Raw genomic sequence first — 111,986 nt, 5'->3', positions numbered from 1 at the left:
TTTATTTTTGTTTGTTTTTTTAAATTCTTAAAAACAGCAAATAAGCAAGTTTATTTTTTACTCTGTGTTTAAAGCTTCAAGTAAAAGTTCTATTAAGATCCAGTAAAAATGTAAAGACCACTCAACTGTCACCTTGTCTTCTGGGAAAACCACACTGGCTCTAAAGAAGTAATTTACATGGTAATTCTGGGAGAAGAGGAACATATTTAGATAGACCAACTTGGTAACATTCGTGTGGTTCTGTGGTATTTCTTATCTGTGCTGTTACAGTTTCCGTTTAAATGTCAAATTCCGGACGGTAAACTGATAAAACAAAATATGTTATGCACTAGGGGAAAAGGTTGGATGATAGGAGAAGAACGCACAGTCAGGTCAGGTTCCCTGCAGGAGAAGACAATAGGTGTTGGACTTGGAGAAGAAGTAGTACATGATGGATGCAATCAACGTCTGAAAAGAATAAGAGGAAAGAAGATTTAAAGGTGACAGTTTTCATATAAAAGTGGCAAAGTTTGGTAAATGAAGAGGAGAGCAAGGTTGAAGTTTAGAAGTATAGGGAAGAACGGGGAGAGAGGTACAGGAGGGATTTTAGTGAAGGCATGATGCAAGGTTGGGTGTGTTTTGAGAGCTTTTGGAATGAAAAGAGAAATTAACAATTGCTTTTTGAGGCTATTTGCTGATTGACACTATGTATTAAAGATCTGTAAGCTTGTGGGCCGACAGAATAATTTAGATTTTTGATACGTGGCAGTGGGCTATGTGACATATGAAGCAAAGGTTTGTGGGCTGAGAGGTGACAATCAAAGACATGCACATGGAGTGTGTAGCTGGTTGTGTCTGGTGTGCCCATACAGACACTTGTATAATATTTGTCAATCTGATTTTTATTGAAGGCATGAGTTAGGGTACAGAAAATGAAAACAGGGACAATGTGCATATGGGTTACAGCTTCGAGTTAATACAACAATAATGTGTCACATGTCCAGAGTAGTAGTGCCTTTCTTTTTTATAGGGGAAAAAGCATGAGTAGGAACATATGCTAAACCGTAGCAAGTAAAAGTAGCAATAGTGACAGAGCCTACGTCTATGTGAATTAGATATACAAAGAGCTAGGGGGGCCTGATTAGTTAAATCGGCGTGGCTGCAATATGTAAGTCTGATGCGCTGTTGTCCTAGACATCCAGAACAGGAAACCAGTCGTTAATACAGTATGAGGGTAAACTAAGGTTATTCAAACTTAACTACGTGCATACAGTAGTGAGGGTGCTGACATGTTAGCATATTTTACATATAAATGAAGAGTGTCAAATTGGTTTTCATACAGCACTAAACAACGTTAGGTGTCGATTATCTCAGGTGGTATTTGCCTATTAGTGCAGTAGTGTGTATACTTGGGTCACCTAGGGAGCCCAGGTTAGTGCCAACAGGCTACAGAGACATTGAGTATATGATTGACATGCATGTTAACGTAACAATGTGCGCTGGACAAATTAAATGCTTAACTGTGCGTTGGAGACAGTTTGCCATGGTCGGTGACATGTTTTAGAGTTCATAGTTCGTATGGGCAGACAGTTAGTTACTGCTTTGCGGGCTGGAGTGTAGTCTGCGGGTCGCGGCTTGCTGGGGTCCGAGTTACTTCACCCAACGCCCGTTCTGGCGGCTCGGCATGTGGGACAGGATTGGCGTACGTCGCACAGGTCCCCTTTGGGTGGGATTACCGGCAGCATGTGCAGGTGGGTCTGCGAGGAGTGAAAGTGGCCGTTGCAGGGGGCTTCTCCCTTTCTCCAGGCATCTTGTAGGGTTGGCACCGTGTATCCACAGACTCGGTTGCCTCTCGGGGCCGGGTCTTTCCCGTGATGGGCGCTGTGGAGGGTCCTGGTGGTCATCCGCCGCCAGCGGCGGGCGGCTCTCCTGCGATGTGGTCGGTGGATAGGAGGGAGTCTCCTATTGTTCCCCTGTCTGGGTGGGTGGTCCGCCCGTCGGAGCGCGGCGGCTGATCCCGGGGTCTGCCCGCTCTGCCTTACTGCTTGGGGCTGCCTCACCTCAGCGTTGCTTTCAGAGGTTTGATGAGCCATCCGCCTGTCCAGCATTTCCCAGAACCGGGTGAACAGTGCATCCAGACGCTCGTGTAGTGGCAGGATGCAGGTATGCTCTGTAGTGTGGTCTGATGTCGCCATTTTAGGAGCGTCCGCTTGAGTGATTGTTTCACGCTGTCGGCTGTCAGCAGACATTGCAGTCAGTGTAGGCTTAAGTTTCACGTTTATGTGGACCAGGATAACCCCCTCTGGACCCGGGGGGGGGGTAGGTGGGCCCGATGCTTCGGGTGTCGCTCGTTTTTGCGGGTCGGGAGAGCGGCCGTCTCTCCCATCCACCATGTGCTGTAGGCCCCAAGTTCTCGGCCCGGATTCCCAGCGTTTTTTCAGGCGTGCGAGGTGTCTATCTGTACCCCTGCTTGTACAGTGTCAGATGCGGTAGTTTGGAGGGTCGATTCGGGTGAGTATTTCTCGTTTTGTTGCTGAAAATCCGGCCCAGGCCCAGGAGCTCACAGAAAGCGTGTCTGCTCGGCTCCCCGGTCAGGCCCCGCCCCCCGACACTTGTATAATATTACATTGCAGTCCCTGACCCTCAATTAGGTTGTATCTGTGTTAGTTGGTTTGTGTTTAAAGTTAAAGTTAATTGAAATCGATCATCTTTGAATATAGCTGGATCTCACTTTCTTAATGATGGTTAAAGAAAAATGTATTAGTATGTTTTATGATGAAAACTAAATATTCACATTGTAAAGAAACCCCCCCCCCCCCCCCCAAATTTGCATACCCTAATAAAAACGTTGCATGCGCTTATGGGACAATTGGAATGGACTTATGAAGCTGGTAATTGGAGTAAGAGGTGGAAACTGGTTGATGGGGTGATTTAGAAGATGGAATATTTGATAAAGATGAAATATTTTATAATGATTAAATAGCAACTAGAATTTTGGTAACTGGGTTGAACATGCGTGAGGTGACATTGCATGGATAACAGGAGAATGTCCTTTTCAGATAGAACACTCTGGTCATTGTATAGCTAACAGGAGAACCTATAGGTGTGAGGAGATCATTATCGTCATGGGGATAGAATGATAATAGACATTAATACATTATGGAAGGAACTATTTGTGGGCAAAGGTTGAGTCATATTGGCTTTAATGTCCTTTACAGGTAGAACACTCTGGATTAGAATATCATGGAGATAGGTATATTTGTCCTCCTCCTGCTGCTTGTCCTAACGACTCAGGCTCTGAATTTAGATGAATGGAAACCCCGGATCTTCCGAGGGCCCAGTGGCAGTTACTTTGGGTTTTCCTTGGATTTCTTTCAAACAGCAGAAAAAGAGTGAGTATCAAAACATGTCTTATCTATGTCAAATTATAGAGTTGATAACAAATATCAAAAATTAAAAAATAAACAAAAAAAACTTAAAGGATAATTGACACTTTAAACTATTTTTTTTACTATATCATGTTTTGAAATGAAATAGATAAAAAAAAAAAAGTATTATATGCAACAAAATGAGAATAACCCATCCCTAAATCTAGTATACGACGGGATCCTTCAGCCATATGCATGCACCTTGGGTCAGATAATGTTTGAAAATGGACAGTTAGTCTCTATGGTCTATCCTCGCTTTACTCCCTGCAAGAAGCAGGGAAGACAATAGAGACTATAAAGCCAATCCTGCTTCTGTGCAGGGAGGGGAGCAAGAAAGACAATTTCTGCTATGATTCTAATGTCTGCTCAGTAATTTCCTTTGAGTGATTGACTTCCTGAAGGAGTTCCCCCAAGTCCCTGTTGTCCTTGGATAGCTTTCTAGCGGAAGTATGGGGCATTCCAGTCACTGGTGGTGGATTGCCACGATTTCGTTAGCTGTGTTAGGTGAGAGATATTGTGGGTTATATTAAAAATGCGTCTGGGTGGCTGGAAAATGAATCAGCATTGGAATGTTGCTAAGAACTTGAGAAACCAGAAGAAATGTTCCCAAGTAACAAACTAATTTAAAACACAAGAAAAATAGGTTAAGCAACACACAATCAAACTGGGCTGATTGTACTTGTATCAGCATTTCTCTTACATCCAGCATTTCAGAAAAAAACAAACCACAAAATAATTAACCCCTTAACGACCGCGGACATACTAGGTATGTCCGACAAAAAACGGTTGTTAGGGGATTTAATTGGCAAACCCTATATTTAACTGCGTAACTTTCTAAAACACCATAAAACCTTTACATGGGGGGTATTGTTATTCTCTGGAGACATCGCTGAACACAAATATGAGTGTTTCAAAACAGTAAAACGTATCACAACAATGATATCCTCAGTTTAAAAAAAACCTAATAAAAACGCTAACTTTGGCCAGCGATCGTGACTAAGTGGCTACTACAATAGATTGGACATAACCCATTTTGAAAACCCTGGGTTGTCTACATTTGCAAATGGTATACCATGATGGGGTTATTTCACATTCCTGGGCTACCATATGGTCTCAAAAGGCAACATAGACCCAGCAAATCAATCTGGCAAACTGAAACGGGCAAGTCCTATATTGACCCTGTAACTTTCCAAAACACCCTAAAACCTGTACATGGGGGTATTGTTGTACTCGGGAGACTACGCTGAACACAAATATGAGTTTTTCAAAACAGTAAAACATATCACAGCGATGATATTGTCAGTGAAAGTGAAGTTTTTGGAATTTTTCACAGACAAAGGGCACTTTCACTGATGATATCATTGTTGTGATACGTTTAACTGTTTTGAAACACTAACCATAATGGGAGCTCTAGTCCTCAACATCTAGAGTGGCAACGGTTGCCTACCCCTGATCTAAGGGTTTATTCTTGAAAGATTAAATTGGTGGTTTGCAGAATTATCCATAAAACCCCCAGGTTGTTTCTTTAGCTAAGGGTTTTCCAGATCTGCTATTTTTTTATTTAAATTCTGCAATTCAGTTATCAATTTACTAGAATTCTTAGTGAACACACCCCCTTGTTTTGTTTTTCCTTGGTAGTCATTAATAGCACGTCTAAAAGCAAATGGAGGGGGAAATATTTTTAATGGTTTTCCATCTGCATCATACTATAGTTATGTCACCTATATTTGGATAAACCCTCAATTTAACAAACTGTATTTTCTCGAAGATATGCTTGAAAACTAGAGGACTCTTGATGCGATGTTTCTTAAAACTATCTATAAATACCAACAAACTCTTCAACTCCTTACATAAAAAAAGTATGTGCATTACATAAATAAAGTATGTGCACATTTAAAGAAAAATGGCGTCCTGTTCTCTAGAGCCTGCGATTTAGAAACCAGGATTAACCGGGAAGAATTGTGTATGGAATACAGTGATAAGATAGATACAGTAAGAGGACACAAGGTGCAACTCTCCATTTTGCAGTGCTGTTAAAATCTCCCCAATCCTCTTGTTTCAGAATGAACTTAGCGGTTGGTGCCCCCAAAATGCAGACATTGCAGCCACATATCATTCGTGGTGGTGGGGTATTTATGTGTCCTTGGGATTCGAAGACCAGAAATTGTACGATGATAGAGTTTGATCAAACAGGTAATTTGTATTTTCTAATCTTTGACATGACTTTGAGAAGGAAGCTTTATTTTGCCCGTACAAACTAAATGGGCATTAATCAGAATTATAGATACATTCATGATTTATTCAAAGATACTGTATACATGTCACTAAGTAAAACATTTACATCTAGACCAAAATATATATATAACCCAATTTAGTAGAGTTGTGAATAGGCCAAAAATTTGATTTGGAAATTTGGGTAATTTATTTGTCTGTTTTGGCAATTCGGACCAAAGGCATTTGGTTCGGTTCAGCACTTCGGAACTTCAGCAATTCGGAACTAAGGTAATTCGGACCCTAACTCTAATCCCTAACCCCTAACCACTAACCCTAACCTCTAACCCTAACCACTAACCCTAGCCCATAACCCCTAACTCAAACCACTTGTTTTGCCACTTTTCAGAAATCCAAAGCACTTCGGAACTTTGGCAATTCAAAACTTCGGAAATTCCGCACTTTGGCAATTCAGAAATTCGTCAATTCGAACTCCGGACATTCGGAAGCAAACGAATGTCCGAATTTCACGAAATTCGTCCAAATATACATTCGGAACAAAACAAATTGCACATGTCTACAATTTAGAACTGTTAGAAAAACTCACACATAGTGTGCAAAAGATGACTACATTGAAGTTAAAGTCAAAAAATTTAACTTAGAGTCAGTCGGGTTTTCTGTGATGTGACATATCCGGGAAAAGTATGACTTTAGACAATTTATTCCATGTATTTTTTTTTACTACTTAACACACAAAATACAAAGATTCATCACAAAAACATCAGATGCTTTCCACTAACTTGGTACTCGGTAGAAAATAGCATTGAAAAATAGAGTAAAATGAAAAGCCATATCTTACAGCTCAGGGCTGAGGGGTAAGTTGAGAACTATGTGCCAGAGAACCTATTTCTTATACCATTGTGCTAGCTATTGTGCCAAAGCGTACCAAGAAGTCAAATTGACATGTTCATTTTTATGCAGGCCAGTTCTTGACTGCTTTGCTTGTCCGAGAACCTACTGTGTGATTCTGTGGTAATTCAGAGTCAATTTAGAGTCTTATTTTAGGACCCATTAGCTCTACACTCTGTATAGAATGACTACATAATTCTGATTGGCTTCTTCACACAATATGCTAAAGTGTCATAGGTTTTTGGTTTGTTCCATTTATAATATAAAGGAGACAACTGGACAGAAATGCTGTCAGATTGCTGTGCTCAATCTGATTGACAGTTTCCCTAAAACTGCAATGTTTTACATTGCAGGACTAAGAGGGAAAGGGAAACTATACCTAGACCACTTCAATGAAATTAAGTGGTCTGGGTGCCTATTGTGCCTCTTTAATTTCATTGGGATATAATTTTCCACAACATGTAAATTGAAATCTTTTCCTAAAAATGACTGCTCTCTTATTAAAATATAGTTTTGAAATACAGATTGAGTTTTTAATATTCCATTGCAATTATGGATTAGTCACCCTGTGTTTAATTATACATATATCAATGTTATTGGACACTCTTCTTTTAGAGGAGCACTCTATGAAGCATCGCTGGCACATCCTGCTGTAGTGGTTAGGGTGCCAATTCCGCTGGCACTGCCCTTCACTAAGTAGTCACACTGTTTTGAAGGGTTTGATACTCACCTAGGTCCCACCAGGTCCCAATGTTGCTTCCATCACCTTGATAAACCTAAAGAAGAAGCTCTCATTCTGTTTTAGCGATAATCAATTTTGTTTCAAAGCATTCATTGGCTTTGAGCGCAGCCAATCCTTGCAGACAATGAGTAATCTGGAAATTGGAAAATTATATATTGATTAAACAAAATTAGAACTTCTGCTTAAGCTTCCTCGAGAAGCCTGGAGGTAGCAATAGTTTGACTCCTTACAAGAAGGACATTGGGTGGTGCCGCCATGGAACTCTCACCACCATTACCACTATAGTAGGTAGTATTCTTCCTCTTTGTTACTAATGCCCCTGTCTGTGTTTTTGCACGCACATTGTTTCCACAGGAGATTCAATCAATAAATATGGCGATATCACCGTGGGGGTTTTCAAGTCTGATCAATTTTTTGGTGCCACTGTCAGAACCTGGAAAGACAGCATTGTGGTATGATTAAAACGTGTCACTTGTTGTGAAACCCGTTTGAGCTGGGCCTTTTTCACCTCTCACCTCTGTAATATTCTGTACGTCAGTAACGTGTCAAATAAAAAACCTCTATTCTTGTACAGTACTGCAGAATATTTCGGCGCATGTTTTGCAAACTCCAGCGCCAAACCAAAGTTTTAACAAGATCTTATTGATGCTATGCGGGCAGCCTCCCTTATTCTGAAACCAAGACTCTAACCAAGACCAGAAAGCAAGATGTTAAATGTGATTTAATTCCTAAATGACGGATGATCAAGCAGTGTGACTGCAGCGGTGTGATCTATGCACCAAAACTACTTCATTAAGCGAAAGTTCTTTTGGGGCTTAGAGTGTCCCTTATATTCTGTAGGAATTATAAAGAAGTGACAAGGACATTTTGAATGTTAGGTCAAAACACTGGTATCAAAAATAGCTGAGTGAGAATGTTTCCAATCTGTCTGTTTTAATCTAAAAAGTAAAATTCTCAAGTTAGTTCTCCAAAACTCCTGTCAGACAAATAACCTAATTATGCTTGAATCCTGGGAGTACTGTTTGTAAGCACATTCCAGCGGCTGTTTATCCGAGAGCACTCTCTCAGGTTTATTTACTAAATTCCATGTGAATGTTACTTTTAAGGCCAGAGTAGCCGAGCTGAAACCATAGCTGACTTAGAGATGTTTTCCAGTTTGGTTATTTTGGTCAATGTATTTGTTGTGATGTTGCTTTGCTGAACATGTAACAGACTAAGATGCAACATGAATTGTGACATTCAATCCCTCTCTCTCATTCACCATTTCATGTAGGCTTGTGCTCCGCTACAGCACTGGAATGTCTCAAGGCACAGTGACCAATCTGGATTAACACCCACCGGGGCCTGCTACCTGTCTAGTAACCTCCAAAACTTCCTTGAATTTGCACCTTGTCGGGAAATGACCACGGGTAACAAATGCTATTATGATGAAATGAAATGTCTCAAAGTAGAAAGAATTGAAATAAATATCTCTCTCCAAATATATTTCCTACAATCAGATTTCTGCTTTTCAGCGTTATTCCTTAAAATGAGAATTGTCAGGAATTTTAAGTAAATTCAAAGTCAATTTAATATTTAAAGGCAAAATAGTCAAACTGTAACTCTGGCCATTTTGTCCTTAAAATTTCATTTGACATTCCCCCCTTTTCAGATTCTTTGGCTTTCATAGTCACTAACAATGACCCCAGGAAAAAAGAGACAAACATTTATTTTGCCAAATAGCTGGCATTACCATCACTTTTCTTCAGTGCCAGGATAAGGTAGAGGATGCTGGAGCTGTAGCTCCAGGCCCGCACATTGCAATAGGCCAAATATTTGTTCTCATTTGCTATATTTATATTTGTAATCTGCCGTTGCTCTCAAGTACCATGCGAACAATGTATGATCAAGGAAACACAGTTATCTCTCCAGCCTGGCTGTGCAACATGGAAAACTACCCATAACACGTAAAGTACCGTATGTAGCTTTAGCACTGTTTATATAAATCTCCACTTTATAAATGCACATGGGGACAAATTTTATATTGATGGGTCTAGTTGTGGGCACGGGTCTGTCTCATGATCTTTGTAGCCCAGGATGATGGAATAGAAAAGTCAGATTTTGTATGTAAGCCCACAGTCATTTTTAACATCAGGTCCATGAGGTGCCCTGATCCAGCATTGCTTTTCCTAATTGGCCAAAGTTGTTCCCAACCTAGGTAAGACCTTCATAATTAAATGAAGGGATAAGCTGGTTTCTTTTGGGGGAGAGAGGTTTAGACTGTAAAAAGGCCTAAGATAAAATACGAGATTGTTATGGTACTTTTTAGCAGTAAACCAAAATGTTTAAATGTCTATCTGTTCCTGTCCAAATCAATAAAATTAAATTGCGTACATACGCTGAAGTAATTAAGTCTGACACACAAGGTTCAGGTTAAAATAACTTCGAGAAAATTTATTGGCAAGTGATTAAAAAGCGGACGCGCAGGTCCTTTTAAGAGACATTTTACGTCATCATTGATTATTAGAATATCAGCAAATAAACATCATTAATTGGATTAATTGTTAAGTGTCGGGATTAGTGTCCTCCTATCAATATTATTAATTGGCTCAAAAACTTAAGTGGTTAGTCCCGTGCCCACCCACCAAGAGGTGGGATTGTTCTGGACACGGGTGGGGGACAAGGGGTCTTGAGCGTCATTTTACACGGTCGGTGATCTCAGGCCTCGTGGCCAGGTGCAAGGTCTCTTATGAATAGAACATTTCATTACTACTGTGTTCTCATGGCCTTCAAATTATACTATGTTGCAAATCTAAGGAAAAGTCAGCAATTCCTGTGTTAATCATGTCTTTATAGAAAATACAGTCTTTGTCTATTGTATTAGATGTGCTGGGAAATTCTGTCATGTAAGGTGGTTTTAAAATGAACAAGTCAGGTTATGAGGACAAAATGGAGGATTGAAGAAGTCAGGTTAGGAGGACAGAATGGAGGATTGTCACAGTATAAAGTTAAAATGGAGTTAGTGCAATAATTGAATATATACAATAAAGATTTTTAAATAATCCCACATCAGTCCCCCCTATGAAATGTTAGATTCTAAGAGATAAAACTTTATTAAGTTAGTACCAGGAAGACGTGTTAACCCAAAGGCACAGAAACCCCGTGGCCGCTAGCTAGGTGTTAATGCAAAGTGCAAAACTGTCCCTAGATCTGACCCTGATAGGCTGACTCATCCGTCAGTATGGCTCTCGAACACTTCACACCCATGGGTGTCCCATGGCGGCTAACCCACCACTTCTCCACACGGGGCCTTTACCATTCACTGACAGATGCTGTCCCTAAGCTAGTCCCTTCCTAGAATTCCTGCACTTTATCAACAAAAGGGATTGTTTGCAGCGGCAGACAGGGTGAGTTGATGTCTTGGAAATCTTGGTCATCAACTTCGAGATGGGTGAAAGTGGGTGCCGCTTGGTCAACAGTCTTCATGAGGGATTTTCTCAGACATGGGAGGATACAACAAAAGAGAAGAGCAAAGATAAAAAGAAAAATTAGTATAGCCATACCAATATGCATTAAAGCCTTTTGCCATCCTGTCATCCAACCAAACCATCTTTCCCAGGGATCTTGTATCCCAGAATTCCTTTTCAACTCTATAGACAGGTCATTTAATTTATCTATGGCTAATGTAACTTTACCATTAGGGCCTGTGTTTTCTGGGATATAGGTACAACATGTCAAGGTGTCGGGCAAAATTTTACAAACCCCTCCTTTTTCGGCTAAGATCATATCTAGGGCCATTCTATTCTGAAAAGCCATTTGGGATGTGGCCTGCAATTGTTCGGCCAATCCCTGGAGGGCGTCTCTGGTATAATTAACAAAACGCTGTTGATTATAATAAATGTAATTTATCCAATTTAAATTCTTGTTTGTGGTAACTATGGCAAAAAGTGATTCAAATCCTGCAGCAACTTCATCTCTTGCTTTAAACTCATTGGGCACCCCCCTAGGCACCCCAATGGCATCAATATAAACATGAGGATCAAAACTTCCTTTTACTGGGGCTTCACGCTTAACCTTAGTGTGCCTGGACTCATGGGTGACGAGGTGTGTATCAGAGATGATATGTATAGGCATAATGGCTTTAGCCAAAGTACACTCCCCCCACCACTCCTTGTCCATTCTGGATCTTAGCTGTAAATCCCCACACAACCAGTAGATGTCCCCTAATGACCTGGTGTGAAATTGCAACAAGTTCATAGAGACACTCCTGTAGGTAGCACAATACCCCTTAGAGAAGTTACCCAAGAATCTACCAATTCCATCATAGTTAGCATAACAGGTGTAATTACCTTTATACACGGTAATACCATCTGGGGGTTTGGCATCCTTGGTTAGGAGAGGATACTCCTTTGTCCATGCAATACATATGGACCTGTTAAAATCATAGTGATAGGCAAAAAGGCTTAAAACACATTCCTCTATATCTACTGGCAGGATTAGAGGTACAGTACCCAGGTGAGGCCGGGCACCACCACACACATAGCATGCAGTCTTATTATGCTTATTAGCATTATATTTCATCCATTCTAACCATAAATTTACATCATTAAAACCTGTTTCAGCGGCCATGGTATCTTCAAAGGTGGGGTTAGCAATGGCCATCATGTCTTGAAAGGTCTGGATATGAGGTTTTAATGGGTTAGGGACCATATGGGTGGCCCCTTGCCACTCAGAAGAGTTACACATATCTTTTAGGAAGAAATGCCCTAATTTACGGTAGGAACCCTTTTTCCAATACATTCCCATCACATACTGGTCTGCATCCGTTGGGCTTGGATGCTCAATGTTAAGGATTAATTTCATTGGCGTACCTCCCCCAGGCTTTCTCAAAGTCATTCTCTGGAGAAGGGATCTACCTTGATCATCTACTTTAGATAAGGCACTTTTTGGTTTGTAACCCCAGGCAGGCCCGGCATTCCATCCCGCCGCCCCCCAATGGTTACAATTGTGCCCCCATTGCTTGTCAACTACACAAACATATGGGTCTTTTGAATGAGGGATATCTCTGTAAATACTCTGGATTTGTGATGTGGGGAACGGGCATTCTACAATATCACAATAGTCAAAGGTGTAAGTAGCCACATGGGTGCATGATGAATTGTACCAGAAGGTATACCCACTAATATCTTTGGTGATGGCTACTTGTTGGGCCTTTATGAGGCTAATTAAGGAGAAGGTGTACCAGAGGTACATGCTTGTGCGGTATCTGCTTCCTCGGGGGCTGGAGATTTCTTGCAGTGGGAAGCGTGGATCCAATTTGGCCTACCGGCCAGTTTGACGGAGGTTGCGGTAATCAGGAGAACTTGGAATGGACCGTCAAATCTTGGTTCCAAGGTATTTTTCCGCACAAACTTCTTGACCAGAACCCAATCTCCGGGAAGCAGGTTATGGGTACCTGTATGCAATTCGGGATCTGGAATTGAAGAGAAAACTTGGGCATGTATTTTGTTTAAGGCACTTGCAAGTTCGGTTACATAATCTACCAAAACATCTGATTGGAGCTGTAACTGCTGCGGATAATAACAACCTAGTCTGGGTGCTGTCCCAAATAGAATCTCATATGGGGACAGTGAATGCTTCCCTCTAGGTGTGTGTCTAACGCTAAATAAAGCTATTGACAGGCTTTCTGGCTAGGGCATTTTCGTTTCTTGTGACATTTTTAACATTCTGGCTTTTAGAGTGCCATTCATGCGCTCTACTTTACCACTACTTTGTGGGTGGTAAGGGGTGTGGAAGGCTAGGGTCACCCCTAGAGCAGTCCAAATTTCTTTAGTCACTGTTGCTGTAAAGGCTGGGCCTTGATCACTTTCAATGACTTCTGGGAGTCCGAACCTACATACTATCTCTGTAAGTAGGCGTCTTGCGGTTGTTTTTGCAGTGATATTGGCCACTGGGTAGGCCTCTGGCCATCCTGAGAACATGTCCACTATGACTAGTGCATATTCATGGGGCCCACTCTTGGGCATTTGGATGTGGTCAATTTGAATTCGCTGGAAGGGGTACATGGGCTTTGCCAGGTGTTTTGCAGGCACCTTGATTGGTCTTCCTGGATTGCATTTTGCACAAATGACACAGGCCTTACAGAAGCTGCTGATCAATGTTGTGATTCCGGGTGCTTCATAATACTTCTGTATGAGGGCGGCCATTAATTCTTTTGACAGGTGTGCAGGCCCGTGTGCCCATTGGACAACTGCTGGATATAAATTTTTGGGAAGACAAAATTTGAAGTTGTTGTAATATACTCCGTCCTTTTGGATGGCTCCTTTCTTTTTCCATTTTTGGATTTCTTCAGGAGTGACTGCGGCTTGCTGTTCTCGCAAAATTCGCAAATCAGTAGGAAGAGTTTGCAGAGCAAAAATAGGGACTTCTTCTTCTTCTTGTCCGGACACTTCTTCATCCACTTCCTGCAGATCCCTGGCTGCTAGCTTAGCAGCCTGATCAGCCAAATGGTTGCCCTTTGCTTCATCTGTATCCAATTTCCCATGGGCCTTTACCTTCAAAACGGCCACTTCTTCAGGGAGTAGGAGGGCATCCATTAGCTCCTTGATTGCAGTACTATGCTTGACTGGTGTACCGGCGGTGGTAAGAAATCCTCTAGTCTTCCAAATTAGGCCGAAGTCATGTGCCACACCCAGAGCATATCTTGAATCTGTATAGATGTTGGCACGTTTTCCTTCGGAAATTTTGCATGCTGAAGTCAGAGCCTGTAATTCAGCTTCTTGCGCAGACATTGCTGGCGGTAAGGATGATGATTTGATAACTTCGTCTGTTGTGGTTACGGCATATCCTGTATGATATCTTCCTTCTTCATCAGCATATCTTGAGCCGTCCACAAACAGGGTAAAATCTGGATCTTGTAATGGATTCTCATGCACAGTTGGTAGGTGCACTGTCTCCATTTTAATCTGTTCAAAACAGTCATGAGGTGTTTCGGGGTCATAATCATTCACTATGACCAGATCTTGAAATTCTTTTTCTAGGAAGTGGCGTGGCCACGCTTCCAGAATGTCAGTTGTTGGGTATTTGACAATACCATTTTCCTGTAGCTGTTCTTCATCCATGGTGGCCCATAGCTTTGCCATGGGCCCAAGATCATTCCATGACCTTGTCTTCAATTTGGTAACAGGAATATGTGGGATAGCAGTATCCCAATGGCGGTAGAGGTAGTTAAGTTGTTGAGGTAGTTGGACCAAGACCATGCTATTGCCTTCAGAGTCACAATAGAAATCTTGAGCGGTGAGCTTCACATCAGTCCAGTGGTAAAGCTCATCTTCATAGCAAGGTTCGGGAGTAATGTCTGGTTTGTACCACATGGTACAGAAGGCGTAATCTGGGCCTTCACAGAGAGGCTTCTCATCTTCATAAAATGTCAAATGTGGATGCATGACTTTCTTGATACATCCACAAAGCAGGTAAATGTAGGTTTCATCTGTGATAAATCCATAATAGATACCCCCCTCAGGGAGTGGAAGAAGAGTGGATGGGTTAAGAACTTGACATCTTTGGATGGAAATGTTGTCGGGCAGGAGAAGATGGCACTGGAGGCGTAGGTGTCTGGCTGGAGACACGTGCTTGAGCTGGACTTGGTTGATGATGGCAGAAATGTCATGAGGGGCCAAAACAACCAGAGGGTGGCCAAGGACCAGGTCTGAGGTTCTTTCTATGAGCTCTCTTGCAGCAAAAACAGCCCTGAGACAGGAAGGAGTCCCTCTGGCCACAATGTCCAGTTGACATGAGAAATATCCAATAGGCCTCTGGCGGCCTCTTAAGTCATTAGTTTGGGTGAGAACTCCTGTTGCGTGGCCTTGTCTTTCAGAGACAAATAATTTGAAAGGTTTTGAATAGTCAGGTAGGCCCAAGGCAGGAGCAGAAGCAATGGCACGTTTGAGAGCATTGAAATTGTCCAGAGCTTCATTAGGCAAACAGAAAGGGTCAGACTTAAGTGCGTCATAGAGAGGTTGCATGAGCAGGGAGGCTTCTGGGATCCATGCTCTGCAGTAGGAAATGAGGCCTAGGAAGGCATGGAGAGATTTTGAAGTCCTTGGAGTTGGAATATCCAGTACAGCTCTCACCCGGTCCCGGGTAAGATGTCTGGTACCTTGAGATAGGCAATGTCCAAGGAAAATTACTGAGGGTTGGCAGAACCGTAGCTTGATGAGCGAAGCTTTGCATCCTTGTTCTGCCAAATAACAAAGCAGACTAATTGAGCACTTTTCAGTAGTGGGTATATCATCTCCACAGAGCAGCAAATCATCCACATACTGGAGCAGAACAACTTCTGGGTGCTCAGCTTGCCATGGGTCAAGGATAGTGGCCATGGCCTTTGCAAATTGACTTGGTGAATTTTGTGCCCCTTGGGGCATGACAGTCCAGGTATACTGTTGCATCTCATGGGTGAAAGCAAACAGGTATTGGCAGGATGGGTCCAGTGGGACACTAAAAAAAGCATTTGCTAGGTCAATGACTGTGAAAAATTTTGCAGATGGTGGGACTCCAGAGAGCAGAGTATGGGGATTTGGTACAAGAGGGGTGTCCAGGACGGTAGCTTCATTGACAGCACGGAGATCCTGAACCATCCTGTACTTCTCTGGCTCACCTTTTGGAGTTTTCTTTTTCACAGGGAATAATGGGGTGTTGCATTCAGATTTACATTTCACCAGGGCACCCTTCTCCAAGAGTGCCTTGATGTGGGTAGAAATGGCAGCAGCCTGTGCTGGTTTTAATGGATATTGTGGTTTTCTTGGCAATTTAGCTCCTGGAATAAGCTTTACCACCACAGGGGGAACATTTAGGTGACCTATGTCCTCTGGGCCTGAGGACCATAACTTGGCGGGCACCTGTGTTTTTAATGCCTCTGGGAAATTGGACCTTAGTTCTGCTGCTTTCTCACGGGGCTTTTCTAAATGCAGCATTAGAGGCAAGGAGCACAAGGCTGAGGTGTCTGATTCAGATAGAGGTGTGGACATTTCTACCTGCCCATCCGGGGTGAAGGTGATGGATGCTTGCAGGCGTGAGAGAACATCAGCACCTAACAGGTTAATTGGGCATGTGGAGGATACCACAAAGCGAGCAAGCAGGCTAGAGCCAACTCGTAATGGAGTTGTTAAAGGGCTATGTCTTGGCTGGCCATCTACTCCAACGCAAGAGACATCAATATTTGACAGAAAGGATGGGTCTGGCAGGTCTTGTTCTCGCAGAACACTACGGGCTGCACCTGTGTCAACTAGAAATGTGGTAGGGTGGCCTTCAATGGGCAAAGTCACTGTGGCAAGTGGCCCCCCCTTATCCCCTGTAGACACTGCCATTACAGGGGTTACAGACACAGGCTTGCCAATTTCCTAATCATCGGGTTCCTCAATTATCGGAACCTCTTTCTCGGCCTTGGGGGCCGGGGCAGGCCTGGATGGCTTTCTTGGCTCTCTCTTGGGTTCTGGGCAATCACTTTTAAAATGCCCCTTAGCTTTACAATTAAAGCAATGGCCATCCTCCGGTCGGACGCCCTTGGGAACAGGGGTAGAGCGGGAGACCATGAGAGGAGCTGAGGTGGGTCTTCTTGGGGTCTGAGCAGATTCTAACCCTCTGGCAACTAAGAGCAGGGTATCCAGAGGAACAACCTTATATTCTGGGCGGGCAGCAATAATTCCCTTGCGTATAGAGTCTTTAACACCTTGGACAAACGCACCAGACAACATTTGTGAATGAATCTTGTCAGTAAGATCAAACCCCAAATCTGTAAACATTTGATACAGTCTTGCATGAAACCTTTCCACTGATTCTCCTTTATCTTGAATAACATCAGTAAGGCCAGCAGCCTGATCTGCAAGTTTGTCCTTAGCCCATTCTCTTAATTGGGTGCAAAAAGTTACTCCAGAGGGGTAATCAACGTCACTGCTGAGCAGATCTGTACTGAGGTGTCGGGCCATGCTTGGCCAATATGCATCCCCTGCTTTAATAGCACAAATGCTCAGTAGATCACGCCATGCGGCGGAATAAGTCTTTTGAATTTGAACTATCCCTCGGTAGAAGGGCATAGGCTGCTTTTCTGGGTCAGGGAGTGATTTCATTAAAGCACTAGCTTGAGTGGGGTTGAAAGCAACATATTTAGGAGGGGCCCGTTCTCCCCGACCCTTGTGGCCAAAGGGGTCATCGATAGAACGATGAGCTGAGGCTCCCGCAGCAACCTCCGATGAGACATGGGACACCCTGTCCTCCTCCTCATCATCGAATTCTATGATATTGGCTCTTTTACGCGGTGCAGGGCCCGCGTGAGGTGAAAGGATCGGGGGTTGGGAATGAGCCCCCGATGCAGGGGTGGCCAGCGAGTCATAACCTGGGGACAGGTAGTCACCGGGGATTACCGGCATCAGGGCTGAACTGGGGGCCGCCATATTAGAGGCGGGGAAAGGAGTTGCATTAGGATTAAGGGAAGAAGTGGCGGCCATATTTGATATGGGCACTTCCGGAGCAGACTGAGCCGGACTGGGCATGACCGGAACCTGGGGAGTGGCTTGGGGAAAGGGAGGGTAACCAGGGTAGGGCAGGGCCATGGGATATGGGAAGGGGTAGGGCCAGGCAGGGGAGGGCAGGAGAGTAGGGTGGGTGGGTACATTTAAGGAGGTAGGATATTGGACTGGGGCGGAGCTGGTTATGGGAGGAGACTGGACGGGATTTGTAGGGATGGATGCAGAAAGAGGAGGGGTAGTTAGTTGGGCGGGTGCTGACGGGAGGGGATTGGCCATGGAGAGGGATTGCAGGGAGGAAATGGCAGATGAGATGTTAGGATTAGGCATGGAAGGGAGCGTGGGGATGGCTGAGGATGATGGGACTGAGATCCGTCAGAATTCAGGACCGGGCAGACAGGGGAGGTGGTGGGATGGGATTCGGGAGGGTCGGGAGTGGGGAACATAGTCAGCTGGCTATCACCTATTGCTGACTGAACCTTGGGGATAGACATCCCCTGGGCGCCATTTTGGGGCGCCGGCTGAGGGTAAACCCCAGCAACACAATTCTTATGATACACAAACAATTTTACACCTTTGTGATTTATCTCTTCCTCAACCCAACCTTCTAACTGAATAGCCTTCGCTACTCTGTACCATGCTTCAGCAGTCTTTAATAAACCATTGTCTGTAAGCTTGCCTTTCATTTCTGCCAATAACTTACGCCAGCTTTCTGGTTGCAATCTTCCACATGAAGGCACAGCAATTTTACATACTTTTGCAATCTTCTCAACACCTTTAACCATTTCTTCACCCTCTCTGTTCTCTACTAAATCACATGCTAACCAGCCCTTGCTGGGCTTATCTAAATCCTGTCCCATAGTCCCTTTACCTCTATACTAGCGTCCTAGATATAGAGAGAGAGAGAAGGAAAATTGAACAGGAACGTCTACAATGCTCGACTGCCACCCGAGAATCGTGGGACTTTCTCAGGTGCGTCTTCCCAAAACGTAGACTAGTCACTGAATCCGCCTACCCGGGGTGGTAGACACGGATTGGAGCGAGGTGAGAAGTGTGTGACCAATCACTTCTCTTTTAAGAGGAATGGGAGTGGATAGTATAATTATATAGGAAGTGTAGAAAAGATGAAAGGCAAGGAAAAATCCTTAGAGACAGACACAGGAGTTCATGAGACTCCTCATTAAAGGGACACTCCAGGCACCCAGACCACTTCAGCTCATTGGAGTGGTCTGGGTGCCAACTCCCACTACCCTTAACCCTGCAAGTGTAATTATTGCAGTTTTTTTAAAACTGCAATATTTACCTTGCAGGGTTAAGTCCTCCCCTAGTGGCTGTCTATTAGACAGCCACTAGAGGAGACTTCCTGCTTCATAGCACAGGTTTTCTGTGCTAGAGCGTCGCTGGACGTCCTCACGCTGTGTGAGGACCTCCAGCGTCGCTCTATTCCCCATAGGGAAGCATTGAAATTCATTTTCAATGCTTTCCTATGGGGTGCGCTAATGCGCATGCGCGGCATTGCCGCGCATGCGCATTAGGTCTCCTCGGCCGGCGGGCGAGATCAGTCTCGCCCACCGGCCGACGTAACCAGAAGGAGGAGCGGCGGGGGAGGAGGAAGCAGCGACGTGGGACCTGTCGCTGCCTCCGGTAAGTCACTGAAGGGGTTTTCACCCCTTCAGTAACCGGGGATTGGTGGGTGGGAGGGAGAGGGACCCTCCAGTGCCAGAAAAACGGATCGTTTTTCTGGCACTGGAGTTTCCCTTTAAACAAACAAGACAACAATACAGTTGAAATACAGTGCATGCATCACAGTTCAGATAAAATCAACAGTAATTCCTTTCCTTTACTCGTGTGCTTACTCCAAAGTCACCTCCCTCAACCCCGTAGTGTCTCCACTACCTGCAGCCGCGGAAAACAACTGACACCGGTCCGAGTTCCGCCAGCCTCCCTCAACACAGCAGCCCACTGATAGTGTCTGCGCTACCCTCACCCTTGTAGTGCCCCTATAAAAACCCACTTTATAAGTCTCACTACTCCGTGGCGATGAAAACAGCAATGCCTGCCCGAATTCATCCACCACAAATAAAAAAAATTGGAATGGCTCCAGCTCAGCGCTCAAAGCTGGAGGGTACCACCACTCTGCAAGCAGAGTAACGTGCACGGAGAAGCTAGCTAGGCTATCAAAGTGACACAAGAAGGATCCCCAGGAAACTATGAGTCTACACAATCTCCACAGATCCAACACACCTCTTTTTCCCTACAGCCCCAGCCACGAGGCTCCTAAAAGAGTTAAACAGGAAAAGATGACCCCCAGGAACACATCCACAGGTCAACCCCCCTTTTTCCCTACAACCACAGCACCGTGGTTCCTAAAAGGAGTAAAACAGGCAACAGAAGACCCAGGCAAATCCCCTCAGGTCCACCCCCCTTTATCCCAAAAGGGGCAAAATACAAACAGATAGACAGATATACTGAAGACCCAGGCAAGTCCCCTCAGGTCCACCCCCCTTTATCCCAAAAAGGGGAAAACAAGCAAGACAGAACCCCAGGCAAATCCCCTGCAGGTCCACCCCCCTTTATCTCAAAATGGGGAAACAGGCAAACAATTCAAACACACCCAGGCAACAGATAGACTAAAAATGCAGGTAAACAAGTGAGTAACGAGGCACCGGGCAAGATATTACCTGTCTTTGATGTCCTCCCGGGAAGCAGTCACAGACACGTGGACGGGTCAATCAAAGGGGCCGGAACATACCGGTGGCTCTGCAGAAGTCTCTACCGTGTACCTGGAGGTGATCAGTCTCCTTTCCTTCCCCCCGGATTCCTCCGTCCAACAGCGTCTTCCTTAGGACGGCTCACCGGCCAGACATAGCCCGGTGCCCCACGTTGGGCGCCAAGTTGTTATGGTACTTTTTAGCAGTAAACCAAAATGTTTAAATGTCTATCTGTTCCTGTCCAAATCAATAAAATTAAATTGCGTACATACGCTGAAGTAATTAAGTCTGACACACAAGGTTCAGGTTAAAATAACTTCGAGAAAATTTATTGGCAAGTGATTAAAAAGCGGACGCGCAGGTCCTTTTAAGAGACATTTTACGTCATCATTGATTATTAGAATATCAGCAAATAAACATCATTAATTGGATTAATTGTTAAGTGTCGGGATTAGTGTCCTCCTATCAATATTATTAATTGGCTCAAAAACTTAAGTGGTTAGTCCCGTGCCCACCCACCAAGAGGTGGGATTGTTCTGGACACGGGTGGGGGACAAGGGGTCTTGAGCGTCATTTTACACGGTCGGTGATCTCAGGCCTCGTGGCCAGGTGCAAGGTCTCTTATGAATAGAACATTTCATTACTACTGTGTTCTCATGGCCTTCAAATTATACTATGTTGCAAATCTAAGGAAAAGTCAGCAATTCCTGTGTTAATCATGTCTTTATAGAAAATACAGTCTTTGTCTATTGTATTAGATGTGCTGGGAAATTCTGTCATGTAAGGTGGTTTTAAAATGAACAAGTCAGGTTATGAGGACAAAATGGAGGATTGAAGAAGTCAGGTTAGGAGGACAGAATGGAGGATTGTCACAGTATAAAGTTAAAATGGAGTTAGTGCAATAATTGAATATATACAATAAAGATTTTTAAATAATCCCACATCAGTATGAATCCAGGCACCAAAATCAAGATGGCGGAGGCCATGCGAGATGGCGCCGAAACCAGAGCCCCTACAAGCTACACACCTGCACTGGCAGAAACCAGGGCGGACCATTGACAATAACGGCACATATCCTAACTGCAGCCATCCGCCTGCACCCTCGGACTCAACAAACTACCCACGTCCACTACGACTGAACTCACAAAGGCCTCCCGCGGGGTCCCGGCGCTTCCTTCATCCTCCGGGCGGGGACACAGGACAATCCACAGATACATCGGTTGCCCGCAACCCCTAACACACCACGAGGGGAAGCAGAAGAACACTCACATGTGCCCCTACTGTGGAGGAGATTCCCTCAGGCGGCAAGCACGCGGCAGAGACCTCGCCCAACATCCAGCGACTGGCAGCAAACCGGGCACCCTGGCACAACAAGTATGAAGGGGTGGCTGAAGGGGCTACCTTTCACTCATTTCCAGAGGGACATTCTATTACCGAGACAGTTCTGCCTCCAGCTCTCTCACTCTCTAGACCCCTGTGCCAATATCGATTGGGTGAACGGCTCCCTGGTGGTATACTTATCCCTAAACTGGCTTATAAACCGTTCTATAATCCTGAGCACTCAACCTGTCAGTTTAATTAGCCTGTCTTTAGAAAGCTATTAACTACTGTATTCTTAAAAGCAAGATTGTTTTTTCTTTAATTACCATTATAAGCGCAGAATACGAATGAGCATACTAGCATCTGTATACCTTACTACTGAAAAATGCTTAGCGTAACTCGTGTATTTCACCTATGAAGCGTAAAATGTGCAGTATACGTTTTCTTCAGGTAAACGTGCATGCATCTTGCAGACCACTAAATGTGATGTTTACCACTCGCTATAACAACACGCTACTATACTTTGAAAAACATGTGCATGTTCATGCAATACCCCAAATGTAAAGATTGATTTGCAGCCGGAGGATTGCCTTTGGGGTACCTATGACTTGTCTGTAATCACCCTTTGCACTGCAAAAAAATTAAAAAATACGAGATGAATCCCTATATACTGTGTCCAATTGAATTGATTGGCAGATTAATTTCCTGTCAACAGGAAAGAGTGAGGAACAAAACACAATGTCAAAGCTACCACGGAAATAATAATACAATATATATTTTAACTTTTTATTTTAATAAAGCAATTCTCCCCTTTAAACAAATAATAATAATAAAAAAAATACTTATTGTTAATTTACTTAATTTGATGACCTTATCTCTTTGTCTACAGCTTCCAATAAAAGGTTTTGTGAGATAGGATTCAGTGCAGAAATTCACAAGGTAAGTGTATTCTAGGAACAAGAAGACACTTCTGGACAGGATTGTCTGATGTGTGATTTTATAGAGAGTGGTCTAATATTGACCTCGATTTAATAATCTTTCCAAATGCTGTTAGAAAATATTGCTGCCTGATTTATCTGCGTATCTAACCATGAAAGTCTATGGGAATCTATGTAGAAAGATCATTTGGAACGTCTAATAGTATTGCATTGATTGGAAAATGTATTAAATCAGTACCTTTATGACATCAATGGTTTCAGGGTTACAAACAAACACTCGTGTAGATTCACATTTTGGTTTTCTTAATCCCCCGTGCTAATCTCCCAAGATTCATGATAAAACGTGCTGTACTGGCAGACGTGATTAGGGTTATTCGTTAAGCTGGTGATTCTGGGGGGTCCAGGGCTGACCTCCGTTTTTTGGTGCGTTGGTTGGGATAGTGGATTGCAGTACAGTCCCTCTTGACTGATAAACATTTAGTACATTTAGTGCAAACTTGACATGTAATTTAATTGGTGGTAAAAAAAAACATGCAGCTTGTTAACACCAATCACGATAGTTCCACCAAAATAAACACAGAAAACATATAAATGGATAATGCAATTAATGAATCCACTACAACCAAATTGGTGAAATCATGCATATAAGTAACACTCCATTAAAATACATAAATAAGTGGTGTGAAATGAATAGCAATGTATAATATAGCCCAAATGAGCTCTGGAATGGAGTGTTTTTAAATACATTTCCTCTCTAAGACTGGTCGTTTGCAATGGGTTCTGCTAGTTGTTCTAGAACAAGCATAGGCAACATTTGGCGCTCCAGATGTTTTGGACTACACCTCCCATTATGCTTTGCCAGCATTATGGGTGTAAGAGCATTATGGGGGATGTAGTTCACAACATCTGGAGTGCCGTAGGTTGCCTCTTTCTGGTCTAGAGCCTTGTAACCCCACCTGGGCTTAAACAAAAAGATTAGCACACACTTAGGACAAAACAACCATTTCATCTTTACATTGTTGGTCATAAATACCTAAAATTGAAACCACGTTTGTTCATTGTCCATTCTTCACGTATTCATTCATATATTAAAGAAATAATGGTAGAGATAAAACATTTTAGAAGTTATGAGCTACCCCTTGCCTTGTAATTATTGCAGATGTGGGCTTCGATTTAATATTTTTGGATACATTTTTCAAAATGATTTAATATTATGATTTAATAATATATACATATATATATTTTTTATATGATATATTTTTTTGATATTTTAATAATTTGAAAAATACATTTTCAAAGTGTATCTAAAAATATAAAATAAATTAAAAAGCTTATCCGATAATATTAAACCAAATCCAGGGTGCGAAATATTAACGTAGATGCAGAAGTAACAGCTTTGTTTGCATATTGTAGAGTTTCAGAGAATATACATCTGAAAGTCTTTGTCTCTAATATATCCTTCCAGGATGGGACACTTTTAGCCGGAGGCCCTGGAGGATATGGCTTCTCAGGTAAGTAAGTGAACCAATTATAGGTTTCATTCTCAAAAGTGTCTTCAGATCACAAAGTTAAAATGAGAGAGATTGTTGATGTATTGTTTGAGTTCCACTGATGCATGTATTTTTATTATCACTTTTTTTAAATATAAGTATATATTATTCTCCCTAAAATGATACCTCTTTCACTTAATATCTTCCATTAGGCTCATGTATGTATCTTCATTATTAACCCTATCCCTCTTTTTCTCCGATCACCAGGACTATACACCACAATGAATCTCTCCATTATTCCAAATCTCCAACCGTCACAGTATTTGCTCCGTAATGATTTCAACCAGCAGACGTATCCGTATAGTGGGATGGCGAGTAATGCATACAAAGGTATTCACACATCTACAATGAAATTTAATAAAGTTAAGTCTGAGGCTTAACGAGACAATCCATACCCCTTAAGCACCTTAGCTTGCTGAAATGCTTTATGTGTGAAGAGCGTGTCCTCTTTTTTAAAATTTCGCACAAAATGCAGATTTCAATAGATATTGGCACTTTTATAAATGAACCTTGTTACACCCCACTGGCTATCAATCAGACAACTGGTCCGGTTACTTCCTGGTTTGATTAGCACAGTGGAGCTAAATTCATGAGGCAGCAATGACCTGCCTCGCAAAGACTTCTCATTAAGCTGCATTGGGAAATCTGTGATTGGACAGCCACACAAAGTCTGGGCGGGGTTAGAAGGGGAGGGCTTGCAAAGACTGCAGACAAGATATCTGCAGCATTTGCAAGGTTTCTTTTAGATATAGTCGCAATAATAATGCATAATTAAATGCTTGCATGTTTTGATTGGGGTATGTCTACTAAACAGCAATTTATTTTTTGTATTTGAGCAGTGGAGTGTCCCTTTTTGGCTTTAATACACTGTGATTTCCTTAGAATTTGCACTTTAGTTAATAACTCTGCTGTGGTAACTGGTTTTATGATTTCTGCAGGAATCAGAAGGGAGAGGAAAATCGAAGAGAGGAAGGGACTAAGGGAATTGAACACTTAGGAATATCCAGTTTAAGTTTTGCTGAAATAGAATATAAAATATGTTAAAACAACAAACAATCCAATCTTTAGATAATTTCCATTTCTAAAGTTCTATACACCATCTAGATCACAGTTGTACATCATAAACATACGAAGGACCACATTTTTGTTCCTCATATGTTGGTGGTATACAACTATCAAAATTCTATGAATGCAATAAACGGGCAGAGGACTATGGGAATTGTAATCAAACAACGTCTGGCTCTATGTAGTTTAACAACCCCGGTCTGAGTGGCAAATGAGACATTGTTTTTCTTGTCCTCTCACCAGGTTTCTCAGTAGCTTTTGGTGAATTTGATGGCAATAATAAACCAGGTAAGAAAAGAGATATGTGGGGGGCCAAACGGAAAATTTGGTAAGGGAGGTAGAGGGTGCATCGTTACAAGGGGCAATAAACAAAATACAATAACAAAGACAGTGCATGAAAGAAAAAGGAGTGTTGGTGAAACTTTGAGGGGGGGTGGGTGGCAGGAGAAACTGTGCTCGTTATCTTTGTAAAGATATTGAGAAGGTGTACTTACTGTAGTACGTAAGCAATGGGGTCATGATACAAGTTATCTGGTTAGTTTGTATTAGTGTGAGAGTGCTTAAATACATGTATGAATGCTAGTATGTATAGCACACTATGTTCATGCCTGTATGTCTTAGGGTGAGTGTGTACATGTACGTTTTATAGTTTCATGTATTGAAAAAGGCTATGTGTCTGTATGTCTGGGTGTACTGGGCGAGTGTCTGTATTAGTGTCTGTATTAGTGGTACATGTATGAGTGTAAGAGTCGTATGAAAGATCAGTGTATGTTCACACACATGAAGGTGAAAGTATACATATATAACGGTGAGTCTTAGGTCATAACATACAGATATTTACATATATAATGTGGTTTTCCCTTGTGTGTCTCCAGACCTGGTGATTGGGGCGCCAACGTTCAACTATATGGGTACTGTAAGTATTGTCTAGTATTTCCCATGTAGCCTGGTTTGGACTGGGAGCAATGATATAGGCACCTGGTAACAATTGCTGCCAATAATACCAAACAGGGCATGCAAGTAATCAAGCACTTAACGGTTTTAAGGTTAAATATAAATATTGAACATTTAGTTTAATAGCTAGTCATTTTTCGGCAGTAGGACTGACTCCCATAGAAAATATATTCATATATATCTGTGATAAAGTGCGTAACATGAATCTGGAGTCCCACAGTGCTACCTAGACTACATTTCTCTTAATTGACTGCAATACTAAAGGGTTACTCCAATCATTCCATCTAGTACGCCTGCTGTAGTGGCTAGGTTGATCGGAGTATCCTGCCTACCCTTTTCCAATAATGAGGCAAACTGCAGATAATGAGGCAAACTGCCAGGTACCAAGGGTCCTCTTTGGCCACTGACACACAGATGCCGATCCTTTCGTCCATTCATTGGCCAAAAGAGTCAGGCAACCGCTCTCGGACAATGATTGCAACTCTTTGCATAGAAATATATGCAGAATTGACATTAGTTAACCCCAACTTCTAGTTCTGGGCTGTCAGACCACACTCCTATGACACTAACGGATTTGGAGCTACACCCCTAGCAGCAAAGCTGTTAAACGCCACGTGTGCAGAGTTTAATAGAATAACACTGCACGAAAAAACTGAAAACACCATGACCACATCAAGTTACTGATGTGGTTATAGTGCATGGAGTAATCCCTTAATGGCAGACTGGGCTGCACAGATTTGGTCGTGTAAGAATATAGTGTATATGGTATATAGCTACATTGTATACTGTAACTTTTGTGAGCCATGCTTCCTATCACTATGGCTATTGGGACATTAAGATAACAGAGCAGCCTTGTAGATAATGTTAATGGCGAACCTCTAGTACAGATGCCATTATGCGCATGTTTCCCATAAGTCACAGTCAGCCTAATAGATGGTTGAGCATCAAAGGAAACTACGGCTTTAATTTAATACGTTTACCAAATGATTCAATACTGTTAGAAATCTTTCAAGTTATTAATCTATAAAAATGGCATCATTGTTAATGGTGACATGATTGTTAATGGTGGATAAATAATTTGGAAATATTTTCCAACAGGTGTAAATAATTTGCAGAGCTCATTAAATTGATGCCTTAAAGGGACACTATAGGCATCAAAACAACTTTAGCTTAAATGAAGCAGTTTTGGTGTTTAGCTTATGCTCCTGTTTTCTCACTGTTCAACTCTCTGCAATTTAGAAGTTAAATCCCTTTGTTTATACATCCTGGGCCACACTTGTCTGCATGCTACACACACAGCCTTTATAAACACTACCTATAAAGAGAGATCTAATGTTCAAACGTCCTTTATTGCACATTCTGTTTAATTTAGAATTTCTTATCTTCTGCTCTGTTAAGAGTCTTCTGTACCCTGCAGGAGCCTCCCGTGTGTGTGATTAAAGTTTAAAATACAAAGCAGGAGATAAAAATGTATAAAGCAAGTTCAAAATGATTCAAAATGAAACCATTTTTTTAAATGCTGGATGTGTTTGACAGCCACGGGATTTGTGGCTAGGGCTGCATAAACAGAAACAAAAGGGATTTAACTCCTAAATGGCAAAGAATTGAGCAGTGAGACTACAGGGGCATGATCTTTATGCAAAAACAACTTCATTCAGCTAAAGTTGTTTTGATGCCTGTAGTATACCTTTAAGGCCTCAATTTCACATTTTTGGATCACATTTTCAAGTGATGTAAAATAATCTTTCCACATATTAAAATATATAAAATATCTAATATATAAAAACAAATTATCAACTGCTAATTTAATCTATGTTTCTTCCTGTGATAGGTTGAAATTTTTGTTGAGGGTCTACCGATGCCAGCCCACTTGTATAGGGGAGATGGGGTATGTAGATAACTAATTGTCCAAATAAAAATGACCAGTCAGTAAGACACAATAAAGGGTCCATGTAATCCAGCTATAAATATTCCTTCCTTTAACAGGATGAAAATTCAATCCTCAGGAATTCGTGGAGGGTTGTCTACACCTTTAGGGGAGATCAGGTGTGTATATAAATTCCTATATATACACAATCACACAAAAATAAATTCAGCGGGGAAGCAAAGTGATAATAGTCCAAAAGCAGCTGGAACACCCATACTCTCTTTTCCGATCAGAAAATTGGATAAAAACAGGGCGGTAGGTGCAGCGCTTCAGTAATCCTTGACAAGGTATATGTGAAGAGAACCAGAGAAGGAATAATAGTGTAGTATTTAAAACTGTAGTGGTGATAAATAAAATAAAAGATGTGCACTCACACTTCCCTGGAGCTTCAATACAGCTCCAGTGTATGCGCCTGGGCGGAATAATCCCCGCCTATGGATCAAGTGCAGAGGCAATTCTGCAAGTTATAGATGTGGTAGGGGGTATCCTCATTAAAAACAAACAAATAAAAATCGTATATGGTGAAGTATGTAGAGCTATGAAGCAAGGGTAGGTAAAAACTATAAAATGGACACTCACGTATAATGGAGCCATAAAACCTGGCTCCTCTGATAGCGCTTGAAGTGGTATGATCCCCACTCAAGGATACAGGTGTAAAAGCAAATTCTTCCCTCCGTGTATATGTGGAGATAAACAAACAGAACCACAATAGTGTACACCGTAAAAAAGGAGTGTAAGCAGAAATAAAAAATGTAAGCCTACTCACATGCTAATGAGCAAGTTCCGGTTTGCTCAATCCAAAGCGCTTGGGTGGTATGATCCGCACCAGGGATATAGCTCCAAACAATCCGACAGCAGCAAAGTATGGTCCAATTAAAAAAAGTACTTTAATGTTAAAAACATATATAATAAAAGAAATACAATATATAATAAAATAGTGATACAAAAGTTATAAACAATACACTTAACGCGTTTCTCCTTGGATAGGCTTTATCAAAAGTGTTTTACAGAGTAAATGGGACCTGAGCTGCTTAAATAGGGATAGGATTTTGAAAAAAATAAATAAAAAAAAAACTTGCCAACTCTACCCACAGTAACCTTATCCACCTAACACTTTGGCCGTTCTAATATCACAAGCGCATTTAGTATTGCACAAATGATGCGCTGCCCAAGGTTAGTTCCCTGGTGTCCCCCGATGCGGGACAACAGGTAACTAAAACGGGACGGTGGACCATGATCCTGAAATCTGGGCCGTCCCATCGAAAGTCTAGAAAATTTGAGAAATCACAATGAAAAACATATTAAAATATATCATCAATACATATAATTATACATTTGTAACTGGGTTATTAACTAAAGGGAAAATTCAAATGGGATTAGAAATGAGTTTCAGATGGAAGGCCAGAGTAGCCAAATTGAAAACATAGCTAATTTAGAGAATTTTTCCTGTTTGTTTATTTTGACATTAAATTTGAAATCTACTTTGAATTCACTTCAAATTCTCACTTTACTAAATGACCCTATAAATGTCAAATTACTCCATGCGTAATGCGCATAGTTCCAAGATGTAATTGGAAGATTGAGAGGTATCAAATGTCAGGCGATACCCGGAGTTTATCTTATACCCAAGGTCATAAAGAAATGAAGAGTGATTAAATCTCGGCCCTCTTGCGGGTTATGAATGACCCCCGCATGCATCCCGTATCCAGCAGCTTAGAGTGTCACACTTATTAGTATGTGGAATTTTCTAATATATAGTGTGTGCTTTGTCTATTTGTACATTTTACTTTACATTCTACACACTAATCATCTGTATGCGTGTTATGTGTCCTACAGATTGCAGCCTACTACGGACACACTGTGGCTGTTACAGACATTAACAAAGATGGGTGAGTTTAATATAAACAGAATAGAGGACGAATAAATCTATCTAGCTATCATAAGACACGTTAACATATGTTTCTATAACTTTATTAATAAATTATATTTTATATATTATCCAGATATACTCCAGATACTATAACCACTGCAGGCTGCTGTAGTGGTTATTGGACCTGGATGCCCGTGGTTCCGTCCCCCAGCTACTTGTCAAACTATTTATGAGAGCTTTGACACAAACCGAGGGTCCTTGCGGCCCACCCACTTACTGTTCATATTACTAACGATCAATGTCTGCATATGCAAGATCAATGTTGTTTTAATGTTTATGGTATTTATTGTCTGAACACTTTAGCTGATGCGGTCAGCCAATGCATAAAGTCTAAATGCCTACAAAATTGCTAACGTGAAAGTGGGACTTCCACATTAGTAATATGGAGAGCGAGGGAACATAAAAAAAAATTGAGACATATCTTGGAGACATTACCAGCAGGCTACAGTGGGTATAGTGCTTTGAGTGCCCCTCTGGGAAAATTTTAAACCCATTTTTTCTTTCATAAACAATAAAATACCTTTCGAAGAACAAAAGTTGAGCATATGTATACATATCAGTAGGAGAAGCGTGCCTCCATTCCAATACTCCATTGTAAATGAACTGATAAATGTATGTTAGGGGAGTCCAAGTTGGGATGATTTCATATAGAAGAAGTAAAGGGCTGGAATTTATACAGGCAAAGATTCTCATGGAACACAATCAATCAAGGTCTGGAAATTGTTTTAACTAATTAATCCTGCAAAACGCATGCTACATGTGTTTCGGGTGGACATAACCCAAACTTGCTTGATACCCAAGAAAATCTTTCCCCAACGGGTACTTTCTGAGCTCCAAACATACCTGCAGACAGGGGGCGTCGGAGCAAGAAGTACAAAACCGATCGACCTCCGTCAACGGCAGATATTGGCGACCTACTGTGGAGCCCGCAAAACTAACAGAGGCCTGAAATGGCGCCAAGGTCGGACGGACCCTCGTGCACATCTAGTGAAGAGGCACTCCTGGGCGAAGTAACCTCACAGACACGAAAGGCGAACAGAGCCACAAACTCGCTGCCATTGGGAAAATTCCCGTTAACAAAGGACACTCTACGGACCATATTAGATGAGCTCCGCCGGAACATCGCAGCAGACATTGGGCAGTTCCGGAAGAAAATAAATGGTGTCTCGGCGTGTCTCCACAACTCGGAAGTGACAACTGCAGCCCATGAGACCCGCATCACTGCCCTAGAGCAGAAGCTTGCCACGGTGTTAACATCATAGGTGCAAACTCAGTAAAAATGGCAGTACTTGAAGACAAGCGCCGCTTTAAGAATGTTAAAATCCGCGGCCTACCTGCCAATATCGAAACAGCGGAACTCCTTCGCATCTTCCGTCGACTGTTTGTCGTATTGTTCCCAGCTAAACATGCTAAATCAATGCTCCTAGATGGAGGTTAACGAATTGCTGGGCCACCACTTGGCACGACAGGAGCAGGCAGAGATGTAATTCTGCGGTTCTAGATGTGCCAAGAACGAACAACCTTCACGGCAGCACTTCACAACAGATCGCCTCTCAAGTTTGAGAAGCACACCCTTAACTGTTTCGCGGATCTGTTTAAGGCCACCATGGACTGGCGATGGTCATTGAGACCCCTGACCGAGGAACTCACTACACATAAAGTGCCCTATAAATTGAGCACCTCTCGTTGCCTGCTTATACCCAGGGCCACAGGAACACTACAAGTCTGCGATGCATCGGAGAGAGAGCTGACACCCTGCAACAACTGGACTTAGCTACAAGTGTCTCCGGGCAGTCTGCCATAGCACCTACGACGACATTCTGACAGGGTCACACCTTTTCTATCAGCAGCCTGGCGAGGAGATGCCTCAGCAACCCCAGCAACCCCAGTCGCCATGACTTTTGCAGATCGTGCTACACGCTATACCAATAGTTTGCATGTTTCACAAGTTTTTTTATTTACTTAATTTCTTAGATTATAGAATTTTTTTCACCCTTTATGTGCACTATGCAACCGACAGGCTGCTGACCTCAGACCCGTCACCTCCTTACCACCCCCAACCCCTGCAACCTAGAAGTCCTCATAGTGGATTAAACATTAACACGGGTCCTCTGCCTTTGTAGCCCTCATAGAGGTTCCAAACTCCTACCACTTTACGCAATACCCAGAGGCATATGTTGCCCAATGCCCTCATGCAACATTATCTATTACTATCTCTCATTTCCTTAGGGCATGAGATGCACTCTGCTCAACCTACTATACCATGCTCAGTTAACTCCATTAAAATTCACATTCCCACTATTTTAGGTTTATTATCTGTATGTACAATGCTGCAATATTACTACTGGTTATATCTTCATATTCTAACTAAAGTATTTTATACCATTTGTATCTACCTGTGAATGAAAAAAAAAGATTGAAAAAAAAAAACCGAATTAATCCTGCCCCATTAATTTATTGACCGTTAAACTCTTTATAACAGGTGGGACTGAAATACAATAATTAAGCTTTTTTTTTTTGCCTGGAACATCTGAATAGTTTGACATATGACCACTAGATGGCAGGCTCACTTTATTTAACATTGATTATTCAGCACAATTATCCAGAGCTCCTTCCATAGATTAGTAATTATACATACAGTCCTCGATAGGTATGCAATAATTATTAATACATTCATTTATTTCTTTAAAATCATAATGGAACCCCCTCAGGTAGAAGGTACCACGAAGCGAAGCAACAACACCCACATGTAAATATGTAAATATGTTAAGCCCTCCCCCATCCTACCTATATGTTGACCCTACCCCCCCATGCGGAACACAGAAATAAAGGGGAAGGTAATCTACTAAGAGACAGCAAACTCCCAAAAAGTGAGTGAGTACAGGGAGACCCCAAATGAATAGGACACAACCCTCACTAGGGATCTCTAGAAGCCACCTGGAAAAGAGACAACGTCCAAAATCCCAAAACACTAGCGGACCTCCCGCCTGACAAACAAACCCCAGGCTTCACCCCCCAGATGAGGCCCCTAGAGCCGAGACTAGGCATCTACACATACCACCTAGGGGATAGGGGGATGGCCGAGGTGGGGTTGAAAAACGAAACACAAAAAATAACTACATGTGGATACACAGCAGCTTCAGAACAATACACCATCATGGTGCAACAAGGGAATTGAGACCTGAGATACCTCAACAGAAAAAGCATGGTACCCACACCACGCCACGCTCTGTAAAAAACAATGTAAGAACCAATGTTATGGGAATGCACAGTGTTTTTATGTATTGAACTTTTTCCCTCCTCTTCTTTCTGTACCCTTACCCATCAAAGTAAAACGAAATAAAAATTGTCAAATTGAAAAAAAAAATCATAATGGAACACTAGCTGTCATCTTGTAAAAAGCTTTGATTTAGGTGGAGTCATATCTGATTAGACTTGGGGATTCATTCCGTTATCATCTTCAATTCGTCTGCATTTGAACTGATTTGGTGATTGTTCAAATTCCGAAATCCGAGACGAACTGTAGCCAAATCACTAAACAAACTAAACATGCAGTGGCCGAGCATGTCTGCTTTTGGATTCTGAATTCTGATGGGGTGCCAAAAAAAGAGATGATTGATGCCTAGGGGACAGTCACTCAATGTTGATTTTATTCAAGAGCAAGTGAGAAGTGAGCAATAGCACGGAACAAGGACAGGCAGTAAAACAAAAAAATCTATATTTATATATTAGATATTTCATGAATCTATAATATTTAAATCTAGATTATTTTTACTTCTCCTCTTTTCCCCTATATTGGTTACTTTTCACTTGGTCTGTGAACCAAGTGGTGGGATAATGCACCAGTGTACAGCATAACAAAAAATTACCGATATATTTATGTTGTGCATATATTGCAGTACACTAATTGGTCCATTTTTGTGTCTTTTGGTTCATCTGATTCATTTTTCTGAAACTTTTTTCGCTAATGAACTTTGTCCAGGCTGAGCCGCTATATGGACAAAATCTGTCCGTCCGTCCGTCCGTCCTAAATTTTAATTTTTATTTTCGTCAGAGGTAATTCGGCCAAAACAAGTTTTTCTATTATTATATAATGATAAGATATACTGGTCTAAATTGTGCCAGTACGTTCTTTGTCACAACACTGTAATAACCTGCATGTTGCCAAAAGCTTGCCAATGCTGTTGGGGCTTTGCAAGCCTGTTTATACCCTTCTGCACACAAAAATAAAATATTTAAAAAAATAAATATATAATGGTCTAGCCCCGGGATAGGCAACCTTCTGCACTCCAGATGTTGTGGACTACATCCCTCATAATGCTTTCACACCCATAATGCTGGCAAAGCATCATGGGAGGTGTAGTCCAAAATATCTGGAGTGCTGAAGGTTGCCTATGTCTGGTCTAGCCATTACTGAGCACCTATACTTTTTAAGGAAACATCAAACAAGAAAATTGTTCACATTTACGAACAGATTAAACCGTAAATCTGTTAGAGTGGGTGGAGTGCTTATGAGTAAGTGCTTCGGCACCAAAACTGTTCAGATTTTGTTCTGATTATTATTATTTTTTGGCACTTAGGCGCTTTAAACAAATATATATATATATATTTTTTTTTTAAATCTTTATTTTTGCTTTGCATGAATTAACTTTCACATAACAACAATGCCACAACAGCATTCGCATTCAATTTACAAACACTTATTTGTCAACTGTTGTACGGCATCTAGAGGAAGCGCACACATTTTTTTAGTGTAATAATACAAGTTAAGTACAAGCTGGATAACTACGTCTATCTTGTTCAATTACATTGTTGATTAGTAACAGTAGCTTAGGGTTAATATTTATTAGGCATGTGCATGGGGAAAATTTTCGGTTCGGTTCGGCATTCCGAAATTCGGAATTTTCGCAATTCGGGACTTCAACACTTCGGCACTTCGGCAACTTCAGAACTTCGGCACTTCAGCACTTCGGAACTTCGGCACTTCGGCAGTTTGACACTTCAGAAATTCGGCATCTTCGGAACTTCGGCACTTCAACACTTCCGAACTTCGGCATTTCGGAACTTTGGCACTTCGGCACTTCGGAACTTCGGCACTTCGACACTTCGGAACTTCGGCATTTCGGAACTTCGGAATTTCGGGACTTCGGCACTTCTATTGCAGCCGCTTAGTAGATAACTCCCTAATTCCCACGGTATTAGGGAGTTATCTACCAAAAGGCTGAAAGATCTAAATTGGTCTTTCAGACAAATTTACTAATACTAAGTAAAAATGACTTAGTATTAGTAAATTTTGCCCCTACTCGCTATACCGCGAGTAGGGGCATGTCTAGTAAACAGTGAGCAGCCTGTGGCTGCTCACTGTTTAAAAAATAAATAAAAAATAGTCTCCCCCCAGTGGGTGGGGGCCCTAAAGTAAAACAATGGGGGGGGACCTATTGTCCTCCCCCCCGGCCCCCACCCCTGAGCGGTGGGTGGGGGCCCTAAATACTAATAAGGGGGGACCTAATGTCCTGCCCCATGGCCCCCACCCCTGAGCGGCGGGTGGGGGCCCTAAATTGGTTTAAGGGGGACCTAATGTCCTCCCCCTGGCACCCACCCCTGAGCGACGGGTGGAGGCCCTAAATACTAATAAGCGGGGACCTAATGTCACCCCCCCTGGCCCCCACCCCTGAGCGGTGGGTGGGGGCCCTAAATAGTAATAGGGGGGACCTAATGTCCTCCCCCTTGCCCCCACCCCTGAGTGGTGGGTGGGGGCCCTACAGTAAAATAAGGGGGGGACCTAATGTCCTCCCCCTGGCCCCCACCCCTGAGCAGTGGGTGAGGGCCCTATATCCTAAAAAGAGGGGACCTAAGGTCCTCCCCCCTGTCCCCCCCCCTTATTAGTATTTAGGGCCCCCACCCGCCGCTCAGGGGTGGGGGCCAGGGGGGAGGACCTTAGGTCCCCCCCTTTTTAGGATTTAGGGCCCCCACCTGCCGCTCAGGGGTGAAGGGCCAGGGGGAGGACATTAGGTCGCCCCCCCTTATTATAATTTAGGGCCCCCACCCACCGCTCAGGGGTGGGGGCCAGGGGGAGGACATTAGGTCCCCCTTTAGTATTTAGGGCCCCCACCCGCTGCTCAGGGGTGGGGGCCAGGGGGGAGGACCTTAGGTCCCTCCCTTTTTAGGATTTAGGGCCCCCACCTGCCGCTCAGGGGTGGGGGCCAGGGGGAGGACCTTAGGTCCCCCCCTTTTTAGTATTTAGGGCCCCCACCCGTTGTTAAGGGGTGGGGGCCAGGGGGAAGGACATTAGGTCCCCCCCTTATTATAATTTAGGGCCCCCACCCACCGCTCAGGGGTGGCGGCCAGGGGGGAGGACATTAGGTCCCCCCCCTTATTATAATTTAGGGCCCCCACCCACCGCTCAGGGGGACCTTTTTTTTAACAGTTTAATAGACATGCCCCTACTTGCGGTATAGTGAGTAGGGGCATAATTTACTAATACTAAGTAATCTTTACTTAGTATTAGTAAATTTGGCTGAAAGACCAATTTAGGTCTTTCAGCCTTTTAGTAGATAGCTCCCTAATACCGTGGGAATTAGGGAGTTATCTACTTATTCATTCCTGTCATTACATGACTGGCCAAGTAACTTACATTTTATATGAATGTATGTTACTTGATTGTTGTAAGTGTTGCAAATGCTTACAGCTGAATCCTGGCTATGTTTGTATACTTTTTATTTAAAATTATTTACAATGTAACATTTTTCTTCTTTCACTGGGTAAGTTTATTAGTACTTAGGCAATACTGTGCTTCGGAACTTCGGCACTTTGACACTTCGGAACTTCGGCACTTCAGCACTTCGGAACTTCGGCACTTCGTCAGTTCGACACTTCGGAAATTTGGCATCTTCGGAAGTTCGGCACTTCAGCACTTCGGAACTTTGGCAGTTCGGAACTTCAGCAATTCGGACAATCGGAAGTACCCGAATGTCCGAATTGCCCGAAATTCGTCCGAATTCATATTCGGACCGAAACGAATTGCACATGTCTAATATTTATGTCGAGTATCATTGCTTCAATATCTAGGCATTGACAAGGTTATGCTTGACTATGCTTAAGTGGGGGGCATACATTTTGTACAGCTACAGCTGGTCTAAGTAGTCATGATATGCAGTAGATGAGACAGTGAGCTTGCATTTCAGGTTATGATAGGCCATGTAGTTCTGACTAATAGGCATGTGACTGAGCCTGGGTCCCTGCTGGTTGTAACCTCGCTGGTGTGTCTAGTCATAGAAATAGGTGTTAGCGGCTGGTTAACAGGCTGGCTTGCTAACCCTAGTCTTGGCTCTCAGCTCATGGGAAGCGTTATATTTCCAGCCCGACTAGTCTTTGGGTAGGTCAACTCAGTGCGGTATCTGGTAGTAGGAGGCATATGGGCTGTGGGCCCATCAGATAACCCTGATACAGTTAACCTAGAGAAAAACTTGACATAGACATATGAGAAAGCTAGCAAAATTGACAAAATTAAGATACCGCTATTTAGTATGGGCTAAGGAGTATTCATGTATGTCTGGTCGCAGTTACATAGTTACATAGTTAGATAGCTGAAAAGAGACTTGCGTCCATCAAGTTCAGCCTTCCTCACACCTGTTTTTTGCTGTTGATCCAAAAGAAAAAAAAAAACAAAAAAAAAAAAAACAAACAAAAAAAAAAACCCCAGTTTGAAGCACAATTTTGCAACAAGCTAGGACAAAAAATTCCTTCTTGACCCCAGAATGGCAGTCAGATTTATCCTTGAATCAAGCGGTTATTACCCTACATTGAAAGATTATATCCTTGAATATTCTGTCTTTGCAAGTATGCATCTAGTAGCTGTTTGAACATCTGTATGGACTCTGATAAAACCACTTCTTCAGGCAGAGAATTCCACATCCTGATTGTTCTTACAGTAAAAAAACCTTTCCTTTGCCTTAGACGAAATCTTCTTTCTTCCAGTCTAAACGCATGGCCTCGTGTCCTATGTAAAGTCCGGTTTGTGAATAGATTTCCACACAATGGTTTGTATTGGCCCCGAATATATTTGTATAATGTTATCATATCCCCTCTCAGGCGACGTTTTTCTAAACTAAATAGGTTTAAATTTGTTAACCTTTCTTCATAGCTGATATGTTCCATTCCTTTTATTAATTTTGTAGCCCGCCTCTGCACTTTTTCTAGTGCCATGATATCCTTCTTTAGAACAGGTGCCCAAAATTGCACAGCATATTCAATATGTGGTCTTACCAGTGATTTATAGAGAGGCAAAATGATATTCTCGTCCCGAGAATGAATGCCCTTTTTCATGCATGACAATACCTTACTGGCCTTGGCCACTGCTGATTGACATTGCACATTGTTGCATAGTTTGTTGTCTATAACAATTCCCAAGTCCTTTTCGTGTGTTGTTATCCCTAATTCGCTTCCATTAAGGGTATACGTTGCTTGTGTATTCTTTACGCCGAAGTGCATAACTTTGCATTTTTCAACATTAAATTTAATCTGCCATTTGAGTGCCCAGTCCTCCAGTCTATCTAAGTATCTATCACAGTAAGAGGACATAAGTTGAGTCACACAGGCAGAGAACACAGTATACATGGTAACTACATAGACTAATTATACCCCGCTTGTTACTACCTGCTGTCTAGAGAAGTAAGCCCGCTGTGCCCCGGTGTGTACAGGCCATGCCCGCTAAGCCACGAAGTATGTGCGGCTAGTGGACTGGACAGGTTAAAGCATCTTACAAACATGTTTCGGCTGGTAGTTTCATGGTCCCAGTCCTGTAAAAGCGTTTTAGTGGTGTCCGCGTGGTAGTGGCTAGTGTGTCCGTTTTTTCTTCGTTTTTTCTTCGTACTCCACCGGGTATACTGTTGCGCCTCGAGGTGAGTATTAATTTAAGTTTCCCGGTGTTGTGGTGGTGCTGTGTCCGTGGGCCACCAGCCTTCAGCCCGAGGCCTTAGCAGGCGCCCGCGCCCTTTAGCCATTGATCCTGTCAGCGGGATCGTGGGTCCTGGTTTCCGCCGGATCTCGGTCGTCTCCCAGGGAGTATGGCAGGCTACAGAGGGGTTCCTCTTGGTGAGCGCCCAGCCCAGAAGAAGGGCGAGCGGTCTCACGGGCAGCTCCGTCCACGTGAGTAGCGTGTCGTATATGGTCTTTAGTGCCTTGCATCCGATGTGTCTCCGGACTTGGGTGCCGCTTAATGGTGTGGGTCGTTGTATGGTTGCAGCCTTGTGTACCATGCCAGGATGTATCTGCTGTCTGCTTTAGGCTCTGCAGTTCGGTCCCCGCACACGTGGCCTCCTCCATCTTGGCCGCGGGTCTTGGGCCTGCATGGTGGTCTGATAATGCCTCCGAGTGTAGTTTTGGGGCCACGTCCAAAGGGGGGATCAGGACCGGGTCCGCCGATGTGCCATGTGCGTGTTGTGCTCCGTTGGGCAGGATAGTGGAGTGGCGGCCGTCCACTCAACTCACCGCCATGTAGGCACCCGCTGGATGCTGCAGGAGACCCTTCCTCCGAGGGGCTGGAACTCCGGGAGCAAGCCTCTCCCCGGCTCCGGTAGCCCGTATACGTCGCGGGTCGAGGTTGTTGGTCGCTGAGTTCAGCTAAATTTACGATTTATAGTTTAAATTGAGCATATTGTGCAGGAGCTGTTCTTTCCTGCGACCGCTCGGCGGCCCGGCCCCGCCCCCAAAACAAATATTTTTATTGGCAAGAAAATGTAATTCCTGAGCTGATTAAGTGCATCCACATGCCAATGTTGGATAACAGTAAATGAAAAAATAATAAACGAGGTAATGGTTTCATTGGTGGGGAGCAAGGAAAAATGGGAAGGGCAGAGACTCAGATAACATGAACCATGTATGATAAAGTATGAGGACTGTTCTATCAAACGTAAGGGAAGGCTTTTGTGAAGAGATGTGTCTTCAAGAGTTTGTGAATAGTTGACAGCTAAGTGGCTGACGACGCATCTGAACTGTCACGGATAGATACATGACAGAAGGTTTAATATGCTTTGTTGCTCCAGCAAGCAAGTGAAGAAGTCCAAGAGCGATAGGCCTTAGCTACTGTATAGCATTCTAATCAGTCCCAGGTTGAATCAACTCTTCATCGTTTGAGTTCCAATTTCTGTTTACCTACAGGAAGGATGACGTGCTGATAGGAGCTCCTCTCTACCAGGAAAGCCGGTCGGCTGGAAAGCTGCAGGAAGTTGGCCGAGTCTATGTGTATTTGCAGAAAAAGTCCAGCAAACTTGCATTTGAGGTGAAAATCCTTAGTGGTTCCCGAGTATATGAACAGTTTGGGGCCTCGATTGCTCCTCTGGGAGACCTAGACCAAGATGGTTTTCAAGGTAAAAAGAATAATTTTTCCATAATTTTGTATAAAGTTGAATTATTTTACAAGGATAACTTTCTGTACTGCGGGTTCAGAGCATTTGAGAAGGTAAACCGACATTATTGCTCTGTAAATTCGCAGCAACCATTCAAAGATGATTAATCTTGGATCGAAGATCACTTAAAATGGCTGCACATGCTGGGAAAAAGTTTATATTCATTTATTATCTTATCTATAAAATGCATTAAAAACACTGGGTCAAATTTTGACCAAATAATCTCTTTAAATGTCCCAGAAGACCTCCAGGCCACACCTTCAAAAACGAAAGTTGTCCTTTTTTTTTTTTTGGGAGATATTAAGAATTGTGTGTCCATTTTTTATGATGCAGGTTTAATGTTCCAGGTTTTATATCTTTAAGGCTGTAGTCTTTGCTTAAACATTTTGAGAAACTGTCAAACCCCTGGCATTGTCTCTGCCTCTACTTTCCCCCAGATATTGCTGTAGGTGCTCCATTTGGTGGTAAATCTGGAGGTGGCTGTGTGTACATCTACAGAGGTGAAGACTCTGGTCTATCGTCCAAACCTTCACAAGTCTTAGAGAGCCCTCTTACTCCCCCTTCTAGGTTTGGATTCTCGCTTCGGGGAGGAACAGATATTGATGACAATGGGTACCCAGGTACATGATTGTATTGTACCAATGTGACTGTATTTAGAAGGTTTTGTCCTTTATACCTTTTCATACTTAAGCCTACGTTTCTTGTAGACTTGTTGGTTGGTGCATTTGAAGCAGACGCGGTGTACGTATACAGGTAAGGGGTATATTGATGTGTTGCATATACACTTTAAATTCACGAGTTTAGAAATATATAATTTTGACTTACAAATAGGGCTAATTTTTTTAAGTTGGATTTTTCATTACAGCAATTTTTTTTTGTAAATATGTTTTTATTTAGTATTTTTAGTTTTCATTTTGTTCCAGTAAACATAATATTGTACAAACAAGCGATTAATGGTGACTCGCAGGTCGACGTACGGCACATATGGAAACATTGTTTAAGCAAGCAGTCAAAAGTGACTCGCAGGTCACGTCATGGCACTTGTGTAAGAGTTGTATGAGCAAGCAGATAATGGTGACTCGCAGGTCACAGCACAGTACTTATGGAAACATTTTATGGACATGCAATCAATAACGGTTCAGAGATCACTGCATGGTATGCGTATAGTTACTCCACCTACACATTCCAATCTTAGCTCAGGGGTACGGGTTCAGTTCAGTGAGCAGCAGCTATGGTAGGAGCACTCTGGGTTTGTATTGCTCCATATGCATGCCGGCCTCTGTGGCTGAAATGCTTATCGTGTCTGTTTGTGTGGCTGTGGTGTGTCGGTCAGGTATCTCTCCTGTGAGGTGCTCGGGTTTCATGGCAAAGTGCTCTATTGGTCTCAGCGGGGCCAGTTAGTACGCCCATCCCCCGTGCCCGAGGGTCAATTTGTGGAAGTGTAGGTTCGTCGCAGGAACTATACATGTCCGCTCTGTTGTCGCCTCTGCTGTGAACCATGCTTATGGTCAGTGTGTGTGTGACATAGGGTAGGGGGGAGTCGGGAGTGTCTTGTCTGGGAAGGTAAGGGAGGGGTGCGTCTGCGTCCAGGTCCCGTCTGTCTAAGTCAGTCCTGTGATTGTCCGGTCGTATAGTCCCAGCTGTGCTTCGTTACAGGTCGTATCGAAGTCTGGTAGCAAAGTCTACCCTTGCGGTGGTCAGTATCCATTGGGTCCATATTTCCATGTACCTGGTCAGTGAGTTGGATGTAGTCATAATGAGTTCCTCTAGGGCCCTAAGTTCCTCCATTTGGGAGAACCAGGATGTCAGCGGAGGTGTCGTTTGCTGCTTCCAGAATTGGGGTATCACCTGCTTGGCAGTGTTTAAGATTCTGATGGTCAGTGAGTGTTTGTAGCGTGTTCTCGGGGTCTGTGTGTGATGAAGGAGGATGTGTTCTGGAAGGAAGGGCGGTGGTATGTCGGTGAAGGTTTTCAGGATGCTGTGTATGCCCCGCCAGAAGGGCTGCACTAGTTCGCATTCCCACCATAGGTGGAGTGCGGTGCCGGTCTGTGTGTTCCGGGTCTATGGCGTGCAGTACCATTGGGGTGCGGTACCAGTTCGTTAGCAACTTAAACGCTGTCTCTTGTGTTTTGCTGAAGACTGAACAGTGGTGTGTCAAGTAACACATCTGTTCCCATTCCTCCTCTGTGAAAGTCTTCCCTAATGTTTGTTCCCATTTCCCCATGAATTTAGGTGTCTCCGCTGGTGTTTCCCTCTGTAGCATGGAGTATATGTGTGAGATCCCGTGAGGTTGCGGGTCTGGCTCCATACACAGCCTCTCGAATGTGGTAGGGTCGCGCTTTCGTGCCATGCCCTCCGGGAGGGTGTGTATGTAGCTCCGAAGCTGTCTGTGTTTTAGGTGATGTAAAAGGGTGGGGGCGGTCCCTTCCAGTAAGGTCGGGAGTGTTTTGCATTCCGTCCCCGCCAGAAGGTGGTGTAATCTGGGGACTTTGTGTCTGATTAGGTCCGTGAATGCGTTGGGGTCAAGCCCCGGGGGGAAGCTACTGTTGTGTATGAGTGGGAGTAGGGGGGACGGGAAGGGTGCCAGTCTGCATCTCTTCGCTACTCTCTCCCACACCCTCAGTGTTGCGGTTGTGCATTACAGCAATTTTGATGTAGACATGCAATTTTATTTTATTTAGTGTAAACATTATTTTATTATTACACAAAGAATTAAATGCAACGTTCCATCTACATAAAGTTTTCTCATTACTCTGGTGGTATAGCTTGTCCATGTCCTACTAGGCCGTGTCTCTGCTAGGGTAAATTAAATCCATATCCTTTTTTAATGGGTGGAAACGTGGAATAAGACTGCGCTGAATGTAGTCCAAAAGTAGCTTCTGTCGTGTTGATGAAAAACTCCGTCAAAGGTTGTGGTGGAGCTCTGCCCCCCTGACTTGTTGTGCTCTAGCCGATGACCCTCATGAGAAGCCATCTCCTGTTTAAAACCAGATGCATCTTCGGTTATCTCCAGGAGAACAGAAATATAGAATAGAAATATATTTATTACAGAAATGTTTATTTCTAACTATTACATCCCAATTGTAGTATCAGTAACGTCCATACAGGACAATAATAAATCAAACAATCCTTTTTCTGGAGTCTGTTAATTGTTCCAGGCGAAGTTTCACAGCAATCTACCTTTTACATTGGCAAAATGTAAATGATACAACTAACATAGAGAGTTTTTACAGAACTGGCTGTGCATAAGATAAGATAAGATAATTCATGCTCAATGTATCTTCTCCCTCTCTTAAATAAATATTGTCTTTTTCTTTGCTGGTTTTATATTGCCCTCTTTTTATTTTATTTTATTGTTTTTGTGTATTTTTCTAATTTTCCCTTACCCCTGCCATTTAGATATTCTTCCTCTTTTGTTTCACTATTATCTTGTTTCTCTCTCAATTACTCTATTTTGTTGAAGTTTATGGATGAACAAAACCTGAATTTCTGCATACATGATGTCAGGGCTCCCCTACCTGTCGGCGAGCGGCGTCCTCTCTGCTTGACGCGCCGCTCGCGTCCTCCTCCTTTCCTCCCAGCGGCAGCATGTATAACGCTGCACGCTGGGAGCCGGCACATTTATCTCACGTGACCCGGCGTTAAAGCTACAGCACAATAATCACAGTGGGAGGTATAGATATCCCCCACGTGTGATTGTTAATTCTGGTTGGAAGTTATCCAATCAGAATTAAGCACAGGATTTAAATACTTACCTTTCCTGTCTCTCAGTGACCTGTATTGCAATTTGCTCGTGTTTCTCTCTGGTTACCGTCTTACCGAATATTTGGCCTGTTATTCCAATTCTCCTGCTTTCTCCATTCCTTTGACCTCGGCTTGTTTCTCGTTCTCCTGTTTTCTGGCTCCCTTTTCTTGGCTTGTCTCCTGACTATTCTTAGTGTGCTTAACCCGGCCATTCTAAGGACCGGTATTGCACCCTCTACTATCTGTGACCTGTTAGCGTGTTTGGTTCCCGAATCGTGACACATGAACTTTGTTTGCCCAACAGTGCTTTTTCCTGATCATTGTGTTCTCAAGTAAAATTTGGACAGAATTTCCAGTGCTGGGTAAATGTATCTGGTTAGGCGGTCCAAGATATTAACTTGGACTGCAAGTAGTTAACAAAAGATGGACAAAATAATCCTCTTTAATATGGCACTATTAAGTCAATGATAATATTACCTTCTTAATATAATATTATCTTCCATCTATCTTCTGGACTGTCTCTCTTAGGTCTCGGCCTGTGGTGGTTGTCCAAACAACTCTACACTTCAGTCCAGATGCTCTGAACCCAGAGGATAAGTTTTGCAATACAAAAACTGGTTCCGTAAGCTGGTAAGTGGGAGAGCGGAGCTGGTACAAGAGAGATCCCGACATTCACACAGCATTGAGCATCATTTAACATTTATAGTTATGTATCCCCTTTTTTATAGATCTTTGATAAATATTTTTGCAGTATTAGCAGACCTCTTGAGGAGGCATGTTGGGGCAGAGAGGCTGAGATATCCTATTTAGTGTAGCATACACTACCTTCCACTTCTCATGGAACCCACAATACTGAGGCTATGAATACCCACACATAGACTGCACAAGTCAGACAAAACATACAGAAAGAACTAAGAACTCCCCACACAATCTAGCAATCAATGGGTAAAGAGGACAGACCAGTTATATTTGTGATGATGGGAAGCCTGTGGTGGTTATAGTCAGGTTATATCAGTGGAAATGGAGCAAGTTCTGTTCACTTGTGGAGAGATGAGTCTCGATTGAGTTAATAAATAAATATTCGTATTCCTAACACTACAGCTCTGATGCCCCTTAAGGTTCTCCCCATATGTAACTATCAATAAAAAATAAAAAATTTGAAACTAATAAAGGAGCATTGGGTAATTAGGTGCATGCGTGGCACTTGCCTCAATGTGTCTAAGATTCTGTCATAGAGAATCATTAAATACAATGATTCTCTATGGCCGACCATGACGGCACCACTCATGCACTCGTGACATTACTGTATGTTATGGTATGAGAACCGGGTAGTAAGATTCTCGCCTCTCATACCCAGAGGGCTTGAAAGCATGGCTTAAAGCCGCGCCTCTCAGCCCTCTAATTAGCTTACTACAGGTTTTAGGGGGGGGGGGGGGGTAGGTGAGGAGTGCAGGACTGCAGGCACTATGACAACTTCATTAGAATTAAGTTGTAAAAGTGCCTACAGTGTCCTTGTGGCAGCTTAGCTGAGTATTACAGCATTACTGTGGAGTGATGGTAGAGACTTATCGCTTGGGCTCCAGTACTTATTGACTCCCGGATAGGGCCTCACTCAGCATCAGTAGCAAATTATCATTATTATAAAAAAAAAACATCTATGCTCTAGTATCCTCAGTCAATACTTGCTTGTCAGTAATGATCACTTTGTGATATGCCTCTGAATAATGGGCTCCTCTCTTCCGTAGTTTTATCCTGCACGTCTGTGTCAAGGTCTCCGGACATAACCTGCCGAAAACACTGAGTGAGAGCAAAACCTCATTTTATTTCACTCACACTCAGCTAGCCCGGTTGTTACTTGGAGCCCTACTTATTCCTCTCTTTTCTAAATATTCTTCTATTCCTTTTTGTAGACACTTTTCTTGTTATCAATAATATTCTTATCTGTCATCCTTTTTGTCTTCTTACTTTGTTTTATTTTTCCTTTATAATCTTTCAGCCTTCCTTGTTCTCTGTTCTCTGTTCTCTGTTCTCTTGGAGAGATGTTCTAAGGTGTAATAATTTGGAAAGCATTCCAAGGGAATGCGAGCATAGTAGTCTTCTTCAGTATATTGTGTAGAGCAGTGGCACTGGTACCTAATATCGAGGTTGGGACTTATAACAGGGTCACTGTTAGTTTGAACATCATATTTGTTAAAACAACTGTTCTACAAATGAAAAATGTGTCACTAAACAATATATAAAAATGAAACCTAAGACATAAATTTGATTTGTGTCCCTTCCAAAAAAGGTTAAGAACCTGTGCCACAGAGCTTGTGTACAATGTTATTTGAAATCTTTCATTTTATCATTTTTGATGACATAGGGACTGAATGGTTCTTTCCAATTTATTACTTTTTGAGAGCATCTTCTTGTCCGTCTCTTCCCTGCCTGTTAATCTCATGTGTTTTTGTTTTTTTTTTAAATAGATTTCTTAGCTGATCTTCAACTCGATCGTCAAAAGAATCTATTTTCACGCAGAACCCTCTTCCTGGATACTTCTAATCCGACCAAAAACGTTACCATCCAACTTCAGAGCAACCTTGGGACAGTCTGCAAGAACTTTACTGTCTACCTACGGGTATAATGCATTCATACTTGGAACGAGAGCAATCTGAATGTACCTTTCCTGGTTAAATACTTTGTTAAAATTATTATTATTACATACATAGTAGAACTGCCTAAGAATGGGCTTGTTTACAATCTTGTTGGTACTTTTTAGTGGCCAGCCACATCTTGTTACCATGTCTGTTGCTACTTTGAGAACGTTGCAACTGTTTACCAACAGCACATTTTTACAACTAGCAACAGAGAGTTATTGGCTGTCACTACTGAAAATGTGTCACTAAGTAGTGTCTACTTGCTTCCATTATTGTCTATGGGAGCTGCTACCCTCTACTTAGCAACATGTTTACAACTTATTACTGGTTGCCATTAACTCAAAGAATTTACTCACATCATCTGGCCTGGTGGAAAGAGTTTAATTACAGTTAAATCCCTAATTCTATTCTATTAAAACAAATATATATTTATTTTTCCAATTCTGTTGCTACTTTTTTTTTACTGTCCAATTGCAACTTTGTTGTTGTTGCTGACCACACAGGGTGACGTGCGCATGCTCAGGTTGTAAGTTGAGGAGGAGAAAAAGGACCTAAGTCCCTATTGGGAGAGTAATGAAATGAGGGGGTCCCTACCTTTAATAAACCTAAGATAATAAGTAAAAAAGACAGGAGGGGACCAAACAGGGATAATGGGAACCAGTCTAAACCATTATTATATGGTGAGAAAAATAGGTAGGTGGTAATAAGAAGGGGGGAGGGTGGAAGCCAGAGGAATAGGGGAAACAAATCTCCTTGGAATAACCAATACCCCAATGGCTCACCTTGAGTCCCAAATCCCCACACCTAAAGGGGGCACAATACTTGCCCTGTATACCTCAGCACTGTAGAATGGGACCTTCATATGGGACCAGGTCACGAGATCCTGATCTTCTGCTGTGTAGCCAGATAGGATATTGAGTTATAGGTAGGCACTTATGGTTTTTCTACAGTGCTGAGGTATACAGGGCAAGTATTGTGCCCCCTTTAGGTGTGGGGATTTGGGACTCAAGGTGAGCCATTGGGGTATTGGTTATTCCAAGGAGATTTGTTTCCCCTATTCCTCTGGCTTCCACCCTCCCTCCTCCCCCCCCTTCTTATTACCACCTACCTATTTTTCTCACCATATAATAATGGTTTAGACTGGTTCCCATTATCCCTGTTTGGTCCCCTCCTGTCTTTTTTACTTATTATCTTAGGTTTATTAAAGGTAGGGACCCCCTCATTTCATTACTCTCCCAATAGGGACTTAGGTCCTTTTTCTCCTCCTCAACGTTTATTATTTGTGGGTTATTCCCCGCCTTGGAGAGTTTTTTAGGGCATATCCACACCAACCCACGGGCAACCTCCCCGTTAGCCCCTGGTTAGGTGTTTTTCTAATTATTTTCAGGTTGTAAGTTGTAGCCACTACAAGCTATCTGCTGTTGATAATGACAACTTGCAACTTCTGAAGTGGTCTGGGTGCAGTGTTTCTGTCGGCTTAACACTGCATGGTAAATCATTGCAGTTTTTAAGAAACTCCAGACAGCCACTAGAGGTGCTTCCTCTGCACTGACCGAACTCGACCATGTGACATTGCAGGTCATAAGAAGGCGTTGAATGCTCCTCTATGAAGAGCACTTGACAGGGGCATAGGTTTGTACTCCTAACCCTACAGTGTTCATTTAAATTAGTTTGAGACCTCATGGGCGGTAACTACTTATTGGGAGACATTATCACTGCTTAACTGAAGATGTAATACCATCTGTACAAGACAGTCATCGTTAGCTGTAGATTAATTGTCTTCTCTTGCAGGGTGAATCTGAGTTTAGGGACAAATTAAGTCCCATTATTGTCAGTGTGAACCTCAGTCTCCCTAATGAATACTCCGCAGATGCTCTACAGCCTGTACTACATGGGACGACTTTCTTACAGAACCAGGTGACAACATACAAAGTGAACAAACGTGTCATATCGTGCATGATATTGATCTATATCTGTGTTGTTTTGTAGAACAATAAAAGCAAAAAAGCCCCCAAAATAAAATAAATACACAACTACATATCAAAATTAAAAGATGCAAGATGCTAGCCACATGAAAGGTGATTCGTAAAAACCTTAAAAAATTATTTGGTTAAAAAAAAAAAGTGTCAGCGCCAAAAAGTCAACCCCTGAACATTGTAAAAAAGGGGAATATAAGAAAAGATATACTTAAGTTCTTCAGTGCAAAGTCTGTTTCCCACTTCCACAGTGGTGGATATCGAATATCAGGGTATTTCCACGATGGGATTATATTGTGCATTACTGTATCGTTTAGTAATGTACATGCAACAATGTATAATGAATGTGAACATTCACTGATAATGAACACGCTGCACTGCATAGTGATATTTAATATCTTAACACCGATAGTGAACATGCATATCAACTCAACATTCCAACTCTATATTCACTAAGCACAACTGAGAGTACAATTTGGGTATCAATGCAAGATTGCAATTACAGTTTAAAAGATTTTGACATCTGCTAAAAACATACACCTCTTCTTATATTATTATTATTATTTTATTATTTATATAGCGCCAACAAATTCTGTAGCGCTGTACAATGGGTGGACGAACGGACATGTAGTTGTAACCAGACAAGTTGGACACACAGGAACAGAGGGGTTGAGGGCCCTGCTCAATGCTAGAGGGAGTGGGGTAAAATGACACAAAAGGTAAGGATAGCTTGAAATGAGGAAAGACCAGAATTATAAGAACACTTCAGACGCATCAAGCATTCTGGATTGCTGAAGTGCTATATGTGTCTGGAGTCTGTTAGATTTTTGACAGTTTTGAAAAAGCTGATTTCAATAGAGGGGGAAAACACTCAGTTCAATGAGATGCATGGGAGGACCGCGATTGTACGCTCAGTGAGAAGCCCCTGATTGAAGAATTCCCCCGGCCCAGATTGAAAGTTTGTGCTCGGCAAAATAGCATTTTTTCCATATAGCCACAAAGAAACCATGCAGAATTTTTTTTTCCTTTAACCCCTTAAGGACACACGACATGTGTGACATGTCATGATTCCCTTTTATTCCAGAAGTTTGGTCCTTAAGGAGTTAAGCGCCCAAATTCTGTACAAAATATGGGATATAGGACATTTTGAAAACCCCAAATTCCTTCCACATTTGCATATAGAGAGACTGCTGCTTGCCTGGAATGCTCAGACAGAGGGCAACTCATTGGGGGCAACAATAACAAAAGTAATTGTGATAATTTAAAAAAAAAAAAAAAAAAAAAGGAAATGGGGTTCCCCTTTCTTCCCCTATTATCAGGAAGGACTGGGTGCTTGCAATGTGGAGGTATAGGACTTGTTGGCTTTTTTCTGCCCAGTTTTGAAGGATTTCCATTTTAAAGATGGCTATTTTTGTGGTTATAGTTTGGCCACAAAGGGCATGAGGGAAGATGAAGGGCATTACGTTAATTTCAGTTGGCCAATATTTCATATTAGATTGTCATCAGTCTTTATATGTCATTTAAATACCTTTATCAAATATCTGCTTATACTCTACCCATCTGCACCTCCTGGGCTCCAGCTGGGTTTGACTTCCTCTCTGTTCCATCAACCACGTTTAACCTTCTTCCGTTTTTTGACATTGCTTCAGACTTACTGCAAGGTAATATGTACAATTTGACATAGCTCAGCCTTAAAAAATGGCTTCAGACCGGAGAGATATTGACCCACGGGAAACAAAAAGAAACCACAACACTGACTGTTATTTACTAGCTAACTGTGTGGTTTCATTGGCATAAAACGTCTGTTTTGACTGCTTTGTAAGACCAGGCATTCTGTCTTATTATCTGAGTGGCAACAGTGTAATGAACCGTTGAAAATATAACAAATTCAAATACTATATGCTTTTTGAATAACAAAGAAAAATAAAGCTAAAAAAAACAAGATTAACCAAGGGAGGCTCCACGATTAAGCAGGGGGGACCATGTGTATAATGATATCAGCGGAGTGAGGATTGACCTGGGAGTGCACTGGAAGAATTTACCTGGAAGTGTGTGATCTGTGTAAATCTAGGTTTTTCCTGCATATGTGGGACTGTGATTATGTGGGGACGAGTACACTGGTATCTTCTCACATAACTAATTCCAAATGGTAGTGTTACACTTAGGGAACCCAAACAAGTCTTTACCATTCCTGGAGCACCATGGAAGGGATCTGCAGTCCCTTAGAAGAAGTCAAAGTCCCATTCCAAAGGCTTTACAGATTAGTGCAAATAGAAAGGAGTTTTATTCAGGATCAGGAGAACAAAATTATAGACAAAGTTTCAGTGTCTTCTCAAACAACTACTCCATTCTGGTTATAAACGAGAACTTTCACCAGCTCTCTCTCTTTTTACATGTTTTATACCCGGGCCGAGGTACATATCCTTTACCCAATTAGGCAGTAGAGTGCAACCTGGCTGACATGTTATAATTTCCTGCTGCGAGGTAATAACATAATTATTTCCTACCTATACATACCTACAGACCATGTGGCTACCAAGCCACAACACTGTCTGCATTGTTAGACTCTCTGCCACTCTGGAATTACCCGTAGTAAATCACCCCTAATACATCACCGTTAGTACTGCCTCTATTGCTAAATTGGAGAGATTATTGTTATACCATAAAGGCTTTTCTTTATCCCTCTAGACTCACATCCTGTTGGACTGCGGAGAAGATAATATTTGCATCCCGAACCTGCATCTCTATGCAAGCTGGTGAGTGGTGAGGTTTTGAGACATAACCAGTTACCCAACGCTGCCAAGTAGATACATTACAAAAACACCTATTTATAGTATACAACAGGCAAAACAACAAGTCAGAGCCTCAGAGGGTATGGAACAGCAAAAAAAAAAAAAAAAAAAGATAAAAATATATCCCAAAGTATTCATCTTATTGTGCTTCCACTATCCTGGTGTTTACTTTATTTATTTACAATCCTATAGACTCTTGTTTCTCAACTAATGATACCCCTGGGATATGCGCAACAAAGGCAGGGGGTACGCTAAGAGCTGGCCAGCTGGCCACGTTCGTACCCTGCAGGAGGAGGCCGGCTGTGCGCTAAGGCAGAGTAGACTCCTGCTTACATGGACTGCAGAGGCCTATTGTGCCCAAATACAGTGTCCTGGGGGAGAATGCAGGTGGAGGCAGACATGGAGCTGTAATCTTCATGATCGTCCAGCACTTCTTCCTCGTGCGCCCTGTGGTCATGCCAGGAGCCAGGTTACATCACCACTCCGGCCCCGGCATTAATACACAGTGCACAAGGGAGCAGAGCTGGAAGAGCATGGCAATTTCACAAGCCCCACACTAGACCCCAGTGAAAGCATCCACTCCAGATCCAGCTGTATGTGTCTGTCAGTGAATGTGTGTGTCTGTCAGTGTGTGTCAAATCAGTGAGTGTGAGTGAGTTTGTGTGTCTGGCAATGTCTGGCAAATCAATGATTGTGTCTGCCAGTGGATGTGTGTGTCCCAGTATGTCTGTCTGTCAGTGTGTGAGAATTTGTCTGTCAGTGAGTGTGTGTCAATCAGTGTCAAATCAGTGAGAGTGTGTCTGTCAGTGAGTGTGTCAATCAGTGTCAAATCAGTGAGAGTGTGTCTGTCAGTGAGTGTGTCTTTTTTATTTTTTTTATTTCAGTATATATACATACTACAACAATTACATAGACAAAGACAAAAAACAGAAAACAAAAAACAAAACACAAGAAGAAGAAGAAAAAAAATATATAAAAAATATAATTAAAAAAAATAAAAAAAACACAATATAAAAATAAAATTAAAAAAAACCCACAAAAACATATCACATCACTAATCAACATTATTTAGTGGTGTTTAACTCCAATCTCTATTATATTCCTAAACTATTCTTGCATATAAGTATATATATATAAAAAAAAAAAGGAGAAAATGCTATACATTTTTTCAGATCCCCTTTTCCCTTCCCCCTTTTCCTTTTTTTTCCCTTACGCCCATCCAGTACTCTGCTACTTTAATATATTCTTTTATAAATTGCATAAACCAATCTATAAAGCTTATTTGCGCGCATAAGACCTTTTTATAACGCCACTAACTATTAACTTATTTTATTTAAATTAATTTAATTTCTCTACTACCTTCTTAACCATAACCTAGCACCTATATATACATATTCCTAACATTAAACCATTTTTGCCACAAAAGTTTGAATTTTCCTTCCCTTCCTGCCAAGCGACTTGCCATTCTCTCATAGCAACTTGAGGAGTCTAAGCGTACCATAACCTCTTTGAACAAAGGTGGCTGAATTTGTTTCCATCTATAAGCTATAGCTATTTTAGTTGCTAATAAACAGTGTATCATTATTGTTAATACTTCCTCCTTAGGTGTTATCTGAAACATGTGAAGCAAATAGCTTTCTGGTTGCCACTTAATATCTACCTTTAATCCCCTTTTGAAAAAGGATTCCACTTCCTGCCAAAGTGGTATTATCAATGGGCACTCCCAAAAAATATGCAACAAGTTGCCTATACTCTTTTGGCATCTCTAACAAGCTGTAGATGTTCCCGGATACAGTTGAGCTACTCTGGAGGGTACCATATACCATCTCATATTTAATTTGCTGAATGCCTCCCAATGTGATAAGCTTCTAGAAGCATGTTTCGTAATTTTTAAGGCCTTATACCAACTTTCCTGCGTTATTTGCTTATCTAAATCTATCTCCCATTTTTGCATATAACCTATAGAATCCACATCTGTAGAAACTAAAAGGCTATAGCAAAATGAGAGAGCTTTTTTATTTGGCATTTTCCCTACACATTTGCCTAAAAAAGGTGAACTATTCATCCTATCTTTTGAAGTACCACTTATTTTATTCAAAATATGTTTAATACGTAAAAAAGTAAATAATTCATGTGACGGCAGAGCAAATTGCTTCTGAAGCTCCGGAAATGTTTTTATTCCACTTGCATTATATAAATCGCCTATCTGTCTTACCCCTCGCTCCAACCGTTTCCTCTTAATGTAAATGTTTGTTTGTGTCAGTGTCCTCTGTGTAACTGTGTGTGTCAATAAGTGTGTCCTCTGTGTCAGTGTCCTCTCTGTGTAAGTATGTATCAGTGTCATCTGTGTGTAAATGTGTGTGTATATCAGTGTCCTTCGTGTGTAAATGTGTTTGTTTAAGTTTCCTGTGTGTGTAACTATTAAGTGTGTATTATATTTTCATTTTGTGACTGTTATACTTCAGATTAATAGTTCATACACTCCTCCGTACATACACAATATTCACATGATGTCATATTTATTTAAAAAATATTCATTACCATGTTTTATCAGGCCTTTTCTCCAATGCCGGATTAACTTAAATATAAGTACTTTATTTGGGCTTTAAATCCATGGAGATTACTTTCTCAGGGACGGGCTACTTAGGATTTGTTTTAGACCTGCAGAGGTTCCTCTCCGTAAAAGGCTTAGAAACACTGCTATAGGATATATCTTGTATTTTATGTGTTTTATCTTGAATATTGAATGAATATAAAATTTCTCCTATTCACTTTTATAATGTGGCCTGTAGTTACAAACAATATTGGAGATGTGTCTCAGTATCCCCTATATTTTCACCTTTTTTTGGGGTGTTTTTGCTATGCAAATTATTCAATCATTGGGTTTCTTCATCAGTTGATTCTTTTCCTCCCTGTCATTGATGAATGTATACAATTTTTTGCAGAGATGCAAAATATTTATAAAATGTTTCCAGCACTTTTTCCACCAGAAATGTGTTCTGCTTCACTCTTTTTTTTTACCTGCCCTTCTTATATTTGGTGGATTTTTCTGTGAAACATGATGGAATTTAAGCAGAGAGAAGCAGAGCACTTTTTAGACCATTTTTAGATCAATTTAATAAATATGAACAGATTATAAACCAGGACCCTTTTCAGATCATCATGATAAATCTCTCCCGGTGAGTCAGGTTATATTTTAATAATATATTTCTTTTTAGATCTTGTTTGTAATGGCTCATTGTCATTCTCATTTTATCAGGCCACCGGAAGCCCTTGTTATTGGGACTGATAATCTGGTCAATGTCCAGTTTAGTGCCTCAAATTCTTTGGAAGGAGCCTATGAAGCCGAGCTTTTAGTCAGGCTCCCTGCTGGAGCTCACTACGCGCAGGTTTTTCAAGTTCTGGATCCCGGAGAGGTATGTAGATGTATAGGACAATTAAAAAGTTAATAAGTAGGAAAATGGGAATTTCTGACTTATTTTTGGTGACGTGGTATATTGGAAAGAAATTGGCGGAGGAAGTGATTTAGGTTTGGGAAAGGCAAGATGAGAACACTTAATTAAAGAAGGGCATACAGTTAAAATTAAAGATAAGTTGTTACATTTCCACGTATCTTCAAGCAATAGCCAAGGCAGCCATAGATGGTCAAAGATGCAGTACGTATTACTAACCAAAATATTCTTCTTTATCCTACTTTATTGACATTCTTCAATCTTAAAAATGGAGTTTGAACTATGTGCATGGCTTTCCGGTGCCTTCCAATATCTTTCAAATCCTTTTCTGCTCCCTATATTTATTTATTCATCAAATATTTTACCAGGAAAGATACATTGAGATTTCTCTCGTTTTCAAGTATGTCCTGAGTCCACAAATCATTGCATTGTTACATTAGGGTACAATAAAATACAAAAACAATATTAATACACAATAAATACAAAATGTAACATAGAACAGGTAGGAAATATATAATCAACCATGACAGGGGCATTTTGTTTTGAGGTATGTAGAGAGGGATCTCTTAAAGGATTTTAGGCTTGGGGAAGATTTTAAATTGTGCGGGAGGTCGTTCGATAATTGCGGTGCTCTGTAGGAGAAGGAGGATCGGGCTGTTTTCTTTTTGTATTGAGGTAGACTAAGTAAAGTGTTGGTACTGGATCGGAGGTTATAGGAAGTGGGAACAGTCGGGGAAAGCATTGTGTTCAGGTAGGGTGGGAGTTTCCCAGAAAAGCTCTTAAACACATAAAATACGTACAAATGGTGGAACGTCCCTGTCCTCTCTTGGGCTGTTCTGGAGATAACTGGAACAGTGGAGAAACAACTTCTTTCTTGTTCATCAATTTATTGATAAAAAGTATAAAAATACAGGACTGCTTTGGAAGCCCCACATTAGGGGCGAAACGCGTATCAGGACCTTGGAGGACACTTGTGCCTATATTCTCAAGACCAGTAAGGACTTTTTAAGTCTGCTCTACTTGCACTTTATTTTTAGGTGCTTTTATATGGACTTTAGTAGCCATTTGGCTATTGGACATTGCTTCTTTTAAACCCTGTGTTATTTAAAGCAGTCCTGTATTTTTATACTTTTTATCAATAAATTGATGAACAAGAAAGAAGTTGTTTCTCCACTGTTCCAGTTATCTCCAGAACAGCCCAAGAGAGGACAGGGACGTCCTATTAAGTGTCCCACTGCCAAACTCATGGGAGCCTTATGATTTTATTTGGCTCCCGGCTTGTGAGTACAAGATCTTTATATCTTCCTTTTCCAAATCCATAATTTACTGTATTACACTATATGGTTTTATGTTCATTTTCTTTTAGGAAGTTACAAGAAGTGTGATCCACCATTTGTACGTATTTTAATTGTTATTTCTAAAGTGGTTTAAGGGGACCCACTTAGGTGGTCACAACAATCTGTGTTGTCGCACACTATCACTTCTTAAACACATGGCTGGAAAGATGAAGGGTGCGTCTGGATTCCAGCGACAGCCAGTTTAGTTCTTTTAGCATATGTACTGGGAACTATGGGCAGCAAAATAACTTTAGCTTAAGAAAGCAGTTTTACTGTATAGATCATGTCCCTAAAGTCTCAATGCTCTTTTTCCTGCCACCAGTTAAATAACGTTTGTTTCCGTTTATGCAGCCCTAGCCACACCTCCCCTGGCTGTGACTGACACAGTCTGCATGAAAAAAAGATTTTATTTTCAATCGTGTGTTAACCTGCTTTAGACGTTTTTACCACCTGGTCTGTTAATCTGTTTAATCATACACAGGAGGCTCCTGCAGAGTCTACCAAGCTATTGACACAGCAGGAAATAAATTCTAATTTAAACGTAATGTGCAATAAAGGAAGTTGAAACTTTAGATAACTCTTTACAGGAAGTGTTCATGAAGGCTTTAAGAAAACAATGTGATTAAAATCCTTAATTGCAGAGAATTGAGCAGTGAGACTGCAGAGACATAATCTATACACTGCTCTATACACTGCTTCATTAAGCTAATGTTGTTTTGCTGTCTTTATTGTTCTTTTCATTGATAATAAATTAAAACTTATATATGTTAACTAATGCATACATCCCAAGTGTCCCTATTTAGGAAGGGTAGTCCCTCTTGTGGGCCCAAAACTCACTGTTCTATCCTTATTTTATTTTCTATGGGCTCCATATTGTTGGAGTGTAGAACACTACCATTTTTTCTCTCAAAATCAGTCTCTGTCAATAACACACATTGTTATTTTCATAAATTGTTATTAGTAATTCTTCTAAAATGTCTCAGAACAGTCCCTCTCCTGGCTACACCCGCACTCACCCATAAAATTAAAGTGTCCCTTCCTTGTCCATTTGGAATGTCCGGAGGCATTCTAATGGATTATTTTGCTTTTTCAGGAGAAGGTAGTCTGCACCCCCAAAAAAGATAACGAGACAGAGCTTGTGGTTTGTGAGCTTGGAAATCCCATGAAGAACACTACAACAGTAAGTACTAAGAGATACTAACAGGGTTATTTATTAAAGTGAGAATTAAAAGTGAATTTAAATTAGTTAGGAGTAGTTGAACTGCAAGCATAGCTGACTATGCGAATGTTTCCAATTTGACTATTTGGCCTCAAATTCGAAATTCACTTTGAATTCACACTTTAGTGAATATTCATTAGCATCACATGAACACCTGAATTCCATTGTTATAAAAGAAGAGCCCAAAGTATGTATATTTATGCAAATAGAGTACAATGGCAATTATATTTCTGTTTTATGGTTTAAAAGTTTTATAAATGTAAAATATTTTAAACCGATCATGTATTTTATCAATATTGGTTCACACTCACTGTCCCGGTAGTTCGATTGTTGGAGTCTCTCACTCCTATCGTGGTGTGAGTAGTTTTTCCAATTTCTGAAGACAAAGGACATAAACATGTCCTGGCGATCGGTCATTCAGGTGTCAATTAACTGATCATCATAAAGGTTGCAATAATGCTGCCAGACACATTGGATCTGTTACGCTAATTGACACATTAGTTACTTAAAGGAACACTATAGCGTTAATATAGGAATATAAACCTGTATTCCTAACACGATAGTGTCCTTGTTCTTAATTAGATTCAGGCCCTCATTTTGCTGTGTAAAAACCTGAAAAAAATTGCTCCTCTGCCTGCGACGTCATCAAGAAGGCTTCCTCGTTGACTGTCCACTCCAATGCTCCTCTTAGAAGAGCATTGGGGACCTGATGCACATGCGCGACAAATGCTGCTCGCTTATCCAATTAAAATGCTTCTTATAGGACAGGACTGAGTTCAATGTATTTCTCTGAGCTGAATTTGGTAGCGTTTGAAGTCCTTTCGAATTTCAGATGTTATGTGACTGAGTCAAACTCCGTTGTTGCAGCAAAAGTGCCTGCAGTGGGCAACTGGGGGTTTCTGCAAAATGGCAATGTTTTTCCTTGAAGGGTTTAAACTGTTGAGATGAAGTGGTCTAAGTCAGTGTTTTTCAACCTTTTATAGGGGCGTTCCATTGCAGGTCTAAAAAAAAATTCCTAAGTAAGTATAGAAAGCCATTTCTATTGATTCAAGTTCCAAATGAACCATGTAGACACTGATATTTAAGTTAATCCGATGTTGGAGAACAAGTCTGGTTAAAGATAGTTAAGAATATTTTAAAATAAATATGACATAATGTGAATAATGTGCATGTAGGGAGGAGTGTAAGATCTATTGATCTAATTTATTAAAGTCACAAAATGAAAATACAATACACAGAGTCAATCCTAGGGGTTGTAGACTGCCCAGGTGTTCTGACAATAAGTGGGGTGTGTAGCACTAGGCTCCACCCCCCCGGTATATCATGCCCCTTCTCGATAGATCCTTAGGGGTAGAGCCTAGTGCTGCACAACCCGCCTATCTATAGAGTACCTGGGCAGTCTGCAATCCCTCAGGATGGGATCTGAATACACACTTTATAGTTACACATAGAGGACACACACACATTTGCATAAAGAGGACACTGATACACACACAGAGGACACTGACACACACTTACACACAGAGGACACTGACACACAAACACACATTTACACTCAAAGGAAACTGACACACTCACTCACTGACAGACACACTCCCTGATATAACACTGACAGACACATTCATTGACATACTCTCAATTTGACACACATTCTCATTGATTTGACACACACTGACAGACACACACATTTACTAGACATGTGCAATTAGTTTCGTTCCGAATGTCAATTCGGGGGAAATTCGGAAATTCGGATACTTCCGAATGTCTGAATTGCCGAAGTTCCAAATTGCTGAAGTGTCGAAGTTCCGAAGTGTCGAATTGCCGAAGTTCAGAAGCACAGTATTCCCGAAGTACTAATATACCTACCCAGTGGAAGAATGAAGAATGTTACACTGTATAGTTACATAGTTACATAGTTACATAGCTGAAAAGAGACTTGCGTCCATCAAGTTCAGCCTTCCTCACATTTGTTTTTTGCTGTTGATCCAAAAGAAGGCAAAACACCCAGTTTGAAGCACAATTTTGCAACAAGCTAGGAAAAAAAATCCTTCTTGACCCCAGAATGACAGTCAGATTTATCCTTGGATCAAACAGTTATTATCCTACATTGAAATATTATATCCTTGAATATTCTGTTTTTTCAAGTATGCATCTAGTAGCTGTTTGAACATATGCTTTAAATAAAAAGTATACAAACATAGCCAGAATTCAGCTGTAAGCATTTCCAGTGGGGATCCTTTCCCTGGAGTCTAGTGGGGATCCTTTCTCTGGAGATTCTTTCCCTGCTCTTCCAGGACTGCTCTCTTGTGCGCTGTTCAATGATGGTGGGGCCAGAGTGACTTCCTAACCCAGTTGGCTACACCATAGGGCCACCTCCATTATCCCGACGGACACTTTATTTGGGCAGACTAGCAACCTGTCATCTAAGTAAGCAGGTACCTTCTGAGCCTTAGCTTACAGCCGGCCAGCTGCAGGCATACCCCCTTCTGGGGGGATATGATAGGAACATTTAAATACATAAAGGGAATCAACACAGTAAAGGAGGAGACCATATTTAAAAGAAGGAGAACCACCACAACAAGAGGACATAGTCTTAGATTAGAGGTGCAAAGACTTAAAAATAATTTCAGGAAGTATTACTTTACTGAGAGGGTAGTGGATGCATGGAATAGCCTTCCAGCTGAAGTGGTAGAGGTTAACACAGTGAGGGAGTTTAAGCATGCGTGGGATAGGCATAAGGCTATCCTAGACTTAAAATAAGGCCAGGGACTAATTAAAAGTATTTTGAAATATTGGGCAGACTAGATGGGCCGAATGGTTCTTATCTGCCGTCACATTCTATGTTTCTATGTTTCTTCTTGTGGTGCTTGTACCCCCTGGGAACCTGTGGTCTGTGTGACTTGAGTCAAACTTTAAGAATTTTAATTCTGTCTGTTTTATTCTGAAATGATCAATGTATCCGTCTTCAGTATTTTTCTGATGCAACCTACATCTATGTGTCCTCTTCACTACCATTTGGTTCCTAAGTGAAAATTGTTTTACATTCTTGACTTTATAGATCCATGCAGAACTGCAACTTGCTTTTAGCAACTTGGAGAATTATGGAAGTAACATCACTTTCCCAATGCAGATAAAGAGGTAACAGTGATATCCTCCACCCTTTAACAGTAAATAAGACATTTGATATATTTTATAGTGATTTTTGGTGGTGTAGCAGCTGGTGCTAAGTTGAGAAAGTCATCTGCTATATATAGTAATTCTGATCTGTAGAAATATGTAAATAACTTTTAGTTACATAACACATCGTAGCATAGATTGCTGATGACATGTGATTTTGGCTTTATTTTCTTAGTCGAAACAGTCAAAATTCAAGTAGCTCGATTGTTTGGGTGCAGTTGGACGTTATTGTGAAAGCCTCACTAGAACTTCGTGGGTAAGAAGTTGCCATTATCTTCTGATTTTGTTTAGAAGTAAATGTGGTCACAGTCACAGACAGGTAATGGTGGGTATAAACAGAGGGAATGTTTGGAGCTTAATTTGTTTGGTTAACACGTGGAGCCATTATTTAAGTGCCAACAGAGGTCTTTCTCCTTATTTCCAGGAGTTCATACCCACCAGAAATTATTCTGCCACTGCCAAAATGGGAATTTAATGAAGAAGTAGAGAAAAAGAGACCCCAGGATTACGGAGAGGAAGTGAAGCACGTATACGAGGTACATCTTCATGTTTATGAGATGGGAAACATCACAGGACATCACCTGTAATAGTATAAATTTAACTTGTAGAATTTTATCCATCTAAAATGTTGTAGTCCACTTTTGCTCTGCAGATACATTTATATAACCGGGGATAAACTTTCATTGCCGATTTGTCACCTCATTTCTTATTTTTCTCTGTGTCTAGCTGCACAATACCGGCCCGGGAACAGTGCACGCCCACTTAGTTGTACAGATTCCCGAACGCTACGAAGGAGATTTCTTTTTGTATCCCCTGGACATAGAGGTGGATGACAAAATGACTTGCTTCAACCAGTCAAAACTGAACCCCCTGGAGGTCAGGAAAACGACCCATTGTGTCACCTACCTAACGATGCCATAACTTCTCAGTTCATACTCTCTCAATAATTTTCATTTTTATCGCTTTATTATTCTCAATAGTTGGACTTTTCTGTGGTTACTGAAGCACCCAAGAACTACAGCATGATTGGTGATCAAAGACTATACAAGAGAGACACAGATATAATAGATGCGGAAGATTCTACAGAAGAAGAAGAAGAGATTATTGCCTTGACGGAAGACGGAAAGAAGAAAATACGCACCATTCATCTGGTGATTGTATATGTGAAAAAAATAAATGTTATCTGAGTTTCCCTTTAGCTCAATCGTGCTTTGCTTATATCTTTTGTCTATAATCACTTTTTAAAATAAGTTATTGTACTCGGGCCTAGCCAATGCTAAAAGCATCAACTAGGAAGTAACCATAGAAACCTAAGCACATACACTGTGGTTGCTATGCTGGAGGCAAAGGGGGGCTACCAGGTGTCTATACCAAAGAAATGATTGACAGTTGGGGGAAAGACCTTTTTTTTTTTTATTTTTTTTTCTTTCAAACTATAAATTTGCTAGCAATTCTGCTAGATACAATTCTGTATATAGATACAATTCTATGCTCTTTAAATGAGCATATGTTGTATGTACAGCTACACTTTCATATGGAGGATTTGGGGGCATTTTGTGACCTGAGTGTTACCGTAACAACTTTATCTAAATAAAGTTGCTCGGGTACCAGGAAGCCCCTGGGCGCACTCTTACCAGACCTCTCTAGGGAAAATCAGTGGTTCCCCTGCACACTCCACGCTTCCTGAAAGTAGGGGACCTGCAGTTCGGCGCTGGAAGCACACTTTAGGATTGAACAGTTTGAAACCATTTGAGAAAGGTTTAACCCCTTAAGGTAAGAGTGTGCCTGGGAGCGTCCTGGTACTATAACAACTTAATTTAGATGAAGTTGTTATGGTGACCCGAGTGTCCTTTTTAAGCCTTTAAATATCACTGTGTGAGTTGAAATGTTGGCTTTAAAGATGGCACAATACATTTTGTTTCATTAGGTGTATTTCCTTTTTTTTTTTTTGCATGTTGGTGACAACACTAAATATAAGGAGAATGTTTATATGAAATATTTCTATGTAACTATTTGGCCGCAGAATTGCAGTGGTGTTACCTGCTGGGAGGTACAATGCTTGATAGACAACCTGGAGCAGGGGCAACGGGCAACATTGACGCTACACAGCATCCTCTGGATACCAAGCTTCATGAAGGTAAAAGACTATTAACTTCCCCAGTGGCTTCTCTGTGATCCAGATTGACATCTCCCTTTACCCCTCGTGGCACACAAATGGTACGGATTCCTTACATCCTCAACATTCTCAAACAGCCTAGTTCCGATTGAAAATGGATAGCATAATGATATGGTAATTTTAATAATGAAAGTGGGGGCACTGCTATAAAAAAATCATCCCCACTCACCTCTGTAGACCACGTAATAAGGTTATCTCATGGGAAATTCTGCAGTGACCTCTCCAAATATCCTGAAGCTTTGATGGTTCCCATGTTATAGGGCATTCTGAGTAATTGCAGTGAGTAAAGGCATATGATTACAATTATTTACATAGCGCCAACAAGTTCCACAGCGCAGAATAAAAATGACTCTCCTTGCCCTCCACAGAGACCCCAACAGCCGTTCACACTGCTTTCTCAAGGTTCCTTCCAGGTCACAGGTGTTCCATACATTGTTCAGCCCACGACACTACTGGCCAATGATACCACCGTAAGTTTCCAATATATTTTCCAATTCTTGTATAGCATTGCATAGACTTGTAATTATACAGTCACCACGAGAACAATAGGGGGTGATATAAGGGCTGTGGAGGTAAAGATGCAGGAATAGTAGGTATATTGGGGGATGAATGAATGTAGAACATTAATGATGTAGGTTTGTCAAAGAGAAGGAATGTATCGAAGTTAATAATTGGGCAGGATCCATGGGTGAGGAAGACATGACAAGGGGAGAGAATAAAATAGAACTGTTCTATGAGAAGCATCTGATTGGACGTAAGTCATCAATATTGATGACATCAGCAGAGGACGACTGGGATGCAGCAAGGAGATTGCTATGGTCCTTTCATAAAGACAAGCTTAAAGAAAAGGCCACCAAGTATTTTGAAAATTAAAAAGAACTCATCGACTCATTGCTTGTTAGTGTTCTTTTAATGGTGAGGCCTTGAAAGAATTTATTTTATATAGGCAATGCTAGTGGTATATAAATTAGAGATTCAGTTCTGTCACCAGGAATATAAAGCTAGTAAGTAATGACTCTAAATGTGCATGTTTTGACACCCCAAGACACCAAGTGCCCTGATTGTAAGATAAATGTCTTGTTGATTCTATAAAGTAACAACATATTTGTATCTACATATAAAATGTGCAGTTGGATTTTTCCCACTGATTTTGATGTATCTATAAGGATCATTCTAACAAAGGAGGGTTTTTTTTTTTTTTTTTTTAAATGCGACAATACAAAATTCTTATTTAATTTCCTTTTCTGATTTTTAACTCTGCATTTTTATAGAAGTGATGGAATATGCAATTATTTATGGCCGGGTAATTCGATAATTTCTTCCTTCTGCTTTTGTCTTTTTTTAATAATCCCACATCTGTGTCCTTGTCTCAAAAACTTTTCAGGCACAAACAAGTGTGCTGTGGATTAGCCCTGATGGACAAAAAGAGGTTCCCCTGTGGTGGGTAATTGTAGGAGTCCTGGCAGGGCTTCTGATACTGGCCCTGTTTGTATTTGTTATGTGGAAGGTAAGTGTAGCACAATTATCCTCATATATTTCACCTATTAGATTAGTATTTGTGACCTAAGAAAGCCATAAGGTGTTTTAGATATTTATTTCCTTACATTGTGCTTTTTTCTCTTCTCCACTCATAGCTTGGATTCTTCAGGAGGATGAGACCTCCTACGGATGACCAGGATGAGTTAACTAATGATCAACAGTTAGACTAGATCCATAATCGATGGCAGGGTTAACCAAAAGGAACCTTTAACTCTTCAGTTTTGGTGATAAAGAAATATGAGAACTGTAGTTCTACACAAGCTTGAGGGCAACGTGTTGGTGGCCTGCATATCTTGAACAATCATTTATCTACCATCAGCTTTGGAATTCACTGTCTTACCTTCATAAACCATGGAATTCAGCTCCCAGAAGAACCTCGCTATAAGAACCTCACATTGCTCAACTGCATCATCACTAGCTTAATATCCCTGTATCATTCAGCTCCCTGTGAAATTTCTGTGTCCTGAAGAAATGAACCCTTTAAAAACGACAATAAAATTGAACAACAGACTGGTTTCTGTTTTAATTGCAGAAAACGACACACATGAATTCATGCTACATACCACCCAAGTGTGACCTTTTTCTGGCAGAAAAGTTCTTTGGAATTACTCTTTTTTTATCATGATGTCCATAGTTAGTAAGAACTTAAAATATCTGATGTGTCAGAGTGAATGTGTCACAGAACTCCAAATAACTGTTATCCCCTGCCTTAATCCAATGACAATAATACACATAGCTGTATAATAACACAGTTTTTAACCTTTATTACATTTAAGTTTAATGTAATTGTACAATTACATTAAATACATGTCATTCAAATTTTCACTTTGCTGTGTTTACAATAAATATGTAAACTGTTGAGTCATATACAAGATATTTGTATATGTATTACAAAGGACCTAAAAATACTCTAGTTTTGACTATTTTCAAAAAGAAAAATGAGATTGCCTGGTTGAATTTTTTGTACCGATCTGACGAACAGTTCCAGGTGAAATTAATCATTTTGAACCATTTTTCAGGTCCATTTTTTGTATAAGAAATAGTGAAATTAATTGTAGTATATTTATTAACCTATACTGTGATTTTCTGGAATTTGGTTTGAGAACGAAGTAGTGGCTGCTACAGCAGAACAGAAAGGTGAAGATATCCATTTCTAGAAGAGATTTGCTTTATTTTTTGTGATTTACACAAAATCCAATTGCATGTCACCTAGGTGTAGGTGACATGCTAACCTTACTTATGTAGGTATATTTTGTATTAGGAAAATGAATTGTTAACAGATCAGATCTCATCATGAGAAGAAGGTATCAAGACTGGTGGCAGCAATAATAACATTTTGTAGTTTTTCTGATATGTGAATTTATAACATTATTATTCTTCACAAATATATAGAAATGTGATTAAAGCAATCTAGAATGCCTTTCTTAGGGGGCTTGCAAATTTCTTTATTTAAGATATAACACCAGTTTTCCGTCTAAGATCTCAGAGTTATGAAGATCACACTTATTCAATAACAGTGATTTGATAGGAATTCTGCTTTCAGTTTTGCTACTTGGCCATCAGTTTGAAATTCACTTACCCTAAATTCCCAACAATCCTCACTTTAATTAAATAATCTGTTAGTGTATGAGTTAACCTTTTCATTTATGAGGTCAAGCATCATGTAATAGATATGGTTTGATTGTAATTCCAGGAAGGAAACAGCAATATATAAGAGGAAATAGGAGTATTATCTTATGTTACATTCTGTTTGTCATTCCGTTTCGTTTAAGACTTAATTATTACTTTACAAAATTCCACATCCAAAAATTTTACTGATAGGGAACAAAAAGCAAAATAAAGTATTTATTTTATTTTCTGTTTATTAAATTGTGAGTCAACAAGGAATTCTGGTAGATTGACAACAAATGGCCACATTCAGGTTATAGAACAGTTCGATAAAGAAGATTAATTAGAATAATTTTCGAGTGCGACATTTTTGTTCTAAATTGTTTCATTTAATTGTCAAAAAAATGCTCAGAGTGAAAAGAAATTAAGCTTGAATTTCTGTAACTTAAAGGTACAGTCCTCGAGGGGTTAAGGGTGTGGAGTGGGTCTGAAGTGGTTAAAGAAAACTTTCTGCTGTCATTGGGGGTGAATTATTCAGATGCTCAGAAGCTTGAAAACGGTGCATAATGAAAACTTGAAAAATGAAAAATTGTGTGTGTGTGTATACACACACACACACACACACACACACAACTTTTGAGTATATATATATAGCTGTGCTCAAAAGTTCGCATACCCTTGGTGAATTGGTAATATATGTACCATTTTGATAACATGAGTGAGTAGGCAAAACATTTCTTTTATTTCTTATGGGATTCATGTTCAACGGTAGGTTATAACAGAATGGCACAATCATAAAGCAAAACATGGCAACAAAGAAAAAAAATGAAATGCCCCCTGTTCAAAAGTCTGCATACCCTTAGGTCTTACTACTAAGTATTGCCCCCTTTAGCATCAATGACAGCATGCAGTCTTTTGTAATAGTTGTCTATGAGACCCCTAATTCTTGTAGGGGGTATATCTGCCCATTTGTCTTGACAAAATGCCTCCAGGTCATGCAAAGTCTTTGGTCGTCTTGCACGAACCGCACGTTTGAGATCTCCCCAGAGTGGCTCGATGATATTAAGGTCAGGAGACTGATGGCCACTCCAGAACCTTCACCTTTTTCTGCTGTGACCACTGGTCAACTTGGCCTTGTGCTTAGAGTCATTGTCATGCTGGAAAGTCCAATAGCGTCCTATGCTCAGCCTTCATGCAGAAGAATGCAAATTGTCTGCCAGTATTTTATGATAACATGCTGCATTCATCTTGCCATCAATTTTCACACGTTTCCCCGTGTCTTTAGAGCTCACACTCCCCCAAAACATCTGTGAGCCACCACCATGCTTCACAGTGTGGATGGTATTCTTATCACTATAGGCCTTGCTGACCCCTCTCCAAACATAGCACCTATGGTTGTGACCATAAAGCGCTTTATTGGTCTTGTCACACTAAATTACAGTGTGCCAGAAAGCTGCGAGGCTGTCAAGGTGTAGTTGGGAATATTGTAACCGGGGTTTTTTGTGGCATTGGTGCAGTCAAGGCTTCTTTTTGGCAATTCGACCATGCAGCTTCTTTTTATTTAAGTATCGTCGTATTGTGCTCCTTGAAACAACCAAACCGTCTTTTTCCAGAGCAGCCTGTATTTCTCCTGAGGTTACCTGTGGGTTTTTCTTTGTATCCTGAACAATTCTTGTGGCAGTTGTGGATGAAATCTTTCTTGGTCTACCTGACCTTGGCTTGGTATCAAGAGATCTCTGAAATTTCCACTTCGTAATAAGTGATTGAACAGTACTGACTGGCACTTTCAAGTCTTTGGATATCTTTTTATATCCCTTTCCATCTTTATAAAGTTCCATTACCTTGTTACGCAGGTCTTTTGACAGTTCTTTTCTGCTCCCCATGGCTCAGTATCTAGCCTGCTCAATGCATACATGTGAGAGCTAACAAACTCATTGACTATTTATACACAGACACTTATTGCAAATGAAATAGCCACTGGTGTGGGATATTAACCTTTAATTGCTATTATAACCTGTTAGTTTCACCTTGTGTGTCTGTAACAAGGCCAAACAATCAATGGTATGTAAACTTTTGATCAGGGCCATTTGGGTGATTTCCGTTATCATTATGATTTAAAAAGAAGCTAAAAGAAGCTATGTGATAATAAATGGCTTCATATGATTACTATCCTTCAATAAGGCAAACAGGACAATTGCCAGTGGCTGTTTATGGCCGTAGGTCGAGGATGACAGGAGAGGTCAAGGACTATTCTTGGCCGACCCCTGCAGGGCAATCACTTCTTCGAGCGCCTGCCTAGAGAAATGGTTCAAAGATCTTCCTTAACAGCTCGGCCACCCGGATGCCAAGGGGAGGGGGGGAGAACTTGGTCTCCCTCTACTGTACAAGAGCATTGCTGGGTTACCATGGCAACGCTCTAATACTTCCCTTGCAGGCATGCAGACCACCTTCATCTCCCACTGGACCTCCAGGAGTCAGGAGTCGTCCCTCCCTGGCCCAAGGTAAGCCTCAGGGAGGGGGGAATAAACTTTAGTTTAAAAACACATATGTGATATGATTACTGAACACAATGGGTAATATAATTATCACAGGCAGAGAAATATAGTTTTATAAAACATATCACAGGGACCCCAAAACATGCAATAACCCCATAATAAATATATCCTAGGAACCGGGGGATCTGGGTGAACCACATATCCAAAATTTACCCAGATCCGTTCAGTAGTTTGGCAGATACGGTTTAATACTTCAGCTTGTTTCTCCCCTATACACTACAGCCCCTAAGATACCATATACTACAACCCGTATCTCCACCTAACACTACATTTCCTATCACACACTGCAATCCCTATCCCTCCATATACTACAGCCCATGTCTCACACACACACACACTGGAGCCATCATCACCCCTACACAGACTACAGTTCCTAACCCTTTACACATATACTACAGCCCTCACCCCCCATACAAAATACCGCAACACCTATCTACTCAACTAACAGGCCTCTAGCGTACCCTCTCGAGCAGCCTCCCTCACACATGTAACCCAAAAACAGAACACACACACAACACCACAAGCAGCATTCTCACACACATTATGCCACATGTAATCTACCCACACGTGCAACCCCACAAGCAGTCTACCACCACACAATCAGGCTCTCCACAAACACACAACACTACAGATAGTCTAACTGCCCCCCACACAACACCGCAAGCAGCCTACGCCATGCATGCAAACTCACAAGCAGCTTTTAAATGCATACAAAACCACAGGCAGCCTCCCCATACAAATACATACAACACCCTCTTACAACCATGTCCCTCTTTTGTCCTGCGGTATTTCATTATAGGGACACCAGAGACAGGTTACCAGTAAACACAGGACAAGCATGTCATTAAATTTGTTCACGCTAAGCTGAACAAGCACAGGGCATTTTCCCTATGCAAGAGCTCTTCAGCAGGGCTCTGCCATGGGATGCCTTGGAGTGGCATCAAACTGACATGACTACTTTGGGGACGGGGTAGTGTCATTTGTCATGACCAGTGGCTGAACTGCTGCATTCTCAGGGGGCCCATCAGGTGGACGTATTGCTCAGCAGGAGCCTCGGTCGGGCACTGCAGCTCTTTAACAGTGCGACCTGACTCCTGTAATATTGGTGATGCTGGGATGAAGTGACAGGCAGTCACTTCCTCCCAGATACAGGGAGAGACGTGCAGGAGGCAGAGGAGGCAGCACAGGAGAAGGCCCTGGGGAGATAGCGCAGCTAAGCGGACAAGGGCACATGTAGGAGTGTGGGGATAGATGCATGGGATTGGTTGTGAAGAATCTGTGGGTGTGATTATGTTTTGTGTAAGACAGTGTGGGGGAGGTCTTACCTCAGTGCCACTTGGGATTCGGGCCAGCAAACAGTTTCCTGTCTCCTGCTCCTGTTTGCCTGGGCCTGCAGATTGACACAGCTTGATGTTTGAGGCTTCTGGCTTCCCTCAGGGCTGCTGCAGCGTGGATTGTGGCCGGCACCTGTGGGTACAATGGGCAAGCATTAATGAGGTATGGCTACCGGTGTGGGCCCCCCCCCGTGGCCTACCTCCCCCTGCTGCCTTCCCCTGGAGCACCCCCTGGGGTCTCCCCTGCTGCCTCCCCTGCGGCCCCTGCCCCTGGGGGCCGCAACAGCACTGGCAGGCGTTCCCACCCACCTGCCAGGCTCTCCCCTGATTCCACTCCTCGGGCCCGGTTGATGAGGTGGAGCCCGGGCCCGAGGCATCAACGGGCCGCGTGTCTGGGGGCTCCAGACACGCGGCCTACCTCCAGTTGCTGTGCTTTGCGGCCTTCCGCGGCTGCGCGCGTGGCACGGCCTTTGCCACGAGGCCTGCCACTGCCGCGCAGCCAGCCGCTTCCATTGGCGCACAGCCTGGGACTCCCAGGCCGGGGATGCGGCCTGGTACCGCCGCGCGGCTTTCTGCTTCCGCAGCCGCGCGGCCTATTGCTACAAGGCCGGGGATGCGGCCTGCCACCGCCGCGCGGCCTCCTGGTGCGGATGCCGCGCGGCCTACATGTTTTCTCCTCATTTCACCATCCGCCCCGGCCGCCTGTGCTGGATTGCGGTCCGGGGGCGGTGGGCGGCGGTTACAGCCATCCGGGCGGCAGGCGGCCGCCCGGCAACGGTCCGGGTCCCCCCGCGGCCCGCGGGGTGGTGTGGTGGTGAGTAGGCCCTTGCGGGCCGCGCGGGGTACCTTGGTACCGCCGTGGGGAGTCCAGGGGGGGTCCCCTTGCTCGTCGGGAGCCTCCTCTGCCAATGAGGAAGGCTCCCAGGGCTGTCTCACCTGTCCCCCTCTTTCCCTCCTTCCCCTGTTGGGCTGTCCTTTCCGCTGGGGGCCCCCCTTGGCTGGTCCCCCCCCCCTCCGCTTGCCTGGTTTCCTCTCCACCCCCCCCCCCCCCTCTTCGGTGGCCCCCTTCCCCCCCCCCCTTTTCTGCTCTAATTTCCCCCCCTCTCCCTCTCCCATCCTGTTCCCCCTTTTCTGCTGTATCCCCCCCCTCTCTGTCTCTCCCCTCTGCCCGCCCCCCCCCTTACTAAGCCTGCCCCCCCCCCCCATGTAGGTCACTTACCTCGGCCATCTCCTCTGGGGCGTGGGCTCTCATCTTCTCTGCTGCTTCTTCTCAGGATACTGCTGCAGTTCATGGACCGTCCAGCAGGTGGCGCCTGGATCAGAGCTGATGTCTTCTGTGGATGTTGGGACTGCTGTTTCTTCGCCTCAGCCTTCTGTGAGCGCAGTGCCGGGCTTGGATCGCCAGGCTGCGACCGGTGAGTACGCTTCCCCCCTCCTTTTCGCGCTTCGCGTGCATACGTTGTTCCTTCCTTTATTCAGTCTGGTCCTCTTGCACACAATAAAAAAAAAAAAAAAAAAGATAAAAACAAATTATTACAGGACAGAAATAATCTGTAAATTGCCACATGGAATAAATCACAAAAAATAACAAAATAAAAAAAATAAAAAAATAAAAAAATAAAATAAAAAAATGATGAGAGATAAAAATACAATGACAAATACAGGAAGGAGGTTAAACGTTCAAAAAAAAAAAAAAAAGAGAACCTGAAATATAATCCAAGTACTTGGGTGCATGGACGCCGCTTCCCCCTCCCCCTTAATTGTCAATATGTATCGTATGTTTAAGTGCGCTTTCCTGCAGCGTCCAGGGTTCGCGTGACTCTGGGTGTTGCTGAGCTACTATGGCTCGCTTGGCTTGCGCGCAATGCTAGGGTGCAGATGGGGGGAGGGGCTTTTTACTGCAGGGGCGTTTCCTCCTGCCTCGGGGGTGCCTTGACTAAAAAGGAACATTAAGGTTTCCGGGTGGGTCATGGGGTACGTGCCGTGGACGGTAGCGCCCCATGGCGCATGTTCGAATGCACCCTGTGTTCTGGATAGCATGGTCGGGGTGAGGGCTCCCCGAGAATGCGCTGCTGTCAGAGCTGGGTTGGTGGAGGTACGTTTTGCACTTTCGTTGGCGGTGCGCCCCTTCTTGGCCTGGGGCGGGATGGACTGCGGCCTCTGGTGATACTTAGGACTCGCCTGGTGCCTCAGCACGGTGCGTTTCTCGTCCTCTCTGCAATCTGTCGGGGTGGGGACATGGGTGCTCTCGGGGCAGGACCCTCAGAGTGCTCCTTTCGGGTGATGTGGGTCCAGTTTACCAAGAGCGCTCGGTTAGCTGACTTCCCGATCGTTTAGTGGGCCCCTGGGGTCCACTTTGCGGGTCCCCCCTGGGGGATGTGGTGCCCATGGAGGAACGGGGTTGATGTAGCCTGATTCATTATTTACTCGGTTGTCGTTTCTTTCCGGGGCTGGGTTTTGAGTTGGTGGCTCACCACAGCGGTCTGCGTGGGTAGGGCTGACGAAGGCGGCTGTGGAATCGGTTTTCCGGCTGCTGCCGGTATGCCCGTCGAGTTGTGGTTTCGGGCTGTGTTTTTCTGACGGTCAGGATTAGGTGGCTATGTGCCTCCACGTGAGTTGCTCCCGATGTCGCTTGTGTGGGACCGTCAGTGGTGCATGTACGCGCTCTACTGCTACAGTGTTTTCTTGGGATTGGAGTTTCGGAGTTCCGTGGCCCGGGCCTTATCCGTGGGTCGGGATGTGTGCTCTTGTCTCTGGATAGTGGGATCAATTCCTGTAAGGGGAACGTCGGTGCCCCTGGCTGCGGTATGGGGCATCGGGCAGGAGGCGTCTGTGGTTTGGAGGGGCGTTGTGGGTTTCGGCCGCGCTACTCATGGTCTCTCCTGGGAAAGCTGGGCTTTGCCTGTTGGGGTTGCCCTTGGGACTGTATGGGGTTCCTGCAGGGGCCTCTTTTAACGCTGGCTTGTGCAATCTGGCCCCTGAGTCCTTTCCACTGGCTTCCAACTGTTTTGCCGCCGCAGTAGGTTTTGGGGATTTGGGTCTCGGTGGTGTGCTGCCTCTTGCCCAATACGCTGGCTCTGACGGACTCTGGTGTTCTTGGAGGTCCCCCTTTCTGGTGGCATGGTAGGCATGTGGTACCCAGCTCACGAACAAAGGGGTGGGTTTTCCTCGGGGACCATCGTGGGGTGATGCTGGCTGTCTTCGCATGTTACAGTACCCTATACCCCGGAGGTACTCTGGTACTCTGGCTCGGTGCTGTTTGAGTCTAGGGGCGGCTGGTCAGGGTTTGTCCGGTGGTTACCGATACGATGGCCGATGCTCTGTCTTGTTCATTATAGAGCGTACTCGGGTGGAGGTGTCACGGTGGTCCGTAGGCAATCTCTGGGGCGGCGTGGGGCCCGCTCTAGTAAGGTTGGAGGGTTCGGGACGGATGGGTACGTTTCTTTTTGGGTTCCGGGATTTGACTGCTCATATACATGTTTGGTTCCGTTGAGTAAGCGTTGGAATGGACTTCCTTCAGGTTTCGCAGCTCGATGGCTGTTGTCGTCGGGAAGGGTAAGTTGGTTGAGGTTGGCTGTTTCATCGATAGAATCTGTACAATTCTTGGATGTTGCAGGGTTGACTTTCTGCATCCTCCTGGGGTAGGTGGGATGCACGGGGGATGGTTGGGCTCCTACCAAGCTGTGGAAGTCTCTACCTACCTCTATTGAAGTCTCATTCCATTTTGGTCCGCTTGGAGTTCCAGTGGAGAGTGGAGACGTCCAGCCGCCCAAGCTTATCCGGGCAGGCACTTGTTCTGGTGATTTATTCACTTTGATCTTGTGAGTGCAATCTTGTATCAGCGCATTATCTTTTCTTTTGCGGTATTACACTAGGTAATTTTTATTTATTTATTTATTTATGTATTTATTTATTTATTTTTTTTCTGTTCCTGTTTTAGATTATGTACAGCCGTATCTCATTCCCCTCTGTGTCTATGTATATGTTGTAAAGGTCGGGAACCGGGCCACGACCTTGAGAGGCTGTTGTAACTGCACCAGATAAGTGTGGGTGTATCTAGATGCCATTGTCACTAATTTGGAGGTATCATATGTAGATATACTGTTTTGTATTTTGTCTTAGCAAGCTGTAATGGGTTTCCAGGATGGTCTGTAATATACCGTTCCGATCGGGGGCGGTGCAGGGTTCCGTCATTTGCCTGTTTTCGTTGGGAGGACTGTTCCGTCCCTGGGATTGTTCGGCCTCCTCCCCGGTTTGTTTCTCGGAGGTGGGTTTTTCAACCCCGCGTCCATCTAGTTGGGGTCTTCCTCTTGGGGGCTCGACTTCCTGGATAAGGATGGTGGGGAATTCAAAGGGCATTTATTTTGGTTGGGGGCGGCTACAGACGCCGCCAGGCTGGGCGTGCCTGCGCCGATGGTTCGGAGGGCTCGAATGGCGGAGGTTCGGTGGTCTGGCTCCGGCTACGTGAAGGGAGTGTGGCTCCTCCTCATACGGGGTCAGCTGCCCCGCCTCATGGGGTACCAGGGGTTTTGTCCTCCCGGGGGTGGAATGACGTGGGTCGGTGGTGGTTTAGGACTTGGGTGCTCTTCGGTCGGGACATGTTACGCGTTCTGTTTCTTCCCTGAGGTTCCCAGGGGCTAGGCTGCGCCTATCGCCCTTTCCTGTTGGCAGTGCACTCCGCAATGTGAGTGCCCTGGTGAGCTGCCGTCGGTCATCAGAATAGATGGGTTTCTAGGTTTGTCATGGCCATAACAAAAAATGACTAAACGTATGACGGACAAAATGAATAACTAAAACATGAACACTTCCGGTTCGCATTTTGGGTTTGGCCAAAGGTGGCCTGGGTATCTCGAAGGGAGGGGTGCGCTGGCTGGAGGTCGGACTTGACCTCTGTTACTCTAGCGCTGCGTGAAGTGGTGGAACAGGCCATGGCTGGTTGTGATGGGGTCCCCCGCTGATTTAGGCGTAAAACAGCGGGGTTGTGGCGGGGGTATGTCCTTGCCAATTGAGTTTGAGGTTACGTTTAAGTAGATGGAATGAGATGAACAAGTTTTTTAAGGTCTCAAACCTCCCCTGCTCTAAAGGTTTTAACTTTAGGTTGCCTGAGGTCTCGTGCCCATCGAGCGTGGATAAGGTCGGCTGATGGCAGGCATTGGAAGGATTTTTATGACGAGGGGGGAGGTGAGAGGGAGTGGTGATTAGGAACCACTCCATGTTTTTATTGGCAAGGACGGTTGGGTCACTGTATAACACTATGGGTGGAGTTATATATGTATATATGTTAATTTATGCTTATTTATGTCTAATGTTTTGGTTACAGAAAAGAAGAGATTTAATAAATAAAGTTTTGGATGTGTTATGCAGTAATTTAGTTGTGATAATAAATGCTGTGGCCTGTTTCATCCATACTAAGTGGTCTGTCGTTATTGGGGGTGTTTAATGGGGTTAGATTTTGTTCTAGGCTGCATCGCAATTCCCCACTACGTACATACAAGGCCCTGGGGAGATAGCGCAGCTAAGCGGACAAGGGCACATGTAGGAGTGTGGGGATAGATGCATGGGATTGGTTGTGAAGAATCTGTGGGTGTGATTATGTTTTGTGTAAGACAGTGTGGGGGAGGTCTTACCTCAGTGCCACTTGGGATTCGGGCCAGCAAACAGTTTCCCTCCCGCCCACCCTCTACTATAATTTGTCGCAGCTAGCCGGGGGTATGTCCTTGCCAATTGAGTTTGAGGTTACGTTTAAGTAGATGGAATGAGATGAACAAGTTTTTTAAGGTCTCAAACCTCCCCTGCTCTAAAGGTTTTAACTTTAGGTTGCCTGAGGTCTCGTGCCCATCGAGCGTGGATAAGGTCGGCTGATGGCAGGCATTGGAAGGATTTTTATGACGAGGGGGGAGGTGAGAGGGAGTGGTGATTAGGAACCACTCCATGTTTTTATTGGCAAGGACGGTTGGGTCACTGTATAACACTATGGGTGGAGTTATATATGTATATATGTTAATTTATGCTTATTTATGTCTAATGTTTTGGTTACAGAAAAGAAGAGATTTAATAAATAAAGTTTTGGATGTGTTATGCAGTAATTTAGTTGTGATAATAAATGCTGTGGCCTGTTTCATCCATACTAAGTGGTCTGTCGTTATTGGGGGTGTTTAATGGGGTTAGATTTTGTTCTAGGCTGCATCGCAATTCCCCACTACGTACATACATGAGTGGAGAGAAGCAACAAGAGAGCCAACTCCAGACCCACTCTCCCATCAGCCTCAGCAAGCACCAGCAAGATGCCAAGAAAGCCACCCTCCAGCACACAAAGGGTATGTTAACAGGACAGTGGCTACAAATATAAACATTAGGACATGTATGTGTGCATCTATGTGTGTGTCAGTTTGTGTATGTGCATATCTGAGTGTCAGTGTGTGTTTGTTTAAGTGAGCATGTGTCAGTGTGTGTGTTTCTGTCAGTGTGTGTTAGGTGTGTCTCAATGAGTGTATCTGTGTGTCAAGGTTTGTGATTGTGTCAGTTTGTGTTTATGGGTGTTAAGGTGTGTGTATGTCTCAGTGAGGGTATCTGTGTATCAAGAAGGTCGGAAAAAAGGATGCCAAGAAAAGAAACTGGATAGACACGTGGGAAGAAATGTGAAAATATATCTATACACAAAAACACCTCTGCAATCACACACTCTAACAATACAAGCAAACACCTCTGCAATCACACACACTAACAATACAAGCAAACACCTCTGCAATCACACACTAACAATACAAGCAAACACAGCTGCAATCACACACACTAACAATACAAGCAAACACCGCTGCAATCACACACACTAACAATACAAGCAAACACCGCTGCAATCACAAACATTAACAATACAAGCAAAGACCTCTGCATTAACACACACTAACAACACAAGCAAACACCGCTACATTCACACAAAGGGACACTCTAAGCAAATACGCCCATACATTATTGGTCTGGTGTGTGAGATATATTGTTCTGGACCTCTGTTATGCACTAATATACACTTATATACATTAAATATTACAGTTGCAGAGCCCTGTGGCAATAAAGAGCATTTATGAATTATGTAAATTCTAGAGTGTTCTCCCCCCATTTTTTTGCTGCAAAAATGCAATAAAAAAATTCCACTGCTCCTTGTGAGATGAATTTCTGGATCTACACCTTGCCTATGGTGGGAGCCAGAATCTGGCAATTACTGAGTACTCAGTCCCTTGAGAAATTTAGGTGGTTTTCCACCTGTTAAACCTATTGTACTATTTGTCAGTTTAAAAAAAAAAAAAAATTATTAAAGCTTACTTCAACCATGATGCTCATCGTCACACCTTGCTTCATTCCCTTTCATTATTTTTCTTGCTTCTCTCGTGTTGATTTACTAGATGACATAAATAGGACCCTAATATGTATTATTGGAGCTTTTTTACAATAATAATCCGTTCAATAAAAAAAAAGAATAATAATTAAAAAACAATTGTTTTAAAAATGTGATGTCCCCTAATACTCCAAAAATACTAGATGTCTTGTAATTGACCCCCTCCATTTATCCTCCTTCTTATGGCCTCCTATGTAACTGTCCCAAGCCAGTCTTGTTCACGCTGTGCTGAGGGCACTAGCATGCAAGTTGTATCGCTGATACGACCCCCAAAGTCCATCCACACCTCTTCTGATTGCATACCGCCTAGAAGTGATTTTTTTTAATTGAATACTTCAGGGCTGAAGGTTCCATTGAAATAGATATCATGAAAATCTGCACACTAACCTGGGTTTTCGTTAATTTAGCCTATCATATCACAGGCGTTGCCCAAACAGTATAGAAGGGCTTTAATGTGTTAACGTTCTCAGGCAGAAAAACATTATACATGTAGATAAGTTAGTGATATAGTAGATAAGTAATTAAGGAAGAGGACTGGCAGTTAGAAAGATCAGCATGTGACAATCATGTGATTCTAACCCTATTGCTAGTACTGTAATTTATACTTATTATCCAGCCCAGCTGATTATATATATTAAAGAAAAGGACAGATCGGTACAAAAGGTGGCTATGATTTCTGGACATATGGGGTAGGAAGAAGAATCAAAAATGTGTATTTAAAGTCTGTTTGCAGGGCAAAAAACTGAAACTGGCAATGGTCATAGTTTGCGAATTATTGGGTTTGTAGAATTCATGGTTACATAGTTCTTGTGCATTATTTTCATAATATGAGAAATTACATAGTTGTGTTTTGTAGCATTTGGGGCTGGCAATATGAGTTGTGTACATTTTGAGGGTTGTTGTAGTTGGACGATCAAAGTAAAGTGAGTGAATGTATTGTTGATTGTTGTAGTGACTGAATTTGGTAGAGTAGGGTATATTAACTATAAATTAGATTTAGTATACTTAGTATATAATAAACTATAAATTAGACAGAGTTTTGAGGTGACTGATGGATAGGCATGGGTATTGAAGTAGGTAATGATTGTAGGTAGTTGTGAACATCTGTTAATCCTAAATTAGAATTCTACTTTCTTGACCCAAAAGTTGGTGGATGTTGGGATAACCACATTCAACACAACAACCTTCAGTTTTTCTTGCTTGATTCCCAATAGACTGGCTTACACAGCCCTAGTGAAATTAAAGCTATTACTAAGGTATTTAGCCCAAAATATATAAAATTGTTTCATTGTGTTGTTTGCATGCCCCTGAACTTTCCAATGGTTTTTCAGTCATGTATTCCATAATTTGGACAAGCTTTTATGCTTATTGCAGTTAATTGAAGAACTCAATCTGCATATTTCACAAGTAGATGGAAAAACCACAAGGATCTAAACATCAATATGTTTTGGGTTGATTGTAGGAACTCTGTTGGTTGCAAATGATAGGTTGTATTTTATTAAATGTCCTCTCCGCACAGGAGCAAAGAAATTATGGAACTGAATATTCTCCTCCTCCTCCTACTTTTCATAACCACTCGGGGTGAGAACCTGGATGAAATGAACCCCCAGATCTTCAGTGGACCCAGGGGCAGTTACTTTGGGTTTTCTATGGATTTCTACCAAACAGCAGAAAGAGGGCAAGTATGGAAGGTTTTTTGTTTGTTTGTTTGTTTTGGCTTAGTTTCAAACTTTAGAGATTAGAAAAATCCAAAATATAGAAAAATAAAAATTTAGGGAAACTCAAACCAAAAATCAGTAAGCTATAACTTCTAGCAGATACATGGTTTATCGACTTACACGCACTTTGCAAGAGTTGCCATTTTGGTGTTCTACCAGAACACACTTCAGGCTATTCGACAAGTGATTTTTTTTTTCATAATGTTGATTTTAAAGAGCTGCATAAGAGGGGAATACATTTAAGAAACCATTATTATAAAGTCTTCTTTTTTTCTTTTAGCTTTACATGATTAGTACAGACTATAGAGGGAATATTTTACAAAGAGTTTCAGAGCCTTGTAGTCATTCTTTAATAGTATGATTAGTGTCTAAATCAGGGGTGCCCACAAGGTAGATCCCCAGACGTTGTCGAACTACAGCTTGCATGATGCTTTGTCATTCTAAAGGCTTACAAAGCATTATGGGGTTTGAAGTTCTCCAACTTCCGTGAATCTACCTTTTTGGCACCTCTGGTCTAGACTGTGTATGACTTAGTCGTATAAGACCCACCATGGATATGCAGTTTTGGAGCTGTGGATGAACAGGGTTTGGGCCTTTGGCGCCAGCTTCAGCTGAGTATAACCGTCTGCTGCATATCAGGACCACCACAACCCAAACGGGTATGTCACCATAGAAGGTCTATGCAAAATATACAAAGATCACCGATGGTGACAAAACTACTTTAAAGAGACACTCCACTGCCCAAATACAAAATAAAGTAAAATAGCTGTTTAGTAGATATACCCCAAATGAGAACGGGCATGCATTTAATTCTGCATTTCTTTAAATTTGGGGTATATCTAAAAACAGCTTGCAAAAACTGCAGATCTTGTGTGTGCAGCCTTTGCAAGCCCTCCTCTTCTAACCCTGTCAAGACTTTCCGTGGCTGTCCAATCACAGGCTTCCCAATGCAGCTCAATGAGGAGTCTTTGCAAGGCAGGTGCTCTGGATAATTGCTGCCTATTGCGTTCAGTGCAACTAAGCTAACCAAACCAGGAAGTGACAGGACCTGTTGTCTGAGCGACAGTCAAGGGGGATGTAACCAGTATATTTTATAAAAGTGTTAATTTCTACTAAAATCTGCACTTTTTTCAAAATGAAAAAAAGAGGACACACTCTTCACACATAAAGTTTTCCAGTGAGATAAAGTGCTTTAATGGTCTAGAGATTCCCTTTAAACTCTGCTACTTGATTACAATACATACAATGGTGGATCACACGTCTTGATAAATAAGCCTGGAGCCAAATAATATCATATGGCTCCCATGAATAGTGTGACGGACCGCTGGCACTCCGACTGAGTACCTCCGCCATTCGATTAGGGATCGACCGATTATCGGTTTTACCGATATTATCGGCCGATATTCGGTATTTTCGGCAATATCGGTATCGGCCAATATAGCTACCGATATTGCCGATAATACCTCCTAGGACCGCCAGGCTCATTACAAGCCTGGCGGTCCTGGGGGGTCCGGCAGCAAGCGCTGACTTACCCTCTCAGCAGCTCCTGCAGCTCCATGTCTAAATCTCGCGAGACCCGGGGCACTAAGGGCCGCGAGATTTACACTGGGGAGCTGCAGGAGCTGCTGGCAAGGTAAGCCAGCGCTTGCTGCCGCCCCCCCACAGTACTTAACAAACCACCGGACCACCAGGGAATACTATATCCCCCCTCCCTGGTAAGAAGCAGGGAGGGGGGACTAAAAGAAACAAAAAAAACACCATTTAAATATTAAAATACAATAAAAATAATTAACATAAAAAAATCCCCCCCCATTTTACACAAATTACATCACTACACAAACACACATTACAAACATACACACTACACATACACACTACACATACACACTACACATACACACTACACAAACACACTGCATTATATACACACGCTACACAAACACACACACTGCATTATATACACACACTACACAAACACACAATCTGCATTCACTATACACATACTACACAAACACACTGCATTCAGTATACACACTACACAAACACACCGCATTCACTATATATACACACTACACAAACACTGCATTCACTATATATACACATTACACAAACACACTGCATTCACTATATATGCACACTACACAAACACTCACTGCATTCACTATACACACTACACAAACACACTGCATTCACTATATATGCACACTACACAAACACTCACTGCATTCACTATACACACTACACAAATACACACTGCATCCACAACACACACAGCTCCCCTGTCTAAATACACTTCATCCACTACATGTGGCATGTATATTTTGTGCATTTACCGTTAGAAATTGTTTATTTTTTCAAAATGGTAAATGTACAGAATATCGGCAAGTTATCGGCTATCGGCCTGAAAGTTCACAGATTATCGGTATCGGCTCTAAAAAATCATTATCGGTCGATCCCTACATTCGATGCTCCTAGTGCTTGCCGAGGACTCCGAGCACTCCAACCGACACCATCAGCATTGCGAACCCCACTTCCAGTGATGCAGCTGTGCCGGGATCTCGCCGTCTCTCACCCACCCTGGATCCACGACCAGGATTCAGCTCCCAGTGGGTGAACCTCTCCTAAATCCAGAGAGCGTAGCAGGAACAAATGAAGCTGTTACAAGAGCTTACTCTGGGGAGTAAGTGATTATTGCAATCCCCAATCCCTTCACCCAAGCAAGAGCCAAGGCTTCAAGAAAGGTGCAAGTAGGTCTGGTTTATTGAGGGCTACCTGCCCGGTATTTATGCAAGTGTCCACCAGGTGGACACTCCCCTAGGGGACCTGATGGAACAATGGGACACATATTGGATATTAGCCAATCACAGACAATACAAACAAAACACTCCCACAGTGACATCACAATCCTTCCTCTCTATCCTGGAGATAATTGGGAATTAATCAAATTATCTCCCAGGAAAGAGGCAAGACTCCATTAACCACATGGTTACAAAAAGACATAAAATTACACAATGTTACAATTACTACATAAAACATATACATGCAACATATCCCCAGATAGCTTAGATCTGAGCACACATTATTACCGAATGGCGCTCAGATCACATACATACAGTTCAATCGCCATGGAGCCAAAGCCTTTTCCGTAGTCTTTCGTTACACAAATAGGCTCCATGGCATAGCTATCTGGGGTAGCACTACTCACATACTGAAAGTCCCGAACGCCCTGGCAGAAATGCACAAATAAACCTTTCTGCAGGGTAAAATACAGCTATCAGCACAGGGGCCATAGTCGGAAGGCAGGAGGCTAGCCAGTAGTCCCTTCCAGGCACAAGTGGCGAAGGGCACTTCGTCACACATCTTCCTTTTGGGGGGAAGATTAAACAGGTACCTGACCTTCTGCCGGTCAGTACCTAGGTTAGTCGGGCAGCCCACCCACAAAGAAAAATATGCAGAGTAACCCCCCCACAATAAATGGTACTGGCCTGTAGGTTCAAGTTTGTAGTGGGACAGCGCAGCACTCTCGGTCTCTTTGGTGCAGCTAGGCAAACTGCTGGTGTTGCTTGGGAGGCAGAGGCCAGCGGCGCTGTTGGCGAGTTGGTTGGGAATTTGGACCAATAGAAAAGAAGAAAGTGCGCTGTGTTAAGTGATTAGTGCATACATTGATGTGCATATACTCACACAAAAGAGTTTTACAAATGTGAAAAATTTTATACACTATATAGTGTTTTAACAAAGTGACCAAGTGATACAATAAAGTGCAAAAAATACAAAGCACTTACATAGACTTTTGAAAAAGGGGGGACATATCTTCCCAGGTATTGTATAACTCAGGAGGTAAAACGGAGGAGATAAAAAGAAAGAAAAAGAAACAGTGTAAAACTGACAAAAAAGCGAAGAAATGGTATAAAATAAACCAATCAACTCAAAAAAGTGGAGCAGTAGTAGTCTGCTCTCACTGTAATAACCCAGAAAATATCAGAATGCAGGACCACGATATTATAGACAGGACAGCAGCTGGATATTTTTCAAACCTTTATTAGCAGCATACAATAAAAATCACGTTGGCTCTGTCCTTGTATGGCCAGTCCTCAGACCCTTGTTGAACTTCTGCAGTATGTTCGGGCACTGGAACACGGCACAAGGCATCCAAAGGATGCAGGCTCAATCGGTGCGTCCTGACGTCGTGCGTCATGCATCTTACAACGTGATGACATGAAGAAGCCATCCAGGCGAAACGCGTCATCACATTGTCAGATTTTCTTTTCTATTGGTATACAGAGTGTTTTCTTGAGTATTTTACACTTAATTAGTGCTGCTTGCCTTTTATATTTTTCCACTTGTAATTATTCACTAGCGCCTTTAATTACTTGATATTTTTTGCACTTTGTGGATCTGGACCGCCCATCCAGCATCCCTGTAGGACTGGCACAGAGACCGCGGTCCCATCTGCGCCAGTGTGATTAGGGTTGTCTTCCCCCTCTCCCGGTATCTCCAGCTGCTGTTGGAGGGGGAGGCCAGTTGCCCCCACTCCCCAGGACGCTGGTTGCTGTAAGGTTGAAGGATCGACCATCACCTACTCCTGGAACTCAGGCCGCCACTGGGGAGAGAGACCAGTTGTCTCCTCTCCCGGCAAAGTATACTGCTGCTGGGGATCTGGGCTGGCTGCCCAGCATCTCTGTAGGGCCGGCAGAGAGACCTCGGTCCCATCTTCACCTGCCATCTGTGGGTCTTCCCAGGTCAAGTCTATGAGGTCCCTCACTTCTGGTACCTCTGGCTGCTGTTGGAGAGGGAGGCCGGTTGCCTCCCCTTCCCAGGACGCTGGCTGCTGTACGGTGGAGGGATCGACCATCACCTCCTCCTGGAACTCAGGCCACCACTGGGGAGAGAGACCAGTTGTCTCCTCTCCCGGCAAAGTATACTGCTGCTGGGGATCTGGGCTGGCTGCCCAGCATCTCTGTAGGGCCGGCAGAGAGACCTCGGTCCCATCTTCGCCTGCCATCTGTGGGTCTTCCCAGGTCAAGTCTATGAGGTCCCTCACTTCTGGTACCTCTGGCTGCTGTTGGAGAGGGAGGACGGTTGCCTCCCCTTCCCAGGACGCTGGCTGCTGTACGGTGGAGGGATCGACCATCACCTCCTCCTGGAACTCAGGCCACCGCTGGGGAGGGAGACCGGTTGTCTCCTCTCCCTGCAAAGTATACCGCTAGTGGGGAGCAGGACCGACTGTCCCTACTCCTGGTCGTTTACTTGGGTGCTGTGCTAAGCTGAGCAGATGTTGGTAGCTCTGCTCCAGCTCCCACTCCATTGTGACCAGATGAATCAGGTCTGGCCCCAGGTCGTCCACTCAGGGAAGATCCAGCAGAGTTTCCTTGATGCCGTGGATGTCCCAGAGCCGACATTCTGCAGGGCATCCAAAGTCATTGCCCTCCTCAAAGGCCTCCCACAGTAAGCCCAGGCCATTATAATCCTCTCCTTCCGGCAGATAGTGGTTAGTCATCCAGGTTGGTGTACCACTTTAGTGCCCGGTAAGCTCCATCCAGCCACAACTCCTTCCAAATCAGGTCCCACAGTTCCATTACCCACTCATCCAGGGGTTGCTCCCCTAGGAAAGGTGACCGCATGGCCACAAGTACTTGGAACCGGTGTTCGTCGCTGGGAAGGCTCTCTCTCCGCCGCCACTGGACCTCCTCTAAGGCCTCATACCACAGCTCCTTCCGAGTGGCATCTCTCCAGTCCAGTATGCCCTCCTCTAACACAGGCCCATCCTGCTGGGCCAAGTGTTGCTGCAATCGCCAGAGAAACTCCTCTTCACATGGGGACGCTGCACGGTCTATAGGTCGCTCCATTCTCTCAAGTTCCTCTATAGACAGGGGCACTGCACAAGTGCTAGCGTTACAGAAAAAAAAATAGGAGAGGAACAGCGCTACAGTACTGATCACAGGGGAGAATAGAGCTGCACACCTGAGGGGAAAGGTAACCCTCAAACCCTTCAAAGAATGGAGAAAACAAGATACAACAAATACAGGGTGCGCTTAGTAGGACAATGAGAGATAATAAACAAAAATAATATAAAGAGTCTCTTAAAGTACAGCGAAGACCTGGAGTGTATATTCTTCAGTTCTTGCTTTGAATCCTCAGTGGTAAATATGAAATACAAAAGCAAAAATAGAGACCAATAGTGCAAAACCGTTTTAGGAAAGCTGGATCACGAACAACATAGAAGTAGAGAAGTGCCAACTCACAATTTAAAGAGCTATGCCCGGCTCTAGGTAAAACAGCATACAGTGGTATTTAATACTCCCCACATGTAGGATATAACTGGACACTTGGAGGTGTATCCTCAAGACTTCTTACAGCATTCCAGATAAGCGTCAGCATATAAAATACATAAAAGGGGGAAAAACCCAATGGTGCAATAACGTAGGTTAACTGCAACTACAGACAACACTGAGGTCCTAAGAGTGCCAACTTACAATTGGGAGAGCTATAACCAGCTCTGAGTAAAACAGCATACAGTGGTATTTAAACTCCCCACATGTAGGATATCCTTCTAGCAATGCTTGCAGTGCCGGTCTTATGAAAATAAAATCACAAGAGAGGGCCCATAGTGTTTACCGTATAAAAAACAGCAGTAAAAGGTTAAATGCAATGTACTTACAGTGTTCAGAGCAGCCACACTGCTCTATGAACCAGGCGTAGGTGGAATAATCCCCACCATGGATTTCTTTTGTAGTACTGGATCTTTAAAATGATAAAAAATCAGCCAGGATAAAACAGCAACAAATAAAAGTAAGTGTGCAAAATACTTTTATTTGGATTCTTATAAAAACACAACGCGTTTCGCCAAAACAGGCTTTATCAAGTGTTAAAACGCGTTGTGTTTTTAAAAGAATCCAATAAAAGTATTTTGCACACTTACTTTTATTTGTTGCTGTTTTATCCTGGCTGATTTTTTTATCATTTTAAAAATCCAGTACTACAAAAGAAATCCCTGGTGGGGATTATTCCACCTACGCCTGGTTCATAGAGCAGTGTGACTGCTCTGAACACTGTAAGTACGTTTCATTTTACCTTTTACTGCTGGTTTTTATACGGTAAACACTATGGGCCCTCTCATGTGATTTTAATTTCATAAGACCGGCACTGCAAGCATCGCTAGAAGGATATCCTACATGTGGGGAGTTTAAACACCACTGTATGCTGTTTTACTCAGAGCTGGTTATAGCTCTCCCAATTGTAAGTTGGCACTCTTAGGACCTCAGTGTTGTCTGTAGTTGCAGTTAACCTACGTTATTGCACCATTGGGTTTTTCCCCCTTTTATGTATTTTATATGCTGACGCTTATCTGGAATGCTGTAAGAAGTCTTGAGGATTCACCTCCAAGTGTCCAGTTATATCCTACATGTGGGGAGTATTAAATACCACTGTATGCTGTTTTACCTAGAGCTGGGCATATCTCTTTAAATTGTGAGTTGGCACTTCTCTACTTCTATGTTGTTCGTGATCCAGCTTTCCTAAAACGATTTTGCACTATTGGTCTCTATTTTTGCTTTTGTATTTCATATTTACCACTGAGGATTCAAAGCAAGAACTGAAGAATATACACTCCAGGTCTTCGCTGTACTTTAAGAGACTCTTTATATTATTTTTGTTTATTATCTCTCATTGTCCTACTTAGCGCACCCTGTATTTGTTGTAACAAGTGCTAGCGTTGCCCTCAATTATAAATGTGTAACTCCACACGTTACCGGTGTCTCCGAGCTGCTGGTCCTCGCACTAGGACGCCATCCCACCGCTGCCAATCGATGCTCCGCCAATCGATGCTCCTAGCGCTTGCCGAGGACTCCAAGCTCTCCAACCGACACCATCAGCAGTACAGACCCCACTTCCAGCGATGCAGCTCGCCGTCTTTCACCCACCCTGGATCCACGACCAGGATCCAGCTCCCAGTGGTTGAACCTCTCCTAAATCCAGAGAGCGTAGCAGGAACACATGAAGCTCTTACAAGAGCTTACTCTGGGGAGTAAGTAATTATTGCAATCCCCAGAGTGTAAGTATCCCTTCGCCCAAGCATGAGCCAAGGCTTCAAGAAAGGTGCAAGTAGGTCTGGTTTATTGAGGGCTACCTGCCCGGTATTTATGCAAGTGTCCACCAGGTGGACACTCCCCTAGGGGACCTGATGGAACAATGGGACACATATTGGATATTAGCCAATCACAGACAATACAAACAAAACACTCCCACAGTGACATCACAATCCTTCCTCTCTATCCTGGAGATAATTGGGAATTAATCAAATTATCTCCCAGGACAGAGGCAAGACTCCATTAACCACATGGTTACAAAAAGACATAAAATTACACAATGTTACAATTACTACATAAAACATGTAAAAGGAGGAAAAAGGCTGCGCCAAAAATGACCTAAAAATACAGTGAAATAAGTCCCATAAAAAGTGAAAAAATAATAAAATAAAAAGTAAAAAGTAAAAAGTGCTTATTTTTAAAAAAAATTGTCAATGTTTGTTGCACTGGTTGTACTGGTAGAGTGTTCTACTGGTAGAGTGTTCTCTCTTCTTATGATGCTTTGGATCCTCCCGTGATATGTAAAATATAAAAGGGAAAAGGACCAATTGTGCAGGTTGTGGGGTACGTAGTAGATAAAAAATAAAATGTAAAGAACTCACATTTGCATGAGCTATAACCAGCTCAAGGGGAATAGACGTTCTGCAGTATAATCCCTGCTAGTAGGATATCACGGAATTCTGGTCCACTTTGGGTCTGGTGCTGTCCAATTCTCAGGAGAAGGGAGAGAAATATATAGACAAACGATAGTGCTCTCCGAAGATAAAATGTGGTATAGATGCAAAACAAAGTAAATATACTCACAGTATAAAGTGCAGATGACACTGCACTTGAGATATGGCGTGGGTGGTATAATCCCCACCTTAGGATATATAAAATAGCCAGGAAAGGAAAAAATATAAAATAGAAGTGATAAAAATATATAATAAAAAATATGAATGGCACAAATATAAAGCCAAACGTAATTTATTATTAAAAGTATATAATATACTTTTAATAATAAATTACGTTTGGCTTTATATTTGGGCCATTTATATTATATATTTTTATCACTTCTATTTTATATTTTTTCCTTTCCTGGCTATTTTATATATCCTAAGGTGGGGATTATACCACCCACGCCATATCTCAAGTGCAGTGTCATCTGCACTTTATACTGTGAGTATATTTACTTTGTTTTGCATATATACCACATTTTATCTTCGGAGAGCACTATCGTTTGTCTATATATTTCTCTCCCTTCTCCTGAGAATTGGACAGCACCAGACCCAAAGTGGACCAGAATTCCGTGATATCCTACTAGCAGGGATTATACTGCAGAACGTCTATTCCCCTTGAGCTGGTTATAGCTCATGCAAATGTGAGTTCTTTACATTTTATTTTTTATCTACTACGTACCCCACAACCTGCACAATTGGTCCTTTTCCCTTTTATATTTTACATATCACGGGAGGATCCAAAGCATCATAAGAAGAGAGAACACTCTACCAGTAGAACACTCTACCAGTACAACCAGTGCAACAAACATTGACAATTTTTTTTAAAAATAAGCACTTTTTACTTTTTACTTTTTATTTTATTATTTTTTCACTTTTTATGGGACTTATTTCACTGTATTTTTAGGTCATTTTTGGCGCAGCCTTTTTCCTCCTTTTACCTGTACATCCTTATCCCAGAGGGTTAGAGGGTGACCCTCTGTTAGGTTGCTGCCTTTTTTATATATTATTAGCGCTAACCTACTCCCCACTTTTTACTACATAAAACATATACATGCAACATATCCCCAGATAGCTTAGATCTGAGCGCACATTATTACCGAATGGCGCTCAGATCACATACATGCAGTTCAATCGCCATGGAGCCAAAGTCTTTTCCATAGTCTTTCGTTACACGAATAGGCTCCATGGCATAGCTATCTGGGGTCGCACTACTCACATACTGAAAGTCCCGAACGCCCTGGCAGAAATGCACAAATAAACCTTTCTGCAGGGTAAAATACAGCTATCTAGGGCAGCACAAAACCAGGATACACCACTGTCAGGAGGCCTCTACACACTACTACCGACTGAGGAAGCCCCTGGTACGGGGCGAAATGCGTTTTGGACTATATCAGACACTATTAACCATTTGGCTAAATTGGACTTTGGACTGATTTAGCCCTATAGTCTGTGTTTTATTTATTTAAACCTATTTTTTTTTATTGGTTTTACTGTATATATTGGATCAAGAAAGCTCTTTGTGAAGAAATCCTGCCTGCACAGCTCAGCTTTATTCTTATGCTGCTTGGGAAATCACAAGAAGATCTAGAAGACGGACGGGGACATCCCATTGAAAAGTCCCACTGCACTATTCATGGGAGCCATATGATATTATTTGGCTCCAGGCTTATTCATCAAGACATGTGATCCACCATTGTATGCATTGTACTTTTGTATTTTTTTAGAGTGGTTTAAGGGGTCCCCACTCAGGTGGTTTATAGCATTCTTTGCTATCACACTTATTTACCTCTATTCACTGTATATATTTTATTTTCATTGTCTATTACTTGATTGCCAGCACTTTACAAACGGAGTCCTATTTTTATAATAAAGCTGTAAAAACAAGGTCAGACAAAAAGTGTGTTATACATAAAAAAGCAAACTTATACATAAATATGCAACAATACATTCTTTACTAACTATTGCTAACCTTTCCCCTTTCCTCTTGCTTCAGAATGAACATTGTGGTTGGTGCACCACAAATGAAGACATTGCACCCATATGGTGGCGGTGGTGGTGTGTTCCTATGTCCTTGTAATTCGGAGACCAGAAACTGCACAATGATAGAGTTTAATCAAACAGGTAACACAGTCTTTCTCAATTATTCTAAAGACTAAGGGATGATAAACTTGTAATAGTATAATAATGTTTTTTTTTTTTTTTTTAACCAAAAAGATGGTTTCTTTACCATTTTGCCGAACTAGTGTCCCATGGCTTACAATTCATATCAATAGTCATTTTCTCTTGATGCTCATTTGCCAGGAAACATATATATTTTTATATTTCCAAATTCCATTTTTTATTATAATTTTGAAGATTAAACAAGTATTAAACAGTAATAGTTGTTTCATCACAAGATAAACATCAACATATGAATATTACATTACAATGCATACAAAGCTACATAAAAAGACATACAACATAAAAAGGATATCGGGTCAGCCATCGGGATCTGGGAGTTGGACGGAGTCAGTGTCACTATAAATAAAATAATCATTTAGAGCTAGAGGCACTTTGTTATTATCCGTGTTTTATCTTACAAATGCATCTATGCCAGGGTTATTAATACAAATAAGGTATAGAAAGTTTATTCTTTGTGGTAATCAAACCATTTCCCCCAAATCTTATTGTAGGAACTGATATTGTTATCCTTAAAATACACCGCCTTTTCCATTAAACCTTTATATTGAATCTGGGTTTTGATCTCTGTTATAGTGGGAGATAAATTCTGTTTCCATTTTCTAGCAATGCACAGTTTGACAGCCATCAAGACATGTATAGTCAAATATTGAGAGAATTTAGCCATTTTTGGGAAGTCTAAATGGAATAAGAATCTTTCTGGAGATAGCGTAATATTTAATTTTAAATCAATAAAAAGTTTAGATAATTCCAATTTAAGAATATCCAATCCTGTTCAGTCTCACCACACATGTTTGAATGAGCCACATTCACTATTACAACGCCAACAGATATTTGAGGAGTTAGCTTGGAATTTACATATTTTCGTAGGGACCAAATACCATCTATGGATAAGTTTAAGGTATGTTTCCTGTATATTTATACAATGGACCGTTTTCCTTAAAGCTTTAAATACGTTTTGACCCAATCCTGACATGAAAAAGATTTATTTAATTCGGTTTCCCATCTAGAGATCGTATTGTATTTTCCTTCTGGAATTAACACCTCTGAAGATCTTCTAACTGCTAAAGATTTATTTTTAACCTCTCCAAAAAGGATCTTGTCAAAAGGCGAGTCTTTAATTATAGTTACCTTATAAAGAAAGTTTTTTTTATTCTTAAGTAAGTGAAATGTTCTTTATTTACAAGTCCAATTTTTTATTTAATACTCGGAAAGCTGCAAATACCAGAGGTATCGTATAGGTCCGGAATTTTTATCCCATCTCTAACTAACCAACCGGATAAATTAAGATCTTGAATGAAACATTTTACAATTTCTAAAGAGGCATTTGAGGAAATCAGATTTTGAAAAGTATTTCTTTATTGGTATTATAGATAGAAAAGTGTGGAAGATAATTAAATTATCAATAGGTAGGTTTTTAAAAAGTTTATCTATCCAGAAGAGATCGAAAGGGTCAAAGGTATTACATAAGCTCTTTTCATATAAATACCAGGCGTTCAGCTTTGAATTGTTATTTCCCCATTCTAAATAGTGTGAAAACATTACTGTATTGTGGATATAGAATATATTCGGAAAGGATAGACCTCCTTCGGCTAATCTAACTGATAGAACTTTAAGAGCAATCCTAAGTTTTTTTTTGCCCCAAACATAAGATACAAATAGACCATGAAACGATTGAAGTATTTTCTTTGGGACTCTAAGTGGGATAGTACGAAGTAGATATTCTAATTTTGGAAGTAGATATGCTCTAATGGTGTTTATTCTTCCAAGCTAAGATATTTGTAATTTAGACCATTTTAAAATTGTATTTTTAAATTCTCTAAAGAGTATGGTATAATTATCAGTGGTCCATTCTTCAATATTAAAATGTATATTTATTCCCAGATAACATAAAGAATTGGACCATTTAAATGTAGTTATTATTCAGGTTTCTTATTAAGGAGCTTGGTAGATTATCATGCAGAGCTTGGGTTTTTTGCATATTGATCTTATAGTTAGAAAATCTACTATATTCTTCTATACAATGAAGTGTGAATGGTATAGAAGATTCTGGGTTTGTTAAAGTCAGAATTATATCATCAGCAAACATAGTTATTGCCAGGAAACATATTTTTAATGCCATTATTTTGCATAGCAACCACAGCATAAAATGCAGAGCAACAGTGTCCCTCTAGTGGTGTGAAGTCATGGACAAACCTCTTCATATCAGTGCTATATCTACGCGGCAACAATGACCTTCCATCCTTCCATTATTATTAACTGTTAAAAATAAAATATTGCATGTGTTAGAGCCTCTACATGTACAATATTTAGTATTTAATGCAAATTCAGTCACATCCTCAGTTGCTGCCCATGTTGCACAGGGGTACAGGAAGAAGCCTGGGACTCCATCTTGCTCATAAAGACGGTCTGAAACATCTAAGCTCCTTCTCTCTTGCGCCACGTTCTATTATTAGTGTGAGGGGTACTGGAGAAAGCACTGCACTATCTCCTGGTTAATATGGTGCTGGTGCTTGTTAAAGGGGTAAGTACAGCAACTAACATGCTTGTGCTGTAGTTGCTGTGATAGAGAACAGGAGGACCAACCATAAGAGGGTTCTCATACTCTACCATGTCACTTATTTTTTGGCATGCCATTGGACTTGACCATTATCCTGAAAATTGATTGACTGGTATTAGGATGGGCCCTATCTTTTTACATTTGATAGCTATTCTTCTACCCATAAAATGTTTCTCCCTTCCATTCGCAATGAAGCTATGTGTTTCCCATGTACACTTTAATATATTAGGCTAACTCTGTGTTTTCTCAGTCATTGTTGCTATTTCATGCCTCCAGCTTTTTAATAGCAAATCGTTTTTACAGGTGATCCAAACAGTGTCTTACAATCCAACCAGTGGTTTGGGGCCACAGTAAGAACCTGGAAAGACATCATTGTGGTATGATTAAAAAAAAACCAAAAAACTTTCTATTACATTTAGAATGCATCTTTCATGCTTCAGATAATGTTGTATTTTAACCCCTTAAGGACCAAACTTCTGGAATAAAAGGGAATCATGACATGTCACACATGGCATGTGTCCTTAAGGGGTTAATCCAGTAAAAAAAAATCATCACTGGTGATATTTTTTAATGAGATAAAACCAGGGTCACGGAGTTGAAAGGGTCACATCTGCAGAGGGGTCTAGCAATATCAAGGGCAAGTCTAACGGGTCATCCACAAAGTGATGTCTTTCAGTTGAGCCCTAATCTTTAAGTTATTCAAGGTGGTTTTCCAAGTAAGAGATCCAGCAGATAAGGAGGCAATGGACAAAGATATATATACAAATCTGAACAAAAGCCCCCTATAAAGTGGAAATCCTGCAGTAAGTAGAAATTACAATTAAAATAAACATCACTTTCCTTAAAGGGACACTATAGTCACCAGAACAACTAAAGCTTATTGTATTTGTTCTGGTGAGTAGAATCATTCCCTGCAGACCTTTTGCTGTAAACACTGTCTTTTCTGAGAAAATGCAGTGTTTACATTACAGACTAGTAATACCTCCACTGGCCACTCCTCAGATGGCTGCTAGAGGTGCTTCCTGGGACAGGGCTGCAGAGTAAACAGCCCTGCCATTCAGTGTCTCCAACCTCTGCATGGAGACACTGAACTTTCCTCATAGAGATTCATTGATTTAATTAATCTCTATGAGGAGATGCTGATTGGCCAGGGCTGTGTTTGAATCATGCTGGCTCTGCCCCTGATCTGCCTCCTTGAGAGTCTCAGCCAATCCTATAGGGAAGCACTGTGATTGGCCCAGACCACCACTTCTGATGATGTCAGCAGACAGAGGCAGTTCCCATGAAAACATGGGGCTGCAGACTTGAATACAAGTAAGATTTTACTATATTTAGGGAGGCAAGAGGGTGTCAGGGGGGCTAGTGTTTTTAACACTATAGGGTCAGGAATACATGTTTGTGTTCCTGACCCTATAGTGCTCCTTTAAGTAGGTGTAACTACCCAGAAGATCTTCTCTTGTGTTCTGAATGCAAAATATATGGTATATATGGGTAGTATATTATCCAGGTAAAATGGAGTCTTCATAAAAATCCTTATCAGGAAGCTCGACTCCCAGGTCTTCACTTTAACTTTCACTTAATTTCCAAGGTGGTGAGACTGGAAGGAATAAAGTGCACAGTGTAAACAAAAACGAAGTAAAGTGCAAAAGGAATTCTTTATTACTTACAAATAAATGTAAAAAGTCAATTAAAACAGTCCTACGCGTTTTGTCACCTCCAGGGACTTCCTTAGGAACAAATGCTGCTGAATGTACAATCAAATGAAGAAATAAATGTTCCCTTCCTAAACTGTCCTTTTAAACTCCTCTTAATTACTCCAGCGTTGTTTCTGTAGGTCTGTGAGTGCTCTCCAGATGAAGCTGGATTTCTCTTTAGGATTTCCGGGTTCCACCGTTATTACTTCATCACGTCCCATACGTGATGACATGGTGTGCGTGTCACGTACGTGTTCCATCGCGGATTTGAACGGTGGAGCTACTTCCTTATTTCTATCGTGTTCTTCACGTAATCGCGTGTTTCACGTGATGACGTGTGCATTCCAGCTACGATTCTTTGCGTTCCACAGCAAAGTGGAAAATGTTGATTGAGTCCAGTCACACCATGTTTATTAAATATTCATAGAGTAAGGGGAAAAAAGGAAAAAAAAACTTCTAAGAGAATGGAGGGAAGGGAAAAGGTTATTCAATACTATATGTATTTCTTATACAGTGATGTATAAGAAATATAACAATACGAAGAAGAAAATTGGGGTGTATCGGGCACATTAAATGTAAACACTGTAACAAGGCACACAGTTCCATAATCCTACATGATAATGGACAGTATCTATATACACTCTTAACATATAGAGCAGTGTCCCTTTAAGAACAGAGAATGGAGGAGAAGGGTGATTATAGATTTGTGATTACATTTTGTTGAACATTTTATGCATCAAAAATGCAAAGTTTATTAAGTCACTAACATCTCTCATATTCATCATGCCACATAGGTGTGTGCACCTTTACAGCATCAGAAAGCTATTAAGAGAAAATCTACATATAACCTGTCACCCAGTGGAGCTTGCTACATAACTAGCAACCTTCGAGACTTCCAAAAAATTTCTCCGTGCCACATTACCAAGAGACGCAAAAAATATAATTTTAAAGGTAAGTTGCGACCTTTTGCATTGCTGCAATTAAAATACATCTAGCACAATACTCAATTAAAATAAACATCTGAGTGCAAATTTATTTCTCACAATTTGAATACAGTATAAATATAATTTACACTGCTTCTTTGTCTGTGATCGCCATACTACATAGTTACGTAGTGACATAGCTGAAAAGAGACTTGCGTCCATCAAGTTCAGCCTTCCTCACATTTAGTTTTGCTGTTGATCCAAATAAGGGCAAACAAATCCAGTCTAAAGCGCTTCCAATTTTGAAACAAATTAGGAAAAAATACCTTCTTGCCCCTAGAACGGCAGTCAGATACCTCCTTAAATCAAGATGCATTACCCCACTAATTGAAAATTATATTCCTGTATATTATGATTTTGCAAGTATTCATCCAGTTGGTGCTTAAACATCTGTATAGACTCTGATAAAACTACCTCTTCAGGCAGATAATTCCATATCCTTTCTGTAAAATACTCTTTCCTTTACCTTAGATGAAATCTCCTTTCCTCCAGTCTAAATGTGTGACCTTGTGTCCTATGTATAGTCCTGTTTATGAACAGATTTCCAGAGGTTTGTATTGGTCCTGAATATATTTATATGTTGCTATAATTATTTCCTGAGGCGCCATTTTTCCAAATAAAAGAGATTTAAATTTGTTAACATCTATTCATAACTAAAATGCTTTATTCCTTTGATCAATTTTTTGATTTTGTATCACTATTTCTAGTGCCCTAATATTCTTCTTTAGAACGGCTGCCCAAAATTGCACAGCATATTCAAGGTGTGGTCTTACCAGCGATTTATAAAGAGGCAAAAATATATTTTCATCCTGAGAATTAATGCCCCTATTTATACATGACAATACCTTACTGGCCTTAAGAACTGCTGATTGACATTGCATACTGTTGCCTAGTTTGTTGTCGATAGCAAGTAGTGATTGAGCATATTAAGGGAGGATGTGTCAGGTTCCTATTAAAGCCTGTGGGGGGTAACCCCTATAAATAATGAAAATAAACAAAACAAACGTAAATGAAAGGTGAGTGGAGGTGATTTTTGGGCTGCTTTCTATTATGAAAGTTAGAGTTGGAGTGAACCACCTCCACTCACCTTTCATATGCATTTGTTTTGTTTGTTGTCTATAACAATTCCCAAATACTTCTCATGTGTTGTTATCCCAAATCCACTACCATATAGGATATAAGTTGCTTGTGCATTCTTTACCCTGAAGTGTATAACCTCACATTTTTCTACATTAAATTGAATTTGCCATTTGAGTGCCCTGCCCCCCAGTCTATCTAAATTCCTCTGCAGTAAAGCAATATCCTTCTTACATTCATGGCCGACGCAAAGATTTTTAGCTACAGAGGCAAAGTAGCAATTTGCACGCCACCCTCCCCGTCCCCCAAAAAAACACCCAAACCCACAGGGGCTGGGACCACCTCAAACCTGGTGGAAAGGGGCTGTAGATGGGGACACAGGGGCTCTAGAAGAGGGTCAAGGGCTGTGTTGGGGGATAGGGTTTGTACAAGGGGGGAGAAGGTCTGTGGGGGGAGGGTGGCAGGGGCTGTAGAGGGACACACACACACAGGAGCTGTGGAGGGAAGGAACACAGGGGCTGTAGAGGGGGGAGGACTTGGGCTGTAGAGGGTGGGACACAGGGGCTATAAAAAGGGTGGAACAGGGTCTGTAGAGAGGGGGGGAAACAGGGGCTATTGAGGGGGGACACGGGCTGTAGGAGGGGACACGGGCTGTAGAGGGGAGGCACAGAGGCTGTAGAGGGGGGACACAGGGGCTGTAGATGGGGGGGACAAAGGGGCACAGCGGCTGCATGTGCCGCCTTATAGACGTGCCGGCCCTGCTTACATTGTATTACTCTACAGAATTTTGTGTCATCTGCAAACACGGAAACATGGCTTTCAATGCTTATTTCAAGATCATTTATCCCGGAGTGACACCACTTACCACTTATGTCCAGCTTGCAAATTCACCATTAATGACAACTATCTGTACTCTATCCTTAAGCCAATGTTCTACCCAAGAACAATAATTTTCATCTAGACCAATTTCTTTTAGTTTGAAGACTAACCTATTGTGAGAAACCGTATCAAACTCCTTGGCAAAATCCACATCGTAGATCACATCCACTGCAGCAATTACGTTAGACATGACCTATATTTCATAAAACCATGCTGGTTATTGCTAAGAACAATGTTCTTCACAATGAATTCCTGAATATTATCCCTTAATAACCCTTTTAATACTTTTCGGGCACAGAAGTTAAGTTCACAAGTCTATAATTTCCAGGCAATGATTTTGAACCCTTTTTTAATATACTGCACTTTTAATTAGGAACATGTAAAATTAAATACACTGCTGTAAATATACATTCAACCTTAAGATATGCACAGATTGGCATGAATACACACACAGATATACACACACAGGCACTCACACGCTGACACACATGCACACATATACACTCACACACAAACACACATATACATACCGAGATATACACACACAGGCACTCACACGCTGACACACATGCACACATATACACTCACACACAAACACACATATACATACCGAGATATACACACACAGGCACTCACATGCTGAGACACATGCACACATATATACATACACAGACACTGACACACAAATACATACACAGATATACACACACAACGTTAAGTGTTTAATATATTTGCGGTTTGGACAAGGTGAAAGAGAGAAAAGACGAGCAGTATTAAGATAGTATAAAGAGAGGGGAAAAGGTGGAGAGGAGAGGTGGGATAAATATTGAAAAGAAGACCATGGAAAAGAGGTCATAGAAGGACTTTGGGTAATGTAATTGCCTCATTGCCAGTCCTCCATTGATTATAGGTTCATTGAACTCCAAGTGATGGGTGTGTGTAGCTATACCTTCACATATATCCTGTGTCACTTGTGGAGAAGCAGTGTACATTAATAGGAGGACTGTCATGATGCAAACACAGTGGTGTAACTAATGAAGAGCGGGTGTAAGTATTTTTTTGGTCCACACTATGGAGCAGAGATGTTGGTAGATACTCAACTGCTGTACAGAATGCTTTGCCAGCTGAGGATTTGCCATTTACCCATTCCTCTGGGGTTGCATTTGTGTGCAGTGTCTGTGTGTTTGAATGTAGATGTTTTTGTATGGAGTATGCGTGTTCACGAACGCAGGGTGTATTTTTGTGTAGTATTGGTGTTTGAGTGGAGCAGTGTATTTGTGTTTAGTGTACACAGATATATGCTCCCAGACACTCTTACAGAGAATAAGGGAACACTGAGAATGGGCAAAAGTTTGGAGAAACTCAATTGCTTGCCCTTCGGTCCCTGGTTTCAAACACGTTTGCTTACTTCTTATTAGTGATGTCGCGAACACGAAATTTTCGGTTCGCGAACGGCGAACGGGAACTTCCGCAAACGTTTGCGAACCGGCGAACCGCCATTGACTTCAATGGACAGGCGAATTTTAAAACCCACAGGGACTCTTTCTGGCCACAAAAGTGATGGAAAAGATATTTCAAGGGGACTAACACCTGGACTGTGGCATGCCGGAGGGGGATCCATGGCAAAACTCCCATGGAAAATTACACAGTTGATGCAGAGTCTGGTTTTAATCCATAAACGGCAGAAATCACCTAACATGCCTAAATCACAATGAATATGGATTAACACCTGACATATGGACACCTTCACATATGGATTGACACCTGTCCTAAGAGCCCCAGATGCACACGGACACAGAGCAGAATAGGGACTGTTCCCCCTACATAGGGTCACTTGGCAGATATGGATTGACACCTGTCATAAGGATCCCTGATACACACTGACACAGAGCAGAATAGAGACTGTTCCCCCTACATAGGGTCACTTGGCAGATATGGATTGACACCTGTCCTCAGAGACCATGATACACACTGACACAGAGCAGAATAGAGACTGTTCCCCCTACATAGGGGCACTTGGCAGATATGGATTGACACCTGTCCTCAGAGACCATGATACACACTGACACAGAGCAGAATAGAGACTATTCCCCCTACATAGGGTCACTTGGCAGATATGGATTGACACCTGTCCTCAGAGACCATGATACACACTGACACAGAGCAGAATAGAGACTGTTCCCCCTACATAGGGTCACTTGGCAGATATGGATTGACACCTGTCCTAAGGATCCCTGATACACACTGACACAGAGCAGAATAGAGACTGTTCCCCCTACATAGGGTCACTTGGCAGATATGGATTGACACCTGTCCTCAGAGACCATGATACACACTGACACAGAGCAGAATAGAGACTGTTCCCCCTACATAGGGTCACTTGGCAGATATGGATTGACACCTGTCCTAAGGATCCCTGATACACACTGACACAGAGCAGAATAGAGACTGTTACCCCTACATAGGGTCACTTGGCAGATATGGATTGACACCTGTCCTCAGAGACTATGATACACACTGACACACAACAGAATAGAGACTGTTACCCCTACATAGGGTCACTTGGCAGATATGGATTGACACCTGTCCTAAGGATCCCTGATACACACTGACACAGAGCAGAATAGAGACTGTTACCCCTACATAGGGTCACTTGGCAGATATGGATAGACACCTGTCCTCAAAGCCCCTGATACACACTGACACAGAGCAGAATAGAGACTGTTCCCCCTACATAGGGTCACTTAGCAGATATGGATTGACACCTGTCCTCAAAGCCCCTGATACACACTGACACAGAGCAGAATAGAGACTGAGCAGAATGGACGTCCTGTAAGCCTGTGTACTTATGCACAAAGCATTGTACGATCAGATTACACACATGTGCCATGCACGGCACATGTGTCAACTTGCCCAACTTCAATGCCGCCAACAATTTTTTTCCGTTGTCACAAACCACTTTGCCGATATCCAGTTGCTGCGGAGTCAGCCACTTTTCCACCTGTGCGTTCAGGGCGGACAGGAGTGCTTGTCCGGTGTGACTCTCTGCTTTCAAGCAAGTCAAAGCCAAGACGGCGTGACACTGCCGTATCCGGGATGTGGAATAGTACCTGGGGAGCTGGGGGGGGGTGCCGTTGATGTGGAGCAAGACGCAGCAGCAGAAGAGGACTCAGCCGAGGAGGTTATGGTAGAGGATGGAGTAGGAGGAGTAGAGGAGGTGGCAGCAGGCCTGCCTGCAAGTCGTGGCGGTGTCACCAACTCCTCTGCAGAGTCATGCATTCCATGCTTGGCAGCAGTCAGCAGGTTTACCCAATGCGCAGTGGACACTGACTGACACTGACTGCTATTAGCTTACACTGAAAAACTTTTTTCTTTGTAAAAGCACGCTATAGAGACACCAGATATGAGTGGCAACTGGCAAAGTACACTGGCAGAGGTCTGCAGAGCACACGCTGAAGGCCTGACACATCCGCTTTAAGGACACTGACTGCTATTAGCTTACACTGAAAAACTTTTTTTCTTTGTAAAAGCACGCTATAGAGACACCAGATATGAGTGGCAAAGTACACTGGCAGAGGTCTGCAGAGCACACGCTGAAGGCCTGAAACACCCGCTTTAAGGACACTGACTGCTATTAGCTTACACTGAAAAACTTTGTAAAAGCACGCTATAGGGTCACCAGATATGAGTGGCAACTGGCAATGTACACTGGCAGAGGTCTGCAGAGCACACGCTGAAGGCCTGTCACACCCGCTTTAAGGACACTGACTGCTATTAGCTTACACTGAAAAACTTTTTTCTTTGTAAAAGCACGCTATAGAGACACCAGATATGAGTGGCAACTGGCAAAGTACACTGGCAGAGGTCTGCAGAGCACACGCTCAAGGCCTGACACCCGCTTTAAGGACACTGACTGCTATTAGCTTACACTGAAAAACTTTTTTCTTTGTAAAAGCACGCTATAGAGACACCAGATATGAGTGGCAACTGGCAAAGTACACTGGCAGAGGTCTGCAGAGCACACGCTGAAGGCCTGACACACCCGCTTTAAGGACACTGACTGCTATTAGCTTACACTGAAAAACTTTTTTTCTTTGTAAAAGCACGCTATAGAAACACCAGATATGAGTGGCAAAGTACACTGGCAGAGGTCTGCAGAGCACACGCTGAAGGCCTGAAACACCTGCTTTAAGGACACTGACTGCTATTCGCTTACACTGAAACTCTTTTTTTCTTTGTAAAAGCACGCTATAGAGACACCAGATATGAGTGGCAACTGGCAATGTACACTGGCAGAGGTCTGCAGAGCACACGCTGAAGGCCTGACACCCGCTTTAAGGACACTGACTGCTATTAGCTTACACTGAAAAAAGTTTTTTCTTTGTAAAAGCACGCTATAGAGACACCAGATATGAGTGGCAACTGGCAAAGTACACTGGCAGAGGTCTGCAGAGCACACGCTGAAGGCCTGACACACCCGCTTTAAGGACACTGACTGCTATTAGCTTACACTGAAAACCTTTTTTTCTTTGTAAAAGCACGCTATAGAGACACCAGATATGAGTGGTGGCACTGACTGGGCAAATGGGCACAGTATCCACTGTGAGCCTGACACAGAAGCTGGCAGGCAACTAACTGTTATTCAATCTATTACAGTGAAAAAAAAATGTATTTTTAAATGTCAAGCATAAGCTATTGTGACACCAGATTTGAGTGGTGGCACTGACTGGGCAAATGGGCACAGTATCCACCGTGAGCCTGACACAGAAGCTGGCAGGCAGGCAACTGCAATTACATTACACAGAAAAAAAATAAAAAAAATAACAGACTGATGTTCTAGCCCTAAAAAGGGCTTTTTGGGGTGCTGTCCTTACAGCGACGAATAGGGGGCAGATCGAACCTCGCATGTGTTCACCCGCAGTGGCGAACGCAAACACGCTATGTTCGCCAGGAACTATTCGCAGGCGAACAGTTCGGTACATCACTACTTCTTTTATTACAGAGCTAACCTACACTGACTGCTATTAGCTTACACTGAAAAACTTTTTTTCTTTGTAAAAGCACGCTATAGAGACACCAGATATGAGTGGCAACTGGCAAAGTACACTGGCAGAGGTCTGCAGAGCACACGCTGAAGGCCTGACACACCCGCTTTAAGGACACTGACTGCTATTAGCTTACACTGAAAAACTTTTTTCTTTGTAAAAGCATGCTATATAGACACCAGATATGAGTGGCAACAGGCAAAGTACACTGGCAGAGGTCTGCAGAGCACACGCTGAAGGCCTGACACCCGCTTTAAGGACACTGACTGCTATTAGCTTACACTGAAAAACTTTTTTTCTTTGTAAAAGCACGCTATAGAGACACCAGATATGAGTGGCAACTGGCAAAGTACACTGGCAGAGGTCTGCAGAGCACACGCTGAAGGCCTGCCACACCCGCTTTAAGGACACTAACTGCTATTAGCTTACACTGAAAACCTTTTTTTCTTTGTAAAAGCACGCTATAGAGACACCAGATATGAGTGGTGGCACTGACTGGGCAAATGGGCACAGTATCCACTGTGAGCCTGACACAGAAGCTGGCAGGCAACTAACTGCTATTCAATCTATTACAGTGAAAAAAAAATGTCTTTTTAAATGTCAAGCATAAGCTATTGTGACACCAGATTTGAGTGGTGGCACTGACTGGGCAAATGGGCACAGTATCCACCGTGAGCCTGACACAGAAGCTGGCAGGCAGGCAACTGCAATTACATTACACAGAAAAAAAAACCCCAAAAAAACAGACTGATGTTCTAGCCCTAAAAAGGGCTTTTTGGGGTGCTGTCCTTACAGCAGAGATCAGATGAGTCCTTCAGGACTGTAGTGGACACTGAATACCCTAGCCTAGCTATCAATTTCCCTATCTAATGAGCAGCAGCTACACTTTCCCTCCTCTCACTAAGCATGCAGCTTCAGAATGAATCTAAAATGGATGCTGGGAGGGAGGTGGGAGGGTCTGCTAGGGAGGGTGTGCTGCTGATTGGCTGGAATGTGTCTGCTGACCGTGAGGCACAGGGTCAAAGTTTGCTCAATGATGACGAATAGGGAGCGGATCGAACCGCGCATGTGTTCACCCGCAGTGGCGAACGCGAACACGCTATGTTCGCCAGGAACTATTCGCAGGCGAACAGTTTGGTACATCACTACTTCTTTTATTACAGAGCTAACCTATACCATTTTCACAGAGAGAGTCCTGGTGCCAAAAATGTCTCCCCCCTCCCCCCCCCCCCCTCTCAAGCTAGAGTGGCAATAAATATAGATCCCCATCTGTAGTTCAATTCCCACAATGCTACACCAGCTGGGGATCTACCATTTGCCCATCCTTGCAGGGTTGTAGTTGTGAGCAGGGTTTGTGTGTTTGAATGTAAGCATACTTTTGTATAGAGTGTATATCTGTGTGTGCATGTAGGGGTGCATTTGTATGCACTGTTACCATTGGCATGTAGTAATTGTTGGTTATGCATCAAAAAGAGACACTGGTATATTGGAAAGAAGCATAATAGCCTTTACTTGTGTGGATAAACAGCAAACATTAATAACATATCAGTTACTTGAAACAGCAGCCAGCAGGGTGAAAGGTAAAAAGAAAGAGAGACATAGAGCAAATAAAAAAACAGAACTTCCTTCCTGTGAGTACCATCAAGTTCATATGCATGTATAAACAGTACTCTGAACTGCACAGCGCCATCTACAGCTCAACTGCTAATTATATACATATTATGCAGTTTATGCTGTTGTATTTCCCAACAGTAATATACTTGTGTGTAGTGTTTGCTTTTGAAAGTAGGGGTGTGTGTGATTGTATGTAGTGTAGGCTTTTAAATGCAGGTGTGCTTTTGTGTGTAGAGTTGTTGTTTGTATATAATGTTAATTTGCATGCAGGATTGTGTTTCGATGTAGTGTTGTCTTTTAAGTGTGGATGTACATTTGTGTGTTGTATTGGTGTTTGAGTAAATGGGGTGTGTTTGTATATAATTTTGGAGTTTGAATTAAGGGGTGTGTTTGTATGTAATGTTTGTGTTTGCAGGGGCGCGTTTGCATGTTGTGTTGATTGTTGGGATGTATGCACATACATACTTACACAGATTTACATACACATTAACACACAGATAAACACATATACCCCACTGACACATGCACATACCTGGGCACAAGCACACACCTTGATACACAGATATATACACTGATTCACAGATGCACACAATGACACATACAGGCAAACTGTCATATCCTCACACTGACACACACTGACAAATACAAACACTAGCATATACACACATTGATACACATATACAAACACTGACACACACACTGGCACATGCACATACACACATTGACATATGCACATACAGATACACACACGTTGTAATTTTTATTTTTGCAACCACCCTCCTGTTAGCATACCTTTGGTCTGTAGGAGGGTAAAATGCTTGGGGTGCTGCCGGCTGAGGGTCACTCCCCACTGCTGCCTGTGCCTACTTCTCCCTGCGGCTATTTTGCCGCCCCCCTGAAAGTGCAGCCCAAGGCAAATGCCTTGTCAGCCTTGCGGTAAATACACCGCTGTGCTGTGCTAGCCATATTTACACTCTTTTTTTGTAGGGTTTGTTTTCCCTGTTCTAAGTATGCACAAAAAAAAGCCATGATTATTAATATGAGGGTTGATATTAATGTTTCCAGCCAGGCCAGGAAGGGCCCCATGGCAGTAGTGCCTTAATTCTCATGGCAGTGGTTGGGTGACGGGCTGGTACCCTAACATTCTGGAGCCCTGGTTCTGTTTTATTATCTTCATATTGTTTATATTTCTCGTGATAACCAGTGATCTAAACTGTTAGTCTGCTTTCTGATTTTGTTGGTTTTATGTCAAATGTATGCAGGCCCGGACTGGCCATCGGGCACACCGGGCAAATGCCCGGTGGGCCGCGGTGGCCATGGGCCGAGGCCGGCAGGGAGATCACAGGATCTCCCCTGCCGGTCTTTGCAGGGCCGGCCCTACCCGAGCGCCGGCCCTGCAGTAGTCCATGGCGGGCCAGTGGGGAGATCAAAGATCTCCCTCACCGGCCCACATGCAGGATATTCCGGCTGCCGGCAGGGGATAGAGGGAGGGAGGGAGCCAGCCTGCCAGCAGAGGAACCTGGAGGAGCTCTATCTTCCAGCTCCGCCGGGTTCCTCTCGCGAGATTCGGAGCGTTGCCATGGCAACGCTCCGGGTCTCGCAAGAGTGAACTCTAGCCCCACAGGCTAGAGTTCACTCACCACTGGACCACCAGGGAAGGATGCCAGCAACAGGATCCCCCCTCCCAGGCATAAGGTAAGCAGGGAGGGGGATATAATCATACATGTCACACCCTCACTCACACAAACACACACACTGCACCCCTAACACTCACAGCACACACACAAACACACACACACTGCACCCCTAACACTCACAGCACACACACACACACACACACACTGCACCTCTAACACTCACAGCACACACACTGCACCCCTAACACTTTAAAAAAGAGCTTTAACCTACATATTTTAACTTTCAGTCCCTTGGAGCAGCCGATAATGACAAAAGGACTGATTATTAGCAACTGACTTTTTCATCAGCCCTCTTCACATTATGTAACTCATATAATGATCTTCCAACCACACATGATCTGTACAGTTTATAAAGGCACCATAACCACTACAGTGCAATGTATAATGCTTGCTTGTGTCTGGCGCCAGCAGTCATTTTGGAGTTGCTGCCATGATTTTATCACAGCCACACCGCTGACTAAAAGTTTTCTACGGGTTGTGCTCTTTATTTATTTTTTCTGGTTTTTATTTTTTAATTCTTTATAGATTTTAATTGATCTGCTTTGTGGGACAATAAGCTAACCCGTATGGTGCCACAGGCATAGTATACTGTGTGCCCATGTATAGAGCCCTGCTGGAGAAAATACAGAGTGGGCATTGCGTTCATACGGAATATCCCTCGTTACGCCCACGTTTATGTGAACCTTGAGCATCATGGGGCTGCAACCTTGCTTTAGGCAGGACAGTCCTGATTTCAGGGTCCTGTCCTGATCTAATTCCCTGGTGGCCCAAATTTGCATTTTTTGCGTGGTCCCTGTAGGTTAGAGGCCGGCTGGGATGTGGTGCACTAGCCCTGCATGCTTTATATCGGGAGGACACCCAGCACTGCACCCCTGACACTCACAGCACCCCTAACACTCACAGCACACACACACACACACTGCACCCCTAACACTCACAGCACACACACACACACACTGCACCCCTAACACTCACAGCACACACACACACTGCACCCCTGACACTCACAGCACCCTCACTCACACACACTGCACCCCTGAAACTCACAGCTTCCTCACATGCACACACTGCACCCTCACACACAGCTACCTCACACGCACATAGCACCCTGATGCAAACACAGCACCCGCTCACACACAGCACACACACACTGCACCCATCACACACACAGCACCCTTACCCACATGGCACCCTCACGCAAACACAGCACCCATCACTCACACTACACCCCTCACACACACTGCACTCCTCTCGCACACACACTACACCCCTTACACACACCCTCACACACACTGCACAAAATGCTTTCCTAGCATTTTTGTCTCCTGGTATCCCAACTATGGAGACAAATTTCAAGCAAACACAGTGCAAGCATGTTATTAAATTTGCTTGCGCTGTGCAGAACAAATACAGGGTCTTTTTCTCATGCCAGAGCTCTTCAGCAGAGCTCTGCGCATGGTCTACCCTGGAAGAGCATTGAACCAACATGCTCACTTTGTGATGGGGGTGCTTGTCATTGGTGATGACAAAACACACCCTATCTGGCCCCGCCCCCTTTTTAGTGGGCCGCTGTAATAAAAAAATGCCCGGGCCGAATTTTCTTCCCAGTCCAGCCCTGAATGTATGTGTCAAATTATACAATATCAAATACAAAGCTACTAAAAAAGCCATTCAGCGATGTCTCTGTATCCGCTCTTTCACTTACCGTGGTTTCACTTAAAGGACCACTCTAGGCACCCAGACCACTTCAGCTTAATGAAGTGGTCTGGGTGCCAGGTCCTTCTAGGGTTAACCCATTTTTTCAGAAACATAGCAGTTTCAGAGAAACTGCTATGTTTATGAATGGGTTAAGCCTTCCCCCTATGTCCTCTAGTGGCTGTCTCATTGACAGACGCTAGAGGCGCTTGCGTGATTCTCACTGTGATTTTCACAGTGAGAGCACGCCAGCGTCCATAGGAAAGCATTGAGAATGCTTTCCTATGTGACCGGCTGAATGCGCGCGCAGCTCTTGCCGCGCGTGCGCATTCAGCCGACGGGGAGGAGAAGAGGAGGATCGGAGGAGGAGAGCAGGAGGAGATCTCTCCGCCCAGCGCTGGAAAAAGGTAAGTTTTTACCCCTTTCCCCTTTCCAGAGCCGGGCGGGAGGGGGTCCCTGAGGGTGGGGGCACCCTCAGGGCACTCTAGTGCCAGGAAAACGAGTATGCTTTCCTGGCACTAGAGTGGTCCTTTAACCATAGTTGCGCACTGTTCTGGGACAAATGATGAATTCTCGTGCAGCCCTGTCAACTCTCACGTTGTCGCATTTTTTATTGTGCTAAATCGATCAATTAAACTTTATCATTGTATACAATACTGTACACGATGATAACATTTCATTTATAAATCTGCATAAATATAAACATAGTGTTCGCTACTAACGCTACTTGTATACATGTTCACTACTCTACGTGGGTTTAAGCATTTGCGGGGGCTTGGTAAGGGGATCCTACTGTACTTACATTTTGACAAAGAAGGTGAAGAATCTTGGTGTTTGAAGTATAATTGTTCCAAAATCTCTATTAGTGAACATTTTCTATTTGTAGCCAGAAACTATGTGTCAGACTTTTTTTTATTTTTATATAATTCTATATCTGTTATTATTGTATACATTGATCTGATTGTCTTTACTCTTTGACTGTAGAGGACCAATTGAGTTACTGTGAGTTTGGATTCAGTGCAGAGATATACAAGGTAAGTGTGCATGGAAAGACACACAATATCATATATAAAAAGAGTAGGAGTTGTGCTATATATGGAGGGTTGTTAGGCAGTAAGTCTAATAAACCCTCACAAGTTATATATTTTTAACATGATGCATTGGTTTTACAAGGCCACTCCATGGTCCGTGCCACAAATGGTGGATTATACACTTAGTAGCCATAGGTATGTGCAGGAGGTGTGTTTAATATTTTGCAATGCACATCTTAAATGCAAGGCTCAGATGCTCACATTGTCCCCCATTTAGGCTGAAGATAAAGATTGACATTTATATTTAACCCCTTGAGGACGCAGGACGGTTCAGGACCGTCATCGGCATTTTTGCGTTGCCGACCGACGACGGTCCTGAACCGTCCTAAATTTAAAATGTACTTACCCGATCGCCGTCGTTCCCCCGGCGGCGATCGGCGTTGCTCCCGGTGTGGGGAGACTGCCTGCAGCCCAGACAGTCTCCCCATGGCGGTTTAGGACCCCTGGGGCCATGTGATCGCCCAACAGGGCGACCACATGGTCACAATAGGTGTCCTAGTCTCTGCCTGCAGGGGGACTGTCTGTGCTGACAGGCAGTCTCCCTACCAGTGTAAAATCATAAAAAAATTTAAAGTTATAGTTAATAAAAAAAATATATATATTATTATATATGTGTATATATATGATATATAGACATATATTATACCTATATAATATATGTCTATATATCATATATATAATGTCATGCTAAGTGTATTTTTATATTAATATGTACATATATTAATATAAAAATACACTTATAATTAATTTGCACACGTATATATATAATATATATAATAACTATATATATTGTATATATATATTATTATAAAATACGAATAATAAATAATTTAAATTAAATTAAAAAAATTTAAAATAATAATAAAAAATTGAAAAAAAATTATATATCTATACGAAATTTTATTCTAACTGTATTTTGATATTAATATATATATATTTATATCAAAATACACTTAGAATGAAATTGTATATATATCTATGTATATTTAAATAAATAAAAAGAATGCGAACTATTCATATGTCGATATACAAAATTACATAAATAATTATATAAATATACACGTAGACTTCAAATATATAAATATGCATATATATTTAAATTCTACGTGCGTATTTAGGTAATATTTTTACATAATTAAGTTATTTTATTGATTGCAATTTAAGGGACCTGCCTGCCAACCCAGGCCGAAAGACCAGAGAATTTAATTTGCTATCACTGTATTTTACCCTGTAACGTTCTACGACACCCTAAAACATGTACATGGGGGGTACTGTTTTACTCGGGAGACTTCGCTGAACACAAATATTAGTGATTCAAAACAGTAAAACATATCACAGCGATGATATTGTCAGTGAAAGTGACTTTTTTTGCATTTTTCACACACAAACAGCACTTTTACTGATGATATAATTGTTGTGATACATTTTCCAGTTTTGAAACACTAATATTTGTGTTCAGCAAAGTCTCCTGAGTAGAACAGGACCCCCCATGTACAGGTTTTATAGCGTTTTTGAAAGTTACAGGGTCAAATATATAGGTCAAATATTTTTACATTGAAAATGGCCAGGTTGGTTACGTTGCCTTTGAGAGCGTATGGTATCCCAGGAATGAGAATTACTCCCATGATGGCATACCATTTGCAAAAGAAGACAACCCAAGGTATTGCAAATGGGGTAAGTCCAGTCGTTTTTAGTAACCACTTAGTCACAAACACTGGCCAAAATTAGCGTTCAATTTAGTTTTTTACTTTTTTCACACACAAACAAATATGAACGCTAACTTTGGCCAGTGTTTGCGACTAAGTGGCTACTAAAAAAGTCTGGACATACCCCATATTGAATACCCTGGGTTGTCTACTTTTAAAAAAATATGTACATGTGGGGTGTTATTTAGCAATTTATGACAGATAACAGTGTTACAATGTCACTATTGATACATTTTAAAAATGTATGTTTTGAAACCGCAATATCCTACTTGTACTTATAGCCCTATAACATGCAAAAAAAAAGCAAAAAGCATGTAAACACTGGGTATTTTTGAACTCAGGACAACATTTTGAATCTATTTAGCAGTTTTTTTCATTCGCTTTTGTAGATGAGTAAAAGATTTTTCACATAAAATTCAAAAAACGTGTATTTTTTTCAATTTTTCATCATATTTTTTTATTTTTTTTAAATTACATTAGATGAGATTATATAAATAATGGTATGTAAAGAAAGCCCCTTTTGTCCTGAAAAAAACAATATATAATTTGTATGGGAACAGTAAATGAGAGAGCGGAAAATTACAGCTAAACACAAACACCACAAAAGTGTCAAAAAGATGCCTGGTCGCAAATGTACAACATCGCAAAAAAAGTCCAGTCCTTAAGGGGTTAAATATGATGCTGACCATCAGATCAGAAGTTTCAAGTTCGCATTACACATATTCCTGTTATAAAAAAAAACAAAAAAAAAAAAACGGTTTAGCAAGATTTTAAATTGTTTGATAAATATAGAGATTAACCTCATGATGGTTGACTTTTCAATAACCTTTCTAGTTTACTATCTGTAGAATTATTGGGTACACTGCTTGAATGGGCTGTGAACAATGTTAATTGCAATGCAAGACCAGAGGGGTCTCTGAATACTTTAAGATTGTGGGGCACTAGGTTCCACTGAAGAATAGGACCCTCCCGCAACCTCTTGATCCATAGGACTGACATGAAATATCAAAATGGCTGTTAAAGAAAAAAAATTTTAAGTGATTTTACTTTTACTTTTTCTTTTCTGGTAGGAGGTTTTCACCTTGGTAGGAGATTGTGAATTCATTAAAAATACTACTGTTTTAAAAAGCAAGTTCCAAATATTGTGTATCATTATAAAGTTTTTATACCAGCTTTGCACTTACGAGAGACCAATACTATTGCAGCTCTGTTTATAATGATATGTATCATTACACCAGACCCATGTAGCCTTATTATAACCCTTCAACCATAGAACACAAGATTCTGTGGACTGTAATCATTAACAGGAAGGTTCGCTGATGGGTTTTACAATAGTCCACAACATCTTCAGTTGCAGGTACCTAACAAACAAGGAGAAAAGTACCCTGTCTTTTCCTTAACCCTGGTAGTCACATGAATCTGGCATTAAAAGGTGCTGTATTGACAATGAAGAATGCAATTTCTTTTTCCATTATGGTAACATCTTAATGGATGCCAACCAAGTGCACAGGAGTTTCCATGTGTTTTGTAAACTGAGCACCCTAGATGTGTCCAGAAAAAAATTCAAAATTCAATGAATAAGTTTTTTTTTAGAGAGCAACATGTGATCCTGTCACTCCCTTGGATCTCCAAATAAAGGTTGGAAGATATTATCTGTAGTTATGTTAATGTAGTTAGACATACCAGAAATGTCAAAGTTTAACGTGAAACACCTTCTCTCTTACCTACCCCTCCAGGAT

General features: G+C 42.2%; 1 protein-coding gene across 1 annotated transcript; it reads left to right on the top strand.

The window, feature by feature from the left end:
- Positions 1-364: 364 nt before the first annotated feature.
- Positions 365-66,037, top strand: LOC134614990 (integrin alpha-IIb-like). Its single transcript, XM_063459315.1, has 32 exons — positions 365-479; positions 3,198-3,371; positions 5,470-5,600; positions 7,624-7,721; positions 8,543-8,678; positions 22,689-22,738; positions 24,203-24,248; positions 24,495-24,617; positions 25,596-25,640; positions 26,228-26,268; positions 28,138-28,194; positions 28,293-28,352; positions 30,070-30,122; positions 40,322-40,530; positions 41,007-41,189; positions 41,277-41,322; positions 44,842-44,943; positions 46,059-46,114; positions 46,779-46,930; positions 48,741-48,866; positions 51,614-51,681; positions 54,977-55,133; positions 57,600-57,686; positions 60,784-60,863; positions 61,078-61,158; positions 61,327-61,438; positions 61,629-61,778; positions 61,883-62,053; positions 62,926-63,039; positions 63,447-63,548; positions 64,463-64,585; positions 64,713-66,037. The coding sequence occupies exons 2-32, from the start codon at positions 3,223-3,225 to the stop codon at positions 64,785-64,787; spliced, it is 3,183 nt and encodes a 1,060-aa protein (XP_063315385.1). The 5' UTR covers positions 365-479; positions 3,198-3,222; the 3' UTR covers positions 64,788-66,037.
- Positions 66,038-111,986: the final 45,949 nt, after the last annotated feature.

The sequence above is a fragment of the Pelobates fuscus genome, chromosome 6 (assembly GCF_036172605.1).
Source record: "Pelobates fuscus isolate aPelFus1 chromosome 6, aPelFus1.pri, whole genome shotgun sequence".
In the NCBI taxonomy this organism is placed as follows: domain Eukaryota; kingdom Metazoa; phylum Chordata; class Amphibia; order Anura; family Pelobatidae; genus Pelobates; species Pelobates fuscus.
This window is presented reverse-complemented; position numbering and strand designations above follow the sequence as displayed.

Coding starts and splice junctions, on each gene's coding strand:
- LOC134614990 (XM_063459315.1), top strand. CDS start 3,223: ATGGAGATAGGTATATTTGTCCTCCTCCTGCTGCTTGTCCTAACGACT. Junction 24,249..24,494: donor TGGAGGATATGGCTTCTCAG/GTAAGTAAGTGA, acceptor TCCGATCACCAG/GACTATACACCACAATGAAT. Junction 62,054..62,925: donor AAATACGCACCATTCATCTG/GTGATTGTATAT, acceptor ATTTGGCCGCAG/AATTGCAGTGGTGTTACCTG.